The following is a 121,896-nucleotide window of genomic DNA, read 5'->3' as shown; positions in this document are numbered from 1 at the left end:
TACACATAGGTTATTTTACTTGAGATTAATATATTTAAACAGCTGTGTTTTAATGCTCATTTTAATCCAGCATCCTAAAAGCATCAATGTGTTTTCTTTCATGTCTTAAATATTGACGAGCATTGGCAATGGCATGCTGGATAGAACACAACTGTATCATCTTTTATTTATTTGAATGGGGACCAGTATAAAGCTTACTCTCCAATTATTTCTTTAAATACTTTTTGTTTTACATTTTAAGGAAACTCAAGAACGTAACATAAATAAACACAACATGTTTTGTATCACTGAACTGTATATATATATAAATATATATATATATATATATATATATATATATATATATATATATATATTGAAAGGAGGTATAACTGAAGTGTACAAAAATGAAAATAATTATAGAAGGTTTTTTTTGGATGTACACAAACGGACATCAGGAACACAACATCTACTATTTCGTTTACACAGGTGTGGTCTTAAAATCTTGAGTGTTTGACCTGCCATGCCCATGTTGGTATCAAAATAAAATAAATGCTGTATTTTTCTTGTATTAAAACATAATTGTATTTTTATATTTATACAGGCAGTTCCATAACAATAAAAAGCGCCTGTTGCTCATCCATTATTACATTGATACTAAATTGATAATAATAATAATAATAATAATAATAATAATAATAATAATAATAATAATAATAATAATAATAATAATAATAGTCCTACGTATTAGATAAAAAGGTCCTGCATAAAAGATTTAAAAAGTCCTACGTAGAGATATAAAAAGTATTATTTTATAAATCATTAGAATACGTTTTTCGTCCAAATTGTACTGCTTTCGTCAATTTCCCAGTTGTCATTTTCCACCAGCAGAAACCAGTTAGCAATTATTACTGGAGATTACTACTTGCTGTAGCACAGTCAGCTTCACAAATAAACTCTGAAAAATGCGGGATAAGGCATCTTGAAAATTTTGATTCATTAAGCAGTTTGTGCAGGATGAAGGGTGTTTGTTCTATAAAAACGTTTTTATCAGTTCGAAACACACACAGGAATTCCGGTTTGGGATTGTCCGTCCAAATCCTGATTTCCACAGGAAGGCGAGCATAAAAAGCATCGCCAAAACGTAAAGAACACTTCATTTTGCTTCAGCCTAGTCCTAAGCGAGTATCGGTGAGGGAGCCGGGGTCGTACTGAGTAAAATAAATTAAGTGGGGAAGAGATTTTAAAACAAATAACCATGGGACACATTTTCAAAGCGACTGGAGAAAAATACCCTGCTGGTTTCCATGGCTGCAGTGAAGAGGCGGAGCCTCGCGCATCTCTGGCTGGAACTTTAAGGTAACTTTTAAAAATACATTAATATGTTGACGTGATATGTCAATATTTTTGTCACACAAGCACTGTGTTTCAGTTATAAATGCACTAATGTTTTAAGATTCAGAAGCTATAGCAGCCAGTAATCTGCAGACAGTGGTACTGGTATATATTAAAAGCGATACAAGACAAGCTTAAAAGAAAAAGGGGAGACAGCAGCTTTGCAGACAGCTGATTAGGAAAGATCAACAGAGGGTCTGTGCCTGTGAGGCAGTGATTTTAGAAGTTTATGTCAAGGCTCAGGGGGCTAGGATACATTTCCCATTTGTTTTACAAAAATGTCCATCAAAACAGCGTGGTGTTTTTCCTTCCCTTTATGTCAACATCCCCGCAAATGTGATAAGAATGAAATGAGCAGAGCCCGTTAAGATCACGCCCTGATAGGCTTCCTGTATCCAGGATTGAGCTTGCCGATGAAGGGAGGAAAGGGGCGAAACACTGTTAGTGAAAGAGTTCCAGTAATTTAATGGATTACTGATGAGCCAAGCCAAGAGCATGGGATTTTGGATATTTAAGGTTCTTGTATGCTAATTTATTTAACTGGCTAACAATGTATTGAAAAGGTTGACAATTCTAGAAGTTGGGGGGGGGGGGGGGGGAGGTAATTAATTAGATGTTTGGAACTGCAGGTGTTGCCTTACCCGTAGGGTTCAAGATGACCTGATATTATAGAAATGTAATAGAATTCTTTGACTTAAGACCAATGGAAATCGATGGCTATGTTAATTAACCCTTTAAATTCAGTGCATATAAACTGTAAAACATGCCTGACTTTTATTGCTTTAGGAATTGTGTAATTCAAGTCAAGAAACTGCACAAGGGAATGCTTTATTTTAATGGAATATAAACCTGCTCTGCTTTTTCGATATGTAGGGTACGTAATTATGCGGGCGCCCCCTAGTGTAACATAACGTGAAACGCATGGTTGGTTCCAGTTTGTCCTACAGTTACAGATATTTGAACATTGTGCGCTTACGAAGAGCTAGTGATAATTGCTGTCCATTCTTCATCAAACTTCATGTGGGTGTGTTTCTTGTGCTAAGGAAGCTGCAGTGCGCTTTTTAGTAGTTTACTCGATTTACATGAATAGCAACCTTAAAATAAACGCTTCACAAAACCGCAACAGATAACTAGTGGGGTGCAGTATTTACCATAAGCGTGCCAGTTTGCACAGAAACGTCACTTGTCTTTATCGTGGGGTCTTCTGTTTTTCCACGCTACACTGCTCACACTAATTGTGATGCACATGAAATATAATCTTCATTACAGTACATTTTGTGCAGCATGCTCGCACTACATGTCATGTGTCAGACGTACACAGCTTGTCGCCCTCGTGCTAGTAAACCACCGGTGATTAAATAGACGTTATCGTTCATGGTTGTGTGCAATATATAGACCTACAATAATATATACAATACATGAGGTGGGGGTTGATTTTATATAGAAGAAACGACCTCATCCAAATGCTACCGAGCTGACAGCTGAGTTGTTTCCAAAATATCATTTTACATCAAATCGCGGAGGATTTGTTGCAAATCCTATCTACGCAAATTTAGTTTTTTTTTTCATTATATGCTAGTCGTACAAGAATTAATGTTGTGTTTGTTTGTTTGTTTGTTTGTTATTGTATATTGTAATGCCAGGTGTGGTGTGGGTGAACTACAGTTCGTATTAATTTGTGCAGTAGTCAGCCACAGCATAGACAGCGTACCATTTTTTTGAAGTTACATGGGTCAAGTTTTGGTACTCGTACCACATTCTGACGATGTATCACTTTCTGGCCCTACAGCATAAGTTTGATTACTTTTTTCAAAAAGGTATTTGACATAGTTATTACAATTCTGGTTGGTCGTCCTGTATGTGACGTTTACGAGCTGTCATATTATTTTTTTCACCCGTTACAGTGACTGACAGTGATCAGGTGAGATAGTTAGCTTGTCACAAAGTGGAATCCCGGTACTGCGGTGTCATACAGCACAGGGGGTGTTTCCCTGAAGCGTTGCTATGGTCACGGGTGCTCCAGCTGGCGCGGGCAGAAGGGGTGTCCCCTCCGATATTCTGTCAGTTTCTGAAAAAGCTGAAAGAGATCAAACTGGCTGCTAACCATTGGACTAAGTGGGGATGTTAAATACTGAGCTGGGATTGTGGGGAGAAAACTATTCATTCAGACGACAACTGAGCTTTTTTTTTTCTCTTTACGTTCGTGGGATTTCTATTTTTGGAAATTGGTGATATTAATTAAATAGGTACATCCAGTGTTGCCGTGTCAAAAGTAAGTGGCTGAATGGTTGACGCATGCATGTTTTATTTAATGTCTAATAAGAATTTCTATTGAAACACATACCAGAAATAAACTTAACATGTGTTTGGTGTTTGCATGCGTTCTGTAAAAATGTAGAAAACACAAAACATATTTCATAGCTGCAGTTTTTTTTTTCCAGAATTGGTAGTTACTGTACATAATGAACTACGGTAACATAGTAAGAATGAGTAAAAGTAAGAATGATTCAAGAAGACGTACTCACCTATATTAACTTTACTAGTTCCTTTACACGATCCTACAGATAAAACATGTGCTGTTCAAAGTAATGAAAAAATGCAATGGTCTGGTTTGCGTGCAAGCAGTACTAAATTTCTGAGAGCCAGAATTTGTCCAATGTACTATTGCCCTCTGTTGGTTGGATAGGGAACGTCGTCTACAGTTCTCCAGGTTCAGCAGAGAAGCAGGTGAACAGTGTCATTGGTAAAAGTGGTAAACACCGTTTTAATTTTCATACTGTTCGGATTTTAACATACACCTGCCTCACATTCATACACAACAAAATATTGCATACTTTTTATTTTAACTGTTTAACACTCAGTGACATCGAAGAAAGGCTATCCATATGTTATATTTGTATCTGTGCCTGTTTCATTTTATTTAAATCCCTGTAATACTGTATAAAACAGTGGTACTGTACTACATACATATTAATGGTAATAATCTGTATTACTGGAAGGTTTCAAATTGTCCAAATTGCTGCTGTGCATTTTTATAATGGATAACCACATATTTATACTCGGTTGTCAACGAGTAAGAAAATACTGTCTCAATAATATGGGTTGTTAACTGTGTTCTCAAAGCATATAGAATAGGACAATTAAAATGAGCAAAATCCGTACCATAATCCATCTTCAGGGTATGAGTCCAGGGCTGTTAATAGGATGCTGACTAATCAGATATGGCAGCCCTGAATAAAGACGTTTTATCCAAGAAAATGAATGAGCTGGCTCCTGGACAAATAAATACGAGTGTATTGAATTTGCACCAAGAATACGTATTATATCAAAGTATGTTCCCATTGAGGTTTGAAGTATTTCTTGTTGTTTTTCATCAGAAGAAAAGCAATCAAATGAAATACATTTTGCTGTTGGATGAGGTATTTGGGGGGGGGGGGGGGGGGGGGGACGGGACGGGGGGGACGGGACAGAATCACGCTGGAATCTCTACTTCAGTAATGACCTAATATTAGCTTGGGAAATCTTGTTAAATGCATATAGTAGAAAACATATGCAGTACCTGTTTAAAGCTGTTTAGCAACGTTTACCGACAGTAGCTTATAGGAGTACATTAAACAGCGTGGCTTTTTGCAGTTATCTGAAGAATAATTCCTCCTTTTTTCTCCTCAAAGATAGTATGCTGGGTTTTAGTGTTTGCGGTAAGGTACTGCACATATTAATAAAGAGTCTAACTAGCTTTTCATAGTAGTACCTTTAGGACTGAGCGTTTTATATTTCTGAATGGAGGTGGAGAGCTGAGAATGACAGGGAAGCATTTTAGTTTCCAAACTAAATCTCACCTCAGAGATATCTGGGCTTTGTTTTAAATACTTCACATGGGTCCTCCTTGAGGTTTCGTATGCCTTTTAAAGATGCAAATGAACTCCTTTGATATTTGATTTCCATAGAGCCTGACTTTATTATCCTAGACAGCGACCGTATTTAAACCCTCCAACGTTTAGATCAATTGAACATGTGCTGTAAGGGATACTTCAGCAAAGTGCCTTAGAAAGCATTCTAATGCATCCCTTTTGATAAGATACTGTAGCAGAAGAAATACACGTCAGGTATTGCCATCAGTCTTTGTGAGGGGAGAGTCCCCTGGTTTTCAATTGCACTTCATGCTGCGATCACAGTAAGCTTTTTCATGTACATGATCTCATTTACAGACAGCTGAAATGTTTTTGTAACTTGATTACGCTTGTAGGTATTTATTTTTAAAAGTTCCTTGCAGGTCAATGTTTGCAGTATATATATATATATATATATTTTTTTACAGCTGCTATCGGCATTCATTTCATTACAATGGCATGATTCAGAATAGGTTAGAACTACCAGTGTTCGGATTAGCGAAAGTCTGCTGTATTTACGTTTTGGCAGTCAAAACCCAGCTTTTCCAGCAAGTACCTGTTTGTCTTTTTCAAATAGACTTTCTGAAGTAATCCGCAGCTGTGTGTGCCATAAACCTGTATTGTCTGCAGAAAGCAAGGGGGAATTTCTCCCACAAAGCCCTCCTTGGTTTTTGCTTTTTACAAACCTCGGAAGGGTACAGCCAATTACTCGCTCTTGTCACAAATGAAGTAACTTTTGTCTGCCCCCTGCCAGCGAACAAGGGTGTAAGCCACTTCCCTTCCAGTGCCTATGCAAGTGGACGATCCCCATGTAACACATGCTGACTTGAGTGTCACTTGTGATTAGTAACAGATCCTAGGCACAATTCAAAGCTTACTGCTGCAGTCGCTCCCTGTAGCTTCCCCCAGGCTTTGTTTCGTATAATTGCTCATCAGCCCGGATCTCTCTCTTGCTCTTAGTTAGCCCTCTCCTTTAGAAGCTCCCAGCTGGGCTTTTGTCAGGAGCACCAATGAATTTTCTTTTTATTTATTTATGTTTTTGTAACAGGATTGTTAAGCTTGAAGCAAAAAACAAAGCATTCTAGTGCAAAGTTTGTAATCCTACCGCTTGTGAAAGAAAAGATTTTCATCATGGGCTAATCTGCCTTTAGAGCTGGTACTTTTAAAAGAAACCACCTCTCTATATTGGCCTTTCAAAACACCATTCAAAGGCAATCTTTCAATTTGTAGCTATTGTGGAATCCATGGAAACAGGCGGCCAGTGATCAGAATAGAACATGCATTGTAGTGACATTCTGACTAAACTGAAATGACTCTTCCCTGCATATTGAAATCAGACCAGGGTATTGATGTATAGCTCCTGGTGATGGCATTTCTGCAGAGCGCCCTCTGCTTTCTCAGTCTTGAATCGCACCCTCCCCGGTTTGTACTTCAGTTGGCCAGACCGTAGTCTCTTTGCTATGCTGCAGTAGGTAGCAACGATACACTGTTGATAGCATTACATTAATCGTCTATAGAGGTAAAATGGTAAGCTGTGCCTACTAAAATATATTTGAATCAGGTTAGTGTGTTAGGGAGCTAATTTACAGTAGTGTCTGTAAATAATTGTAAGGAAGACACGCGTCCGTTCATTCAAGGGGTTTGCTGCAACCCCTAGCTTTACTGACAGATAGTCTGTGTAAGTCTTTGTAGTTCGGTCCTGACCTAGTGCTGTGGCTTAAGGCTGAGATGAACCAGTTGTGTGTGTGTGTGTGTGTGTGTGTGTGTGTGTGTGTGTGTGTGTCGGCTTCTACTCAGTGTCACCTGCTGTCTGATTAGAAACAGACCTGTTTGTACCACACAGCCCCTTTCTTTATGAAGCTGTCTATGAGACATTGACCTTTTCCCAGCGGAAACAGAACAGACAGCGTCACAAAAGCGACTATCCTCCAGCCAATTCAGGGGTGATTGAAACATGGAACAGAAGCACACTAATTGTGATATATGTTTTCTCCAGCTTGTTGCATGAAGGAGCTGGTTGGGGCATAACGTCAATCACAGCATAGTCAAGGGTATTTAAAGTCAAGCAAAGCAAAAGCAATGTAAAGTTTATTCTGGGCTGTTAAAAGTAACATGCCCACAGATCTTTTGTTTTTTCACAAGATCAGTGGACACCCTTGCAGCAATTTTTTCATTGCTTCTTAGAGTTGAATGTCAGGGGTCAAGTGTAACTGCTAGATAATCTTCAGGGACTGCCTTCTGAATTTTAAATAAACTCCACATTAACTCCTCTGAAAGCAACACTTTCTCCCTGCCCGGCTGCTTAGTGCTGACTTACTGTTATAAATGACTTCTTAATGACGGGCTGTTATTGCTGCACAGCTTGTTTTATGTTGGCGTCTGAGTCTTGCTTTGTGGGTAACGTCTGTTTTCCCTCTGAGCCTGCAGCATGAAAATCTGTTCACAGAGTGTATTAATAACCTTCCCTTGCTAGAGTTGGCTCATGCAAACATGGCACATTTTCCATCTGCACCCTGAAAACAGTCTGTAAAACTCCATCTCAAACTGGGGCCACTGCTGGTTCCATCTGCAGCCTTACAATCCAGTCTTCAACCAGGCGTTGATACGTTTTTGTATAATCCCCATAAATTCATACATTTCCTTACCTAATTAATATTTATTTAATCGTAACAGCACTCCAATACACCAGAGCTAGGTCAGTCAGAAATGCGCAATCACTAATGGTGTAAATTGTAATTGTTTACCACCAGTAAGTGTTTGATGCTCTTTGAAGCACACTTGCTTTAGAAAAAAAGTCATTTTTTTTTAAATCTATGCTAAGAATAACCTGCCCAAGGAAAGGTTTTATTCATGAGTTACTGGTTAACTAGGAAGTACGTTTCAGAACTCCATGTCAGGTGTGTTGGTATGCTGTCCTTTGAATTAGACACAGTCCAACGCCCACAGCATGTCTTGGTGAATAACAAAAGGTGTAGACCATGGTGATCAAATTCCCCAATCAGTCATGAGGACAAAGCTTTTTAAAAAGTGAGCATGCAGTTCTCTAGTGCCTGCACTGAATAAACACATTTAATCAAACACTACACCGAGGAACATAGCAGCTACATCCTTAAATAAATATTCACTTAATACAGCACTGTTTGAAGATGGGTTTCACCTACGCCTCAGTGAAGGGACATTGTATTTTGCCTGTAATTCAACAGGTGTGAGGGATGCAGATATATTCAGTAGCAGGTTTATTTGAACTGCTTGGTGTCAGGGATTGATGGATTGTGTATCTCTCTCACTTTGTCGTTCTAGGTGGCTGGCGTTTCCTATAGAAGATCCATAGCAGATAGTCACACTCGAAGCGTATCGGCAAACAGGTAGTGACGGGATTCTGTCCACCTGGAGCAGACAGACAGACGGAGGCAGCGGAGGCAGACGAGGAGGCAAGCCAGGCAGCCAGAGATGCACCAAGCTCTGCTAATTTTCACCTCCTTCCTCATACTCCCGGCCCTGTGTACCAATTACCTTATGCATCCTGGGTAATGTGTTTTATCCATTTCTAATTTTTAGAACAGGTGGATATGAATTGGAAGTAGCTGCATAACAGTGGCTAAAACCCAAAGCCTCTTGTGGGCCATGCTCTGCCATTTGAGCAAGTGCGCCTCTTTGGGTGGAAGGGTGCTACTGCAGTACAAAAGGGGCAATTTATTTATTTTACTCCAAAATGTAAATTACTTCAAAATAAACATCTTGATTGTATTTTAAAATACCTTGCATTAAATACCTCCTTTCTACTTTTGTAACAGATGTTTTTCTCTGTTTTGAACAAATGATTTACAGTATGGAGTAAAAAAACCTTGAAAATCTCCCTTAAAGCCAACCATATCAATCCCCTAGCTGATTAATTACACAGGGCATGAAGACAAAAGCAGAAGAATAACCACGATTGTGTTTAAATGAATTTGCAACAAAGTACAGCAGGCAGGAGGCAACAAGCAGTGAGCATGTTCTATAGGTCAGGCGATATTCAATAATGATTTAAGATCCAATACAGACGTGCTCAAATTTGTTGGTACCCCTCCACAAAAAACGAAGAATGCACAATTTTCTCTGAAATAACTTGAAACTGACAAAAGTAATTGGCATCCACCATTGTTTATTCCATATTTAATAGAAATCAGACTTTGCTTTTGATTTTTTATTCAACATAATATTGTAAATAATAAAACAAATGAAAATGGCATGGACAAAAATGATGGGACCGCTAACCTAATATTTTGTTGCACAACCTTTAGAGGCAATCACTGCAATCAAACGTTTTCTGTAGCTCTCAATGAGACTTCTGCACCTGTTAACAGGTAGTTTGGCCCACTCTTCCTGAGCAAACTGCTCCAGCTGTCTCAGGTTTGATGGGTGCCTTCTCCAGACTGCAAGTTTCAGCTCTTTCCATAGATGTTCGATAGGATTCAGATCAGGACTCATAGAAGGCCACTTCAGAATAGTCCAGTGTTTTGTTCTTATCCATTCTTGGGTGCTTTTAGCTGTGTGTTTTGGGTCATTATCCTGTTGGAGGACCCATGACCTGCGACTGAGACAGAGCTTTCTGACGCTGGGCAGCACGTTTCGCTCCAGATTGCCTTGATAGTCTTGAGATTTCATTGTGCCCTGCACAGATTCAAGGCACCCTGTGCCAGGCGCAGCAAAGCAGCCCCAAAACATAACCGAGCCTCCTCCATGTTTCACTGTAGGTATGGTGTTCTTTTCTTTGAAAGCTTCATTTTTTCGTCTGTGAACATAGAGCTGATGTGACTTGCCAAAAAGCTCCAGTTGTGACTCATCTGTCCAAAGGACATTCTCCCAGAAGGATTGTGGCTTGTCAATATGCATTTTAGCAAATTCCAGTCTGGCTTTTTTATGTTTTTCTTTCAAAAGTGGAGTCCTCCTGGGTCTTCTTCCATGGAGCCCACTTTCGCTCAAAAAGCGACGGATGGTGCGATCAGAAACTGACGTACCTTCACCTTGGAGTTCAGCTTGTATCTCTTTGGCAGTTATCCTTGGTTCTTTTTCTACCATTCGCACTATCCTTCTGTTCAATCTGGGGTCGATTTTCCTCTTGCGGCCACACCCAGGGAGGTTGGCTACAGTTCCATGGACCTTAAACTTCTTAACAATATTTGCAACTGTTGTCACAGGAACATCAAGCTGCTTGGAGATGGTCTTGTAGCCTTTACCTTTACCATGCTTGTCTATTATTTTCTTTCTGATCTCCTCAGACAACTCTCTCCTTTGCTTTCTCTGGTCCATGTTCAGTGTGGTGCACACAATGATACCAAACAGCACAGTGACTACTTTTCTCCATTTAAATAGGCTGAATGACTGATTACAAGATTGGAGACATGTGTGATACTAATTAAAGAAACTAATTAGTTTGAAATATCTCTATAATCCAATTATTTATTATGTTTTCTAAGGGGTACCAACAAATGTGTCCAGGCCATTTTAGAATATCTTTGTAGAATAAGCAATAATTCATCTCTTTTCACAGCTTCTTTGCTTTATTCTATGACATACCAAAGGCATGCAAGTATATATGATAAAATAGCTTTTAATTTCATCACTTTTCAGGAGGAATGAAGCATTATTTCAATGAGCTGTAAGGGTACCAACAAATTTGAGCACGTCTGTACTTACAATATAACTTCATTGTCACTGCAATGCAATCTATGCACTGGATTACAGTTGCAATACAGTTAACCTGCTATCTAGCTCCACTCCGCAGCTCTATAATAGGAGGTTGCTGTCCCTTTAAAAGCACTGAGAAGCTAGTTCAGATACAGGTCTGTCCCCATGAAGACACATTCTGAATCTGCTGTAAACTGACATGGTTCCATTTTCAGTGGATTATTGGGCACGTTAAGAACCCCAGGTTCCTAGACTCAAAATCATCTGGTGTGTATTTGGAAAGTCTTATTTTCCATCCCAGACCGGATGGGAGTGGGGGGGGTTTATGGGCAATATGGTTTAAATAAGTACAACTGTTTAAGCCAAAGTAAACGTGTCGAACTTAATTGAGAGAAATGCATTTTTTAGATCTCTCCCCATTAAGTTTTCTGCAATTTTCCACTTCACTGCAGTCTGCGGTATAAGCCAGCCCTGCACACGTGTTAATAATGTTGTGTAAAAGCAGCATGCCCTCGATTGTTGTTAATCTGTTGTCATTTTGCCCCAGGCGGAGGGTGTGTTACAGAGGGGCAGAGCGCAGCACCTCGCTCTCACACACAGAGTCCTTTGTCCAGCCAGTGTACAAGCCCTACCTCACCCTTTGCGAAGGCCACAGACTCTGCAGTACCTACAGGTAAGCGTTTTAATTAAAAACAACTCCCCTGTGGACCAATCCTTTCTATTCCTCCTCAGGCCCCCCTTCCCCTGTCAGCAATATGTTGCCATAAGGGTCTTATTATCATTTTTCGAAGCAGGTTCATTTAAATGGGTGGTTCCTGAACTTTTCATCTCCATTAGACACATCAGCCCACTAGAGAACTGTATACAAATATATAAGTTTAGTGAGTAATCATTAAAAAGTAGGGCAGTAGGGCGCCATCAGCCTTCACCAGCTAAAGGTTTAAATAATAATTATGTCTATATTTGATTTGCCAGCATATTGAATTATATTTTAATGATCTAAAATTCTGCTTACCGTATCGGCAGATTCAGGGGATTTACAGTTCAAAGAGGTCTGCATTAGAGCAGTTTCCAGCTGTCTGATCATTCAATTTGAGTTCTTATAAATGTGCAGCCAGCGTTGTGTTAGCTACCCAGGGATAGGTCTGCAGGAAAACATCAAGTGGAGTGCTCTGCTTCCCCAACAGGGTGTCTAGGGAGAACACTGCATTACTTTACACATAGTTAGGATTAATGATGAAACTGAACTTTGACAGCCCAGTAATACAATGCAACTTTTCCAAATGCAGTTCCCTCAGTCTCCTGCACTTCTGCAGAATGCAAACCCCAGTCAGTAACCAGTTTACACTGAGAGCTGCTGCTGTGTGGAGATGAGTGATCAGTGGGTTTGTCTGTCCTCTCTGGGGCACGGCTCTGAAGAGGATTCATTGCATCACAATGGCTAACAGGGTTGTAACTGCATGACCTGCTTAATATTTTGCCAGGAAAAATCCCAATGAGACGAAACGTTTAATTTACGTACTGTGTCCTGCTTGACTAACACACCACATGGCCGATCTAGTATCAAAAACATTCATTTATTTGTGTTAATCAGCAGACATAGTGCCTTGTACTGTATCTTAAATATCAAGCATCTGTACAGTATTTATTCCCGCAATACATTTGGCTAGCTTGTGTTTTTGGCTCTTGAGAGAATCTGAAATTTAGTGAAAATTATGCACATGTGTCAATATTCATGAGGAATTAATAATAGAATATATAACAAGCTATGTATGGGTACAGTATGCACCTTAAAACTGAAAGTTCACTTTTTAGCCCTTGCTAACGTGGTAATACCCATTGCGAGTAATATTATATGTGCCTCGTAACATTGCCACTGAAATGTAACCACATGGGACTGGCTTGAATGGAAGCAGGGTTTCTAATGGTATCGCTTATCTGACCTCTTTCAGAACTTCCTACAGAGTGTCCTATCGACAGATCATTAGGAAGCTGCCCCCACTAATGCCAGAGTGCTGTCCTGGGTGGAGGAGAGTTAATTCACACAGCTGTAACCAAGGTACTGTACCAGAGGCTTATACTACCCTTACCAATTGATACTGAACAGTTTTGTAGAAAGAGATGATGATAGCACAAGAGCAGCTACGGTGGTGTGAGCCATTGGTAAAATCGAGAACACCTAGTATAGTCATTTCATTTTTAAATCCTTTTCATAAAGGTTTGAGCAAGGTCTTATAGAACGCTTGTTGCAGTCATCGTACAAATACCGACAGAACATTTAAACATTTGGGTTGGTAAATCACTTTCTCCATTACTACACAACACACGTTTAGTTCTGGTAACATAATCTTGATAATTACGAAATTGGGAGCAAATAGGGAATTCAGACCAAACTGGTTCATGCAAAGGGTAATAAGAAAAAAAAAAAAACATATGGGATAGCTTATCGGGGAAGGCTATTGGAACGCTATCATTCCATTAGAAAAATCTACATTCTAGCAGCAGAAGCCTGGAGATTCCAAAACAGGTGGTCTTTGGTGCATTGCTTCCGGTTTAAGAGGACAGATGGGTATGGTGAGAAAGCATTAGTGCTGAAATGGAAACACTTACTGGAATGAATGTCTGCATGCACAGTGCTAGTGTACAGGGCTATTCAGAGGTCACGCTGATCCATGACCCATCGCGCTATTGAAAGGCTGTATCCACAGTGACATCCCCAGACACTCCTGTCCACACAACTGCAATCTGCACATTACACATGGTTTACATTCTACTGGCAAGCATGTTGAACGGTTGTACTAAAATCAAGTCCTGTTTGCGCAACAATTCTGTATATCTTGCTTCCATCTCTCATAGAAGAAAAAAAAACAACAAACTAGTTATTTTGAAGGTGCCTTTTTAGTGCTAGTCTTAACTTGGCCAGCACATCTTCCAAGATTATTTTGCTATTCTTTCATTTAACCGAGCTGGGTATGAAGAAATGTCACAATCTATAAAAACGTATGGATATGAACAAAAACAGATCCTGGAAGATACATTAGAACAAAGCAGCTGCATACATGAAACAAATGGAAAAAGAAAGGAAAGACGCAGATGTGACATTTTCTAAATCCATTTCCATGATTTATTTAACACCTTTCTCAGAACATCTGATTTTCTTTTTTGTATTGCTTCATATTTTATTTATAGATTTAACAATACAGTTGTTGTCCACCTTCCCCATGGTATAATTCTGCACTGCATACTATGTACAGAAATTCATTGCCCATCAGAACCTAATCTGTAATATTCTGGATATCAAGCCCTTCATATGCCCTCCCCCACAATAAGAAAGATAATTTCAATACCAGGGAGAGAAAGACCCCAAAACACACGGTACTAAAACACTGTAGAAGAGTACAGACTGGTGACTGGCCCGACCATTAGCAAGGGCTAATCCATTCCCTGTTCCCACAGCTGTTTGTGCAAAGCCCTGTGCAAATGGAGGAACCTGTGTGAAACCCAATCGGTGTGCCTGCCCTCCAGGCTGGACTGGGAGTTACTGCCGCAAAGGTAATGGTTTGATCTGTTCTTTGAATTATTAAGATCGTCATTTAAGATATCTACTCTGAACAAGAAGTGAATTCCCTTCTCCAACTAGGGTGTTTCTTGCTAGTTTTTCGATGTCAGAAAATGTTCTTTTTAGAATAAGGAGGCCCCATATTGATCTTGCTCCTTGCCCTCCAGATGTGGACGAGTGTAGCAGTGGGACCCATGCCTGTGCCCAGCAGTGCCAGAACATCGCTGGGAGTTACCAGTGTGGGTGTCGGGAGGGGTACCTGCTGAGTAGCGACAAGCGATCTTGTGAGCAGGTGGAACAGCCAGTCCCAAACAAGACCACCGTTAAACTCAACAATGCAGGTATGCCGTTGCAGGGTGGATCGTAGGTTTTGATCCTAGCATGCTGCCCTCCATTCAACAAACTGTCTTCAAGTGCATACAATGCATACAACTGGCCTAGACCACCTTCCTCTAGACATTTTGGTCCACTGGAAACTGGGCTATGATATCAGTCTTACAGAGACAGTGGGGCCATCCTAACCGGAACTGATAGATTAACCCTCTTGATTGTAAAATCAATACATTGTCTCACTGGGAAATATAATCTCAGGGCTGCAATTTGAGCATAATGTCATAGCAGCTGTTCAGATGACCTCGTTTCTGGTGTGGTGACCCAGCTTACGCTACCACCCCAGAGAACCTAAAGATGATTCTTTTCAAATGAATCCAGGAGAAACCTCCAGTCCTGTTCACAGGGGCATCCTGCACTCCCAACACTTGGTCATCAGATCTTAAGGAATACTAAATAGAAACTTGGCTCATAAAACAGCCATAACATTTTACACAACTCAGTGCTGTGCTTTCATTGAATCTGGAGACTTCTTTACGTCCATCTCTTGGAAAACTCATGTTTCTGCTCCAGGTTCTTTCACAGATGGCCGGTCTGTGGGATTGTAAAATGTTTTTGATTCCTGTTGTAGCAGCTCTTACCTGCACCATGAAGACGAGCAGGTGAATAGATTCCAGGAGGATGTCGGTGGCACGGTCCATTATTACTTTTGGTACGCGCTATGCCTCCTTCAAACTCGTACCGTGAGTAATAATGCATTGTGACCGACACACACGGCGAGGAAGACCATGGAGCAGTGTGGAGTTCAATTCATTCAATATCTTTACTGAGCTATACTGAAGAATATATGCAAAGCTAGCAACTGTATCCTTTAAACTACCCCTGTGAAAATGCAATTGGGGAAGTTACACTGATAACTAAGAGTGTAGTGAAACTGTAGAGTATAGCTGCATTATAACTCCCATTGAGAAGCACCATGAATCTTTCACTGCAGGTGAAGAGTTTTGTTTTCATAAATGCAACAAGGTAATAAAACTGTATACTATTTTACAGGCACTTTTGTTTTTTTGGGGTGTAGCGGTGAAACTGTATCATTTTGAATGTCTATCAATCCGTGCTGTAATGATCTTTTCTCAATAGAGCGCTCTATGGATTCAGTTTAATATGGAAACTGTCAAAACATTTGAGGCATCTGCACCGTGCGAAATATAGTTTAGTGAAACCACAGTGTGTGCTGTTAGAGCAAAACCCTCTACCGCCATGCAAAAGGGAATTACACCCTATCAACTTGTGTATCGCAAGCCAACTTTAGATGGAGAAGGCTAATCGACATAATAAGGGCTTGGAAATTGGTTATTCAAATTATTTTATCCTTGCTCTTTAGTGGTGCAAAGCGACAAATCCGTGCTGGAACCTACCTGTCAAAGCTCAAGGTCTAAACTTGGCTTGGAGCTCCAGTTCACTGCAGCTATGCAACACTGCCGACCTCAGTTGTGTGGGGTCACCCACCCTTGCTGATGTCTCAATAACAGCTAACATCTGGTGGAAAAGGCAGTCTGCAAAGACAGCCAGATTCATGTTACTGGTTTAAGGATCCCTGAACTTGGCCAAAACACACAGCAAATGAAATGATCATAAGGATGGTTGGTTGGTGGCTTTTGGGCAAATGCCAGGGAATATATATCAAGGGTGACCATGGGGATGTAAAGCAACTGAGGAAGCTGTTGTATATATAACTATTGGGTTTCTCATTGGGATTACCCCCAGCAAATACCTTGGCTTGTTTTCTTTTGAGTTCGGTATGCCATAAAAGGACTGTACCACCAGCCTAGTGCAGGTCCATTCCTTGGGGTTGAGGTGTAGGTTTCACATGATGTGCATTACAGCATCTACAGTAGGTGTTTCCGCAGAGTAAAACACACTTTATATCACAAGTCAACAAGGAATCTTCATGTTCTTGATGTGCTGAATTGTGTTTTTTAGATGAAGAGCCTGTGGATTCAGATCAAATGAAGGAAGAAGTTCAGAACCTGAGGAGCAGAGTGGAGGTGCTGGAGCAGGTAATACAAACCCCATCGTAATCACAAGTGTAAAGAAAGCGCCTCTAGCAGGAGATCTCGTTTGACTCAATATGCCAGATTTAATAAGATGTTGCTGGAGTGCTGATTTTCAGGAATGCCCTAGTTCAGATTTATTGAATAGTTTAAATTGGAGGCAGCTGTTAAATGTCCTCACACTAAGAAGAAACCTAACTTAACCCAGTTCTCAAACCTTCCAAAAAGTATTAATTTTTTTCTGTACTTTTTGGTTGATTTGATCAACCAATATCCCGCCGCCTTTTATTCTCTAAAACAAAATCTAGCTGTGGCTTATCCCAGTGGTAGGTTGTTTTCATATATATATTTTTTATTTAGATTAATCTTTTAAGTGATGCTAATTACTTTCCAAATTCATGACTATTCTTCTGTTCTTTGGTTTTTGTTTCCTCCCTCAGAAGCTGCAGTTGGCGCTCGCTCCCCTGCACAGTTTCACCTCCCTCTTTCTAGAGGAGGGCCTAGCGGAGCAGACAAGCCTTCTGTCCTACTCCTTCCAGCAGCTGGACCGCATCGACTCCCTAAGTGAGCAGATCGGCTTCCTGGAGGAGCGCCTCGAGACCTGTGAGTCCCCTCGCCAGCCAGCTCAATCCTAACAGCACAGTCTGCTAACAGATATACAGGGTTACCAGCCAGTGACCCTCCAGTCTATACAAAAGATGATTAACCACAGTACAGCACCAAGGTCTTCATCTGACCACCTTTGTATGTCCGATGAAGACCAAGCATCAAAAAAGTGATCTGAACCCCACAAATGTACCATAATATACTGTACCATAGCTTACTCAGCCATGGACTATATTGGAAACATTACTGTACTTGAATCTACCATTATATTGTGGTCAAATTTACTTTCTTTCATTTTTTTTTTTTTTAGTTTGAAGCGACAGATGTATTTAGCTCAATGTATTATGAAAGAGATACCTGTGGTACATTCAAAGCATTCTTTGTTAAATAGCAGTATTTCTAACTGGTAAAACAACCCCGTCCCAGCAGAATTACCCCCACAATCTTGTCAGCCAGTGCTTGTATCACTCAATAGTCTCCTTTGCAACTGAACAGGAAAAGGAAGATGAACCTTTTTCAGACCCTGCACTATTAATCTCAAAGGCAGCAACTGGTGGTTAGGCAAACAATCAAATCAAGAGAGAGGCAACCAAATCAAACAGTATGAGGGTGTTCAGCGAAGCAGCCTAATGTCTCAGGGGTTCGCAATGGTGCCTTCAGGTTGGGATCCGATCCGCAGCGGAGACGAGTGTGTAAACCTCAGCTCTCTGGGGCAGGCTGGCAGCTCACTGTGCTGCTTGAGGGGTCATTTACTTGGCTGGAATGGAAAGGCCAGGGGAAGTGGAGTCTGTCACTCAGCAGCACTGATCAAAGGAGAGAGGAGACCAGAGCAGCAGCCAGCAGTGAGAGGGATTGGGTTTTGAAAATGCAGAATTTGAGATGTAGGTTTTTTCCAGCTTTAACGATACATGGGGTCTGTGGAACTGAGCTAAGAGACAGTACATGTAACACCAGGTTTAGTTAATTAAAAGAGCACTTTGTTTACCAAGTCTATGAAAATCAAACATCGTACTGTAGATTTGAGTCTCTTTAGTGTATTTCTATATTACTGATGTTTTAAATCAGTCCTGTAGACCACTATCTATCTCTATATCCAGCAGCACTAAAAGCACATTTAGTCTTTGTTCCATTATTACACAAACATGACACGTTTGTCTAATTTTAGAAGTGCTACTGATTTATTTTATGATTTGAGTGTATAGATTAACATGCATATCCCTGTCAAATGTGTGACCAGCATTGACAGCATGTTCAAATCACGCCTTGTAACAATTGTCCATGTAATACTTGGACTGAAAATCTTCTAGCACAGGAAGGGAGTGCAGACTCCTTACAATCTGTAAAATATTCATTTCTGTGCTTACAGGTTCCTGCCGAGACAACAGATAATCTGAAGCCCTAAAAGCATGAGAAAATCGCTCTGCTCCTGTTTATTGCAGCAGAAACACCACAGGATCTTGTTAAAGAAAGGAATTTATTTCTGACTTGTGTGATCCACTGCAAGAAGCTGAATACATACTGAAGAGCTTGAGGAACTGGGGTGAAGAGAAAGCTTCATTTAAAGCATGCAAAACCACAACAATCACATTATTTGGCCAGAGTGGGATCAATGCGTTGTGTAAAGAAATCCATTAGAGAGACATGTAAATACAAAGGTATTAAAAGGGGAAGTCATTTTGGCCGTAATTAGATTTTTTTTTTTCATTAAATGCTGCTGCAATGCAAGCTCTCCTCTGCAATCTCAGCACCGTTTGAACTGTTCCCTTGGAGTCTGTATATAGGTATTTAAGTTATAATTCATGTACGTATGTAGTAAAAGTTAACAAAATATAATTCCATAAATGTGTGTTTTTTTTTTTGTTTTTTTTTTTTACAATAAAAGAACTTGGCAAAACTCCTATACTTATATCTTACATCTATAGCTGAGACAGCTGGGAATTCTAAAGCAGAAAGGGATTGTTTTAAACTAAGAGCACATACAGCGTAGTTATGGCTGCATTTGTGAAGTATCTCAAATGTGTACTGCTTTACATAAACTATGTTAACAGTGCACAGGTAATCGGAAAAACGTGTTTTAAATAAAACAATTCACAGAAACAGGAATCCAACCTTCCCACTGGTTGGAGTCTGAATCTGATAGCCTTTCAAACCCAGATAAAACATTACTAGAAGTGCACCAGTAAAGCTTCCCAAAGAGTGACCCTCCAGTGCACATGGTGAGAAACAACAAAGAAACCGGAATGAGTGTTTTCCTTGCAATATTTACCAAGCCCAAACCCACTCTGCCTCCCGCTGAATCAACATGCTATTCCAGGACTTCCCAGCAGAGGGTGCTACCACAATTTGAGGCATCTTTCTTCTGAAGCATGATAAGTATGGGTAGGGTATTAGTTTCAGGGAGTAGTATTTTAAGGGTTACAATCCACTTATCACTGATTGGCTACAATACCTTTTCACTGAAACAGCTGATCTATCGTAGGGACCTACAGTAGACATATACTGTATCCTACATCTATACCTCAGGTTTAAGATGCACAGAGGGAAGGTCTACATGTGCAAGCGTTGGAATTGCAGCCAAAGCTTCTGCATTAACTGTATACTGGTCTCCCACAGAAAGGATTTTTGCTATAGTGTCTATACTTGGTGCCTAAAATATATTGTCTCTTCCAAAAGGTTTAAAGTGCTGTAAACTAAAACCAACAGAAAGGCTTTACTTCATGATGTTTTCCTAATATTTCATTTCTTGACCGTTTGCTGTTTCCGCTTGGATCAAGTTTTGCCATGCTTACTAACTACTGCATTATTCTGAAAAGACTGTGTTGAAATGATGGGGAGGGGGGAGAGAAGCACCATTTCCTTGAAGCATTTTCAGAAGCAATGGCAAATAATAATCTGAGCAGAAATAACAATAATCATACAGACCATGCATGGCAGGATATGTTTTCAACTTTATCATTCCTGCAGGAACGAGACAACATAGAAAATGCATATGAAGTGCAACAACAACAACATGTAGTTCAAAAACTGGTGCCCCCTGACTTTTTTGATACTGAAACAATTCAATAAAACATTATGGCTGGTTTAAATCGGTACAATATAATTACATTAGCACAGGTTTGACCTGCTTTGTGCACTTTGAAGTCTTTATGTGAGTTGTAGTGTTCAGGATTGAATGGGGGATCTATATTTATCAAGATCTTTGGTTTTCCCCAACCCCCTAAATTCCCTCCCTTCCGATTAATTACACTTATGGTTATTCCAGCTCCAAATCTACCTCTTAAGTAACAAAATACTGGGACAGGCAGCAATGTTTTTTATGACATTCACTTGGCAGCTTTTTTAAATTGAAAAATGTGCAAGCGCATAACAGGGAAATGTTATTCAAGTTTTGGATTGGATTACTGACAGAATGAATGCCAGATCTCCAGGCTCTAGTCCTTAACTGTAACCTCATAAACTGCTTGAACAATTTTAGGACTGCATTACTGCAGCTTGGGAACGGAAGTGAGCAGCTCTGTGTCGGGAGAGATCTTTACCGCCTCCGACTTGCCCCGGGTATCGGAGCAGTTGAGGGCACTACTCAGTTACTGGACGGGCCGTTCGTCTGGCCAGCTGGTTGAGAAATCTCAGCAAAAGCAGAATTCATGAGCTGGTAGCATGTGTCAGAGAGAGCAGAGACGTCGTCCGAGGTCATGTTCTTTGTTTCAACTTTCGGGAGGATTTTTATAGTGACTGTCCCTGGAAAACATGAAAGGGAGCAATATAAAGCTTGCAACAAAACCATGTTAGTAACAGCCATGCATGCACATTGGGGGTAGTGTTATCTTAAAGAGTAAGTAGCTTCAAGGTTTTTTTTTTTTTTTTTACTGTCTTCATGTCTTTTTTGTGATGATTGGAACCACTGCCAGTCAGTACTGGCTAGATATTTATGTTAGTAAACACCATCTACTTGCAAGAACGATTAACTTGATTAACAGGAGTTCACTAGATGGCGCTGGCACTTACTAACATAAATCCACCCTGTGTCACATATGCCATTTCAGTAATGGCAACAGGAACCACTCAGAAAGAAAGCAAGCATCAACCACAAATGAAAACGTCATTTAAAGGCTTCTCATAAAAAATGGAAATCCTACCTGATTTAAACTGCTTTTCCTCCGGCGAGTAAAAGTTTTTGTAGGAGGAAAATATGACTGGAATGATGGGGACCTGAAAGAAGGAAGACCATTCCACAGTGATCACAATAAATAAGAAGTTCTAATCAACACAACCAAAACGAACTTGAGAACACACAGCTGAGGAATGCACATTCACATTAGTGTTGAAAGTTGGTGGTGTGTATTGTATTCTCACACAGGTTTGGAATCGACTACTAACATTATTTATTACCAGAAATAGCATTCTTCTGTGTGACTAAGTGTATTTCCAGCACTCAACGAACCCCATCACGATCACGGCATCCCATTTTTCCCTAGATACATTACCAGGTGTTGACTTACCAGAGGAAAGTTCTGTCAAGGACATCGCCTGACGTTTACATCGAACGGTCCCATTGCAAATCAAGCACCAAAAAAAGTAATTTCCCAAAGCCCCTGGTTAAAATTAGCTCTGCTTGAGCCTCTCACACAAACATTAGTCTTGGCATCTTCCGTACATGACTCCCTGGTGTAAGCCACAGGTTTTAACGGAGCTCTCTTTGCAAAACCCACACATTGAACATTGTTAGTTGCTGCCTGCACTTAGTCAGAGCCAGTTCTCAAGCCCCGGGGTCAACAGATGCTCTTGTGAAACTCAGGTTCGTTTAGCTAGAGAGCCAGATGAAGAACCCCTGACTCCTCAGAGGGGTTAATGGAGACCGCACAAGCCATTTTTAATCATCTCCGCATTAATTGAGTGGCCTCAGGACCTTGAAGTCCCAGAAGTACTGTACAAACCAAACACACCATTACCTGAGAATCACAGTAAGAGTCCCAGGACCCTAAGAACTGTGGTAATGAAAACTCTCTTCAGGTACAGTAACAGCCTTTGCATGCAGATCTGTACAAAACGTCAAGGCGAGTCATTGATTTGTGTGTGGATACTCTGTAAAACTGTGTTCCCTATTTCCATTTTCAATTAATGCTCTTTCATAGAGTTAAACTGGGTTTAGAAGACAGCATCTAGGAGTGGTATATGAAACTACTCTAGACTCATGTTTCTGTTGCAGTCCACAGTTTTCTTTAAAAATGAATGAATAGCATTATGTTTCTTGGCTTGAAACAGATTTTATGCCTTTTAATGACAATTTTCTTTAAATCACATTTTTCATACTACTACTCAGTGATGTTCTATTCGTTACTGGGGTTGATGTAATGTAACTACGTTGCAAATGCAAACGCAGAAGCTGGGAAACACCACAACAGCTTCCCATGCAAAGCTCAGTGTAACTTTTAACCTGGCATAGCCATGTTGCAGTTTAATTATTGTGTTGACCAGGCTTGAAAGGGTTAACAAAGGCTCTCTCAAGGTTTTTTTCAGGATCAGCGACAAGCTGAGCTAGCTTCCCTGGAGTACAGATAAATATAGCTTTCACATCCTTCTCCATTTTGAAAACTGCACTGACAGAGAAAGTAGTCCATCTTTATGCATTTTCCCCTGACAGTAACATTTAATAACTTTGAAATTGAACACAGTAGCCTTCCAGTCGGCTGTGTCGTGTCCACAACTGTGATCCTTTTGTACTTTTAATACACAAATAGAACATATTTAAAAAAAAAAAAACAACAATAGTGAAACAACTTTCCTAGAAGGTTACATGTGAATAGACCCCAAGCCCACCCAAGTTGTCCCTTGCGAGTTTCCCCCTCCTGCCTTTTACAATGGTTCAATATTCAGCCTGGAGTAGAAGAATCTTTTATAAACAGGCTCAACGTATTTCTGCATAGACACAATGACGTGTGTTCACAGATCACACTGCTAAGCTGCTGCAGTCAGAAACAATTCAGTTTACAACCAAACACGTGTGAAGGCTAACCAAACCACAAACACAGCAACCGCTGTTCTGGTTCAGTTTCCCAACGCGACAAGGAGGAAGTTTAAACCACAAAAAGCTGATTTTTACAAAATGACACAGCTGCTCTTTGAACTAGAAATGTGAGTTTTTCTGTGTCCCAACACATTTCGCCCCTCTGTGCCACCCACACCCCTATGAGGTCTGACTAATGGGACACCCTGTATACTGTAAACACACTGCCTAATTTTAGTTTTATGGTTTCATTACTTTGCAAGACTTGGGTAAATACTCTTCCTCACTTTTGAATTTAAATGCACTACAGAACGCATTTTATTATGATACTGCAGTTTGCAAAACAAAACGTTATCAATAAACAACCGTTGACAGATAAGGTTTAAACATTTACACTACAGACTGTATTCAAATTCCGTGTACAGCCTTGATTCATACCCTTGTTTTAAGACGACAGCAAGTATCAAATCATCTGCACACTTTTATATGGCTTCAAAAAATTGGTACTCAGCAAAAAATGTATTTTTAGGAAAGAAAGATTCAGTCCATGCTGAAATGGGGATAGCTGGAATGAAAACCTCATTGCTATTCATTTGTGGCGCAGCTGCTTTTGCTGCCCCCCTGGGTCTCTTTCCTGAATGAGGAGTGAGTGCCACATCACTGCAGTGGAATGTGCTTGAACTTTCCAAACCAGCTCCTCAGAAACACACTCTCTCATGTCTCTCAGACAGTCCAGGCAATCCGATACAATGTGCTTATACCTGATCTCTTCCTAGACAGAGTTACTGAACACACTGCTTTCTGTCAAGTTTCCTCCTTTCCACAAACCTGGGTTCAACGCGAGTTCAGCTAAAACGGTTGAGCTACAGTATCGTATAGCACAGGACTACGCTAACACATGAGTGCTTGAACACAGCTAAATTAAATAATGCAATCAATAAATAATAACACTGCAATAGCTATTTCTAAATTCACTTTGTATTTGTTTTCTGGAGCAGCTTACAGCAGGCCTGTGGTTCAGCCTGAGTAAATATTCAGTGTTTCAGTTGTGGTTGCATATAGTGCACTATGCAGAGAATCAGGTTAGAAACATGTATTTCATGTAGGACAATTGCATGCAAGCTGGTCCCTAAAGCTGCAGTCACTGCAGCCAGGGTTTTGAAGCTGACATTAGACTGTTCTACTCTGCAGTGCTGAACATAAGCACTCTGGCACCCCCTAGTGGTTCAGAACCACAGTACAATATAAGCTGCCTAAAGCAGTCTCACCTGGACCTGAACTGCCAGGTGGAAGGCTCCTTTCTTGAAGGGCAGGAGATCTCCCTTCTGGTTCCTCGTGCCCTCTGGAAACACCCAGACACGGATCTGATGGAAAACAAAGGGCAGGTTCAAATGAAACACTCAGAAAGCGCTGCATTCCATGTGCAAGACAGAATCCTGCTCTCCTGCCAGTGCCATTGACAGTGCTTTTCATAAGCCTCACTGTGTTGTACACGAGTGGCACACACAGATACTCCCAGTCTCTACTCTCTACACAGATACGATTGAACTAAACTACACTAAAGTGGAGCATGGACCTGCTCAAACTGGACTTCCCTGCACCAAGGGCTCGGTTTGGAACAACACAAAAGCACATTTTCTGAGAGAAATAAAACTAGCATTAAAATGATTTCATTCCTCGTTTTGTCTTTGCACTCGCTTCAAAATAGGGTCTCCAAACACAGGGTATCGCATACAGAGTTTTAGGATTCTGTATCTGGCACACTGGCATTTTTTTTTTTTTTTTTAACACTCACCATTCTTCTGTACACTATTTGCAGCACTTCTGTAAAAAGGAGAGTGCAGATCAGGCAAATAGGTCCCACCACAGGGACAATACCTTCCAACTAAAAGTGCTGTACCTGGTCCTTCTGCATCGTCTGTGCTACGTCTGCCATGACACTCTTGGCATCGCTGGTCTTCTTGCGGTTGATGAAGACAACCCCTCCAATCCAACTGGTCAAGCCCACAGTGCCAACGTAGACCACTTCTTTCCTGGCTATGGGAGTGCAGCGGTCAGGTAGGATCTCCATCATTCCTTCAAACAAAACAAGGCAAAAAAACACAATCCTTCTGAGATGGAAATAAGACTGCTATTGCAGATCACTTTCACCCATTCCAGGTTTGAATACAAGGTTGATTATCCACAGTGGATCGGTAACAAGCTCAGGTGAGTCTTATTAAACTCACAGTAAAACCAGGAATGGATCAAATTACTATGCAATGCGAGTTATTTCCATCCCTGTCCTTTAGCCCTGTATTGTCAACATTTAATCCCAGTAAAAAAAGAAAAAAACATTTTTGTTACCAAAAACAAAGCATGCCTAGGAGCATTACAGAGATGGAAATATGACTCCTATTGCATAGCAGTGTCACCCATTCCAGGTTTTATTACGAGCTTGATTAGCCACAGTACATAGGTAAAAAAACTCAGGTGTGTCTTACTAAACTCATAGTAAAACCAAACCTAGATAATACAGTTGTAGTTGTGTCAGGCGTAAAACCAACATCTCATAGCAATGGGTCTTTATCATCCGAAAACCAATAAATCACATGACCACAATATGGCAGTCGTCTTAGGCCACAGGTCAAAGTGAAGGGTATCGTTCAATGTTGCCCATGTCAGTATCTCACGTACATTTTCTGTTAGAAATCTGAAAGCAGGTTTCTGGGTTTGGAGCTGAATACTCTTGTGACTGCTCGTGAGAATTATTTTAGCAATCTCATCTCCTCGTTAGACGCCGCTGCACTAGAGAGACTCGCCCTGAATAGCAATAGGAGAGGGTCACTGCTGCATACTATCACAGAGCTGTCAGAACTGGTCCTTACCCACAGCTTCCTTCAGCCACTCAAGGTATGTTTATAAAGACTCAAAGCTATGGTATCCTCTTCCAACTGCCAGTTTCACCTTCTACCGAATATGTTTACAATGACAGGGTAGGTGGAGATGGAAGGTCACGCTGTAATGTGATTTGAATGGGATGAGGGCCAGCACTTTCTCCAGCAAGCCAAGTATAGCAGATAAAGGCTACGTACACACGCAGGCTAAATGTGATTGTGAGTTCACCTTTTGTATACACACACAGTTCAAGGTGCACAGGCCAGCAATAAATAACCGCACTAGCCTCCATGTTGTCACACAAAACCTCACGATCAGCATGTAACAATGACCCGAGTTTAGTGGTTTGTTTAAACAGGGAGTCACTCACTTCAGTAATGAAAGGTGTGTGTGTAGACCACACAACTGCAAAGAGTGCCGTTTGCAAATACGGTTGTCGAGCCAACCGCAGAGTGTGTGTACGCAGCCTTGAGAAACAGAACTCGATTTGAGCAACAAAACCTAGAGGCACAACAGTGTTGGGAGGAGCATGGGTTTTCATGTTTGATTATTCTTTCAGAATTTAAACAAATACAGTCATTTAGAAATTCTGTTATATTAACTAATACAAACACGATCATTTTAAACAGAATACACTTCAAGCGGTGTTCAAATAGTCAAATATTTGTCCCAGCATTTGAGTTCTTAGGTTCTCATCTTAATTAACAAGGGAAAACAGGCCTACCATGATTTTTTGAAAATTGATCCACTGATCAAAATGTTGATTTAAAAACATTAATAAAAGGATCTGTAAGGTTAATAACACAAAATCACTTTTAACCCACATTTCACAAAATCCTTATCAGGGTAACCATAAAAATGCATTGCTATTGCACTGAGTCATGAACACATTGCTGCATTGCTGTAACTCCGCAGAACATTATTGCACAGTGTTTCTATTCTGTGTGGGTTTTACTGCTTCAAGGTAGCTGCGTCCTGCAGCTCTCAAAGGAACGCAACATCTCTGCTTCTTAAAACTGGTCAGGCCATCAGTCTTGATTATCTCTTATCTACCACAACATGCAGCTTGACCTGGCAGACATACAATCGTGACAGATAACCGTTTACATGTATTGGCAGTCTGGAATTCACTTTCCACAGCAAAACAGCTGCAGTAAAAAGGTACACGGACAAGGTGTGGGCGACCCTGATAGGTGTGGACCAACATGAGCACTTTACTCATTTTTCAAAGGTCTTTGGATTAGATATTAAAAGCTTAAGTGATACACCTTTAAAAATTACTTATGACTGCCGAACAGCCAGTGAAGCTGCGGTTATGACTTCTGACAGCTCGACAAAGCAGCGTTCCCTCAGCACTTCGCTATTGTAAAGCACTGAACAGCTGTTATTGTAAGGAGCTTCTGTTTTGCAGCAGGGTCTATGGGGAGGTCCCTCAAAACAATGCAGTAAATGTTCCCAGGGAGGACAGAAGGCTTTAAATAGATAACTGATTAGGAATCCTTCCACTTGTTAATCTGGACCAAAGCCCATATACCAACAATCTGTACAAAGTCTGTTCTGCTCTGTGCAAAACCCTCCGACTCAAACACCAGGTATACACGAATCCTGCTACAGAAACTGGACAAAAAAAAAAAAAAAAAAAAAAAAAAAAAAAGAGCAAATGATCCATAATATCACGATAACCGATTATAATTCCAACCCTAACACTCTTGAGTGTGAATCCGTGCAGTCCTGGCTGCCCATGTTCAGCCTACACTGAACTGGCTGTGTTATTACACAAACCCAAATTAACATTTACAAAGTTGTTTTTGTCATAGTCTCTAGTTACGAGCACTGTGCCAGAATTGTGTAAGCAGCACAGTGTTCTGCTAGGCTCTCTTATGAGATGATCTTTAGTCGGCATATGTGACATGAAAAACTTATTCAGCCAAATATGAACACAAATATAAGAGCTAAATGAAGATTTGAAAAGTGGACTTGTGATGCAAAACTTTGTAGCCACGACCTTGAAGAATACTCTTTGTAGTCAGTTTAAATGACTTATTTCTTCATTTCAACTGACTAGTCAATGTTCAGAAACTATGGGACCACAGAAGGAAGAAATTATTGCATACAAACTATTCACAGTATAGAAATCAAGGAGCAGCGAAACAGTAACCACAAGTTTTGCAAGTTGAAGTTGAATCCGTGTCAACGTAGCAAACTGTGCCAGTTTAAAAAAAAACACTTAAATACTTGCAGTGAGAGATTCAACCGTTTTCGTTCACACTGTTCCAGTACACAAAAACAAAACAGCAAAATAAAACAGAGGAGTGCTGTTTGCCATCTCATATTAAACACTGTGTCTGATTAGTATAATATCCTTTCCTTTGACGTTGCTGAACTATCATAGTATTTACTTTAAGTGCACTGCACAGCTGTAGATTTTATAAACAGTATGTACTAAACACACAGTAATGAAATGAATTAAACCACAAGGACCAGAAAGCATTTCAACTATGTAATGGCTGGCTTGCGGTTCTTTACCAACTAGAAAGAAACAACTTCGTTCTGTACATTCAAAATCAGATCTATCTATCTATCGGTCTATCTATAAACAGACTAGTATAGAATATGTAAAGGCAATGAGTTGTTTAATAAAGTTAATGAGTGGTATTTAAGGTCTAGATGTCATTAGGTAAGCAATGTCCCAGCCACTGCATCTCAGGATACAAATCAGTTCAGCAGTCGATCCCATCACCATCAGATTTGCATACATGTCAGTTCATGGATACGTAGACATTACTGTAGAGCGACCTACCAAGGATGTCCAGGGTACTCTGGTGATTGCATAGGATGACATAGGGCCCTTCAGTCTGGAAGTGCTCCAGTCCACTCACTTTGTATCTCACTCCCAGAAAGTACTTGACATGCCAGCAAAAAGCTCGGACAATCCTGCAAGACAGGCAAGAGAAAACTAAAAAACAAGCCTCTTCACATGGCACAATGAAACCCAGGTGAGGTTAAGACAGTCACAGGCTCCCCCCACTGTTCATGCAGAAAGTATTGCCAGTGTCATGTTAACCCAATAGGATGAAAACAATCTGGCATGCTGGTACCTCTTTAAAAACCCCCACCACTGGATTGCCAGAATAAAAACAGCACATTTCTCAATTTCCTGTTGGCAACATAGCCTGTCAATTCAAAAGGTCGGGCCTTCACAACTGGCCAACTGGGCAGCAACTGGACCTTTTTCCGGACTGTTGGTCTTAAACAGCCAATAAGCAGGCAGAACCCAGGTGGCCAGAGAACACTTACTTGAATAACACTGGCCAAGTGACAAAACAAAACAGAAAAAGGACTGCTGTTGCAACATGTCTCCATGGAATGGAGTAGCAAGGCCTAGCAGTAACGGCTGAGTTCTGGTAGTTCAAAGACTTGCTGCATGACTTACTGAGGCAAAGTTAACTTGAATAAGCCACATCTTCTAAGATTGTGCTCCAACCCTTTTCCTCTGAATTTCATACAAACAAACCTTTCATGTTATCAAACGTAGGTACAATTTGGGAGGAGCCCTGCTGTTTACATTAGCATTCTCTAACAGATTAGTATTTTGTTTTTACTTTGCACTGGCTCCGAATCTTAGTGACTATAGTTGGTGTTAAGCGTGGAATGCTTCTTTCAAATGGTAAAACAATTATCCATTCAACGTCCACTGATCAGCAGGCCTACATTGTTATAAAGACATTTTGTTGCTGAATACTAGTGTAGATGTTGCTTAGCCTTTAACTTGAAAATAATCTGAAGTTCAATGTCACAAACCCAGCCTCCTAGTGACCACTCCCATTGTGTGCAATACTCTTCTGCCCTGTTATCCCCTGCTCACTAGCTCTGGTACTTATACAGGGGTTGCATTTTGATCATTTCTAGAGATTTCTTGGTGGAATGTCAAAAATGTTTGAAATAACTTACAGTAATTCAGAGATATTTCAGTTATTGTCAGTAAAGACATAAGTCATCAGTTTTAAAATATTGTACGAGAAGAGACGATTACAAACTAGTCATACTAACTCAGAGCAACCACGCTGTAATTGATAAATAGTCAAATCTATACGCCAAGCAATTTATTAAAAATAAACTCATATGTGTACTGCTGGAATTCAAAATCGAATAGCAAAACTGACTGTACATTTACCTGTAGTTTGTCCTACCACTAAAAAAAGTGAGAAAAACACGTGATTATATGAGATGTAAACTCGTCAACTCTCATACCCACGATACGCACTAGAACTGTCATACATGTTTGTATTAAATACTAATTGAAAAACCGTGAATATATACATTACAAATTAGTTTAGTTTTTTATATATATTACTATTTGTATTGTATTTTTATTACTAAATATTGACATTCCAGTTATTGTGGACTTAAAATGCAGGCGATTTCTGTGTTACTGTAACACTTTCGTATGAATTACTGTATTTACAAAACTGGTAAAGTGAGAATACATCAAACTCACGTTCACTTTTAAAACAACTTACGTACACAGACGTTTTTACGTAGATGTGCGAACCGGTTACTTTGAAACCGGGTACCCCGTTCCTGCTTTGGAACCGACGAACCGGATATAATCATCAACGATCCGGTTCCAGCGAGTACTATTATATTTTTTAATAAAACCGATTATTAAAAAAAATAAAAACCATTACAATTATTAAATCCTTTTAATTTCTGAGAAAAATACATTTGATAACTATAATTGACACGTTTATACTTCAAAAGAAAAAAAAAGAAACAACACGCATTTATCTAAACTATATATATTTCGTTTTGTTGTGTTTATTTTGGGCTACTGTCTGATCGCGGTTGTTATGTTTATTTTGACTTATTTTTTGCTCTCTGATTGTAGCGGTATGTCTAACGGCTTTCATGCTGACGTAGAACCTGTAGGAATAGCGTTGTTTACATGTACTGTACATGCATACCATCCTCATCCGCCTGCTCACATATTGACATACGGGAACCGAAATCCGATATAAAATACCCTGTTCCAATGACATATACTGGTTAGGACCCTATCCCCCAAAATCTACTCAAATGCACATCATTAGTCTTAAGTCTACTACACAGGCAGCGCCTTATCTCCTTGTTTCCAGTAACAACACACGCAGGCGCAAAAATACATCGGTGCCGCGCCTTTAACTCTTTTTTCATGATCCATCTTGTTTAGATTATAGTATTGTTAGTTTTGATTTGGTTACAGTAGAAGCACATTCTGAAAACTCACCTCATGTTTTCAATGTCCCTACCCCTGCATCTCAGGATACAAATCGGCAGTGCAATCGATGCCATCACCATCATATATACTACGTAAAAAATATTCTTAAAATAATATGTAAACACTCTACTTGTAAGAAGTAGAACCGGAATCAAAAGCAGCATTATGAGTAATAACATCACGAACGACATTGTTCTGTCAACCGGACGACACAGCTCTGTCCGTATAGTGTGCGTCGCTCAACCAAGCACCGGCTAGTAATCACAACTTCCTACATACAACTTCACGGGAACTTTTTTAAATCAGTAATTTCCGCTCCTTAAAGCGACAGTACCTACAAGCTGACACCACGAAAATACACCGATTGTGCTCTTAAATTCAATGCCGCATCTGGCTGGATTTGAATCAGTTTGTACTTTCTAATAGTGTTCAGTCCCATGTTCAACTGCAGATATTGACAGAATACTGCCTATTTCCCCAATTAATGTAATGCATATTATTATTATTATTATTATTATTATTATTATTATTATTATTATTATTATTATTATTATTATATCACAACACATATATTATTATAATATAGGTACGAGTCTTTAGTTTTCCCAGCATTTATTTATATTGTATGTTTATTTTTAATGAAAGCAACTTTGCTGTACTGTAAATGGAACTTGACATAATTATCAGTGTTGCCTCTGATTGTTTTAAGTTAACAGGAATATGCAATTATCATGTGTGTAATTAATTGGAATACCCTGTACCTCTAAAATGAACCTACAGTAATATTATATTGGCACACAGAGGCTGAATTGTAAATGTTTTTTCTTCATTTTCTAGAATATGAACTGACTGGCACAACACTTAAACACTGCTCTTACAACTAAATTAACTTCCTCTGCAACAAGTATTAGGCCCCTTTACTGTGCCTCTCACTCTAATTCCATGCAGCACAGTTTGTGGGCCACGGAGCCCTAATACCAGCTGCACACGAAAATAATGTTGTGGCAGTTAAAGTAAATCTACAGTATGGACAAATTCTATTGAAACTAGTGGTCGCAGCTGCCAACAGGCATGCCACAGCAAAAAAAAAAAAAAAACTGTAGAAAATCCTCGAAAATTAAAAACCTCTTATCTGGCAACACTGATTACTATGGCTCCTTTAAGAACCTTTGTCAGGTGATCTCTCACTGGTCCCGCCCACTAGTTGAGACACAGCAGAACTGTCTCTCCACGTCGCATGGAATTCACAGGCCAGCTATTTTGAATGTAACTGTACTCACTGTCCTCTGGGTTGTATATGTTATACTGTATTGTTGTGAGCACTGGCGCTGGATAGTCTGTTCCTTGCAGCACATGGAACTGCAGAGGGAAAGGAAGACTGATCTCTGTATATAGATAGTACTGTATGTGCTGCATCAGCTGGCTGTTTTGTAGTCAGTATGTACCAGTCTTAATTGAATCAGTATAACATATATCTTTTTAGTAGAAGGGTAAGTAAAGTAATATGCATGTATGGAATAAGTGGGTAAAAGGTCGTGATCATGTTTAGATAATGACACACCACCACTGACTCAAAGCGTCATGATTCAACACAAGTGTGCCAAAGGGGACGTGTCATAGCGTCCAGCACTGTGTTCGTTTCCTGATCCTTGCTCTCGAAATATCACGAGGGCAGCTATACCAAACATTTCAATATACCTCCTTCAGGAAATCCTCCCTTGTGCTTCCTGAGGTCATTAAACTGTATCAGTATGCTCTGAAAAAAAAAAATTGTGTGTAATAGTCGTCTTTGTTTTTGTTATTTATAATAATTTGCTAAGTCGTGGGTAGGGTGTCTCTGGTCATAGCAGGAGTCAGACCAAACTGCACAAGCACAATAAGAGACTCCCTAGACACAACGTATTAATAGTATTATGTGTGTTCATTCCCAGCCCTGGGATTGTGCATACGGCTTGGCAAATGTATTGTGCTAAATGCAGGATTCGTGTAGAATTAAGAGACCAATTTCATTAGCTTTGTGTGCACTTTCAAATGCTTTAAAGCACCAGAACAGAAGAGTGGGCTGGCAACATCTGATGCCAGGTCAAAGGGCTTTGAGCTGTTCAGAGTACATGCTTCCTTACAAGCACACTGACACAGAATGGTGTGATTAGGATTATTGGGAGCAATTCACTGAGTCTGTCATTCAGAAGGTCGACAGGTCAGTCAACAGACTAAACTCCAAAGATCCATTTGGCTCAAAAACAGACTTGGCACAGAGAGTGACTAGACCAAAACTGGTCTGCCAATAAGGAGCGTTTTCTGGTTTAATGACGGGATTAATTATATGAGTCATCATTTACTATACAATTAAACCTGTAGACTCCGTAGACAGTAGACACCACAGTTTTAAGCACGGCTGGAGGGACTATCCAATAACAGACCTTTGTTTTTTAATGTCTCCTTCAATAGGATAATTCAGGACTCTTAAGAGTGTTTATGTATACCGTGCATCAAAAGAAACTTATCACTATTATAACACATTTATTGGTTTCTTTTCAATCACTCGATCATTCATGCTTGACCATGACACGCTTGAGTGCCTATGACTGAAGCATATGCACTTAATCACCTAATTAGTGAGACAGTTGACTGGACACTGGATATGGAGTGGTTTCAGCTGTTGAATTGCAAGCTTGAATAAAAGCAATAAATAAAATCACAGAAAAAAAAAACAATATGCCACATCTGTCAAGAGAGCAGCGCCTTCGTGCGATCGGCATGTTGGAGGCTGGACTAGGGCAGCGTGCTGTGGCTCGCCGTCTTGGGTGCTCACAGCCAGCAATTTCAAACCTGGCGAGACGGTATAACCAAACACACTCTGTCAATGACAGAGCCACGAACCAGGAGACCAAGAGTCACAACACCTGCCCAAGATCGACAGCAGTGTGGAGTAGTGGTTAGGGCTCTAGACTCTTGACCGGAGGGTCGTGGGTTCAATCCCCAGTAGGGGACACTGCTGTTGTACCCTTGAGCAAGGTACTTTACCTAGATTGCTCCAGTAAAAACCCAACTGTATAAATGGGTAATTGTATGTAAGAATAATGTGATATCTTGTAACAATTGTAAGTCGCCCTGGATAAGGGTGTCTGCTAAGAAATAAATAATAAATACAAATAATAATCATTTTGCAGCATCTTCGTGATGTAAATTGTTAATCGGCACAATACAAAGTCACAGCACCTGCTCTAAAACAGAGTTTGTCATTTTTTCAATCACATCTAGTGAATTGTATCCAAATATAAGTGCTAAGTTTCTTTTGATGCTCAAATATAAGTGCTGAGTTTCTTTTGGTGCTCAGTATATTTCAGCTCTGCTCTTTTGAATGACTATGCAGTCTGGCAGTGAGCATGCTCAGAACGCAAGAGTGTAATGTAAGAGATGAACTCTGGAAGTGGAAACCTTTTCTGATGTGTGAAGGAATTAAAAACTGATATATTATGCTATCTTCAAGGACCCTGCTCTCATGTGTGATGGACCCTCTCCTGATGCCTGGACCAAGATTTTCATTCCAAATATCTGTGTCATTGCTGTTGCAAGCACACCACAATGATCTACTTTAATTCAGAATATTGAAAATTGATAACTCAGTATAATGTTCTAATTATACATCAAAGAGAGCACTGGGGGATTCTTATACTCTGGAGCAGAACGGAGAATGTAATTGATGAATGTAATAGGGCAGCAGTGTGGAGTAGTGGTTAGGGCTCTGGACTCTTGACCGGAGGGTCTTGGGTTCAATCCCCGGTAGGGACACTGCTGTTGTACTGCTGTTGTACCCTTGAGCAAGGTACTTTACCTAGATTGCTCCAGTAAAAACCCAACTGTATAAATGGGTAATTGTATGTAAAAATAATGTGATATCTTGTAACAATTGTAAGTCGCCCTGGGTAAGGGCGTCAGCTAAGAAATAAATAATAATAATAATAATAATAATAAAAAAAGAGATTGGAAATGATAATCTGAATTAAAAGTGGTATAGCTTTCAAACAGGATCATCTAATTAATTGATAATGCCTGCTGATGATACAGGCATGTGGTGCATTCATTTGAACATTGTTAAAAACAGACAGCTGTGAATTTAATATTTGCTCTGCAGGGATCATCAGCATTTGCAGTCAGACAGTAGGGGGCACTATAACTGTTTGCATAAGCCGCACACCTGTGTACTTTCCCTCAATTATTGCAGCAGTGTTCCTTTACAAAAGTTAATCTGACCAAAGGTTTGCCCTAATCTTTCAGTACAGGCATAGCATGGGCTTGTCTGATCTAGACTGTGTCTGTGTCATATACTATGCCTGTATGTCTATGACAACTAGCGCAGAAGAGCAGCATCTGTAGTCAGGTGAAAGCACCTTAACACAGCCAACTAGTATTCTCTGTTTAATGGCATACAGTGACCCTCTGGACTGTATTGAGACCTGCCTTTAAATGCATTCACTCTTGTGATTTATCAACCAGTCAGTCAGTGCAGTCTTGGTTATATATATGAATCAGTGGTTGGAAATTCTGGCCTGTGATTGGTTAAAACCTCACCATAGGAGGTCAGTAGGCTCCGTCTGTCATGTGATTGGTTCACATCACTGTCAGTCCCGCCCCTTTTCAAAGGAACGCCTTTCTCCCCTGCACTCCTCACAACAAGAGAAAATGGCTGAACACTGATTCTGTGACTTCACTTTCACTGTTTTCTGACTTTATGAAATTCAAACAAATTCAACTCGACGAAAACAAATATGAACTGGATTAGGCAGCAGTCAGCAAACCAGACGGAGATGGAGAAAAACTTTGAGAACTATGCGACTTCAAAAACATTTTCTGTTATTTATTTATTTATTTACTTATGCTATATAAGCTATATTTAAATATATAAGTCAAAATTTATTTACATATGCTGTCTCAGCTATATTTAAACAACATATATAGTCATATTTACTTTATATCTTATCACTCTATAATTAGTAAGATAATGTACAAATTGAATTAGACATTAATCAATGCTATTCTGTCTCCCTTTCCCGTTCCATTACCATAACAACTAAAACATCCATAGCAACCAAAGGGCCTACAGCATCTAGAGCCAAATTCAATTCTATTGTCCGGAGATAGTAATGGGTTATCCCTAATCTGTTTTCTACAGAACTGCCACCTGATTGGCTGATGTTTGAAAGGCTATATCTTGGGATTTTTTATTATATTAACCTCCTGTTTCTAATGCCTGTCATTAAATATGTTTACCCTTGGTGTGTATGTTACCTGTACTTTTTGTACAAGACTCTGGTGATCATACAGGGAACACAAACTCCTATTGTGCAGGCTTTAAGTTTACATGACCTCAGTAAATATCGTAAGTCCCCTGCAGAGATGAACAAGGCATGACAAATATATGTGCAGCTCCTTCTGAAGATCCCACTAACTGCATTAGAACACACCTGTACTAGTCTCTTTTATGTTTTTATATTTATGTTTTTAGAAAATAAAACATAACCATGGGTACATTCAGATATCTACTGTCACAATGAATACAGGTATGGCAAGTTATTAATATTATTATGTACAAAATAGAGAAGGTATATTTAACATTTGCAGGTACAATAATGAGACCATACTTTTGAATACTGCACAGCAACGTACTTACCTGTAATGCTTTTACTTCCCAAAGTGATGTTAAGTAAAGTGGAAATCAGTTATATGATGTATAAGTAATATCAAGCTTAGTGTGACAATGACTGAAGCGATTTGATCCTCACTGTCTTCTATTATATTTCAGTGTGCTATAGCTCTTGCTGCTTCTGCAGATTATAGAAGGAGTCTTTTTACTTTGCAGAGTGACAGTTAGTGTAGTAAGAGGGCTTCAGAGAGGAAGGATGCTTCTGTGCCTGTAGCTGAACCTTTAGAGAATGTCCCCTTCATTCACTGTGTGCACAAATTTACCATGTTGCGTTTCCTATCTATGTATCTATTTTATAAGACATATATGTTTTCAAGGTTACGACAGGGCAACTTCTCGAGCTCCAGAGAGTTCAAACAAACTGTTTTAAAATTTCTAAAAAATTACATTTGTGATCGAAGGGGATATAAACCAACTGGATAGCCAACATGGCTTGTGGAGGGGAAGTGCACAGGTAGAATGCAGTAAACCGTCACTCAGGAGTCATATTTTAGTATGAAAAGTGAACACTGGAGCTTAGTGTTGTAATAACAGACAATTGTTATGATGCGTTTGTATAATGCACTGGTGGGACTGCCCTCAGTTCAGGTCCCTGCAATACAAAAAGGACAGTGTGGCCTTGGAGGAGAGCAACCACACCAATCCCTTAAAGGACTGAGCTATGAAGACAGTAAGGTGCAGTATAGGAGACACTACCTGCACTACCTGGCTATGCTGGTGATGCTGAGTCATTTGGATCTTTAAGATATTTTAAAACCTTGGTTATCACAGGTGCCATTGTTAATATTGCATTATTTAAAAATAAAATAGTCCAAATGTCGTTTTATCTTCTGTTAAAGTGGAAAGTGCCGAATCAAGTTCAGTAGCCAGCACTGCTTAAAAAGGGTTAGTTGAGGATATTTTTCTAGTTTTTGTTTGTATGTTTTTTGGGTTTTAACAGTTCGCTTCCTCAGCTCAATGTAGTTTTTCCAGGAACGAGTTCATCAAGCCGTGAACATTACTGGTAGCAGCTGCTGGAACCTGCTGAGGGAAATCAATTTATTAGACACAAACAATTTAATAGATACAAATGCTGCTATGGACTAAACCAAACAAACAAAAATAAATCCAGATTACAGATGCAGGGACTGTAATCAATATTTCATCCCATTGCAGCGTAGCATGAGTTCAACACATCAGATTATAATAAAAAAAAAAAACTGTATGTAAAACTTGTATCTACTACCTCCTGTCTTTTTGTATTCCTTTATATCATTTATATTCTCCTAAGATTTCATTTATTATGCGTGTTCTGCTTTCCAGCAAAAATTGCTTCTGATTCCCTGGAGCGGGGAAGTATATCAGTGTTGCACAGGTTTGAGGAGTCTTTTCAGAAGAAATGCTGGAATGTTTTGTTAATAATGAATAATGAACAGGGAAAAAAACTATAGAGAATCTGTGACTAGCCTGGGAATAGCTCAGATGTCCTACAGGACGAGATTGATATCACTTAGATATGTGTGGGGTATGTGTGGGGTACCAGCATGCAATCTGCTTGCTTGCAGGGGGTACAGATAGCATGACAGATAGACAGGGCTTGTGGGGATTCAAATTCCAGGCTGTCAGCACAGTAGGGGGTTTGTAAATGTATTTTCATCTAAGCCTTTTATAATGCAGTGACTTCCGGGTTATCATCGAAAAGGAATAACGGATCTGTGTAGATGGACAAAGGATCAGATGTCCTCTGCCCTTAACCTCTGAATGAATTATTGATTACATGCCCTGTTTCATATAAAGTATAACTAAGTGCTGGAGAAAATGATACTGTATTGCAGATGAGGAGACCCACTCTACCCTGATTCGTTTTTTTAAGTATCAGTCTGCATTGGCCAGCATTGTAAAAACAGATGGTACAGCATAGTAAAACTATATAGTAAAATGATGGGAAACAGTGCAAATTTACTATATTGAGTTTAGATTGATTGCAAGTGCATGCATACTGCATCTGTACATTGTCACTATATACATGTTTTACATTACATTGTGATGGTTCTTAATGCAATTACTCACATATTATTATTTTTTTTATTTTTTGTTAAGATGCTTTGGCTTTCAGTTCTAGTTGTCTGCCATAGACACTAGTGCACGGCTATGTGATGCCATCAAAACAAAAAGACTAGCTTTTGAAGAGAACTGAAGAGCAGCCCCAGAATCAGACCTCAACAAGACTAAGTATTTGAGTCGTTGCAATAAGAGCCAATCAGAATGCAAACATCATAAAAATGTAAGAGGAAGAATACGAAAATGCCATTGAAGCTTCTTACTACAAATCCCCTAGTGATTGCTTTCTGTTCTGACCAAATACAGTGCACTCCCTCTTCAGAGAGAGAGATGGCGTCCTAACACACACACACACACACAGAATCAGGATGGGAGCCGGGCCCTTGAGAGACTGAGTTTATTAGTAAAGGCTAACTCTGTATATCAGAGTTAACACACCACACTACAGGGAATACAAACCAGGCTGCCTCAGAACTAAACGGGGTGGGAAAGTCAAGCTGAGGCTCTAATGCTATTGTCAGTCAGGGCTGTACCTCGGAATTAAGGACATTTGAGAGGTCTGGCTGGCAGAAAGTTTAAGGACAAATGCTGAAGTTGGAGCACAGTTTAGGAAATGATCCAATGTTTCACATGTGTAAAATAGGGCAACATTTCTTTAAATCCGAATAAAGGAAGATGCAATGCAAAATCTGGCTAAAGTGCCACTTAGTGGATATAAATAAAAAGGAATTAGAAGAAATATGAGCTATGGGTTGTATTCATAAAGCATTAGCATGCCATTAAATTTATAGGATTTTGCTGTACAATTGCTTATAATACTGCCACTCTAAAGTTCACAAATACTGCCCATAGTGTTTGATTTATTTTCCCATGAGTATTAACTGCAGATCGATTTGGCATTTTGTGCTTCATCTAGAGGAGAAAGATTATCATTTTGATTAACTGCTTGGAATGCAATTTGTTCTGTATTTTTTGGGTCGGTTTCTATTTTTATCCAGTGTTGCAATGTCAGTTCGCTTTCCTGGAGCTGTCACTACGCTTGAAGAAACTTGCATTCTATTAAACAGGAGGCTCAGCGGGGATTGCATACTTAAAGAGTACTTCAAGGTACATTGTCTGCTATACTATACCACAGTTATCTTTTTGAAGGCCATTAGACTTCTTATAGGGAAGATAATAAATCATGTGACTGTGGTATGTATTTTAAACATGGTTCACAGTGTGCTAATTCACTCTAAATAAATGTTGTTCCAAATTCGCCCAATAGAAGTTTTAAATCTATATTTTCCAACTTTTCGCAGTTAAATTAATTACATTTTGTTTGTTTATTTGCAAACGGCTCTTTAAGGTCTTCTATAGCAATGCAGTGAAAAGTTTATGTTCTTAAAAAAATGACTTGACAACATAAGAGCATAAGAAAAGTTACAAACAAGATAAGGCCATTCTGTGCATGAATTCTCATCCAGTTCTTGTAGCTGATTAACCCGAGAACTTTGTCTAGTTGACTCTTAAAGAACCCCAATGACTGGGCTTGGCAACCCATATACTCACTACTCTGTGTCAAAAAAAAACTGTAACAAATACAAACCAACACTTACAATCATAATCATTTTTGGTGCCCCTGAATACTTCTCTCTGGACTGACCAGTAGACAGATCAATACATTGCATACTGACACCAGTATACATATCTGTAACTATCAGCAAACTCTAATTTGATGAATTCAGTGTTATTGCCAAGTTGGTTAAACACAAGGTTTTTTTTTGTTATACAAAAAGAAAGACTGACTGTTTTTAACCATTTGGCTCATGGAATCTCAAGCTATTTCTAGGGGACTTGCCCTAGAATTTTATTTTTCCCTTGGCTTCAAAATGAAATAAAAGATTTTGAAATGGAATTGATCAAGCTCCCGAGCACAGAGCTGGCAGCTGGTATTTGTCAGGTTGCCAAAGCCAGGGTTTGTTGCGGTTCTCTAAGTCTGAAAAGCAAATCAGAGGCTTATTAGGAGTTTGGTCACGTTCCTTTGATAGGCAGGCATGCCGTCGATGCAGCAGCGCAGGATTAGCATTGAAGTGATATGGGGCTTTGCAATCCACAGCCCAGGGCTTCATAAACACACAGCTACCTCGAAAACACAAAGCCAATACCGGAAATCTTTTACTACACCTGTCAGTCCCCATGTGTAGTACTGTTCAGGAGAGTGAAAGAAACATACATCATTGTAAATGTGCACTAGTTTTATAACATTAACATTTATTTCATAAGAAAGCACTTTCACATCAAGACCTACTAAAATCTGGTACAACATGACAACAGCCATTTTAGATCTTTTATCACTGCTTGTGATTCCTGGGATTATGAATCTACACCTTTATTTAAACATTAAATAAAAGCCATATCAACTATATCGATTAAGTTTAACACACTTCTCAAGTTGTTTTTGTAGAAGAGGCAAAAGTTGATTAAGTTGAAATAGTTTTTAGTTTAAATAAATTACAGGTGTTAAAGGTGTAATGATCAAAATCACATTAGCCCAATAACATTCTCACAAGAGTCTTTTATGGTTTTGCTGTTGCTCTCCATTCCTGCACTCCAGGTAACCTCCAGGCTTCTGCCCTCAACCTGGTAAAGCATGGGAGTGAAACTGAAGAGTCAGGTACTAGAAAGCAGCAGTTGAGTTTCAGTTTAGACTTTTAAAATTTACAGTTAGCTGCCCATGAAGGAGCATGATGAGATGTAAACTTGCTGACTGCTGACTGTTTCCACAAAGAACACCATTGATTGCTTCATTTCAAACCATGCAAATCAATTTGCAAATGATTTTCAGACAAATACACACCATCATCATTGTAACTATCAAAGCATGCAATTAGAGTGAGGGCGCACTGTTCAGACTTATACAGCCTTGTCTTTTCTGGAGTACGGTAACAGCTTTGAATAACGCTTGCTGATACAACAGAAACTGCAATGATAATCCACCGCCATTGGCATTTGCTGTGTAAATAATGCTCATGCCAGGAGAGATAGCAAGCATATCCTTTTATAAGTCTCAAATAAACATATTTTAAACACGTGACAAGTTTTAGCTATTTTTGCCTGTTTTTCACTGTTGTTAGATTTGTGGCTATAACTTTTTAACTATAAAGGTTACAGGTACATGTCATACATGAAATGAATGTGCATACACTAGGCTTCCATAAAAAAAAAACGTGAAATAGTCTGAATTCACCCTGTTCAATATAGATAACAAAAACCACAAAAAAAGAGAGATGCTTTTTAGAAAAAAAAACATTATTTATTATTTGTAAAAAAAATATTTTAGCATAGCCAGCTCAAATCTGATAATGCACAATGAAACTTTGACATGTAGGGAACATGGGGGAAAAATTGAACAAACTAGATTAAAAATAAAGGAATTATGGCCATATATAGAAAAGGGATCAAAAGCAATAAAAAAACTGATTAATTTAAAATGTGCAAAAGAAAACAAAAAAAGAAAAGAATAAAAACATTCAAATTATTTGTCCCAGGCACCCTGATCATGTGGCACAAGATGGGGCTGTTCACTGTGGCTTGAATAGCCAGCAAGGTGGTGACCAGGGCAACATAACCCTAAACAGCTCTGGTCTCGTGCCTCTGATCCACAAACATACACAATATATATATATATATATATATATATATATATATATATATATATATATATATATATATATATATATCATCGGAAAGCAGGTCCTTGTGCCTACGATGTCATCACTTCTCTATTCGTAACGATTTTGTGTGAAAATGTTTGTTTACTGCACTGAGGTAGGTCTGTCAGCAGCAAAATGTAAAAACACTCGCATTCAAGGTTATCTCCTAATATGGTCATCTACCGGAAATACACAAGTAGGACCTTGTTTTAAAGGTCCTCTTTCCAATGACATATCGCATATATCAGGGCTGTCTCTCACAATGCCTGAGTAGAAAGAGTTAAATCAATGTCCTATTGTAAGTGCCTCTGCATATAATGCACAGTTCACAGCCTACCTCTGTAAAGTGCTTTGTGATGGTGGACCACTATGAAAGATACTATATAAAAATAAAGATATTATTATAATATTATAACTCTCTCAAAACCCTTACCCTTAGTTTTGATAAAGAAATGAACAGGGTGTATCCAAAAGGAGGCTTGAAACCTCAAACCTACAGATATACTGTACATGTACTGTACTGCACTGTATTCACTTCATATATTCCATGCAAGCCTGCGCTGATTCTGACAAGATGGGTGACTGGGATCATTAAAGTATCCCTCGATTTCAGAAGCACAAAACAGTTCTTAGTAAGAGTCACTTACCACTGAAACCCAGTGAGAAGGTGCCATATTAGACTCTAATCTCCAGCCTCTGGGGGATGTGTATCTTGAGCCTGGCCTGCTTATTCAATAATGCATCAAAGTTCCCAGTAACATGCAAGTGTCTCCAGTTAAAGCCACTGGTAGAATGCCTCCCTCTGACCTTGAGGTAGGAGAGATTTAATTTATCGGCAGTCATGAGCAGGCTGAACAGTCAAATGAAAGGATTAGCCCACAGAGAATCTCAGGGCACACTCTAAAGGACTGGCACTCTGACAGCTTTCTTTTGGTTCATTTCAATAGGGTGTTGTTGCAGGGATCAGTTCCCTTTCTTCTTGACCTTTTATTTTTAAAATCCTACTGGGGTGCCAGTGAAGGAAACCATAGCGCAGAGATTAGCAGACAATACATTGTGTTTGGAACTAATAATGCACACTGGTTTTAATACTGGACCTAATACTGATAAGGCACCGAGGTTCATACTATTGCAATATATCCCATTCAGTCCTGGCTTGTTTTTCTGTATGCATTGAAAACCCATGGGTAACATGACCATAGCTGTGGCGACAGGGCCTGAAAAGGTTAATGACTAGGACATGCCTCCTCCCTCCTCCTTACTCATTCAGGAGTATTGGTCAAGTGTGTGTGTTTAAAAAAAAAAAAAAAGAAATCCATCTTCCTACTGAAACTAGGAGCAGACCCATTTGCGCCTGAATTAAATAGAAGTTTATAGCGCCACCACGGCTGTGCTTTATAATGGTTATGGCCACTCCGTCATTTTAGATTTAATTTAGGCCACTGGTGACATAGTGGGAAGGTTTTAAGAGCGAGGAATCTCGCTAAATCTACACAGGACAGTGAACAATGATTCATTATAAAAGAATAAGCTTTTTTTTTTTTTGTTATGTTAGTGTTACGAAGGTGGGAATGTTTTTTTAATATGTATGGAAATGATTATTAATAGAGATGTGACGTCCTTCATAACTAACCCAAGCTTTTGTTTTTGTTAAAAGGGGAAGTATAAAGCAGCGCGCCAATGAACGATCCAGGTGGCAATATTCCAAAAATAAACAGGAAGCACGTGACTAGTACTAGCAGATCTAAAATTGTTGCACTAAGAATCTTGGCTCTAACCGAAACTGTTTGCTATATTTAAAAAAAAAAAAAGTTTAAAATGTAATCTGTTTTGGAAAACAATATGATGCATAATATGACAGCCCAATGGTAAATAAATAATGGCAACATGTATCACGTATGTAATATCTGCACACTATTACCAAGTGTCTCTTGGTTATAGTAGCAGTACTGTACCAACTCGTCTTATATGTCTTGGAAAAAAAAACATTTAGGTCGGAGGCTGAAAAACGAGGAACAGTCAGAGCGTCACTTCCCCTTTAATTAATGCCAATGTCAATGCTTGTTTGCTCCTCTGGCAACGCAGACTCTGCATCTCGCTTCCAGCGTTTGAGCACCAGTGCTAAAAGGAAAAAGACCGTCAGAAACTCATTCTAATCTACCCGATGGACCTTAACGAAATGTATACATTTCAAACTGGTGGCGCGACGGATGCTGTTTAAACCTTACAGCGCGTGATGTTTATCATCATTTGATGTATTTTTAATTAACAGAATTAGTTTATTGTTCGTACGTTGGTTGCATTGTTCAGGTTGTTGTGTGTGTATGCTGTTTTGCCTTGATAGAGAAACAATGAACAATGCGAGGTGCGGGATCTAACCACTGATTTAAAATATGATTACATCTGTATTTAACAACATAAGACATACATAATCCCGAGACGTCATTACATTGTCGTGTTTCCAAATCGGTCAACAGTTTTGAATGGGAATATAAAGAAGCAATGGAAGCTACAACCACACATCGATATCTAGGATAACACAGTGAGCTCCCTTCTCAGATTATTGACGCTCAGGCTTTCTGTACCGCAGAAAATGATGATGATGATGAGAAGGAGTTTAAGGAGGCTGGTGCATTTGGTGCTGTTTTGCCCACTGTCAAAAAGATTGCAGGTAAGCATTGCACGATTGTAAATATTATAAAATACCATTACTAGCACTGCCAGTATCCAAACTAGCAGCCGCAGACAGGCAAATATAGTACAACTTATAGCACCCGAGTCGTGAATATACAATTATAAAACAAATCATTTGGGTTCCACACCAAAATGCAGTGCTTCCAGGGCGCTAGGCAACTGTCTGGTTCGCAACTAGGGGGCGTTTATTTCAGTACATTTGTGGGGTTATCCAAAATATTGGTATTAAGTAACCATATTGGACTATTATAATAGTGCAAAACTTTTGAAACACGGAATGTATTTTATTGTTATATATTTCATAAGAAATGCGCAAGCAGTTTTGGAGATGCAAACTTGATTACCTCCATAAAGCCAGAAGTCACCACCCATAACTAGTTTCTGAGGCACGCCGCTCAGTAACTTATGCTGTCTGAGGCGCCGTTTCACACACAAGTGTGTCAAATACGGCGAGTTAAGGGTCATGTTTTGGCGCAAGGAATCAAGTTGCGGCGCAAAAAGTCATGGTTGGTGAGGGAGGGGGCGCAAAGGGTCATGGTTGGTGAGGGAGGGGCGCAAAGGGTCATGGTTGGTGAGGGAGGGGGCGCAAAGGGTCATGGTTGGCGAGGGGGGAGTCAGGTTATGTTGCGGTTCAAATTATTATGGGGATATATAGAGCTTGGGAGAAATGTTTCTATTGAGTCGATGGAGCCCTGTCTAATTTAGCAGATTTTCGCAATGTTAAAAATAAAAAGCATCAAACCTTTTAAGTAAATTTCACATTTGCTGAAGGTCTCTTGAAGAAAACGGCAACATTGACAAATGATGATAACGAAATTATGAAAAAAAAAAAAAAAAAAAAAATTCTGAGCACAGTCCCGTACTGCATTCCCAGCATTCGATACTATCCACCTGCCGTCAATACAGGCCTTCCCCAGTCTAAACACTGCCAGCCATTCCATTCTGAGCTGCTCTTAATTGGTCCTCAGTGTTCAGAACGCAACTCATTTCACTTGTGACCCAAGTCTGGTTCAAACAGTGAAGCATGCCACACAAGACAGTGGGCACTGTCAAGTTTATTATAAAAGTAGAAAACTACAATGTATTAAAACTAGCTCTTCTTGACTCTGAGTTGTGTGTGTCTTCTTACAGAGTCGCATCCCTGCTATCAAAGTGAAGTATCTTTTCCTGGCTTGGCTGGGGATTTTCGTCGGGAGCTGGGTCGTGTACATGCATTATTCATCCTACTCGGAGCTCTGCAGGGGCCATGTCTGTCAGATGATTATCGTAAGTGCTCCTGCCCTTTGAAGTCCCCTCCTCCCTCCTTTCCCTCTCGGCATGGCACAGGCTCCATACAGCGTGCTCTTACCCCCATCCTCACCCACAATTTCATATTTATCAGTCAAACTGTGTTTTTAAAGCGGCTTGCCAGCTACTGACTGATGCGCCATTGGTTTACTGCATGGGTCGCTTGGAACGGCTGTGCACGTTTTCTGTCTCCATTCTGCTCCGTGCAACAGATCCTGAACATGTAATGGGTCTCCTTCTGAAATAAGATCATTCATTTAGAGAACAGTAAAAATAAGGGGCTAGAAAATAGCCATTTCAACATCTGCAGTGGGATTTTATTTAGTACCAAAGCCATGGAACATCACTCCTGCTTAGATAGATGTTTTTTTTTTTTAATATGTGGGTCACAGCTATCGACAGTACACCTTTGAAAACCTATTAAATCTGGCAGCAATAGGACGACAGTGGTGTTTGTCTTCCTAATGGTCATTATATCATGACAAATGCTATGCCGTGATTTCTCTGCCTCATTCGTTTCTGATTACCAGTTTAACCCTGGCCTTGTGCTGCAGCTACTGGCCTTGTTGTTATGAGCTAGTCTCATGTTACAGCTCCTTAATGGTACTATACAAGAGTATTGAAAAATGATTCATTCACAATTTCTAAATACGTTCCTTTTGTAGCAAGCAAAATAATTAAAAAATAAATAAATAAAGAAATCCTATACTTCCATTCGTTACATAGATCAGAAATGTAAAGTTTTGGAAGATGTATAGTAAACATGTATTTGTATTTTAAAACTTGATATCTGATACTGCACTAGGTTTAAAAAAAAAATCTCTGTTTGCAAGTCATGCTTTCAGATAGCATTGCGCTTCCTTGGTCATTTCACCAGTGATGCTGAAATTGCTCAATCGCTACTTTCCCTGTTGACTAACAGCTTTCACTAGTGATATGCTTTGACTCAGAAAACCGGCCGAGGTGAAATGACCTAGGAAGCACAAGTGTAACCGATTTCCTGAGAGAAATGCATGGAAACTGAGAGCTTTCTTTAATCTAATGTAGTTCTAGTTATCTTTTCTTTTTTATTAAATCCATTTAATCAACAAGTGTAACTGGGACTGTTCAATTTACAGCAATTCGTTTACATATAAATATATGTAAACCAAGAATCCCTACCGGGTATTACTGCTTAATACAGTAATACATTAATAAATATAGACACCCTCAAATTTCCACAAGAGATGCAAAAATATGTCAGCTTCATCTCATATCAGCTCTTTGAGCCAAATACTGTCGTAGCTCAAAAGAGTAACATTAGCTCTTCAATTCTAACATGCCAGCTATACATTAGAAGGGTTCCATTTACTGGGAATGGAGGCAATGCATCTTGATCTCAGCTTCAGGCACTTCAGACACTGAAATTGCAAGTACATTGACATTGCTACAGTTGCTTTGAATCTCTTTCAAAGCAGAGTGACGTTTTTCTAAAAACTCCCAATTTCGGTTTAGTTTGTTCAAATGTAAAAATCTTCACAGAAAACATATTCAGTTGCCGATATAAGAAAATAACGTATTAGTTTGAATATAAGAAAATGTAGTTGTATCAATTTGTATCATTTGGACCAATTGAAAACTTTCACAGAATGGAAACATCTAATGCTATATTACAACTGGAGAGGCTCCACCAGACAGATAAAGGAAAATCAAATGACTCCCTTAAATTGTGGGGCCTGTTTTTAAATACATTTTAAGTTACTTAAAAATTGCTAAATAGGTGGCCACTGATTTCAAGGAGTTTACTGTATCAATTTCTATGAGGTTAACTCAAAATGTACACTTTGGTTAGGCTCCCTGTCAACAGCAGCAGTGACAGGGTGACTCTGAATACCCTGCAGAGAAGGAAGGGAAAACAAATTACCCAGGCCTTGTGAAGAGTACTGGCGAAGGCTCATGTGCCCTTTGCTTATTGGCTGCTTGCCTACCTGCCTTTGGGTAATCGGGGGGGGGGGGGGATTGACTCCCAAGGTCAAGACGCCAGAGACCCAGAAAAAGCATGTTGCCTCGGCAACCCCACAATGCATTGAAAGAAGTCATGCGCTTTGTGTAGCAAATAAGGTCTACAAGTTATTGAAAGTATCAGAATCTGGAGATATGCTGTATGGAAGAACCCATCTTTCTGTCAAGTGTTTTTACATGTTGGCTGTAGGTCTGGTGTTGTATTTACAGCCATGGTTGGGATGTCATATTTTCCCTTTTTTTTTCCTTTCCTAACTTGGCTTTTGTTATTCTGTCTGCTTACTCTGTCCCGCTCATTGTCGCAGTACAGTACTGGCAGGATTTCAGATTCAGAGTCTCAAAGGGCTTGTACAGCCAGAGGTGTCTGCCTTCTCTGCAGCACAGTAGAAACGGTGCAACTGCACAAAGCTGTGTGTGGTGAATTCTTAATGAAATACAGTCGTTTTATTATGTAGTAGAACCCCATGCACTAGCTGTGTAAGTCTACCATGGGAAATTTCCACAGTACCATTTGCTGTAACCATTCATTTCATATTGCTTAGCAATACTTAGTAGTGGGATAAATATCCTAATATTCTTGTACTAATGTCTTTTAGAAGCATTTGTGTACTACAAATATATCTGTACAAAGTGAGATTCCTTGTCACCAGGTTTTATGTTTTAGCTAAAGTAAAATGTAAGTAATAAAACTGACAAATGTACTGACTAGAAGTCTTTCTATCTTCATATCAAATTATTTGGTGCAGTACAGGATTTAATTATGCTTGCCTTAATACAGTGTTATATTAAGGCTGAAGGCTGTCTGAAGGCTTGTCTGAATAATGTTTCCACTATATATAAAATACAAATATAGGGAAAGTGTGATATATGTGTTTAAAAATAACGCATGCAAATCCCAAACAATATGTTTTCAGCTAATACATTAACTTGTTCTGTGAGAACTCAAGCCTGTATGTTTCTAATGCCTGTCTGTGGGCTCCCTTGTTTCAGTGTGATCACTACAGAAGGGGGATTATTTCCGGCTCCTCGTGCAGAGATCTGTGTGAGGAAAACAAGCTTGTGTTCCAGCACTGCCTGTCCTCCACGCCCACTTACCAGGTACACACTGACACGCAGTGCATTAACTGCACTACCACAGGAATGAACTCCCATTGCGTAGCAGTTTGCTCCATATCTGGAATGGCTCAAACTGCTGTGCATTTACAGTAGTCGTCCTTGCTGGTAAACTGAAGGTTAAAAGTAAGAAAATGACAGATAAAGAGAAACTAGGCATGGCCTCAATTAATGAAAGAGTATTAAACTAAAATGTAATTGCTTAACTTTTGTTGCTAGAACCCTGATCCATGTTTATTGTTAGGTTACAGGAAGGTTACTTGTGAACTATAAAAGCAATTTCCTTTTTAAATGAATTTAGTAGATGATGTTTGGGAAAAATCTTGGTTGGATATACACAGATTAACCCACTGAGTACCAAATAATATTTTCTTTGAAAAAATCAGAACACAATTTGTCTTTATGTAATTTAGATACATTACATTTAGACCTAACCTTTGCGGTTCCTACAATTAGAGTATGTTATCATGACAGTATAGTTTAAGAGAAAATGACAATGATAGATGCCAGTTATAAATGCTCAGAAAATGTACAAATTAGCCAATGGCACTTAATGGGTTAACCAAGGCTTTTATTAGCTGGTAGCGAGAACCACAGAGAACAAATCTACAAATGTACCGCCACTATCCATAATAACAACAATCTTGGACTTATATAGCGTCTTTCACAGCCAAAACCATCCCGAAGCACTGCACACTAGAATATGGTCCATACTGGGATGGTCCATTGTGGACTGGTGTACGAGATGTCTAGTAGAGCAGGACTAAGGGCTAGGATTGACCGTGTGTATGGGTCGGCCTGTTGCTTTACTTATCCCTGCTCATTTTGAATTGCCCTGCAGGTGTACAGCGGTACCTGGAAGAACAAGGAGGTGATGATAAAGTGTGGGATCGAGGAGCCTCTGAGGGGGGACGGCAGCCCTGACTCTGTGTCCAGGAGGGAGCTGACACTCTTTGATAAGCCCACCAGAGGGACCTCCATGGACGAGTTCCGGGAGATGCTGCTCATCTTCCTGAGAGTCAGTGTTCCAGCCTGGGGATTAGGGATAATGTCTTGAGGGTCTCGTTACATTGAGGTTCAGTGGGCCGTAGTGTCCACTTGATTATACTCACCCCACTTATTAAAAAATCCTGGTCTGTCTAACTGTCCACTTATTTCACTACCTTCCATAAACCCACCAGAAACAGGCCTTTATCCTGTTAGCAGTAATAAGCATATTAATTAATGCTCTACAATCAAGACAAAAGAGAGTAGTACAGCCCTTGCCAATGTACTAGCAATACAAATTATGTTGTATTGATTTCTGTTGTCTCTATACTGTGCAATAAAACTTGTAAGCAATGTATACTACTAGTGCATTGGCAGTGCTGGACTTCTCTTTTTCACACATGAACAATACAGTTAAAAACCCTGCACAGGACAGTAAGATTGATGTGCTCTGTGCAAATACCACCGCACACCACATTTCAATTTATAATTGCTTTTGACTAGAGCATGCAAGTGCATTTAATGAACAGGGATCTCTTGTTCCTCCAGTCCAATCTGGGCGAGCAGCCCTCCCTGGGGAACCTGGTGGGTCGGATCATCTCCCTGGCTGACGTTAATCAGGACGGGAAGGTGTCTCTGGCCGAGGCGAAGTCAGTGTGGGCGCTGCTGCAGGTCAACGAGTTCCTACTCATGGTAGCTCTTCACGAGAAAGAGCACACCCCCAAGCTGCTGGGCTTCTGTGGTGACCTGTATGTGACAGAGCGGGTCGCCCACACCTCGCTGTACCGCCTGGAGGTCCCCCGCTACCTGCAGCCCCTGGTCCCCTCCGCCCTGCACTCCAGTGCCAACAGGTGGCTGGCACCAGCCTGGCCCAGACGAGCTAAGATCACCATTGGGCTGCTGGAATTCGTGGAGGAGATCTTCCATGGCTCCTACGGCAGCTACTACATCTGCGACGCCAGCCTCCGCCACGTGGGCTACAACAGCAAATACGACTGCAAGATGACGGACCTTCGGAGCGTGGCCACTGAGATGGCCGTCCGGGGATTCTTGAAGAACCGCCACTGCGAGCACAACAGCGACTGCACCTATGGGAAGGACTGCACAGCCACTTGTGATAAGCTGGTCAAGCAGTGCAACGGGGAGGTGGTGCAGCCCAACCTGGCCAAGGTGTGCCACCTCCTGCAGGGATACCTGCTCTTCGGGGCCCCACCCGAGATCAACGAGGATCTCCAGAAGCAGCTGCGGACTTGCATCACCTTGAGCGGCCTGGCCAGCCAGATGGAGGTCCACCATTCACTGGTGCTCAACAACCTGAAAACCCTGCTGTGGAAGAAGATCTCCAACACAAAGTATTCCTGAAACCTGCTCATGTCTTTCTGGATGTGAGGACCTTTTAACACAGATATGCCTGAATTGTAATTCCAAGTGACCTAAATGTAGGACAGTCGGCATATCTGGGTTTAATGGAGGGAATGTTTGTATATGCCTCCTGTATCTAGTCACTGTTTTCTAATCGTTTCAACTCATCTGCGGAACCACTACTCCCTTCCAGGATACCAGGTATTAAAAACATTAGTGTCAGAGAGCTCAATGGACCACTTCACTGGCTATGAGTTTATGATCAGGCTTGACTGAACCTTGTTGCCAGTCTAGAGTGGACGAAGCCCTTATCTTAAGGTCTAAATAGTTCTAGAAACTTACAAACAGCACTTATCTAGCCTAAAAACGTCGAAATCTTTCCATTCGATAGACTTTGAGATTCGATTCTGCGTGACATTTAAGTCCTTGGATGAGAGGGTGGCATTTTATTTATTTTAGTCACTCTTGTTTTCAAGCACTATGAATTTTGTGAAATTATTACAACACTGAAGCCACTTCAGTGGCCAACTGCAGTGAACGCAAGTCAGTAGAAACAGAGTAGTTTGTTAGATAAAATGCAGTATTCCACACCTCTTTCCATTGTAACACAGCTCAATGTTTTTTCATTAAAAAAAAAATACATTAAAAAAGTAGCTTTAATTGTGTATTTGTGAGTGTGCATTTAGTGTGTGTGTGTATATGCATGTGCAGTATTTCTTTTTATTTTTGGTTAGTAAATTCAAGCTCAGTCTGTAGCTAGCATGAAAGGGGATCCCCCTCTTGGGATATAGTGGAGGCAATCCTATGTACATCTGGAGGTGTCTGTCACACTTGCTGGTCAAATTCTTATTCTGTACTGTTGATATGTCATGGTGGAAAACATTTTTTTTTTTGCTGTTTTATGTAGTTTATGGATGTCCCCTGTCAAAGGTAAGAATCAGAAATACAATTACTGTTATGTATAGATTCAGAACATGCTTATATTTTGATTCTTTAACAAATATTGAAATAAGTACAAAAATGTACTCAGTACAATAGCTCTGTTGATTCACATTCAGTACCATATCCCTGAAGATCTATTATATCTAGTATTGTTTTGCAACCTCTTTGGTATTGAGAAAGTTTTAAACAGCAGAAATGTAAAGGTTGAAACATGTCATTTTTAAGAACACATTTCATGTGATCCTATTTTAAAGCATGTTTCCATGTGGTTCACACTAACTAATCTATTTGAATGATGCAGGGGCATGCCTGTAATTGTCTGGCTTATGAAGTCAACCTCGTATCAAGCTACCTGGTTGATTATATACTGCATTGCATAAGAAACAGTAATTAATATGACACTACAACAGTAACTCCAAATGGTGAATGTGCCTTTGGCATACTGGGTTTGAATGGTTCAATACTTTACCATCCCTGTATTAACTGAAAGGAGAAGGGGGGGGGGGGGGGGGAAAGGAAAGCCCTCCAGCTATGGTTGTTTATCTCTTCCCTCCCCCAGCTTAGTCATTACAGCAGTGAATGAAAGGTTATGGAAGTTAGGCTACTCAGAAAGAGACACATTATGTGTATGTATCTTATCAGACAACCTAATGCAAGAAATAATGGATAATATATAAAGGAATTAATACTATCAAAATCAGCTTCAATCAATATTTCACATGATAGATATATGGAGGAGAAAAAAACAAAACAAAGATTGTTCCACTAGCTAGGATTTGCTTACTCCACTCATCTTCCGCTTATAGTGCAGACAGTTTTTTTTTTTTTTTATACAATTTAAGCACCAATTGTCAAACAAGGGGCGAGCAAAGAAACTGTACAAAACATGCTACATTGAGTTTAAGTATTAACTTGACCTTTGCTGCATTCACTACTGGCATTTAAAAACAAAAATCCCCACACACATTTCATCTATAACCAATTTTTATTTCAAGTTGCTATAGAATCATACAAATGAAGCGGTGTTGCTTGTTAAACTAACGACCATGTCCCTGCATGGCTTCTTGAGAACACCACCAGAAGGTTATGCACCACAAGTCCCCAAACATCTTAAAACGGATTTGGATACTGCACTCCAGCTGTAGAAAAGCAGCAGCAAAAGATGAAGGGATTGCTTTGAAGTAGGGTTAGAAGATGCTACTGGAGAGCTTCCTTGGCAGGGTTATAGTTCAGGATACAGCTTCACTTCACCTACAAAACAAGAGAGACTTATTTGGAACCTACGTGGAAGCAATTTATAAACACATGCAGCGTCCAGCTCAAAGAATGTTCGGATAGTACAATACGTTCCCAGAGCTGAATATGCATTTAACCAGTAACAGCATGCAGGTATTCAATTACACCGAGCAGTGAAGAGCAAATGCAATGTATAAAACATGACCAGTATACATTTTAAACCCTCATGATGCTAGTTGTCTATTACTCAACATTTAAGTGTTTTGCCTACATGCATCTGCTCCTAGCCAGGATTTAATAGGATGTCAAACTCAGGACGCAGCAAGTTTGTGAATTACAATTGCACTGAAATTTGTCAAAGGCAAACTCCTCCACAGGTACAGCTGCCTCATGAAGCTTATCTTCATGAGGCAGCTGCTGCACAGGCCTGCTCTAGTCTGTGAGGCTAATGACCTCTCTACCCTCCTGCTAATGCACTCTTAAGGAGTAATTTGAAGGATTCTGTGTGATGGGAGGCTTGACATGCTACTATTCTTTCCTCATTCCCTGAAATGAGATTCCATGCTAACTTTTCAGCTCATAAATGTGCAGGCAAACCTTAGATGGGTTATTAATAAGCACTTAACACTTCATTTGTTGTAAAGTGTATTGGCAATTATGCAGATTTATTTACTGTGTATAGCAACTAGAACTAGGTCCCACTTTGTAGGAAGGACCAATAAAAAAAAGTCAGTACATAGAGACTAAAATATAAATTCAGCAAGGTACAGATACCTCAATGCACACGAAGCATTTTGGAACAGCATTCCAAATGTTGGGCACAATGTTACCAAGTCTATCCATGGTGGATTTAAACCCCCCCCCCCCCCCCCCGGAAGAGTTTAGTCTCATGCTCTATAAAAAGAGATTCCTGTTTGCCACCTACTGACACAAACACGACACCTGCAGTCGCACTGCAACACCTGTAGGGGCAGGAACAATACAAGCCCTGCATCCAGCACGCAACCTTCAAGAACTGCTAGTTAGCTAGTTAGTTAATGTGGGATTCTGCAAGGCAAGACTATCTTTGCCACAAGGATGCAACCTACCTTTATTTTCATAAAATCCTCAGGCTTCCCCCAGATTCAGTATTGCACATCTACATCAATCACTATAAAAAAAATAAAATAAAACTGGGTTACATATAGTTTAGCAACTCATATGGCTGGTTTCAAAGACCCTGGCTAGCACTTTAGGGAAGGTAGCCCTAGATTAGTGCTACTACTGTGTGAAACGAGCAATTAATCTTATAAAACTAAACGTGTGGAACAGACACCTTGTCTACACTGCACTAGGAAGCTGTACTACTCAGGGACAGGCAACTGTAGCTAGAAGATCAGGGCTTTATTCCAACCACGTTCTTTATTGATCAGAGCCAGCTACACCTATATCTAGACCCTGAGAGGAGTTACTTTATACCACTTAATCCTGGTGTAGAATGGCCCTCAAGGACCAGTTACCCATGCCTGCTCCATCAGGAACAGGACCTTGCAGCAGCATCTGTATTTTCTTGACCCTACTTCTTGAATTATCCTAAAATTTGCCACCATTTTAGAAGCAACACAATCTTACCTTTGCACTACAGGAGTCCGCACGTCATATTTCTTACCAAGAAACACGGCTTTAGGAAAGTTTAGGTTATCAGCCCCTATAAAAGACGACAAAGTCAGGGAGTTGAAGGCAAATAAAGTAAAATCTTTATTTTAATTATTTATATCTTGTCAGGCTATTAATCATTCAGAGCGCCCACTTTGTCAGGACACTGAATGTAGACAAAGCCTTATTCCTCTCTGCCGCCTACTGACACAAACACGACACCTGCAGTCGCGCAGCAACGCCTATAGGGGCAGGATCACAAAAAACAAATTGATTTAAGAATCTTGGTACACAGCAGAGAAATTCTTACTGGTGTTTCACATTCAGCAGGCCACAGGTCCCCTGTTTAACCTTGACTATTTTCACATCAACACCTCTGAATCACATTTATCCTGCTGCTGGATATCAACTACCAAGGGGTGAAACTCCAGTTTAGCACAACCTACAAGCTAAACAAAGCCTCTTAATTGCATTTTACTTTTTTTTGGTACTGGCATCTAGAACAGGCAGTGCATTTAAAAGAAACTAGGGACTAAGGGCATTTGATCAGGTCCAAGGTTACCTGTGCGCTGCAGGGTTTGTACTTCATGTTTTGGGATGCATGCTGGTCGAGGAGCTCAGTTTCCTTGCCTACAGGAGAAAAATAAATAGTATATGGAAAAGGACACATGTACTTTTAATAGCATTAACATGTGATTTAAGTGTCAGGCTAGTAATCATTCTGAACGCCCATTTTGTCAGGACGCAGAGTGTAGATAGCCTTGTTCTTGTACGCCACCCAATGACACAAACACGATACATGCAGCCGCGCTGCAACGCCTGTAGGGGCAGGTTCTGCTCACAGCAGAGCACTTTTGTAACACATGTCAGAAAGCAGATAACCAGTCTGCAGTAAGTGATGTGTGCATTTATATATTTAAAAAAAATCACAAGGGTCAGGTATGCAAGAATCAATGGACAGGTGCATATTAAACATCATGCAAAAACAATCAGGTTTAGGCACAAAATTCCTGCCAAAGCAGTACTGTTTATTCGTATTCAACTTCTATTGCAAACATGTCTCCAAACTCAGGTTACCTGTGTAGAGGACTTTCAACCCCATTCATGATCAGGAAAAGCACTGTTGATTGATGGTTTCAGCTCCCTTTCCTACAAATGAAAATATAGGGGAGGGGATGGGTTAAAAATAGTTTCCCCCATCACCAGTTTGGTAACCCTATTCAAGTTAAACAATGTGCAATATTCTGTGTCAGGCTAGTAATCATAGAGACATTTGAAAACAATAAAGTATAAGCCTTAATTTACATTGTCAGGCTAATAATCATCCAGAGAGCCCACTTTGTCAGGACACTGAATGTAGACAAAGCCTTATTCCTCTCTGCCGCCTACTGACACAAACACGACACCTGCAGTCGCGCAGCAACGCCTATAGGGGCAGAACTGTCCTACTGCAACATTTGTATGAGTCTTTGTGATGATGTTAGCCAGTGCACTAACGGCCCTCCATCTCAGACTACAATAATACCAAGGCTAAAAATAGTGTATCTTGGTTCAATCTAAATGGTGTATTAGAAGACTAGGAGTATCTATCAGTGCAGAAGGCTCCACATTTTCAATGACAATTACAGAACCAACTCTTAACAGATCCATATTTGATTACAGAGTAGACTCACTTCTGAATATTTACACTGAAATGGTTAAATTACAATAGTTGTTTTACAATCCCGGTGGGGGACACTGCTGCTGTACCCTTGAGCAAGGTACTTTACCTAGATTGCGCCAGTAAAACCCCAACTGTATAAATGGGTAATTGTTTGTAAAAATAATGCGATAGCTTGTAACAACTGTAAGTCGCCCTGGATAAGGGCGTCTACTAAGAAAAATAATAATTTCACAGTCCAAAGATTTGCAAGTCAGAGCGCCATCTGGCACGTGTTAATGGTACTGTTTGTTAGAGAGGCTTTGAATGCTCACCTTTAAAGCACGTGGAATTCTCACATTGCACTAAACACGCAGACAAAACTAAAAGGCAGTCCGTAGATATAGCGGAAGTAATTTAGTTATATTAATTATCTAAGACCACCCTAACTTCTGTCCACGAGGCTTTATTTATATTTATAAACACATTACTGTACTGTAAGTTTAGGCACGCCAAAGGAAACTTCGCTTATCAAGTACACACTGGTCAGTAAGTGTATGTTTTTAACAAGTTTGCAAAGTAACGTATAGCACGAGAAACTAAGGCCAGCAACAGCCTGGAAATCGTGCTGCGTAAATCACACTACAAATAGCGGGTTAAAAACAAACGGCAATGCGACATTACAGAGTGCAACCAAAAATAAATAAGCAAGTAATCGTTCAGTTTTCTATAATTTTCCATACAATGCTTGCAACCTAAATAACTTGTTTCCTTTCTACTTCGGCGACACGAACGCTTACATACCTCCATGTTTCTCCTTGGTTTCCACACTCTAGAGGCAGAAACGAGCCTGCGCGAGCTTTTTATATGCTGTGCTACGGCACCCTTAGTAGGACAAGCTGTATTTGACACTGAACGCGTAACACGGCGTCTTTTCAATGAATGTGTGAGAACTAAATGGGGACCCTCTTCTGCCTTTAGTTTTTCAAAACAAACTGTTAACTGTAATTGAACATTTAGTCAGTTGGACCTTTTATTTTTTATTTTAAATACAGCTCTTTCTTCATTTCATACTGACAGGTTGTACATATATATATATATATATATATATATATATATATATATATATATATATATATATAGGGGTACTTTGGGGTAGAACTGTATTACTATTCTGGCGTTGTGTGTAGTAGTTGCTAGTCTGTCTTTGTAGCCACAGCATCTTGAATGTTTCTGTGCCTATGCAGCAGTGTCGGCGGCTTAAGCAAGTACAGTATGATCCGCCAGTTTGAAATGTGTACGAAAAAGACATGACATGTATTTTACTTAAATATGTTTGATGTAATAAAAATGCATCTTTCTTTTTGACCAGGGGCTCCTTTATATATTTATATGACACTGAATTCCACATATCGGATGAGTAAAGAAGGGTTTATACAGGTATAATTTTAGGATTGAGATAATTTTAAATAAATAAATAAATAAATAAATAAATAAATGAACATCATTTAGATATTTTATTCAACATCAAGTCTACGGGAAGCCTATAACAGTAGTACAGTGTTTCATGTTAGATTTCAAAATGTCACAGGGGCCTGATTTTCAAAAGGGGCAAAATAAGAACTAGGTCACAAAGTGATTTCTAAAACCTGATTTGGGTCACTAAACATGTGGCTTTCAAAGGGTTGATATACAATGTCATGTATCCACCAGTTGAACCCTTAAAAATCTAAATAACTTGATTTAGCTACATAAATCAGGTTATAAAAAATCATTTTGCCTCTTTTGAAAAATCAGGCCTTTAGTTTCACTCAGCCCCTTTAATATTATAAAGAAGCTACAGTTACAGATAATCCATAACTCTAAAACAAATCTATGAGGTGTCTATCTCAACAGACTATGAGAGCTGTGTTGTGAATAATACAAGGCTGAACTGAAATCTGTCTAGTTAAGGCTTGGATGATTTTTGGATATTAAGACATACAGACATGTAGGGTTAGAAATGAACTAAGAAAGGGTTAATGTTCATGACGGAAACTGAATTGCCTTCATAGGAAAACAGATTTGGTCTGCGCAGCAAACAACCACATTTAAAATACAGAACAGGGGGTTTACGAAACGAGCCAAGTTGCAGTTTGACATGCAAGGTCAATGGGTAATGAGAGCATATCTGTGTGAAGGAGGTGCACTTTGGTTAAACTCAAGAACACGCGCCCTGCTTACAGGTATGGCAAGAGAAATCTGGTCAGTACACAAAACACATGTATAAAATCCTTTTTTTTATATTTTTTCTTAACAATAACGCATATAGAAATGCACACATACAGAACATGAAAATCTAAAGGTTTGGATCCAACACTATTTTCACTAATTGGGGCCCCACAGAAAGCAGTGGGCATACTTCCCTTGATAGGATCTTGAATATATAAGTGAACAAAATACAAGCAGAAAACTAAAGTTTCAAACGAAACCAAGAAGAGAACCAAGAATGGATGCCATCAGTGACTTACTCTTAATTTAATTGTGTTGGGGTGGGGCAGGTTTATTTCTTATTCATCAGGTTTCTGCTGACAACCAACAGTGGTTTGCATTGAGCTACTTTGCCCTAAATCAACAGTGCTCAAATTGTGATAATGCTATGCATATCTGACAGCCTTTCTTAAATGAAGCATTTTCACATTCTATACATCGGTTCACTGACAAGGATCCACATTAAAACAAGACCCCTATTTACAATCAATCATTCTGGCTCTTCAAGCCGTACAGGATTTCCATTTGCCTCCTCTTGTCCTTGGCTCTGTTGATGGTCATTCTGAACAGCTTGCAGTAGAGTTCCACAGCCGGGCCCGAGTCATCATTCCCCGGGACTGGGTAGGTGAGCAGGCTGGGGTTACAGTTCGAGTCCACGATGCCCACCGTGGGGATATTCATCTTGGCTGCGTCCCGGACAGCCACATGCTGCTGGAAGACGTTGTTGAGGGTGCTGAGGAAGACGATGAGGTCCGGCAGGCGCACGCCCTTACCATACTGGACGTTAGCATTGGTCAGCAGGCCGCCCTGCCAGTAGCGGCAGTGGGCGTACTCCCCGCAGTCTCTGGCCATGCTCTCGATCAGGTGGGTGAACTGACGGTTGCGGCTGACAAACAGGATGATGCCGCGGCGGTACGCCACATGAGCGGTGAAGTTGAGAGCCTGCTGCAGGTGCTCCATTGTCTGGTCCAGATCAAGGATGTCCTGTTCCAAACGGCAGCCGAAGAGATACTGCTCCATCAGCCTGCAAAGAAAAAAACGCTTTGAAAGTTCTGCTTTGCTGCACGGGCTAGAACAAAGTCTGCAAATCTACTTTATAACCCTTTGGATCAGTGACAAGGGAGGGAGGGGAGGGTGTCCTTATCATTTTTGGGGAATGTAAAGAAATAACCTGGTCTGATTTATGAAGAAGTAATGCACACATGTGGCTAAACTACAGAAGACACCAATATATTTTAAGGGAATTACAGTTCCACAATATGAGGTTATAATACACTGTGCTCTTCATAGTGTATACTATATTACAGCAGAGGATTTTCATACAGATTTATTGGGGTGCAATGCAAAAGGCTTTTCACTTTGGAGGATGGATGACTTAATGAGGACTTCTCACCGGTGTCTGCAGCCAATCTTGTGCCCCAGGTGCACTCTGGCATCAAAGAGATCCTTCAGGGAGAACAGCTCAGACAGACGGAAGAAGTCAGGGTGTTTGAGAGGCTCTGTTAGAATCTTGTCACTGCCAACTGCATGAAAATAACCAAATACAAATCATTTAATTTCATTCGAAATATATTTCATGCATTTTTAGACACAGGTGTGTTGGTTTGTCTGGCATAACAATCAATATAATAAATCAAGGTGATGCCACAACTAGGTATCAGTATTTGCTTTCAAAACAGCGTGACCAGATTTGCATTTATTTTGCGCATGATAAATTCTCTTTACCCGAGTTGTCTGGTTGATGGATCTGGGTCTGGGCTGCTGCAGTTCCATACAGCCGGCTGGTCATGCAGCGAACACCGGGCCACGCAGGAACGGCTAATCCCAGCCTAGGAAGTGCTAGAATTCATGAAAACAGAGTTATTAAAATTATCTTTACTTTTTTTCTGTGAGGTACAATATCTTTTGAATATCTGAAACACAATACTAGTAGGAAGCACAATGACTCCGTAGTAGACTTCAGACAGGAGCATCCCGTATCCGACTTATTAATATTTGTATTTATATTTTAATTAAGCACCGTAGCTGAAACCCAATGATATCAGGAGCACAGACAGATAAACATTTTGTTGTGTTATTGTTACTAATCACTCTATTTATTTGTACTGTGTTTGTATATCATGTGAGCTTAAGCCTACACGTCGTTATGACTGCTTGAGTTTCACTTAATTTTAGGACATCTTGCAGTCTTCGTATAAAAGGTCTTTGAAAATAGTATGTAAATGAGCCAAACCCTAACCTGTTAATATTTTTTAAAAGAAGATATATATATATATATATATATATATATATATATATAAACTCACCTTTCTTCAACAATCCCACAGCCATGCCTGTATCTCCTGGAGGTCAAAGTGAAATTTCAACAAACTTTATTTATAAAATCGTCCAGAATTAACTATAGCACCACAACGCCTCCTGTTGGTTTTTTTAAAAATAAATACCTATATTTTGAAGTAACAGCTTCGGTGGATTTCTTCTTTCTCGGTCAATTTACTACTACTACTACTACTACTACTACTACTACTACTACTACTACTACTACTACTACTATTATTATTATTATTATTATTATTATTATTATTATTATTAACAACACACAGTTCAATTTTAGAAACGCCCCACGTACTTCTGAAATTAAAATAAACCAATAAACACTCCTGTCAAGAAGGCGGTGCTAACGACGTTACCAAGTTTGCGTATCCTAGCAACTGAATGTTTGTTACATTGAAACACACTACTTAAGGACTACACGATTGTGTTTCATTTGAGAAAGAATCCTAGCTACATAATACAATATTGTTAAGTAATTTTCATTTTCAGGTCCAGAAAGAATGACAGAGCTAGGTTTGGAAAATACAGCGGCAACAGATCCCGGTGCTAACAAAGAATCGCTTACCAGCGATTTTTACAAAGTGAATCCTAATTTACCCAGAAGATTTGAACACCCGGACTGGTTTAAAGCATACAGGTAGGTTAACCAAAGACAATTCTTGCAGCGTCTACGTGCTGCAAGTTTTGTGTTTTGTTGTCCAGCTCATTGATGATTTTCTAACTGTAATGAGAGTAAAGTAACGAGTGACTAGGGTTATTTTGTTGAAACACTCATATTGTAAAATATACTAACATTTTGAAACTGAAAAATCTGTTTCAGAGAACAGCCACCCCATCCACTATACAGGACCACAAATCAAACCTATGGGAGCAAAAAACCAACTGTACACGAAATGCCTGTAAGATGATTCTGTTTATTTCAACGTGTTCTATGTGATCTTAGTTTAACCTACTTGAGGTTTTGCACGCTGTACCGTCACTTTACTCAGTATTGGTTACCTATAGTGACCCTTGTTTCATACCATCCCCTACTAATAGTCAAGGAGCTATTATCTTTACTTGAGATCCCTACATTGTGAATGGTTCAAAATCCACTGGGACAATGGCTTTCAGCTGTTATGCTCCTTATTTGTAGATCCTAGTTACTATTACAAATGAAACATACTTTAAGACCCACTTTTTTTAAAACATGATTTTAAGTACCGGTAATTGATTTTCTCTAAAATTATCCCTAAGATGTTTGGACATAAATGGCGCTGTAGGTTGAAAAAATAAAAATAAATAAATATCCAAATGCTCTTAAAAGGTTACAAACACTGATTAAATGTTTTCTGAAATATATAAAATCGGCATCTTTCATGTTTTAGCCTACATGAGCAAGAGTAGATCTGATAGGCTTTGACTGTAGGCTCAGTTGGCAGAGTTGGTTCTGTATACAGGGCTGCACAAATTCAGCTGTTGTAACATGAGGAAGTCTCAAAAGTCAATAGGTGACTGGAGAACCGACTTTGTTGCTAAAGTTCCACGCCCAAGATCCCTGAAAGAACTACAGACAATACCATTGAGGAACAGTAACACAATACTCCATATAAGACATTCTAGAATCATCATGCTAAATTTTAATTTGTGTTGTTTGTTGTTGACTTCCACTATAAATGTGAATGCCAGGCAAGTATGCTGCATCTACATACGTATACCTTATTAACAAATGCTTTTTTTCCTTTTCAGATAAATTTTTTTGCAAACAGTCGGCAGTTTTCTGAATACAACGGGAAATGTGGAATGTATAGAAATAATGGCTTCAACACGCACATCGAGAAGAGCTTTGTCAACGGATCAGACAACCTGATTACATTCCAGGACAGACTTAACTTTCATAAATCTTATAATATGAGTGGGCCATCTCACACTGGATAGAAAGGAAAATACCTCAGCTATAAAAAAGTGCAAACTTAATTTATTTATAGTACTGCCTTGTTTCTGCTGAACACAATACAACAACACGTCAGTTCTAGATCAATACAATTCTGAATAGTAGTAAATATTATTTCAACTGTTAACTTTTATAACAGGACAAAGGAAACAGTGCACAATATTGTAGAATTCTTGAAGTCTGTGTTAAACAAATGTTATACAAATCTGATACAATAAAACTGATTTGAATAAAAACTTGATAAAACAACAATGCATGTAAACATTTTGTAACAGAATGACCCCAAATGAGAACTTGTTTTGTTTCCACAGACACAGAAACATGAAATAACAAGCTTTGCTCAGTTATTCTTTTTATACATAGTGACGCGCATGTCTCTGAATAATTATTTTAATCAGTATTAACATTAAATTCACATTAATTACTTTAGAAAAAAAAATGCAAAGAAAACTTACAGAAAGCAAACACAGCCTGATGCACAGTTTGAAGCAGGGCAGTTCCCCGGGTGCCATTCTAATCTGATCTTAATTCTGCATTGCTTTCCAATTAAACAACCCCTGACATTTTGTTGAGCTTGGGTGGAACAAAAATCTACAGGAATGGCCCACCTGGGTTACAGATGGTTAGACTGCCCTGATTGAAGCATTTCTATATACAAAACAAGAGTTGGAATGAAACTGCATTGTACTGAAACGTACACTTGAGATAGAAAAAAAACAAAACATTTTCCATTCTCTAAACAATAGGTATCAGACGGGTTCAAGGTCAGTAAAAAAAAAAGTCTAATTTGATTTATGTTAATCATTGGTGTAGAAATCACCTCGTCTCTGTGACTAAACAGACACCAACAGAACGTACTGCTTGATTAAGAGCAGTGGAGAAACAGGTCCTCTCGCTATCCGCATTGTCTGGTTAGCATGGGCAGCTGTAGTGTCAGCTTTCTCACACTAATGTACAATATTGGCAACTTCCCTACCCTGAATGGACCACCCTTTTTGGTTTAGGTTCATTCCCTCTGACCCCTGACAAAAGATGACCATTAACACCAATTGTGATGTTCACTTTGTAATCAAGAAACTTGACAAAAAGAGTTAAGAACATAGCGCCCTTAAAAGTGTATTTAGTAAGGTTTTAATAGCGATTCCTACCCTTTATTTTATCCCTTCCACTGTCTCTCTTTTTGTTTTTATTTTTTTTTCCTCTGAAACGAGTAGCTTATTTATTTGTATTACCAATGGTTATTAACCACATTCTTATTGGTGATATTTGAAAAAAGGTATTTATTAAGAGGTTTAGCAGGTTGGTTATCTTAACCACTGACATTGATAAGTAAAGGTGTGTTTTAAATGCGCTGCTAAACAATAAGTTCACTGTATGTGTTTTGGATGCATCATTTCAGAGATGCATTTTTTAATACAAATAAAACGCTCTTGCTCTTACCAAAAATAACTATTGTAACTGAAATGCTTTCACTGAGTCAAATGCAAAATGTTATCATCTAGCTGTTAGCTTTTGGTTATTTTAGTTCACAGATGGGTTTCAATAAAGATCAAGGTCCAAAGCACATATTCTTCCACCTTTTTCCATTCCTTTTTCTTATCTTCTTTTCCATGGAGTTTCATCTGAGGACAACATCTAACCAGACACAAAAGAATAAATAAAAAAAGATAAAAGTAGCAGTCATTGCTATTTACCATATACAGACTGTCAACGCATGGAACAACTTTCCAAAACAGCCAGATCATCACTGATAAAGACACTATAGGTATACTGTGTTTTTCCTTTCTGGTAGTCCAGGTTAAAGCTTTACCTTGGAAATTACGGATGAAACTGCAGTTGTCTCTTAATTTTATTTCTTCCCTTTTGTTTTTTCTGCACCTTCAGCAAGAAAAAAAAAAGACCATGGCACCATTTACAGACAAGTCATATTTGCCAGGCAGCTGAATTAATTCCTATACATAAATTAAATGCAAAGTATTGTGTCAGAATGGGGGGAGGAAAGAGGAAAATGTAGTCCAGGGGTTTGAAATGACTACATCCCCCAGAATACCTTGAGGGCTAATTGGCTTTTGAGCCAATAATGAGGCGCACCTGGTTCCAATAGAGATGTGTATAAAACCAGGTCTGAAATGTTAACAGGGTTTGTGCAGCATGTGAAGAGATGTGTGTGTGGTCAGACAGAAAAGTAAGGTATTGTGTGAAAAGTGTATGATTTAACTGGCAAATGGCTTAGCTGTCTGCTTCTATAGTTAGAGTTTTGTGTAAGTTTTGTTTAAACCTTTTATTTGTTAATAAAAGTGTGCAGGAAAGCGCTGAACTACAGTTTCTGTGTCTTGGTCAACTATTTAAAGGGTGCAAACCAGCCTTGGCTGGGGGCTATATCACAGTAGATACAAGTATACAGTTGAAACAATTTGTTAATATAAAAAATGGCTGCAACCTTTGTATATGGAGTCCCTCTAGCTGTGTTCTTCTTTTTGTAGAACGTCTGCACATCTATTAAGAATTTGTTCTTGACAATATTCAGCAGTTTGGTTGTCGTGTTTTGAAAGGCACATTGCACCTTTGACCCTTGAGACTGCAAGAGGAAAAAATGACACATGCAGGATCTAAAAATAAGCATGCAGCTCTTCTGAATAACCACATAGGCAGTAGGGACAGTACTAAGCGTGCAAGATGTTAAATTGTTCTGCTGGGATACATGGCTATCCTTCAATAATCACTTCCTTCAGGGGGCTTTGTGCTGAAATCTACAGTGAATTCTGTTCTCTAGAATAGCCCATTTCTATTGACAATTTTATTGAAAAAGCAACACAGCGAAAATGTGATAAATCTTGAAAGCAGAATCTCCTGCCATCTATCACTCTTACCCACCCTGACAAACTAACTTTCAGGGAGATGTAGCTTTTATATAATACCAGTTATATATCTGGGATTCCATCTGTACAAAAAACAACACATTAAGCAATCATGAGAGACACACATGTGTGAGCTACATATGAGAAGCATTTCTATGTTTTGTAACATATTTACATTTATAAAATGAAGGGAAATCTCAAAATGGTTTCTTGTTAACATACTGTACCTCAAGCTTTGTTTCTGAAGGTAGAAGTCTTAATTTTTTAATGACAGCCTTGTATTGTAAGCTCCCCTTGCATAAATATTTTATTTCCCTTTGCTACTACCTGACTGCCTTTGCTCCATATCTGTCTCTTTAAAGCAGCAAGTTCCAAATGCTTCTCAACTCGACCCATAACAATGTACGGGCTTAACATCAATCCTGGGTCTATGGAAGACGACAGGGACCTGCACAAACAGAAGAAAATCCAGCCAGCAAGAAATTAAAAATGGGAAATGAATTTAGCAAATCTAAACAGTGTCAAAGGTATTTGTGGCAGGGTGGTGAAATTTGGTTTGTGGCACCATGGTACCACAAGAAGTCAATACCAGTTAGCACAGGTGGATACAGCAGACCCCATCACATCATGTAGTTCCCGTGAAATGGCACAGTACAGACTTGCCACAGTGATGAGATGCTTTTTGGTGCCCCTGTGAGCTTGTACCAGATGCGTCACACCAGGATGTCTTCTCCAGTATGGAATTTACTCTCATTTTTGCAATGACACCCCAGTAATAACATGTAAGCTCTCCTAATCACACTGTGTAAGTTTAACTTGGATTTGTCTCGTTTCAGAATACATACAGAAGTTCATTATGAAATTGTTAATAGGGACCTTACCATTAACTCTTTTGATTTTACATTTTGCTGAACTAACCCTCCCCAACTTACCTTTTCTTTCTGTCATTCACTTGCCAGTCAAGTTAAAAAAAAGAAAAAAGAAACTGTGACCAGCTGTCAGAGAATTCATAGGGGTTATACACGTATTCTTTATAAATGTTTAACCAAATGATATGGATTAAATTAAACCCCAGGAGTCCAAGTTCTGTTAAACCTAATTTCTTTTGCTAAGATTCCCAATGTCCAGATGGACATTTACCCAATGCACCCTGCTCCCAACCAGGGTTATAGTTCTATACCATATGGCCAGTTTCATTCCCTTAAAAATGTACGACACTGTCACAACTGTACTATGTTATAGTTATGGTGATTCCAAACATTTGTATTCAACCCAGGCTGTGGACATATTCTGGCTTCTGAGGGAATATCAAAGTGACATTCGATCCTGCATGTACATTTATTTTTAAATCTTTTTATTAGGATTAGTCCACAATGAGAAAGTTGTGGTCAGAGCTGAAGGCTGGTAACCAAAAGATTCTGAAGCTATAGTTAGCTGCCACAATACTGAGGCCTCATTGAAATGACCTATTACCAGGGAAATAGGTCCTGAAATGACCTAAAATCAGGAAAAGTGAAGGTTCCTGTGCAGTATAGAATTGATTTTAAGATTTTGCTGTTATCTTACAAGGCCCTGAATGGATTAGCACCTAGTTATTTGCAGGAGTATCTTCCAAACCACACTCTGAGATCACAGGATGCAGGGCTGCTGGTTATTCCTAGGGTCAACAAAAGCAGTATGGGAGGCAGGGCTTTTTCTTGTAAAGCTCCTAAATTATGGCCTGCATTTGTCAGGGAAGCTGGGACCGTTACAGTTTTCAAGTCATGACTAAAAACACACTTTTATAAAATGGCTTTCTTATCTTAGTGGGTTTTAATGTAACTTTAAAATTCCTGCTTTTGTATTATGTCTATACTGTTATTTAAATCTGTTATTTAAATGGTCTGACTGTGACAGTTGTATGTGTGACATACTATACAAATGTATTGTGGTTTGTTCTTTTTTCTGCTATCTTACTGTACAGTGCTTTGCGATACTTTTGTCTAAAAAGCACTATACAAATGCAATAAATAAATATTAAGATGTAAAATTGGTCAAGATGCTGCATTCCAGTTGAGTAATCATGTGAAAAATTGTTAATGTGGCATTGGATGATTTTATACATTCTTTGTATCCAAACAACAACTTTACCATAAAATTCCTTTCAGGTCACATCATATGTAAAGCTAACAGGATAATTGGTCAACATGGCTGGAAAGAGGGACCAAGGCATAAAAACTAAACAGTAAATTTGGTATAAAATCAGACCAATGTATTATTTTTATTATTATTAAAAAAAAAAAAAAGTTTGGAATCGAGGTATAGTTGAAATTCAATCTTTATTACATAGCTGCTCAAATTTGAACATCCTCTCCATGTACAGCAAAAAAAGGGAGAAGCCGTTCTTCAAAATATGTATGAAAACTGGCAATGCACAGCAAAGTCAGTAAAGTCTTCTTTATTTATATGAACAAAAATAAATAACATAGTTTTCACATTAGAAATTCAAAGGGACTTTGCCAAAGACAAGAAAGAAAAGGACAACGTTAAACAGGGTTTAACTACTTCCTTCTTATGTCGGATATCTTGACTTTCTAAACTTCTCATTTTAACAGTGCATCTAAAACTAAACCATCTCTTTTTTTTCTAAAAACAAAACAAAAATCAGACTCTTTAGTTGACTACAGCACAATCTTCATTTATAAACACACTTCAGTGATGGAGTTCTAACAAGATATTTGAAGAAATGGCCAAAATAACAAGTGTGACCAGCAACAACAGTGGCTAACATATCTTGGGTGTGCTGATTTGTAAACAGTTGGGAAGTTTTCAGCCAAGCACTTAAATAAACGTGGTGTTGACTCATACTGCTAGAAAATAAGCTGCTTTAGATATTACAGTATTACACAGGGAACATGAAAGACTGGTATTGTATTTATTTTCTTTGTGATGTAATTTAGGCGAATATAACTGCTGAAACTAAGAAATGTTTTTATGGCGAGAATGTGATTGCTGTACTTCAGAAAATGGCTTCCATCTCTGAATAAACTCATCTAAAGGCCACATAGGGAAGTACAGAGGGAATTTCAGGGGACAGTTGAATTCATTGTAAAAATACACATAATCCCTATCAACCAATCCGAGCAGTACTTATCAAATCGGTTTACAATCCCATAAGAAATAATGAGGTTTGAGTTTCTCATCTTCAAAGTAAAATTAACTAGACCGGACATCAGTTCTTGTTCAGCTGTTGTCTGTCCTAGTGTAATTGTCTGCTCTAAAGACTGTCTAAGAAAAAAATGTACTTTATACAAGAATGAGCATCTTTTAAATCAACAGTACAGAACCTTTGGGACCAAGTTGAAAGAATTTTAAAACCATTTGTTTCAATCAGCAGCAGGCCAAGTTCAAACCAAATGCAAATGAGGACATGCAGAAATGGGCCGCTCCAACTGCATTATAACAATATATTAAAAAAGCATCTGAAATCGCCTTGTTTAATGCCTGGCATTACTGGTGCAATGTAACAGAAGTTAAGTGTGTCTACCAAGAACAAAAAGCAATAACAGCACTGAACTAAGAAACTAAGAAAAACAAAGAAAATGTCTTCCTCTTATGAAATAAACAAAGCAGATTTCAGTTCTCTTAAAATCAGGAAATTACATCTGTCATGAATTGCTTCCAAAATATTTGTTAGCGCATTTAACTAACTGACAAAGAAAAAGCAGAGTATCATTTAATTTATGACAGCAATTATGTTGTGCTAAAGCTGCCAAACACATTAACAGTATCTATGCCAGGGTTTGTTTGTTTGTTATTATTTGGTTTTTAAAACTGAATTCCAACTTAACTGCTCCGAGTTTTAATCCTAAAGAAAAGGTTTCCAATCGCTGTGCAATAAAATCTATCCCACTCCTGTCCAAGTATTGCTGATTGATATGATGGAGTACAAACCATATTTCCTAAAGTAAATCAAATCCTCACCTGGAAACACTAAAATGGAGCAGGAATATACAACAGTGCCATACAGCAGAAAAACAAAACATATTTTGCACGAGATTTAGGAATCCCTTTTTCATTTTATAGTAGCATGGTTTATGCTGAATGCAAGTTAGTAAAAAATATGGAACACACACTTTAATATAAATGATGTAGAATATCAGTTTTACTATATACGTCCTCCCCTTTGTATGACAACTATATTAGTTTTAGAATCTATTCATCATTTCTCATCATAATCTTAATGCATTGATCATAATTTTTATGCATGTGGGTTTAGTAAACACCAGATCACCAATAAAATACCATTAATAGTGTATTAAAGAAGGGTTCGTATTTAAACTGTTTTGGAGAATGTATTATATTCATATTAATACTGACAATTTTAGATTATTTAAGATTACAAAACTAATGCATGCCATAAGAAACTGGGGACTGCGTGGTCTTACTGTAGGTCTGCAACGTTTATAAACCACAATGAAGGAGACCAGCTGTAAAGTACTGGTGTTTTCTATAGAGGTGTGCACCACCGACAGTTCTTTACAAACGAACAGAAACCCCTGCATGGAGTGCAGCTGCTTCCAAACCCTGCAGAGCAGCACAGCACATTACACGGTTGAAAAAAAATAAACAACTACTGGCTATATTGTTCTGCATACATTTCGCAACTGCAGTTGAATATAAAAAAGAAAAAACAAGACTTTTTTTTTTTTAATTCAACTTCATGAGAATTATTATTTTTAAATATCTTTTACAAAATAATGTACAAAAAAAGTTGTTTTTTTTTTTGCACTGTGCACTAGTATTCACTGTTTTGGAATCCCTTGCAACCTGTCAAACTACTGGAATTTATGTGGCACATTAAATCAATTACTAAACTCCAAAACAAAAAAAAGTTATAAGCTATACTCACAAAGTAGACTGCTCTCCATTCCCTTTTAATCTCTCCCTTGCATCTATCCCACTTTGGTCATCATCTGATTCAAGGCAAGTCTCTTCTAAGCCTACATCTCCTGCCTCTTGTTCTTCAGTGTTACACTCTCTAGCTTTCTTGTTGCTTTCTGAGCTGCAATGCCCTTTGTCTGTAAAATGGTCCTCACTGTCCTTGGCTCTTCCCTGCTTGGGTCTAGTGAACTGCACAGCGCTTACTGGTTGTTTCATCTCGGTGGACACTGTACTTTCCATGACTGAGCTTTGTAAACTAACATTGTCTGTCTCTCTTGTCTGTCTCTTTTCTGGGGACAACATATGCCCCACACTGGAGTGTTTTGAATAGACTGATTTCACATCTGCACTGGAAAACACTCTCTCGAGAGTTGCTACTTCTTCCCCCTTCTCACACCCCGAGTTTAAACTCTTGGCGCTAAAGTCATCATCAGCTGGGACGCTGAGTCTAACCTTATCTGACTGCCTGACTTTTCCTTGATGATTGCACGAAACCAAACTGGAATAGCTGGACATTTTCTGCTGTTGTCCCCCCTCAACATCACTAGAAATTACAGTTCTGATCTGGAATGTTTCTTCTGTAACGGATGCCTGTGTTTCCTGGCAAGCCTGTGAATTGGAGTTCAGATCCACACCCTTCAAATCTGCAATGTTGTTTTCTGCAGTGGTGGGGCTTGATAGTACAAGACCCCTCTGCTCGGCTGAAGTACTCCCCAAACTGTCTCCCATGCTTTTCTGAGAGCTCTTTTTCTCAAAGCTGTGTCTATGCAGGGCCTCATCCCCATTTTTTACCCGGTGACTAACAGTTGCATTTTTGCCTAAAGCCACAGTGACTTGTGGTCTCTTTTCAGTTGACCGCACAATTAATTCCTGGGAATCTGTAGCACTAATTTGTTCAGACTCACTGCCAGGCTGTAGTTGGTTGCTCTGTCCACTGTGAAGCCCAACACTTGCTGAGATTCCAATCTGCTGAGCATGCTGAGCTTCCAACTTTATTTCCCTCGCCTCATTGGATATTCTGCTGCAGGTTTCTTTCTGTTCCTCTTTATGCTTGCTGCCCACTGCAGATGCCTTTGCCTTCTCAGCCAAAAACTTCCTGATTTCTAGCTCAATGCTATCATCACTATCCACTGAACTGGTATCTTCAGCAATGCGCTCTATGTGCCCAGTTACCCTATGATCCTTGCCAGTTACAGGGCTGTCAAGAGTGCTTTGCCCTTTTGATTCAGGAACATGCTTGGGCTGATCAGAAGCATTAGACTTCTTCTCTTTTTTAAAATTACTCCTTCTAAATTTCAGATTTAGATTCCTACTGCTACTTTTTGAAATGTAGCTTTTGGGAATGCTTTGGTTAGCACCTGCTGGAAGCTCGGCGACAGATTTGTGCTTTACAGTCTCTAGGCTGTCAACTGGATACATTTCTACACCTCCAAAGCTTACACGTTTCTTACATTTCAGCTTTGAATCTTTAGTCTTCTTTTTTACTTTCCGCTTTGTTTTTAGAAGTTCCTTGATAGCAGCATCCAGGTCTTCATCGCTGTCCAGTGAGCTGCTCTTATCGCCAGTTTGTTCCCTTTCTGTGTCCTCAAACTGCAAGGATTCCTTCCCAAGCTGCCCAGCAGTGCCTGAACTATTGACCTCCATTGGTTTACCCGAGTTATACTGATGGTCCACATCACCTTCTTTGCTAGGCATATCAGGCGCTTCGTTGAACTCTGCAGATGTACTTGTGGTCTGAAGAGTGGCACCGCCGCTTCCATCAGTCGCTGCAACAGGCTCTAATTGCTGTTGTTCTTTTATGTGGTTTTCTTGTGGCACACCTTCTCGTGCGACACTTTCCACATCTTTCAGTTTTCTTTTACGTGACAGAGAGAGGCTTAGTTTCTTTGTTCGGGAAGGGGGAATCTTCTGCTGCAGTGCACAAGTGCTTTCCTCTTTTTGTACAAGGCTGCCAGTGCTGGCTGGCTGACTGTTCATTTGCGCCTTAAGTGCCAGGAAATTACGGATCTCCTGTTCTATGCCGTCGTCACTGTCCACTGAACTGCTGTCACTGTTCTCTGAGCAATAAGGCACATCTCCCGAGGGAAGCGGACTGGTGTTTGTGCAAGCTTTTGTAACAATTACACTTGGTTGAATTGTGGTTGGCAGCACTGCTTTGGAAATGTCCAATATAGCTTCAGCGCACATCAGTTCAGCAGATGTATTTCCCTTCAGAGGAAATGTCGGCTCAAATCTGACCGTCTCAGGTGAAGGAGAAACATTTCCTCTGACTTCCTCCGTGTCCAGGTCTTTGCTTATGTTGTGGGTTGAAACTGCAGGTTTGGAGTCACTCCGTTTCTTTTTCCTGCTCAATATCTTTTGATGCTTAACTATGTGAGCACCTTGAGCTGCACACAAATCCAAACTGGGCTGGGTTTGTGTTGATCCTGAGAACTTGAATACGTCTCCCTCTTTCTCTTTCTGTTTCTCCAGCTGGTAACGCTGAATAGCTTCTTCAATTCCATCATCGCTGCTGGAATCTGACAAGTTATCATCCACTTTGCAAAAGATTTGAAAATTATCACTGGGATCTCTTGTAGTTTGAGTGGTAACAGTATTGCTAGATACAAAGGTTCTGTTGATAGCGTTTTTTTTAAAGTGCAAACGAACTTCAGCTGATGATTTCTCACTTTTAACAGGAGGCGGTGTGGATTTTGGCTTTTTGGAGATGTGCGTTTCCCCTGCATGTTCCTTCTTTTTAGTCAAAAAGCGTTTGATTTCTTCCTGAATACTTTGGTCAAAAGAATCATCACTGCTTGCACTGGAAGATGAGACACACCTTAGTCTCTTACTGGTATTTAATCTTAGGGGATCTCTTGGTTCCTCCTTCTTTTTAGCAGTGTTAACTGGAAGAACGGCACTTTCAATTTTCTTAGGAGCACGGCCCCTAATAACCACTTTGTCACATGGGGCATTATTTTGAATGGACTGGGCTCTGTAATCATTTTTCTTTTTTAAATATTCTTGAATGGCCTCTTCTATGTCTCTATCCACAGAGTCATCACTATCAGAATCTTGAGCCAGAGACTCATATTCTGCTGCGTCCGAATTAGAAAGCAGGACTGGCTTGGCGTCCTCCATTGCTTTCTTCTCAATCACCTCTTGTGTTTCACGACTTGTTGGCCCATCAGAGCATTTCGCTCTGGCATGATTTCCCTGCATGCTGTCGTTGTAGTCATTGTTCATATCAATAGAGGATTGAGTGCTTCTCAGGCTTTCTATGATCATCTGGACCTTATCTGGGATCGGTGTGTCAGTGGTTGATAAGTCACTTTCAGAGTCAGTGAAGCATATAGGAAGGCTAAAGGTTCCGATTGGCCCGTACGGCCTCCATTCTGTCTGCAGTGCAACCACACGTGGAACATTCTTCAGGAACATTCTAACAGACGGTGAAGTGTGGACATGTGGACGCTAGGTTCACTTCTACTTACATTCTGGAAGGAAAAAACAAAAAACAGCGAATGAAACATTTGGGAAAATAGAATTGCTTACAGACAACCTAGCAAAAATGAAAAAAAGACATTAACAGTTTGAGCCTGCTAAAATTCCTCACTAAACTGCTTAAGCTGTGTTTAACATATATATAGTGCTGGGACGAACACAGGATTTTCATGTTTGGATATTCGCTCATTGCGATGGACTGGCGTCCCATCCAGGGTGTAGTCCCATCTTGTGCCCCTATGTCTGCCGGGTTAGGCTCACCACGACCCTCTATAGGATTAAGCGGTTACAGATAATGGATGGATGGATGGATATTCGCTCATAATTTATACAAACATTTGTTCGGATATTCGTTCGTCTTCAAAAAGTAATAAAAAAGACATTATATTGCTCAGAACGCAGGCAGAGACAGCATAGCAGCAGGGGCAGGGGGGCGTGGCCCCTGTGTGTGTGTGCCTTTATTTTACAGCAAGTCGTTACAATATGTGACATGTTAAAGTAGAAAAATATCCCAGGAGAAAAGAATACATTGTGTAGGCCTTACTTTACCCCAGTGAATTAACTACAAAACAAAAGATGCCAAATAGTAGTTCAAGTTAAACGTTGTTTTGTTTATTCCCAAAATAAATAGTACATAAAGTTGACACTGCATTTTATTTATTTTATACTTTTTTTCACAGTAAACAGTGGCCATCGACATGTTTTCATAAAGTCATAACATGAGGTTTACTTGTGGCTTTTTGCAGCTGAACAAGCAAACAAAAACTGAAATGTAATTTTAAACACTTCAAATAAAACAAAACATGGAAATGGTGTTGTAAAACGAAGGGGGGAAAAATCGTGTATATTACATTGTACATAACAAAGTCGCAACAAAAAATATATAATATGTATAAAAACCACTACACAACATTTCCAGCAAGTTGGGCACTGTTTAAGCAAGGCATTTCAGAATGACGTGATTGCCTTTTTCTGTGCCATGAGATTCTGACTCGCTCTAAAGCAGCACAACGCCTTTTTGACTCAGATGGCATTCCATAGAGATCACTATGCGTGCGCACGCATAATTTGATTTGTTTACTTTTTGCTGTCTATAGGCTCAAGTGCTCCTGTTTTTTTTTTAATTTGATATATACTAAATCAAGTGGCGCACAACTTCTGGTCAGGCGGTAAATACGTGCAAGATATTTGTCATTTCTAGCAAACACGAACATCTGATTTTTGTATCCGAATACATGTCAAAAATATTTGTATATTCTGTCCCATCACTAATATATATATATTTACTATCCAACTTTGCCTCATTATTTTGATTGACTCATATATTAAATGTGAACTGCAGACCAAGCTCATAGTGGAAAATTAAATGCCTCTCTGCAAGACTATTGTTACCTCCAGGGTGCCTGCGGCTTCTGGCATTATAGCCCCACTGTCTGTAACAATAAAATAACTGGGGCCCCTGGACTCGATGTTTGAGGACTGTACTACAAGACTGCGGAACATGCAAGAGCAGGGCCACATGCACTCCAATGTTATGTCTGCCCTGTATCCAAATAAAATGAAAATTACTCTCCCTGCCACACCCCCGTGTATCTGCCTTTGTGAACAACTGTACAGTTTATACTAAAATGTCATGCTAATAGACACTAACCCTTAAATGACTATTTAGTATCATATATCCTTGTATTTGAAAGTGATTACTCCCCCCCCCACTCCCCCCACTTGGGATAAATTACACATTAGTGTGGCTTCAGAATATGAGTCAGGAGACAATGCAACTTTGCACTCAACAAGCGCTAACACACCTAAAAACAACCCTGTACTTACAGCTATTACAACGCACCGACCATGGAACTAGAAAGCAACCGATTCATGCATGACCACAGTGTGTCTTCATTAGTGTGTGTGCTACTAATATAACGACTCCATGAGTAATATGCATTCACTGCCACAGTGAAATTTTGTTGCACGGTCTTCTGCAACATAGCAGGTGTGCAGGGCGGTCTCGACAGCGCTGCAGAGTGACCTCAGGACGAAGGGTTTTTCTTGTTTATGTTGTCTAAGATATCCCGCCATCGCACGCCGGAAATAAACATACACTGTAGAACATGTATTCATGTAAACAATGTAACAACTTACTATTGCCCATCATCTTCAAATTAACTTTGATTCTTTTGAATTAATGAAGCCGGCAATCGAATTAACAGTTGACAAATAAAACAAAGCCATTAGTTGTTATATTCTCAAACAGACACACACACAAAAACACATTTTTAATTAAAAAGAAATTTCAATATAAATCTCTGACATGGACAAAGTGTTAATTATTAATATTATTGTTGGAGTTATATTAAATGTTAACGCAAATTACTAACAAGACATTTTGACGTCACCCTCCTTGCCTTCAAAAACATCGTCCTACCATGTCATCGTCGCACCGGGATGTCCCCGTATCTTTGTAGCGGCTTGGACTGCACTGATGCCCGGTGAGGAGCGCTAAGAGACACCGCAGTTGAAACAGCTCCAATCACCATCCGGCCACCATAAAATTGTTCTTTATTTTTACGCCTAAAATCCCCAACCACATTGTTTTCAGATATTTATGAAGCAAACGATTTGTCATTTAAAAAATCCAGTAATTAAAAGTCCCCTTCACAACTAAACTCACGATGTAACTAAGAAATAAATACACTTGCGGGCCTCCCCAATTCTCTTAAAACCGGCTAATAATTTACATCATAGAGGAAAAAAACGCTTTTTGGGCAACAACACTATAACTCGTGTTAATAAAGTGTAACGTATTACAAACGGAGTAGTCTTACCTGATTACAGTCGACTTCCTCTCGTTTAATAGAGTTTTTTTTTTCTTTTTTTTTCTTTGTTTATAATTTCCAGTGATTATAATTGTCCACACGACTCGTGTACGCGCATTGACTGCCCGACACAAAACACCCCCAGCCAGCCCACTAACCTTCAGACGCGCAGTTAAAGGAACAGTCTACACATATTCCTCAGGCTGTGTACATCGTGGAGCCAGCATACAGTCGACATCAGGGTTGATTCAAATCTCCCACGATCATAATTAGTAAACACTGTTCAAAACAGGTGTTTCAGTTATGAATGACTGGTAATTGTTATGTGCAACAAATTAACAACTAATCTTATTGTAAATGACTATCTCTATACACTGATAAAATAAATTATATATACAATTACACTCCAATTAATACAAGAGATCATTATAATAAATCCAACGTCAGCATAGTGTTATTGCATGCCCCTAGTGGAATCATTTTTAAAACTACAAAGTTTATACTGTAATGAAAAATAAATACGATAATACCTTGCTAAAAAACATAGATCAAATACCAGCCCATTTACGAATTGTGTATATAATATATTGGAGAATGTATTGTAATGCTCTATTGAATACGTTACATGCTTAATAATTATACTACTAATACTACTACTACTAATAAATACAATTGCATTTTAGATAGTATTGGTATCCATGCAATTCTTTATCCCTGAAAAAAACGATTTAGATGCATTTGAATTATTATTATTAGCCTATTATTATTTTTATTATTATATATTTTTTTTAGCTCAACAGAGTAAACGAGTCATTATACTAAAAAAAAAAAAAAAAAAAAAAAGGCCTAAAGGAAAATTCATGTAATTTAAGAGTAAATGGAAAATATTAAATAGTACAGCTTATAATAAGGAATATCCTGATTAGTGTACTGAAATAGTTTAGGAAATCATGCCCAATGATTGAATACTCCATGCTTCTGGCAACAAAGCACTAATAACCAGGAACAGTAGATGTCCATTAGCCTTAAGAATGGCTAAATTGCTGTTATGATAGGCATTATGTTGGTGTGTTTTACACAGTAAAAAAAAGATTCAGTAATTCAGAAAGGCTTACCCTGTGTAGCCAGTTCTGGGATGTTCACTAGCAGGGAGGTTTTAAAGTGGATTGTGAGTGTATTTTGAGTCTACAAAGTTTTTTTTTTTTAATTGTTTTGAAGGATAAGAAGTGATCATTCATCAAGAGAGCACCTGACAACCAAGTGACTACTATCAGCCGTCTGTAAAAGTTTGCTGTCTTGCCTATTGTGACTGAAACTAACTTGCAAAAGGGAGGTGTATCTTTTATATATTACAGGGATGCTACAGTATATGCACAACAGATTAATCAATCATATGAAGTAAAGCATATACACAGGTCACAAAGTGTGCTACATACATAATTCAGAGTTCTAATACTTTTTTCTTTTAACTTCTTCTACCTGAATATTGCTGATTATTATTATTTATTTCTTAGCAGACGCCCTTATCCAGGGCAACTTACAATTGTTATAAGATATCACATTATACAGATATTACATTATTTTTACATACAATTACCCATTTATACAGTTGGGTTTTTACTGGAGCAATCTAGGTAAAGTACCTTGCTCAAGGGTACAACAGCAGTGTCCCCCACTGGGGATTGAACCCACAACCCTCCGGTCAAGAGTCCAGAGCCCTAACCACTACTCCACACTGCTGCCCATGATACTGAAATAGTAGTTTGATGCTAGGAGACTCTGTTGCTTTTTGCTTGACTGTTATCTTTGACTTGGGACAAAGAGTTAATGAAAAGAATATAAGTACAAAACTATGATTGAGATGGAGCTGTGTTGCTGCTATGTGAGCAGTGTATGCTTCTGTGAGGGAAAGAAGGTTTTATTGCCTGGGGAAAAGGACTATAAAATGAACAAAACTGACCTTACCTAACCTGGTGCAAGTAAGAGTGGTCTGGTGAAAACGTTTCTGACACACAGAGATAGGCCAGCAACTAGTTTGCCCCCAAAGAGGTGTTTGTAATGGTATAGGCTGATAAACATTATCTGGTATTGTATGTAGTTGCAGTTCTGGCTAGTGCCAATAGAGGGCACTGCAATAAAAGTTTAACAGTGGAAATAAACAGGCCTATGTGTTATCGCAGCTCGTGTGTGTCTCAGTAAATATTACAGTGTAGAGATTGTCATAAAAGAGCAGGCACTTGAAGATGCATCCAAGAACCATATTCTGCGTCCTCTCCTGACGACTGATGTTTAAGCAATATGTGCATAACTTTTGAATACTGGAATCAATAAAAGGGATTCATTCAAATCATTAATGCACAATTCTAGCGCAGCGGGTGGGTGTGTTATTGTCTTGAAAGTGGCTATCTCCATCAGGGTGCAGTATTGTTGAACTGTCTAGTTTTAACTGACCAAATCTCTTTGGTCTTAGCTAGACTCGCTTTACACATGCCTTTATAAAATGATATAAAAGGACATAAAAACGTTGGTTGACAATGCAGCAAAGGGTTTTGTTTCATAATGATACTAGTACCTTGTTTCCATGAGCACAGATTGACCTTGCAGTTCTTCAAGTCTCAGTCATGAGTATTTAAATGTTCCCATATCTGAACAATGCAGTTCTGTGTTCGTCTCCTTAAAAAACGTTGATTCAGTTGATAAGGAGCATAGGCTGCTCATGCTTATAAGAAGGAGGAACATTTATTTCTACGCCTTAGTTACTTCTTGTAAACTTTCTTATTTTGATATGTAGAGTGGGAAGTGTTTTAGGAGCTGTCATCTTGTGCAGTCTGGGGGAGAGGATGACAAAGAGCTTCTGAGCTCAAGCTGAGCTCAAGCTGAGCTCAAAATGAATTGTTATACTAAGAGACACCCTACACAAGTTATTATATTTCACACAAATTAAGATTAAACTCAGGATCCACTATTAAACAAACTGGATGTGTTGTTTATTTAACTTTAGAATTGTGTCATATGTGCAATGCACAGGGCGACATCGCTGTGATTGGCTGATTTCATATTCTGTACGTGAATAGAACATTTTTTGTTAAAACGGTGAATAGAGCAAAATAGTTTAAAATACAGATGAGAGGCTTCTGCAAACAAATTGGTTTGATCATATCAGAATTTGTTTTTTAACAAGTAGATCAGCTTGATACAAAATAACAAAAATGTTTCATTCTCTTCTGTCAAACACTTTTTTAATGTTCACTAATGCCACTAGGTGGCCCTAGTAATCCTCTCCTACAATGCAGAGGCCATATCATTGCACAATACATATAAAAGTAATTGTAAACCCAGAGGGAACGTGAGAGTAATTGGGTGTTTCCAGCTTGAACACCTACAATCATAAAAGCAATGGGATATTACTAATAATAATATATATTAATGAACCATTGCCATGGCATATAACATTCAGGATATTATTTCTAGTTATAATTCACCTAAGGCCCTCAAACCAGTAAGGTTATTAACACTGATTTTGCAAATTAGCCCTGCAGTGCAATTGCATGTTCACGTTCTCAGAGCAGTGGGGTACTGAGAAATTGATGCAGGGGCTGTAATGAAATGCTTACAAATACAGGATTACCTATTTCTCTATAAGGCAATTGGAACCAAGAACAGCATACAGACGATAGCAGCCTGTTTTTGATCAAATGCAATCCCTGAGCGAATAGGCTGTCCCTTACATGACCAATGAATTAGTTATTGAAATCCCTGCTAAGTATTGTGCATAACACAAGTGCAATATATGTGCCATTAATTTTCATTGTGATTCCATATGACACAGTACCCCAGTTTATCTTACTGCATCAAAAGGGAGTTAATAAAACACACATATGCCCATTATAACAGAAATACAAACATAAATACTTTCTCTTATTTAAATTAAAGGGTGGCACTAAAATGTCACTGCAAGATAACCTTTCTTTTGTGTCTGTGAGCACTTTTATTATTATATATTTCTTAGCAGACACCCTTATCCAGGGCGACTTACAATTGTTACAAGATATCACATTATACATTATTTCACATTATACAGATATCACATTATTTTTACATACAATTACCCATTTATACAGGTGGGTTTTTACTGGAGCAATCTAGGTAAAGTACCTTGCTCAAGGGAACAACAGCAGTGTCCCCCACTGGGGATTGAACCCACAACCCTCCAGTCAAGAGCCCAGAGCCCTAACCACTACTCCACACTGCTAGTAGTTCACTTTGTCTGTAAACTACTAGTCTTGGCATGCTTGTGACAGCTACAAGATTAGTGTATTGGAGTTCAACTGAGCAACTGCAGGTACCCACACTACTCAGATACCAGCTTTAGACTTCATTTAAATAAACATATTGCACATATGGCTTTTCTTATTGAAGCAGGCAACTGTAGCCAAGCTATGGTGAAAGCTGCAAAGGGACAGTGTAGTGCTCATTAAACTGTGGTTCCGCTGGGCTGTGATGCAATCTAAAACTGCAGAAAATATCATTAAAAATCCATTCCGATTTTGAAAGGATCTCCCCACTGTGATTCTTGGATATCTTTATTAACTCTATTGATCTGCCCGAATCGCTGAAATTGGTATACATTGTTCCACGGATGGAGCTAAGCCATGCATTACTGTAACAGTAGAAATGTGATTGGGAAAGTCTCAGCCAAAGCAATGAAATCAGTCTCCCTATTCCTTCGCTTTGTTATATTTTTAGCACAGCAGCTGATTCTGAGGATGTGAGTAGAAAGGTGTACAGCAGCAGTCATCTCATCTTTATCATCAGTGTGTCAAAGAGATGTGTGACTCAACTTTAATTCAGGCAGTGGATGGATTGAGACAGGCAGTGCAGATAGTTTGCTGTTATCCGTGCCTGGCCTGTCATACAAAAATGCTTCCCTGTTATTTTCTGCTACCTGTAGCAGATTTTAAGTTTTCCTTTTGCCAAACTTTGACAGTTTAAAAAAAAAAAAAAAAAAAATCCTACTGGTACTTACATTTTTAACTTTTAGGAACAGGTAGGAAACTCTGACAATTGTCTGTCAGAATCCCTCCCTCTCACTTTTTATAATTATGGAGACACAAGCTACCATAGCAAGCCACCTACACCACGCCCATCAGAAAATGCTACCTGTCGCAATATAAGTTGGTTGAATATACCATTAAATAGATGGCCTGAGTATACCCTCAAAAATTATACAGTCACATGCTTTCTCCAAGGCAGCTCCTCTTTATGGCCAGATTTTCACAGAAGCAGTTTAGGAGACCTCTGGCATTGAAATCTCCTCCTTGATATTTTTTGGTTGGTTTTAGAAGCTGATTGATTCTGTCTGGTTGTCTCTTAATGGATCTCCATGGTTCAGCACCACTCCCTGTGTAAAATACTCTCTGCATTAATTCTGTCGGTCAGGCCTGTTGTAGTTCAGTACAAACCATTTGTTATTTGAAACATACATTTTTGTAACGGGTACACAACATGTGACATTTATTATCATTATATTTCATTTGCCACCTTTCTACCACCATCCCCATACATGCTGTCAACTCTAAATTGCAAGTATTTCTACCTCACAGAGCCCTGCTGAAAGTAAACTGTGTATACTTTGACAGATATATAAATCACTACATTCTCAGCTGTGCATTTTAATATTACCCAGTAGAAAGCAGGAATTATTATTGAATTTTTTTGGTAATTAACATCTCATTAGTTTTAATAAAAGGAAAGTACTTACTGCATCAAGCGTAACATGCCCTACGGCATTCAGCTTTGAAAGATGAACTAAAGTGTGCCTTTCTGTTTTATTAACAGATTCTTTTTTAGTTTCAGGCTTCATGATTTGATTGAAAGTTCCATGTTTTTTTTTAAGGGGATGCACCAGTCCCTGTACAGTATATATTAATATTATATACAAGATGATCCAGCCTCACAAAATCTTATTGAGATGAATCGCCTTCCAAGAGTGGCACTTTGAATATTCAAGCTTATTTTCAAAGTGGATCTATCTTGTTTGCAGGTATTGGAGAAAAAAATATGAAATCTTCATAAGGACCCTATTTTAAAATAATAACGGGCCCTTTTTGAGTTTATGAACATTGCTGGATAAAGACTGTATCTAAAATTAAAATTGCTTTGAAAAGAGTCCAACATTTCATATGCACAAAAACATCTAAGTTGGAAATAATCAGCCGGATAAAGACTGTATCTACAAAATGGGCCTGCATTAATTCTGAGTGTGTCTCTATTCTCCTACTCCAATAGAAGTTTGCATGAGTGACCTGGGGTGCAAATCTGAGCACACTGGCTACGCACACCAAAAATCACAAAGGCCCTTCCCAGGAAATGCTATCAACCTGAAAGTATGTGTTTAACTGATTGTATTGTGCTGTATCTTCTGTGCATGACATCTGTACACTGGAGGTTGTGACAAACCCATTTTTGTGATACAATGGAAAGCATTGCTTGTTGTTGGCCTGCATCTCACAATTAGAGCACTGCTCCCTTCTCCTCCCTCGATTCATATCACTCTGCAACAGCCTCCTCTCTCTCTACAGGTCCGTTCAATCATTATGACACAGCAGGGACTGGATTTCGTGTTAATTATGCAGAATACATCCTGGATCCAATCCCCAGAGGCTTTCTTTGTTTCATTCGTCCATCTAACTTTGTATCGTGTAGTAATTAACAGTACAGCAAATTAAGCATTAGATAAAAACGTATCACCCAGGTGCCCCATTACAGGCAGTGCTGATTCCATTACCTGGGAGATGTTTCCTGTTGAAACTGCCACTGACAGGCGTTTTGAACTGTGCTGCCAGCCAGTGAGTACATTCTCATTTTCTTACTGGCTTAATAAATACGAATCAAGTGTCTCGGGAGGCTGAAAATGAGCACCATGCCAGCTTTAGCTATGATTCATTTTTTCTACTTCATTAGCTGTTGGTGGATAAATATTAGTTCTTAAAGAAACAATACATAGAATCTCACACATTGTTAATTCCTGATCTTTAATATCAAATAATGTATGTTATGTATAATTATCTATTGTTGTTTCTGCTTTAACCACTATTTGACTCTTCATGGTTGCTTTTCCAAAGTGGGGTGGGGAAGCATATCAGTGTTGCACAGGCTTCACTGTACAACGGCTGTGGTGCCATATATAGTACCAAGCAGGGTTTGACAACAGCCTCACAGTACAGAAATTCTAGTGACACCACCATTTTCATCTATATGAAAAAATCTCCCATCGCTGCCTCATTTCTGAATTTGACTGACTCTCAGTCTTGAGGGGTGTCTAATAAAGACGTCCTGATGCATGGCTGGGCTTGGTTCATTGCCACATCAATAAAAATAATTAATTCAGCTGAGACATTTGTTTTAACAAGGGAACTTCAAAGTGGCTTCCCCCAGTCAGTCAGTAGGTAGTTTATAGCAGCTGAAACAGAACAACAAACTGAGTGGTGCTTATTTATCTTTGTTTGAAAAAGTTTCAATCCAATCAATTATACCCTTAAATCAGAACTTAAGGGCACTTGGGCCAGATGAAGTGCTGTTGAGTTTCAAATTCAATGAATCAGAGCATAAGATTAACACAGACGTGGATCTCTCAAACACTGGTATCCATGTAGCTTTCATCACTAAAGAATAAAAAACACAGTGTTTACTGCAGTTTAATCTAATAAAACAGATTGATGGGGTTGTTTATAAAGAGTAGTTTTAATATTGGTGTGCTTTGAGCCTATTACAGTGTTTGTGTGTTTTCTGCTATCCTCATAGTGGCGTTATGATAAATGTGTGTATTACTTTTTGGGTACCCTATTTTGTTGGCCTGTATCAGTAATAATTCTAACATCGATTTCTTTTTTGGCACAGTGTCCAATTGGGTGCACTAAAGCTGAATGGGTGAGCTGGATAGGGTTGGTGTTCTTATGGGATAGGAAAACAATGGGAAGAGAAGATGAATGGAAGTTCAGTCAGGAAACTCATAGGATAGATTATTTATTAAGCTTAGACTAGACAACATTACTACATTATACATATTTTCACACTACCTTCTTGAGCCTTTGGCATTCAAGGTACCCCTGCCCATATAGTAGCTCTCAGATTAGTGGAGAAGGCTCACTGTGTGGTCCAGTGGTTAAAGAAAAGGGCTTGTAATCAGGAGGTCCCCGGTTCAAATCCCACTTCAGCCACTGACTCATTGTGTGACCCCGAGCAAGTCACTTAACCTCCTTGTGCTCCATCTTTCGGGTGAGACGTAATTGTAAGTGACTCTGCAGTTGATGCATAGTTCACACACCCTAGTCTCTGTAAGTCGCCTTGGATAAAGGCGTCTGCTAAATAAAAAAAACTGTAGGGAAGCCATGGGCAGGGAGGCAGACTAGCTGCCTTACCCTGTTAGACAAAGCCAAAAAGCAAATGGAGGCTGGGGAGGAGGAGGCAATGATTTGATCTAAGGTTAAAAGTGAGTTCCCGGCCTGAACCACCACTTTGCTTAATTGAGGACTGAACTACTCACCCGTTACAAAAGCGCCAGGCAGAGACAGAAGCCTCCTGCAGTAAAACCCAGAAAGTCACAGTGCAAGGCTGCTGTGCAGCACAGGGATCCCACCAGTCATTACTCAATGTGCTGGGGGAATCAATCACTGAGGTGTCTGGTTTTGAACCTGTTTTTACACACTCCGTCCTTGTTGCCCCTTTGCTACCATGGTTACTGTGATATATGATTACTACACACACACACACACACACACAGAAACACAAAGCTCTGTTTTCTATAATATCAAACTTAACCATCTTCAAGCTTTTAAAAATAATAATACAATAACAGGCACACCTCGAAGAGCAACTTGGAAGGCGTATGCCAATCAGAAGCCTCTTGCACCCTGGCATGCTCTACCTGGGTCGGAACCTACCCGGGTCAGGACCCGGTGTCATGCGGGTCGGTGACGCGATTTCACACTGCTTTTGATAAAGCAGGGTTGACCTGGGTGACAGACGCAAGTGCACAATGCGCGTGTCAATGCCCCGGAAGCAGCTTGTTACTGACGCTTCCATCCAAGCTTCTCTGGATTGAACTGTCGGCCCAGTTGTTGGTTAGAGCAAATGTTTCTTCATCCCTGCTGAAATTTTGGCTCATGGTGTGTCTCAAGCAACAAAAATATGGTTCAACAGAACAAAACAAAAACATTCCTTGCAGAAGTGAAACTTTGAGGCACTGGTGGGTGCAGCAATAGTAATGCAACAGTTAACAATTGTAACAGGTTGTATTAGCAGGGCAATATATCTGCTTCAGGTGAAACAAACATCTGAATTGAGGCCACTTTTTTCAAGAAGGGGAACCACCACTTATCATCTCGTAAACCCAGAGCAATAAATCACAAGCGTGGGTATATACATTTTTTTAATGCAGAGGCTAATCCAGAAAGTGATATTCAGAAAGCTTCATTTATTTTAAACTGGGAGACATAAACAGCATTTATAAATGAAGAGGAAAGTAGGGCAGCTTCAGAAGCACTCTGCTTTCCGCACATTAAATACAGCAGCGTTCTCCAGAGTGTGTGCGCGTGAGTATAATGCATATTTGTAGCGGTAACAGCTTGTGACGACTGTCACACAATGTGTTGTAATAAGCACAACACCTGTTTAATTCGTACCTGAATTGCAGATGGTCTGGCCGTGTTACTTCTTTACTTCCTATGTTCTATATTCTGTGATTCTAACAAATTAAATATACTTGTGAATACCATCCATTGCTAAATATATATATATATATATATATATATATATATATATATATATATATATATATATATATATATATATATATATATATATATATATATCTGTCAAGTATTTTATTTGATCAGATCTTTTAATATATATGATGTGGTTAGCAGTAGTTATTTAACTAAGATGGCCTTGCTTAATTTTTTCATTTGGAATTACTGCTAAGCTTTTTTTTAATTCTGTCCCTTTCGGCTTGCCATAGTTTTTTTACACAGGTCTCGTTTCCTGACTGGTAGCCGGGTAATTTAAAAGATGGTAGAAAATTATTTTGGAGAGTTCTTTGTTCTCAGCTAGTGCTCTCAGGACTTGCCGTTCTTTTGGAACCTTTGGCTAAGTTTATTTATTTCTTTATCTATTTCGTTAGTCTGGGTTTTAGTATGTCTATTGATTTTCAAGATGTAGTTTCCTTTGTTTAGGATTAGATATTCAGTCTTTTCATGGACATTATCTTTTACTCGGCTTTACTAACGTTTGTTTTTTCTTTAATAGTAAGTTTAATATTTTGTTTTGCTTTGATACTTTCGTGTTTGCTAGTCGTGTTCTTTTTTTTATATTTGTATTGGTTTTGGTTTGAACGCACTATTTTCAATTACTGGTGCGAGTTTTTTTTTTTTTTTCTCCTCTCAAGCATGGATTAAAAGGAACATTGCAGCTCTATTAGTGGGAGCAGTGTGGAGTAGTGGTTAGTGCTTTGGACTCTTGACCGGAGGGTTGTAGGTTCAATCCCAGGTGGGGGACACTGCTGCTGTACCCTTGAGCAAGGTACTTTACCTAGATTGCTCCAGTAAAAACACAACTGTATAAATGGGTAATTGTATGTAAAAATAATGTGATATCTTGTAACAATTGTAAGTCGCTCTGGATAAGGACGTCTGCTAAGAAATAAATAAATAATCTATTAAGAGGTTTCATCACAGTGGAGCTGAACAGTAGAATTGTGTGAGATCAATCCTTTTTTGGTTTTGTTTTTTTCTTTTTTCTGCTGCTATTGGATTAAAATTCTGAATGGCCATTTTTTGTTTTGTTTTGTTTTTTGGGACTTTTTTTTTTCTTGTTTGAGTTTTATGGATTTTTGGATTAAGACTGTTTGTTTGTTTTTAAACTTTATTTTTTTTTTCTGTGCTATCCCTTGAGTGGATTATATTATTGGGTCTCTAACCTGTAATTGTTAGTTTACTCTTATTGCTGGGTGAAGGGATATAAATCTCTAAAATCTATATAAGTGATTGTTCTTTTCTCGGTGGTGTTAATATCTAAAGGGTGCATATAATTGTTAAACTCTGCCAGTTTAGTCAGTATACTCCTGGATTGTGATATTATTGTCTTGATTAGTATATCCCTATACAAATAGTATTTTCTGAGTTACTTATATTTATATAGCTAACTCAGAAAAATATGAGTTACCTTTTTTGTAGTGGATTTTGTTTATCTTTTGTCAGGGGTTGCCAGACTTATTAATTACTATTTACATAAGACCTGAGGGTTAATTGTATATTGTTTCGCTATTGGCTGGATAAGTAATAAATCTTATATTTTGCTTCTATGTGTTACTTGCCCTGGATTCCCTTTTTTTGTGCTGTGGCTGATTTCTGACTGAGTTGTTTTATCTTTTTTGTAAAGAGATATTTTTAACTTCCGTTAATTCTTTGGAACAAAGTGTTTTAGCAATTCAGCTTAAGAAATCTGTTACAAGCTGTTGGGGGATAAGCCATGATAAACAGATTAATTGTTTTTAAAAACATAAATATTACACCTGGTATTCTTTCCCCTTTGACATATCATATTATATTACACGCGCTGCCACTGGTTGGTAAGTTCTAACTGTAGTTACTTTGTTTGAGATTTTAACTTAATGTGTTGAGATCTTCAGTACTTCCATTAAGCCAATTTTCATGTGCCAAGGAGAAGATTTCTTTTTTTTATTGGAGGTTACCAAATTGTATGCGAGCGAGCCAACAAGGTAGTTATAGTAAGGTTATACAGTGAGCATGTCCAGCTGTTATAATTTAAGAAAAAAAAACTACCTTCACCCATAAAATATGCAGTACACTGCCAGATCTCCCCACCACCTGGCCCCCTGACAGAGCCCAACAAAAGCACCTGAGGTTGATGATTTAGATAAGAGCAAGTAACATCCACAACTATAAATGATTTGAAACAATTTAAGTGTCTGTCTGATATGAATGGAGCAGGGTCTGGACTGAGCGGGTTTGAATTGTCAAAAGTCAGTCATCTCTTTGTTTAAAAATACTACGTCACAGTAGCTAAGGTACTGAATGTGTAAATACGCAAGTATTTCTAAAGCACATTTTCTCCTATGGGGTGGCACGGAGGCGTGGTGGGTAGCGTTGCTGCCTCACAGCTCCAGGGTCCTGGGTTCGATTCCGGCCTCAGGGGTCTGTGTGGGTTTTCTCCGGGTACTCCGGTTTCCTCCCACAATCCAAAAACATGGTGGATTGGCCTCTCTAAATTGTCCCTTAGTTGCCCTGCGATGGACTGGTGTGTAAGACTCAGCAGCACTATCTGTCCTGTCCCAATAGTGTATATTATTTGTGGCTATATTAGAATAGTTATTAATGTATGTATCATCTGGAAAGGGAGTACACAATGTTTTTGGCTATGCCACTGCCATAGCATTTTAGCCTCCCACACCTTTCACCTCTGGAAGCTGTGGATTTCAATCACACTTGCATTGTGGTATTTCTTTGTATCTCCACTAGGGGGCACTGCAAGGATTAGGAGTCGTGCGCCTCTGTAATTGAGTCATTCCAATGGGGGCTATGTTAGTGCTATGCGCTACAGACTGAGCAGCCGGTCCACAGGGGCGTATTTTGGGAAACAAATAGAGGTTGACCTACAATAGACAAGATAAATGGTTAGACTACCTTTTGAAATCTCAGCTAGATTGCATGGTGACTGGCTAAAAATAGAACAGAACTCAAACACCAAGTCTAAATAAAATGTAGGTGGAATCTACATTGACACCAGAAATCATTGTTCTTAATTGAATGATCTGTCTAGCTATTTAAGACAAGTCTTAGGTGTCCAGACCAGAATATAATAGGAGTCAAAGGAAACAAGCTCCTGATAATATCCCTTTGGTTAATATCACACCCCACTTAATATGACTGCATCAACTGTACTGTATTTCGACTCATTCTGAATACACTGGACTCATCACATCATCACCCAGCTAAATTAGTGGAGATCAGAAATGCGTGTTCAGTGGTTTTTTTCACCATCGCATATTAAAATGAAAAAGTCTCGGAAAACGAAAAGATTGAAACATAGCCATGAAGGATGAAATAATTGCGCTATCCGGGAAAGGAGAAATTTTCTTCATACCCATCAATGCTCTCAAAGACTCTTAATAACAGGAATGCAGTGTTAAGTGCCTCCCACAACACTCAAGTGGCTTCTACTAATAAAATAATGCAAACAGGAAAGTGCAGGGACTTGGAAGAGAACTTCAACTGGTTTAAATGTGCACCCGTGCGTTTGTTTTGTTAGGTTATTGATGGTGTGGTGTGACGTCACAGACCAGGAAGTAGGCAGACACAGACAGCACTGGGGTATGCATATGGTGCTTGAGCGTTTTTATAATAAACAGAACAAAGGTTTGAACAAAACAGCATGATGGCCAAAACAGGTCAAATAAAGCCACAAGTAGCGTGCTGGTGTAAACACAGCACGGGTAGCAATTGTTATTTTACGTTTTAATTCTCTGTAACTCGCTGCTCTCGTTCCACCTCTGAACAACACCGCGCTCAGCCACAGCTGCAGGTTTTACATGTGACCGTCTCCAAATTAGTAATGCATTAATTAATCTGGAGACGGTCACATTCTACACGAGTTTAGCATGGATGGGGGAATTTTAACCCTATCCATGCTGCAAAACTACAAAACCATGTGTTTTTACAAACTAAACAATACGTTTTAAATAAAAAGAAACCTGAATCAGCGGGTTATCTTGGTTAAATAAAACTTGAAATAAAAATAAATGAATAAAACATTGCTGTACACATGGAGGCTGGTCTGAATGGGGGGCTTTTTTTCTACAGAAGGTTAATGCTTTGTTGGAATTTACAGTCAATTTATTTGTTAATGTAAAATCATTTTATAGGGTGTTTTAAAATATTTTATTCCGGAGCTTGCCTTTCTTTTGACAAGGCAGCATAAATAAATATATGCAGTGAGTGAAGTCTGTTTGGGAGTAGGGAATACCAAATTGGGCCAGTTCAGGGTTTTCAACTCATCGCAATGCATTCTGGTACATTTTACCTGTCTCGGTTACCTTTCACAGCAGGACTACACTTCCCAAAATGCATTGGGGTGTGAGTTGAAAAGCTTGAACTGTCCCAAACTTTTCTAGTGTACATGGAGTCATATGGTAACGCTATCTGGAAGAAAACATCCCATCTTCAGCCCCGTCAATCTTTGCTTCTCTTAATTCATGCAAAATCTGGCACGGTGGCTGAGTGCATTATTTTCTTGAATGTAGTCACCGCCATCAGGGTACGTGTGCATCACTGCTGGTGTCATAATTTTCTTTTTTCCTTTCAAGAACTTTACTTACATTTTACCAATTAAGAAAATATACATTTTCAATAGTTTGTTTAAAAATACTGTACTAATATGAATTACATTCTGTATTTCTATGTTTGCATGTAAACGTTTAACATCTTTTGTTAAATAGACTTGCAATTAAAACAATGTATATGACATTTTTGGTACAGACTTGAGTATCATACGAAGTGTCAGTAACTGGAATATGTAGAATTTATGTTCCTGTAAAATCAACTTCAGTGAGTGACAGCTAAACGGTTATGCTAAGAGACTGTACTAAAGAACTCTGCTGTGCAAAAATGAGCACAGCATTAACAATATATTAAGGTACGTGCATAATTATTTCTGTTCAGTTTTCAAAATAGCCTAAAATTGCATGAAGATGAATGCAGTTTTCATTATTGTTTGTGCATGTTATAAACTGATGGTTCCGTGATTTCATGTTGAAGTTCAGTAAAAATTAATGTACCATAATGCATTCTGTTAATGGTAAAGTCATATTTTTATGTAAGGGCTGGGAATCACCAACCCACTTAAGTTTAAGTGTATACAATATGTCTAATAATAATAATAACATAAGAACTACCAATATATTGCTGATACTAAGATTTTATGAAGTGCTCTCTACACAAACGTTGGAGTCCAGTCTATCTTCTTCAACTTTGGTTTACGTGGATCTGTTTTTGCTGCCCTGCTAATGGCTGAAATCCACTTTGCCCTCCTGTCTGGCTCAGCAGACAAGAGGTCAAAGTTGTTCTCCTCTTCTGTTGGTGCACCCAACAGCACAACACACATCTGGCATTGTAAAATCGAAAGTTAAATGGCTGTGTTTAGTTAAGTTGTCTTTGCTCGTCAATGCTTTTTGACCACCAGTATGGCCACAGCATGCTGTGATGACATATTTATGCCCCCCCCCAAACTTTTTAATTGTTACACCCTGGCTGACCTAAGCCCTCCACCCCCCCTGGGAATTCCCGTCCACGGCAAGCAGTGGAATAGCCTAGACTGTAACCAACAACCTCCAGGCTATAGGGTACATCCTGTACATGCGGACTGCCTTTACCAGATACGTCACTGGGGAGCCCCCAAATGCAATACATCTTGAACAAAGAGGTACTATAAGTATGACATCAAGCATCACGCAATCAAAAATGATTTTCTCCCACAAATCCCCTCTCCCTGCACTCTTACTTCTCTATCATGATCCCCCTGTTTGTAATAAGGAAGAAACTCTCTAATTACTGGATATATTTTAAATCCTCTTTATTTCAGTGGCATATGCTTGGCACAGCAGGGCGTGTTTGTCACGAGAGGTTGAAGCAAATTCAAACAGTGCCAGAAAGACTTTTTCGTGCCCTGAAAATCCCTCACAATTAAATGAAGCAAGTAATTAAGTAGGAGAGGATGAATTGCTGTAATTAGATCTTGTGTAAGACTCCGGTCCCAGATCTCAAAACAGACCCTTTGCTGTAGACCCTGAACAATATGATGTGGATTAGCTTCCCCGGCGTTTCCTATTAATAAGACATTAGCTATGAAGTTTTCCTTATAGCTACAGCCAGCAACAATGCCATACTGGTAAGCTGAGAACACATTTTGTTACAACAGAGTTTCAATATCAATTGGTTGTCATTAGTAATGTTATATATAGAATAATAGATGGGCTTCAGTGAGTCAGTCAGGTCAAGTAGTTTATAAACTCACAGAAATCCGAGATGGAGTTAATTTCCTTGAATTGTGGGTGTTGTCGTGTGATTGAAAACAAGACATTTTGTGTTTGAAAGTGGTCTCGGGTGCACAGGAGTCAAATATGGGTCAAAGGTTAAGTATAATCTTCTAGATGAATATTATTATTATTATTATTATTTCTTAGACACCCTTATCCAGGGCGACTTACAATTGGTACAAGATATCGCATTATTTATTTATTTTTTACATACAATTACCCATTTATACAGTTGGGTTTTTACTGGAGCAATCTAGGTAAAGTACCTTGCTCAAGGGTACAGCAGCAGTGTCCCCAACCAGGGATTGAACCCACAACCCTCTGGTCAAGAGTCCAGAGCCCCTAACCACTATGCCTTTTTTTTCCGAATGACCGGATGCAAATATAGCCTTCATCCATGTATTATATAGTTATAAACTCACTGGATGGCTATATATTTTATAAAAAAGGTTTATTCCTTAGTTTAGGGGAGGCTAATTCTATTTATATGGATTCCATTATCTTGTTAACTTGCGATAACAGTGCAGTTGCCAAGCCAAATGATGGATGCGGTTGACTTTTATTAAAATTTAGGACCTTAAAATAAGAGCAAGTAAAATTCGTTACACACTAGAGGGTGACCCCCGCTCAATGCATTCATCACTAAAGGAATCCACTGGCGTGTTTTTTATAGTAAATAGTATTTCACTTCCACTGTTCTGCATTAATGTGTGCTTCCTCTGAAAGTCTGTCATTTCAGTGCCGGTGTCTGTCGATTGCTTCCTATGACAAGCTTGTTAGAGTATCTGTCACCCTTGTCTATTTTTCACAAGCCCTTCACAGCAGTCTTTTATTATTATTATTATTATTATTATTATTAAATTTTTTTTTTTTTTTTTTTTTTTTTTTTACTGATAACTTCAAACAGAATGATTTAAATGGTGAAAATATACTTAGTATGAAAACCAGTGTTACACAAGGTTAAAGAAAGTTCTCACTTTGATCGCCTGGTTTTGAGGAAGTCTGTCTCTGTTTCATTTCCCAGGTCATTGTGGTCAAAGCACATCCCTGGCTGCAATGGATGTCAGTCGTCGGGGGAAGCTGCTGGCTGGTTGATAACAGGAAAGAAGGTGTTGAAAGGGTGGAGACATTTTCAAGAACACCTGAAAGCTAGGCGGGTAAACGGATATCTTTAACCTATTGTAGTACTGTACCAGTAATCATAACAAATAACATGTTTCTTTCAAACTGCATTTTTTTTTTTTTTAGCAGACGCTTTTATCCAAAGAGTTACAGAGACTTGGGAGGTGAATTTAAAGAGAAAACAGAGAGAAAAATTATCGTTTAAAAAATGATTTAATACAACTGTAATATTTCATAACCATACCAAGTTACTGTTTTTAAGTTTAGTTCACATCTATTGGATAGCAAATACTAAACAAAGCCACAATTGGTTCAAATGTATTTTATTATCCAGCCAATCAATACTTTGCTCTGACAAAAGCAACCAATCCTGTACCTGCCAAATCATCCAATCACAGCCTGTCAGCTCGACTGGAGCTCAAGACGACATTTTTATAAATTATTACTCATCTGCAAAAATCTCCCCCGCCCCCCTCCATCCCCGAAACAAAATCCTGTCTACGCCACTGCAGAACGGTATGTAATTATTTGGTGGGTCATTTAAGTTTAGCAAATTAAGTCGATAGGATGTGCTTGATTTTTGTCTGACTTTCTCCTGTCTTAAAAACTTTGTTTAGAAAATATTTTATGCAAAGTATGTTAGTGACATGGTCTTGAAATGTAAATGCTATATTAATGTTGTATGCATGGCATTTTAAAACATATGCTGGCAGTGTGTAAGTTAAGTTTATTGGAATAAATGATGATGGGCTACTGTTTTCTGTTCTCTGTTGGCTAGTGAAAAAAATGTGTTTACCATCCAAATTGAGGTAAAACGTTAAGATATGGAAAGTGGTGTCAGTCAGAATACAATAAGATTCTACTGCTGCTGGGGGCTTAAGGGGACCCCAAGCCCTCTGCCTTTTTTCTGCTTCCCTATTTTTTTGGCCACCAGCTGCCACTGCTATCTATCTATCTATCTTTAAACAAGTGTCTCTGCATTAGTGGGAATTGTTCAGCAGTGGTATAATTATCAAAAAGCTTACTCTAGCAGCTGCAAAGAACAGGTTTGGCCGCACGCCCAAAGGATTCTTTTCTTCTTTACCCCTGTAGATCTTTAAATGTGTTCATTAATAGAACAGTGAAACTCTCCATATTCCAAAACAAAAGGAGTTTTATTGTTAAAAAAATCATCCGCTTGTTTAAACATGAAGTACCTTTTGGCCAGCTCCTCACTTCGTAAAGAAACTTTTTTTGCTCACAAATGATATTTGAATTTTTTATATATATATATATATATATATATATATATATATATATATAATGTATATGTGTAACAAACTGGTGGGGTACCCTGCGGGTTACTCCTTTGCTGCTTCCACCGACTGGCACAGACACGTAGAACTTTCAGGCAAGTAACTTTTATTTACAATATTCAGACACACCAACACTTTCCTTTTATAACTTATTGCCCTGTACGGGTCACTAACTGACTCACTTCTTCGCCCCTCTCTAACTATTTCAGACTACCGTGTCCTGCAGGCCGAGGCCTGTACTAGTCCTCCCAAGTGGGCCGAGTCCACGGAAAGGGGTCACTGTAGGCTCTCCCTGCGGTAGTAGCTTTGTATTCCAAGTAGTCAGACAGGCTCCCTCGGCTGGTATGTTTCTGCAACACGGGTAAGTATCCACAGACTCCCCCTTGCTGGAGTCTCTCTGCAACACAGGTAAGAATAAAGAAGACACCCTCTGCTGGAGTATGGAACGAGCCCCTCTGAAGAAGGGCTCCTGGAAGGTCACTCCCGTGACTCAACTCCAAAAGACGTACCCAACAGTGTTAATGAATAGTATCCAGACTGTGGGGAAAGGACCCCAGCAGCCAATGTCCTGGTAGATTCCAGAACACACACGAGTGTCCCAGAGTCCACGCCCAATGTCCACACATCTGTATATAATGTGGTTCCTGTATGTCTCACAATAAACTACGTCCTGCAAACCAGACTGTTGCCTCAGTCCACTTTTTTTGTTTCAACCCGCTGCTCCTCAAGCGCATGCATGCACAATTTCCCTTCGGGTCCCGGGTATTTTACACAGTCAAACAGACGGCAGCTGTGACGGTGCCCAACCGTCACGAAAGCTGCGGAACTGCTTCAGACTTACTACTATGGAGAATAGACGGCAGTTGTGACGGTGCCCAACCGTCACGGAAACTGCGACACTGCTTCAAACTTAATACTGTGGAGCGGCGTTTATCTACAAACGTTTCATAAAAATAAATTAAACTTGTCAAAACAAAAGACTACCTCACCAAGAGGAAAACGTTCACAGTTTACCAAAACAAAACTCTTATTCAAACAAAACGTTCACTTTACCTTACAATACTTTGTAACACACTCTTTACTTTCTGGGTTCTTTTCAGCAGGACGATCCGGCGGTGCTCCCCACAATCACCCCCTGCTGTCCTGCCCTACTTCCTTATATACCCCAGGAACCCCGCCCTATCCATTAGTGCTCAGGTTCCTGGGTGCTGTAGTTTTTCTAATGGCGCCGCCACTCTTTCTTACTAATATATATATATAATATATATATACATACAGCATATTAAATTCAAATATCATTTGAATTACATTTTCTACTCCCGCCCCCCCCCAATACTTTGTATATCCACAGTGTCGGCAGATTTATTGATCTAATCTCTGCTTTGCAAAAAAGTACAGTAAAATGTACTCAAGTGAATAACTGCATTGCAAGTGGGCAGCTAGATAAATCACTTTTATATAGCAAGCAAAATAAACCTCCAAATGCTGTCTATGTTAATGGATGCTTTGATTAAAGTGTTCATGTAAAGCAATTCTCACCAGTCGGAAAGTCATTAAAACATACTTTGCACATACTGTACATTACTGTAACGTATATTTCTGGAAATACAGCGATTCATAGACCCATCATTAAACAAAGTTCAGACACAGACCTTTGTGGGGTTATGGTTTATTTAAAGGGTCTTATCACAGAACGAGATTGTATTAATTAAATAAAACTTGTTGAACCTGGGTTGTAAGCAGAAATGCATACATTAACAGATGTTTAATTGTTTTTTTTTTTTTTGCATAGATCCAGACCTACCAACTCTCATACTGTCGACTGGAGACTCCTGACCGCAGTCCCTGAACTATTGCCCCTGGGGGAGAGAAGAAATTTCAGACCAGAATATCATTAGGTTCATGAATTTATTGGTTACGGTGTTAGATTTTCATTAGGGATTTTCAATAGGGATTTCCTGGTTAACAACCGGATATACCAACTTACACAAGCAGGGCTAGACTTCAAAAGGGACAAGGGACCCGCAACTGAGAAATAAAACAAGGCTTTTGAAAAATTCTCCCAATCAATCAAAGGGGAGGGTACGCTGGCGACGGTAATGCCTTATCAAAGGAATCTGTTGCTGGGGGAAGCAGGAATTTAATTGAATTTAAATGCATTCAGCACAAATTACTCCCTGGTTGCACGTGGCAGTCGGAATATATAGCTCTTGATTTACTGACGCTTTAAGCCTGAGTAAATTGGAAGGAAGTTTAATGTCTTCCCTTGTCGACTTGAGTAGCGCCTTACAGCTGGTTACTATGCACAACCTAATGAATAACAGCAATATCAATCTTGGATCTATATTCACCTTTCAAAAATATCTCATATCTCTCCAAAGACATTGACAGGATTAGGTCTGGTATACCACAAACACAATTATATTGATATTGTGTGTAATGAGCGTGGAATGTTTCCAATGATTTCCCTGATGTCTCTCTGTCTATAAGTATATTTATATCCCTGTATTAGAGGCCTAAACAGGAACTGATGTCAAAGACTACTGAAAATGAATTGTTCCAACTGGCTGTGTGTCCCTCATTGACCAGGAGTAGATCCTCTCATGCAAGGTTTCTATCAGATTTGGAAAACCATCCTTAGCAATGAAGGCTACTGGATTCCAATCTGTTCGAAATGGAGCAAAGTACTGTAATAAAGAAGACCCCATCATTTACATTTGTCGAGATTGAGTTTTACACCCCTATAAATCCCAGATTAAGTATTTAAAGCACTGTTACAGCATTGGTGCAATTGGATAAATCGTAATCTTTGGCATTAGGCAGTTTTCATAGTGGAACACAGACTGTTTCAACTGGATTAGAAAATTAAAATGGAATTAACTTTCCATGGATTCAATATGCAAGTGCAATGCAACATTAAATATAACCAGGGATTCTATTTTCCAATTCACCCGTCCGCAAAGCCTTGTAAAAACAAACAAACACACGAAAGCTGCAGTTGTATGTGAGTCGTAGGCTGTATTGTGATTTTTAATTGTAGAAGAGCTGAGATTTGGGGAGTTAGATAAATTATGTCAGTGGAGAACGATGTTAAAAAAAATCTTTGTTTGACAGGAGAGCAGTGGTGTCTGATAAACGATGTTGCTAACATGCCAATAGGGAAGCAGTTTAAGTAGGACGCAAAAAACAGTACTTTGATGGAAGTTGGAAAAACTGCCCACTATTTAAACTGTGGTCTGAAAAACTGATGTAGCCTGCAATGGAGAGGACACAGTAGGTTTTGATTGCCAGTGCATTAAACTTCAATACACTACACTTCCACAAGCTTTGAGATATTTGGTCTTTTGCAATGGTGATGCCAAGATAGTACAATGTTCAATGTGGTGCACCATTACAGAAACCAATTTTTGGGCAAAACAAGGACAAATATCTCCCCCATGCCAGTAATTCTGCATTTGTTGTTAAAGATTAATATTTGTGTACCACAGCACTGGAGATGGATTTCTCATTTAAATCCTTTTTATTTTTTGTTAATACTTTATTTTCATTCACCTGAAGCCTAATTGCCACACTGCTACAAGTTGTTGATGTAAGTACTTCCCTTATTCACTTCCTGTCTTGGTTATGTCACCTAAATGTACTAGCTTTTAGTCCTGTAAACCATTTAGCCTTGCTGAATATTCCAGCAACTGATGGTGAACTGGTGACCAGCTAAAATGGGGAACCACCACACACGTTTACTGGTTTCTTACTGTATAAAGCCCTAGCCCAGGCTTACAGCAATTATATTCATTTAGGAGTGTACAGTCACTGAAAGGGGACCAAAAATGTGTTCTTCTTGAACCAGTAAATCCACTCTTTAAACAGTCTCATGAATCAGCTTGACCATTTAAAATCAGCATGGCTACCAGCTCTGACCAGGTTAAATCAGTGCCTGACATTGCTGGAATAACAGGTCTATTGGCAATTGCTATTTAAGAATGCCAAAGAGCTTGGTAGCCAATACCTTGGTGGAAGTGATAATTACTGTATGCAACACCACCCCATGTATTATGTTGTCAGCTTTTGTGAGAGGATAGGACACCAACCTAAAGTAGCCAGTGGAGGACAGTAGCGTACTGTTCTAAAGGAACAACATTATATAATGCTCCATATCTCTTTTCCTAAGGCCTGGGGACATTTTCCTCTTACATTTCAAGACATGCCAAGTTGTTTGTAGAGGAGTGGGCTGTTTTGTATCGCTCAGAAGCTGTTAATGTACCATTATGTAACTAGGCAGTCACTTTCTTCTGTCCTCTTTCTCGGCTGGGGCGCTGGTTGTTCCATTCTAGTAGTCTTCATCCTATATTCTGCAGTTTTACCTTCCATTTCCTCTACTTTATCAGATCATTGGATCGTTTCATCTGAGATTGTCAGTGGTGGGAGTTATTTCTCTTTCAGAACACGTTTTTACTGTGTTTTATTTTACAGCCCATGAGAACTGATGATGGTTTTGAAGCAAATAAGAAGATAGAGAGCCTAATACAGGCTCCTTAAAAAAAAAAACAGTTAGGAAAAGCCCAAGGATTCTCCACTGTCTTTCCCCCCAGTGAGCACTAGTCCAAATTTAAAATATATTTTCACATTTCTACATACAGAAAGGTAAAACTCAGTCAAGTAGACAAACTTTTCAGCCAGTGCTTTCATCAGTACTGACAGTACACATTTCAGTCTTGTGATTAAACTAATTCACCCATTCTTCGAATCAAGTTGACTGCTAGGACACTGATATACAAGCCCACTTCCAATCTTTAATACCTCAGCATAAGGGAGAATTCATATTTCATTACAGAAGCTTTATTGGGATTAGAGAGTGGATTTCTGCTGCTTCCCCTCACCTTAACACTTCCCTGAATCAGGTTCTTAAAATCTGCATATGAGAATGGGACAGGGTAGCATCACTGGCAAGGCTGTTTCAGTCAGGGAGAGAGACTCAGACACAAGAAGCTGCAGTTAAGTGCTATTGCACACGTTTATTACAAACCAACAAACAAAAACACTAACACATAAACAGGCACACGGGCCAAAACAAAGGGGTCACACAAAACACTACTGTACATTTGTCCTACAGCGCAGCAACTGTTACAAGATATCACATTATTTTTACATACAATTACCCATTTATACGTTTTTTTTTTTTACTGGAGCAATCTAGGTAAAGTATCTTGCTCAAGGGTACAGCAGCAGTGTCCCCCACTGGGGACTGAACCCACGACCCTCCGGTCAAGAGTCCAGAGCCCTAACCACTACTCCCCACAAACCAAACCTTGCCAGTGTCTGCTTAAGCTTACTGTCTGCCTGGCCAGTAGGGTTCATTCCCCTGACTGTCTAATTCACCCTGCACACCACACAGTCATGTGTATAAAGGTGAGCCACCATGGGTCCAGGGATGCCAATTTGTATGGGCACAATAATATCTTTAGTCTGCATAGAGGATTTTCCAGAATTCTTCTTTCCTAACCTGGAACTCTGTGCTATCACTCCTTAGAATGCAATAACTCTTTTGAAAGTTCTTGGCACCAAGGACAATTGTTCTTGTCTGGAATGAATTATATTCTATTAACCCTGTCTGACATAGATTCACCATGAACTATAGACCATGACTCGCATAGCTGTCATTGTGATATCGATTTTGCCCTTAGTTTATGTGCTATTGTTTGTATTTTAACTTAATATAAATTGATGCTATAATTGAAACTATATACTGTTCCAATATGAAAAACTGCTGTAGTTAAAAGATCTAGGAGATTATATAGATTTTAGCTTATTGCCACCTTAACTTTCACATGCTTTAGTTTTGGGGTTAGAGAAAGACCACAACGCATGCCTGGGCATTAAAATAAAAATGAAACAATATGAAAATGTTACCGCAGTGTAGCATTCTTCCGCTAGCTTCATTGTAGCAGCCCTCAATATACATCTAATACATTCCCTCTGTTGTGCCACAGCACCTCCATTGAAGATTACTCTGTAAAGAGTCCTTTTCATGTTGCATTTCCATCTGCCACTGGGATTGACTTGAAAGCAGTTTCAAATCAGGCTTGTTCTTTTCCATCAGTAGAGGTCAAATCGATTTTAATTGGGACTAGTTAGGATGCAGGCTAGCAGAGCACCAATGCCAGAGATGTGTTATATTGGACTGTAGAAATAAAAAAATGTAGGTAGACCAAGCTATGAATATATTATACTGTCAGGGACTTATTGGAGGTCATTGAATTGATTTATAGATAGAAATTATATGAAAACATTGTACATGCAGATGATCTTTGCCCAGTTGCAGATTGGATTATACAGTAGACTGCAGATGGAACCTACACAGCTCCAGTTCGACTGGTATGAGATGAGATTATGTTTTACAAACATAAAGGTGGGATCTCGATTGCCTCTTGCAATTGAAAAAAAAGATGTGTTTGTTGCCTGCGAAAATATATGTATTTGTATAAAATAATTAAACATCCCTGTGTCATTCACGGTAGAGTTTCAATGTTGCTCTGACCGAATATAATGTCGTTCTGGGTTCTCTCACGGTGATGGAGAATTCAGATTTAATTACAGAAGCTTTATTGGGATTAGAGAGCGGATCTCTGCTGCTTCCCCTCACTTCAACACATCTCTCCCACAACCAAATGGGAATTTCTAATTATTGGCATCATTATAAAACCCTTAATGCTGAATCAAGTTCTTAAAATCCCCATCTGGGAGCATATCAGCAATGCGTAGAAAACTAGAATACATCATATTTGGTCTTAATAAGGAAAGAAAAATGCATTGCGAAAAAGTGTTTGCATAATATCAGGACTTTTTTGCTACATAATTTTTGTCACTGCTCACAGTCTGGAGAAACTCGTTAATTGCCTAAAATAGAAAGAGTGGTAAGATATGCGGTGAAGATAGAGTAATATGCCTGCATCTTTTAGGCAGAGTGGTTCTGAGCCAGCTGCATTTCAATGTGTTTGCCGTGCCTGTTTTTCTAAATATCTTGAATCGGATATAAATTCCATGTCCTGTTTGCTAACACGATGCTTGAACTCTTGTCATAGTACCCCAGCGCTCCAAAAGATTTCCTTAGAACTGAACAAAAAAAATAAATAAATCACTGTAAGTGATGAAGCTGAATGTTGTTATACCCATGCCAACATGTAATGAAATGTGGATTTAAAATTCTCCTGTAAAACGTGAAACTCTCTTCAGAATCTACAGTGTAAGACACAAAATTTGATATTTGAATGTATGTTTAAAACTATTAGGGTTCCCATATCTGCACTGAGGTTGACCTTTGTGTAGAGGGACATAGGAAGTGATTGAGAGAGAAACATGATACGTGTGTGATTCTAATAAGGAAAAGCAGCAGCTTCATCCCTTTAGCATACTTCCCCTGTAACATCTGCTCTTTTGAATAAAGCCACTGGAATCCAATCACATTGTGTGCATTCTATTCAAGCCCTTACATAGCAAATTGACAATATTCTGCCATCTGTAGCAAATGCGTTCTGGCTGCAGATTGTACTGTAAACAATATCACCTTACAGTGTTACAGAACACCCTGCAGTGTTTACAAGAAAAACTTATGACCTGTTCACTGTATTGCGGTGTTACATTTTTTAACATAATCCTGATTGTTTTGATTTGGGTTTTTTTTTGGCTCATTTAGGACAAGGAAAAAAATAAATAAATAAAAAATGTGTTATATCAAGATCACAAGAAAGAAATATCTTGGGATCTTGACATTCCAAACTGTTATGTTGAGATCACAAGCTAAATTATCTTGTGGTATTGAAATAATGTTCTTTAATTGCATGATCCTGAGATAATTTTTCTTTTGATCGCGACATGATACATTTAAAAAAAAAAAAAAAAAAAAAAGTCCATGTCTTCAGTGAACCATTGTATGGAGCAGTGTGTGGAGTAGTGGTTAGGGCTCTGGACTCTTGACCGGAGGGTTGTGGGTTCAATCCCCAGTGGGGGACACAGCTGCTGTACCCTTGAGCAAGGTACTTTACCTAGATTGCTTCCAATAAAAACCCAACTGTATAAATGGGTAATTGTATGTAAAAATAATGTGATATCTTGTAACAATTGTAAGTCGCCTTGGTTAAGGGTGTCTGCTAAGAAATAAAAGGTTTGCAGAAATAAATAACAACTTGTAAAGTAACATGTTTCTTTTTTACAGGGTGTTCTGTACAAACATTGTGGGAATGAAAAGAGACTACACTCATTCTACACTTTGAAATAGTACCTTGGGCTAACCTCCTCTACACTGTTAAGGATTTTATATATAGACTTCAATTAACACCCACTTCACTCCTGGTTTCTGAACAAAGAAGTTATTATTTTTTCTTGTCCTCATAGCTCACACTATTTCATCTTGGGGACAACTTGGCTGCCCGTCCCTGACCCTTTTAAAGTGATTTTAAAGACATCTCACACCTCAAAGCATCATTTTCAAGCACTATATTGTAAATTATCATGGTGAAAGGCCTCGTGCACACACAGCTTAAATGTGGTTGTGAGTTCACCTTTTGCTCTTAATATGGTTTAAGTACACACACAGTTCGGTTGCAAAAGGCAGTGACAACCGCACTATTTAATCCTGTTCAGAACAATTAGTTTGTTAATGTGCAGCAACTGTGTGTGTGTGTGTATTAAAACTGCACTAAAACAACTGCAGTAGGTGCTCAGTGGATTTCTGCACAAGTAATGCTGTCATAGTTTATCAGACCTTTCCATGTGATAATCATTGCTACCGACCGCGGACTCACTTGGTCCGAAGAAGACATCAAAAAATAAATAAATGTTTAGTCTGAGGAAGGAGTACAGGCTAAACTGGATGGCAACAAACGAAATTTGCTACTGTATTTAGCAGTGCAGAAAAAGCTAAACGGCTTCTCCACTGGCTTTGCAGAAAAGAGCATAGCTGTGCTTGACGAGCTTTCGATCGATTATGGACAGTACTTTCTTCCAAAAGCATAAACAAAATGAAACACTACACGACGGCATTGTGCATTGTCAAAGTTTTACCATTAATCAATATATTTACTTCAACAACCCAGCATCCCTGATACAACTTTACTGTGCTATACAATGGGGGAAAAATAAGTGTCAGCTATGGTAAATCAGTTATAAATAAACATGGTATAGCATTGTTAAAAGTGATGTATAATAACATCTAAAATAAGTCCGGGTTCAAGTTCTAAAAATGAAATTAGTCTGTTTACAAATGCATCATGCGATTTGACACGATTGGAAGCCTCTTCTTCAGAGACTTAATATCAGAAGCTCAAAACCTAAGAAGTACTGTTTTACAAAATAAATAACAATTTACAACCGCAAGCAAGTTCAGGTATTTGCTGGTCTGGAATGAGCTGAGTTTTAAAGAGAAGCAAGCACCCTGAAAGTCTCCTGAACCATCACGACCAGTTAAAAACCAGAAACCACCAGCTCTGACCAGCATACACCAGAGCAGGCCATTGATGGAAGTGTATCTGCAGTGGCTATTAAACCACAGCTGACCCAGTTGAAAAGTGCTTCTGAAGTTCTATAAGCCAGAAGGTCTATTACTAAAAAAAATGCAGTTTCTGTTATGCTGCAATCTGTGTGAAAAGCCTAACAGGCTCTGCCAGTTGCTTTTAATAGTGACATAGTTCTTGTCATCTGGTTATTACAGGATATGAATATGCATAATGAGGGACAATGAATGTGCAATCTTTAATTACAGATGTGTCTTTAAGGTACTGTAATATTTTCCAATTAACCAGAAGGAAATTGTGATTTTTTTTCTCCTGTGAAAATTGGTGTTCAGATGGTAGTGGTTTTAATATATATATATTTATAACTCCACAGGGGTTAGCTTGATCACTATTAAGCGTGTTAGAAGTTATGTAAGAACCGTAAAAAATGTTGGAAGAATATCAAATTACTTTTAATCAAACATAGTTGTAGGCACAAAAAAGGCAGATTGACAAGATGTAGCTCATTATTCAAGTCAAGTTTTACTCATTTGGTGGTTAGCATTTCTGCACTGTACATAATGAGGTTGGGCGTGAACTGGCGAACATGCACACTGTAAGCAAGCAAAATAACCTGACTCATCTCACAGGTCAGAATCCATTACTGCAGTGGATCACACAACACTGTCCGTTCCTCTCCTTTTTTTTTTTTTTTTTTTTTTTTTTTTTTTTTAATAATTTAGTTGTTGCCAATTAGTTTTTATTATTTTCTCCCCAATTTGAAATGCCCAATTATTTTTTAGGCGCTGACTCGGGAGGTGCAAAGATGAACACACGCTGTCCTCCGAAGCGCGTGCTGTCAGCTGCCCGCTTCTTTACACACTGCGAACTCACCGTGCAGCCGCCTCAGAGCTACAGCGTCGGAGGACAACACAGCTCTGGGCAGCTTACAGGCAAGCCCGCAGGCGCCCGGCCAGACTACAGGGGTCCCTGCTGCACGGTGAGCCGAGGACACCCTGGCCGACCTAATCCGCCTTCCTCCCGGGCAACGTTCGGCCAATTGAGCGCCGCCCCCTGGGAGCTCCCGTCCACGGTCGGCTATGGAATAGCCTGGACTCGAACCGGCGACGTCCAGGCTATAGAGCGCATCCTGCACTCTATCGAGTGCTTTTACTGGATGCGCCACTCTGGAGCCCCCCCGTTCCTCTCCTTTTAACCTCGCCGATCTATGTGATGTGAGTCGCGGCATCACTGTAACAGGACGGAGGCTATGCGCTACCTGGGGACCACACTGCAAGTGAGAGTCTTAACAATAAGGAGATAGCTCATCTATATGAACTTATAAACTTTGCAGTTCTGTGATTTTACATCGCTTTTAGAAACAAAGTGTTTCCAAATAAGTGCTAGTTCAAGCATGGCTTGCCAAGATAGGGGAGCAAGTCCAGGTGCGGATGCCACCTAGCCCCCCCTGCTTCCTGTTTCTCCTGCTACCCGAAGCTAGGGCTCCTTTCCAGCCAAGCCCTATTCGTTAGCGCAGTAATTAGTTCTTGTTAGGCCTCAGTGGTCTGTCAGCCTTAATCTGTTCCTTCATTTGTCTCTGCGGCTCCCCATCCGTTCCTGCCGCTCCTTTCCCATCTTGCAAGGAGGGTTTCTTGGCAGACTGGAGTGGTCTGCACTTTCCAATTTCATGGACTTCACTTAATGAAGGTCTGTTAGTAAAATGTCAAGTTGTGTTTTTCCAGACCTGTTTGAGAGTTTTTTTTTTCCATTCAGAACATTTTCCTTTGCCTTTGCACTGCTTTTAAAAGATGTATCTGAAGTGTTGCTTTCTCAGTTCCCAAGCAACATGGAATATAGAAGAAATGAAAACCTGGAGCATATTCACACCATGGATCCTATTAATATATTTCACCTTTTTTATTATTTAAATGGAACTTGATTGCCACTCAGACCTCCTGAAGTCATTGCACCACTTAGTCTGGGTTTTTCTAACCTTTGATATATTTTTAATGCAACCTTATTTTCTGCAGGACCTATTCATAGTTTAAGCCTTGTTAAAACTAGTAATTAGTCAATGTGTTTTTTCAGAGGGTTTCAACCTCTATCTGAGTTGTTTCTTACTAGCTATTTTTCTTACTGGTGGATAATTGCCAGTTTTGTTATGGCATATTTGTAATAGTATAGAAAGCGACTACACAGAAAATACGCGGTGCTGAGTTAAACAGACAATTAGAATATTTCATATCAGAACTACAGTTAATACTGTAAATGTTCAGTTCTCAGACATTAGCTTTTAAAAAAACAAAGCGTTGCTGTGTTCAATGTATGTATAATTACAAATAAAATACACCAAAATGGGCATATAATGTACCCTATACAGTGCTACATAAATACTAGTAACAAAAACCCCATCCATCTTTGTGTGAAACTTGCCTTTGTTGTAGAAATATAATATAGTCATAGTCACCCAGATGCCTCCCTTATATTCAGTCCATGCATCATTGATAAATAACTGAATTATAACCCAGTGAGGCTGTTATAAGGCGCTATGTAATTATGGTTGATTACTGTAATTAGGGATTTGGCTGGAGCAGCCTCATTGTGATGTAAAGCAATCATAAGCAAATAATATACACAATTCATCAGCCAAAACATTACCTTTCTGCAGCAGAGATATTAAATAGCTGGTGTGGTTTCAGATAAATGTTTGTATTGTATTACTAGGCTCTGTATTTGCACAAATATACAGTACATTCAGGGACCTTTAACTAGTGAAAAACAGCAAGAATTGGCGATTAAATTTTAGGACATGCAGATATATCACTATATAGCTGCTGCTTCCCAGTACCTAAACACTTAATGATGTAGCTTCTGTAACACAAGAAAACAAATCGTTACAAATTAGTTTGCTTAGCTAAGGGTACACATCAATAATGTGTATCATAGAAATATGAGAAACTTGATGAATATAACAGAGCACTTCTGAGCGCATTACCTTTCTTCTTTTTATGAGTTTGTCTGTTGCAGTGGTGTCCAATCAGGGTCCTGTAGGGCCATTCCACTCCAGGTTTAACAGGTAAAATAAGATAATGAACTACTTCAGGGTCTGGATGGAGGTTTAATTGGGTTGGTACAAAGACCAGGACTGGAAGCGCCAACTTTGGCCACCTCTGGTCAATTAAATAGTATTGATAATAAAACCAAAGTAAGGTATTCCATAATCTGCAGAACCTTCACAATCAAATAAACACATTGAAAACAAATGTTGCATAGGCCTGGACTGAGACACATCAACAAAGCAGAATGAAAAAAAAGGCCCTGCCTTGATCTTTCCCATTCAGTACTTGAATAGTGAAGAGCTGCAGTATGAAGAAGCCCTGTAATAAAGACCTGGCCTTGCACTACACTCATCCACTCATCAGCCCGCCAAGAAAAACACATCTCTCAGGGAGGCGGAGTGCACAGTGTCAAGGCTCTTGTGTTTTCCAGTGTTTGTGTTCTCAAATTGCCTGCATTGGACTTGATTGATTATGCTTCCCTTAAAGATACACATTGCCTTGCTCTTCTGCAACTCAATTTAGTGCCGCTATAAGAATGTCACCTCAAGGATTGAGAAGTGAAAGGAGATCTCTCTTGAACTCAGCTGAAGCACAAAATGGCTGAAGCAGACGAGATATATGCTAATGAATTCAGCTGATGTGTTTCGCTCTTCTAATAGGCTTTAGGACAGCTAACCTGTGAGAATGATATATAGATTTCTGGCTTTGCAATTGTCTTCTCTCTGTGAGTTTGGTCAGTGTGAGTTGTCTGTGTTGGAACAGTTTGAGACCATAATAAAGTAAACCACCCTGTCACTCTTTTGACTTATCAGTTCATTTTACAGTAACAGACATTAGTGTCTCTCTCTTTCAGGGTAAGTACCTCAATGGTAAAGGCATGTGCGTGTGGTATACAGGGTGAGTCATACAGTCAGAGGAGTACTGGTTCGCGTCTATGTGTGTGAAGTCGGTAGTCTTTGCTAGGGATTCTGTAGAGACTTGCATTGGCTCTGGTGCTCCCTTGGGTTAGGGACAGTCTCTCCACATCACGCTGCTGATGCCTGGTGAGCTCAAGCACACACTGACAGGGCTGGTCTTTGTCCTCCAGGGTTGGTTGTGGGATCACCCTGTTGCCAGTGTTTGGCAATTTTTTTTTGTCCAGCCCTGTAGGTTTCCCATTATCAAGGGAAAGTAAAAATTCTTAACCCAGCATGAGACACTGTCTTTGATGAATGCAACGTTCTCCTGAGATGACAACACTCTGCTCTGATTGGCTGTAAGAAGAAAAAAAGATGTATACATATTAGTTTTATTGATGAGTTTGTCTTTGTTTCTGGCCCTGTGGAATCTGCACGATGCAGCTGTGCTGGGAATCTGCTGGTACACTGCTAAAAAAAAATCTGCAAAATCACGTACAAATGGAGCACTGTAACTGTTTTTTTTTACTGTTAACTTAAATGCTGCAGAAAAACAGTATGTTTTGTGATGACACCTAATACAAATCTTTCGCTATAAAATAGCACTTGAGTCTTCTGTTTAAAAAGAAAGACGTGATTTGAATAGAAACAGTATTATTTATGCGTTTTTACGTGCTGAACGAGCTGGTGTTGTGGAAGGTTCATGAGACGCATTCCAAACACAAGTGTTGTGCTTAAAGTGACACAATAGGTGTCATCCTGCCCCCAGCGTATGTGATACACTGTCCGATTTCAGGCCGGCATTAACTAAAAGCTGTAATGAGTGTGCAGTACATGAGAGAGCTTGTAATTTGCAACTCTTTTCGCCAAGACTCTGCATGTTTGAAGCATTGCCGTGGACAATTGCAACTACATTGTCATGTAGACACCATGTTTTTATCACATTTGTAACAAATTTGGCCAGTACGTCCGACGTGTGCCGCTCCCGTATTTAGGTGGTTGCCAAGACTGCCATTTAAACTTCCAATCAACAGTTATGTAGTGAACCACGAATGAAATGTAGGAATTTTGTGCTCTTCAGCAGTCTGTTGCTAAGCTTACATGCAGAATTTTTTTCAGTGCATCTTGCAGGTTAGCAGTATTTTAAAGACGATGTATTCTACACATCACAGGGGGAGGGAAGGCAGTTAGTAGTCAGGCTCAATGAAAGACAGAAGACGATTAAATCCTTGCCCTTCCACAAGTCGAACTGGTAAACAGTCTGCTGCAATCATCTCTGCTGCTAGATCAGATATTTTATCTGCCCTTACCAGATCACAAAAGCAATGGCGTGCAAATGGTGTTATCCTGGCTGACGCAGTCTTCATCTAGCTGGTAGTGAGGATGTTTGAACCAGAGATGATTGAGCATTACACCCGTGGAACCTCCGCGATAACTCAGCAAGTTTGAACAAACTGTGACTTTTACAGTATTGTTCTCAACATTTTCAAAATAGGTCCAAACAGGACTTCTCTTTTTAATTTTTGAAAGAGACATTTTGTACTTGCTTCTAGCGCTATACCGACTCGAACGACAGCTATACATATTATTCATATACGTACAATTACAATGTAAAACGAAAATATTTTTTATTTTGTTTACTGTTTAAACTCTTAAAGCCTTAGTTATTATCATGTTATTACACAATTATAAATGCCGAAGCAGTAGCCATTTTTTTGTGTGAAATAGGTAGGCTTGGTGGTCCAGTGGTTAAAGAAAATGCCTTGTTACCAGGAGGTTCCCAGTTCAATCCCAGCCACTGACTCACTGTGTGTGACCCTGAGCAGCTCACTTAACCTCCTTGTACTCTGTCCTTCGGATGAGACGTAAAACCATGGCCCTATTGTAAGTGACTCTGCAGCAGCAGTTGTTGATTCATAGTTCACCCCCTAGTCTCTGTAAGTCGCTTTGGATAAAAGTGTCTGCTAAATGACCAATTAATGGGATAATACCCAATGGAATCTAAAGAGTCTAAAGGAGGCTCGAGGAAAAGGTTGCATGGCAGTTGACAGATGTACAGACACAGGCAGACACACACACACACACACACATACAAACAGACACATTGCATTCAGACCCTAAACATAAACACTGCTTGAGCAGAATTAGAATAAGAGAACATGGAGAATTCTATTTTAAAAACTAAAAAGCTATAAAAAAAAAAGGAATAGACTGTTAATATAGTGTAATATGGTTCCAACATGTTGGTTTATGAAGTTGTTGTTGGATGCAAGGATTGAGAATATAACAAAATCCCTGGGCATCCGCACAGCAATAATCCACACCAGAGAAATAGATATTGATTTACAACCAGGACCCTCAGCACAGTAAAACATGCCTGCTTTGGAGAAAGATCGTTTGCTGTACTTTCCTTTTTCAAATGCCAGGGCTCTGAAGGGACTTATTTGGGATTAGGACAATTTTTTCAGGTTCAAAAATGGATCTCCAACTGACGCTGAACTAAAACGCCCTTGAAGATGTATTAGTGTAGAAGAGAGGGGGGTTGAGATCCAGGGGTAGGTAATTTATTACTTTTCGATGCGGCTGAAAATGTTTTTTTTTTTTAAAAGGGTAGCCTCCTAATAGAAATTGATTTGTTTAATATTTTAGAGGCCACACAGGACTGTAATAAATAATTGTTTGACTGAGTGACTACCCTGTATGGGTTTGTCCTCAACTGCATCTCAGAAAGCAAAGTTTTGTAAGTAAATAACTTCAAAGTTCAATAACAAGAAAGAAAAAATGTCCCAAACAAAGAAGCGGAAAAGAGAATAATTGAGCTTGCATCACAGCTATCTCTTTTTGTACCACGGAAATCACTTCCCGAGTGAAGTGTTGCAGGTGTGAGCTTACTTTCCTGGCGCTGTGGGGAAAGTGAGTCACTCTCTAAATCTGGAATGAAAAGGAGTACAGTGACAAAGGTTCAGAGACATTTGTTTTATGTTCTTTTCATTTAGATGTTCAACTTTTGGTATTCTATGCTGTGCACATACTAGCTTATCATATCCAGCAAGAACAGTCTCAGGTTATGACACAGTAGCTGAATTACAATTGATGCAATTACAATTGGTGCAATTTATTATCAAGTCTGTTTGTATTGTTTACTGTGATGTAAGCACTAATGCTATTGGATGGGCCCATGTTCCCCTGCTCAGGTGTGTGCATGGATATGTTCTTGTTGAGCACAGTGCTCGTGAGCCCATAACGAATAGTAATCGTGTTCACTTGCTGTAAGGCGAAGTCTTGTAATTAATTAGAAACCAGTTTGGAGAATTGGAAATTGCGTGTGATACAGATGGATCAGTATTCATTTGATTGATTTGTGTCAGTCCCTAGCAAGGAACATTGCTTGCTTCTTTTCTACATGGAAACACAGCTTTAGTGTCAGTGGAAGTCTCCCTATACTAGGCACAGAATATACCTGGACACAGAATACAATATGTGAATGCAGTGAATGCAAATCTTTTTCAGGAAAGGGGATCCTGTTTTATAATTCATGCATCTCATTAACCTCAAAGGAGGCTCCTCTGTCAGACTTGTCCCACAAGCAAAGCTCTGGCTGCACCAATGCACAGATGCTCCTTCTTGCAGCCCTGTTGTTATTTAACCTTTAGACAATAGAGGATTCTTGTACTCTCTGCGCTCCTTGTTGATAAAGAAGAACTCTGTAGTAAGATGTTACTGTAGTGACATTTTCAAAGTCAAATATGTATTTTTAGTAGTTTATAAAGTTACTGCTTTATATTAGTTAACCATTAAACACAAGCATGCTGTTAACAGATAATACACTGTAAACTTAAAATGTTTCTCTTAAAATAATACATGACCTTCTATTCAGTGATATAGCTATTTTAAAATTATTTCAAAACTTTTTTTCCATGCAGAGAATATGGGGTGGGCTCTACTGTACTTGCTTGCTATGTTCAAATCTCAGAAAAGTATAGCAAAATGTAGCCTAGCAAACACACAATAAAGCCTAGAAAAAGAATAATAAATCACACAAAAAGGGGAAGGAATGCCTTATAAAACAAATGTCAACGTACAGTACAAGACCAGACAACTAAAACAGAAGATTTCTTTAAGAAGTAGCTTTTAATTATTAGTTTAATCTGAATAAATTCTCAGTAGGCTTAAAGTTTAAACCCAGTTTTAATTATTCAGCTTCTCCTACATGTTAGATGTTAAGAGTATTACCTTGCTGCTCTGGGAATGTGCACATGTCAGCTCCCCTTAACTGTCTCTTTGGCTTCTTTGAGTGATCTTTGACTGCTAACACAAATTGTAGAATCTACATCAGCAGAGGGCTATTTTTTCAAGCTAAGTGAATCATACAAAATATAGTTTTATGTGTTTTATTAATAATTATTGCTTGAATACCACAGATGTGGCTAAGTAACTAGAAGAATAACTTTATTTCTTATCCAAACCACACAAACAGACGGCTACCATCTAACTAAAACATAGACTTCAGAGAAATGGCTCCACATGTAAATTTGAATTTTAACTGGGAGGAATAGGAAAATGAACTGGAACAAGTAGAAACCACGGAGATCAAACTGTCCATTGCAAAAATGTGTAATTAAAATGAAACTGAAACTAAATTAAATGAAAAAATACACATTTATAGTATAAAAGGAATACTCTGCAAAAATTCATGGAGTACTGTGTTCATTTTAACGTGTGTAGATTGCTGTACATGACAAACAAGCCTTGTGCCTAATTTTATAACAAAGTGTCTTATTGCAATTATAAAATAACCCTCTGCAGAAGAAACGTGAGGAAACAAAGCTTTGTGATGATGCTAAAGATATCTACAAGCTGCTACGCCTGGAATCTCGCACACCCATGTGTTTAACAGTTAATGTCATTTTAAGACTAACCCATTTGGTTATGTAATATCTGCGGTTGGTACCCTTTTTAAAAATATATGAGTGCACACACATTATCCAAAGTGGTGCTGAAGCAAAGTGGTCCACTGGTAGGAAGACGTACACATGGGCTTCTAAAATCTGCTGTAAACCCACATCCCTCCTTAAGCAAGCTGACAGGAGCGGTTTTGATATTTCTTGCTCAGTCATTAATGTTTCAGTGTGCTTCATGCACTGAGTCTTTGGATGAGAGCAGCAGATGGAGTTGTCAACGTGGTTAACTCCTTACCTAGCCCCTGGGTACTGAAAAGCCAGCCAGGGAGCTGCACAGTAGTGTGATTACTACAAATATCTGCTAGACAGTCCAGTATTGAAAACATTGCGAATTGTCACATTTTGCAAATCACTGTGGTCAATTATACAGCGAATATATCCCCCCCTAAGACTTTACTAACACTTGTTAAGTGTGTTCTTCATATGCTACTTGATTACCATGCATTATTTTGTAACACTTTACATTACATAGTTACAATGTACTTAATGTGTAAACCTTTTTGCACGATATATGTAAGTACACAATTATATTAGTGTGGCAATGTGCCCCGCCCCTGTGTGCATTTGTGTGTTATGTGTTGTATGTTGCGTGTGTTAATGCTGGTGTATAGTCATTGGTACACGGGATATAAACGGGTCTGTGTTTCACGTGTGATTTAAAAATGTAGATTTATATTTAGGCACGGGATTGCACTATCACTTCACGTGCATTTAAAGTATGTAATAATATGTGAGCACGGGGTTGCACGTAATGAATTCACGTGCTGGGATTCAAGTGAATAATTAATTAGTAATTGAATCCCAGCACAACAGTATATATAGACACATTTTATTTCACTCGTGGTTGGGTGTTCAGTGAGTGGAGAACGGGTGTGGAGCGGAGGTAAATGTTAATGAAAAGAATAAGAAGTAGTAGTTGTTTTCACTCACCGTGTTTGTTCGTCTGTCTGCTTAAGTGTTTAGTACGTTTGTCTATTTATTTTGGCGCAAGTGCCGTGTCCTGTGTTTTTGTTTCAAACCTTTTATTTTCTGTTCTGTTATTAAATGCTGAGCGAAAGCATTTACTAAGTAACTACTATGTAAATACACCTTAATTAGAGACACATACTGTAAAGTGTTACCCTATATTCTTTTAAATCTGGTTTTATACAGTAGCATTAGTACTGTTTTAATCATTTTAAATATTGAAAGCTAAATGCTCAGGTTGAGCCCGAACCCGAAGCTCTATTTGGATTGATCTGTAATAAATATTGGGATAGATTCTCAAAGCTGTTTCCTACAACTTAAGAATACTTGCAAGCTCCCAAAACAAATGTTTGACTTGTTTACTTGTGGCTGGTACATTTATTGGGTTGTTTAATCGAGTAACCCTTTGGAGGATCTAACCCATTGTCTTAGCATTTCATCAGGAATGCATTTGTTGGAATTGGGTTCACATTTAGAAAAAAAACCATGTATGAATAAATAATGAACACTGAACATTTTTAGAACTGAGAGGCCCTTGTAGCAGACAGCGTGACTGGGAGTGTTGGGTGTATTATTGAATCATTAGGAAGAGCAGCACTACAGTATGACTATGAGCAGTATCAGATACCGTCAGTCAGTCCCTTCTTTAACAGGTTACATTCATGTTCCTCTGTTCTTGTTGTTCTAGTCTAAACAACAGCAGGGGGCCAGTGATAAACACATTTCAACACTGAAGACATTGAGAAAGACTTCTCATGGTAACAATACGTTTATTTTAGTACTTTTAAATTTAGCACTATTGAGTGTTTAATGGTAATGGATACTTTGAATTCTGGTTTCCCAAACTGAATCTGAACTCTGATTGCAACACCTCAGCACCTCAAATGAGAGTGACAATTTACTCCAATGGAAAATACAAAAATGTGACTTTACATTACCAACATTTTGATGCAGCTTCTGTTCACAATTATCAAGCTATCAAGACTAAACATTAATCCAGACTCTGTGAGCAGAATTTATATTGCACACTTTTGTTCAGCCATTTTATTTCTAAATAACTCGTCCTGCTTTTTTGTATTCCAAAACGTTCCGCTTGCTTGGACACGTGCAGTGAAATTAACGGTATTCTTTTGTTACAATCTCTATAGACTGTGAGGTAATCATATAACTATTTTCAGCAGGGAAATAACACACTAGATTAGTTGTGTCAGCACTATACGTGACTGGGATAACATGTACAACCTATTCACCTTACAGACATACAGCTAGCATGTGATTTTGATGTGCATATATTAAATATGGTTTTAGTTTAATAAACCCATCAATTTCTTCGTATGCTATTTAGATGTATTAAAAACTTCATTAAATCTGCTTAGAGTAGATGACAAACATACAGGTATACTATTAATTATGAATTAATCAGCCTACATATATATATATATATATATATATATATATATATATATATATATATATATATATATATATATATATAACTCAATTCACTAACTCAATTTTGTTTGTGTAGGTTCGCAAACAAACACTTTGTTATAACGCAGATATGTCTGCATGCCTGACTTGGCTCTGTTGATGGAAGAATCAATGTTTTATAAGTTAGCTCTTAAAGTGCATTTCCACATTACCTCAGAGATGTGTTTCTTTACATTAAACTTGCCACAAATTGCTTTGTAATTGCTATTGACTACCTCAGGGGCACATTGGTATTATAGTAGAAGGCTTTTCACAGTGGTAGCCTAATAGGCTTTTAACAAATTCTTCAAATTGAAAACAAGCCTTGAAGAAACCAAAGGATTGTGTTCCAATATATTCGCATAGCTTTATTTACGCTTACATTTGTTGTTGTAATGCTTATTATTTGCTCAATGCAAGTGGCTCAGACAAAACCCAAGAGCAACTATACAAAAACAGGTCAACTTTGTCTTCTGCATTACAAAAGTAGGGCAATATTTTTTTGTAGATTTTGACATTTCTTTTCTAGTGCGTTTCAAATTCATGGACTGGTGACCCTTCTCTATAGATAAATGACCCCCAAAGCACATGGCTATAGAAGAGATGGATCTTTGTTTCTTATTACCATCTCATAAATAATTGAATATGCACAGATGGAATGTATTTAAATATGTAAGTAAATGCACAACTATTTATTATTATTATTATTATTATTATTATTATTATTATTATTATTATTATTATTGTTGTTGTTGTTGTTGTTGTTGATAATAATAATAATCATAATAATAATAATAATATGTGACCATGATACTTGGACTAATTATCTGATTCTTTGATTTTTCTTTCAGATTGCCTGGAGAGACCTTTCTCAAAACCAAGCACTCAGTTCTCAGTTAATTCAAAACCAATTTCGGTTCACAATGTGTGCCAAACCATGCATTGGTGACAAAATGTAATTTGGTTTTAATGAACAGACAAGTGTTTTGATTTACACCCACAATCATTTCGGTTAATCAGCTGTAGCAACTGTGCGGAACTGTTATGTTAAATTTTAATAAGAACAATATAGTTTACCATGCTTTTTTTTTACTTGTATTTATTCTGCAATTAATTGATAAAATTCAATTACATGTATTTGAATGCTATGGGTTAGAGTGTCTCCTAGTCTCAACAGCCTTTGGCTAAAGAACCCTATTCCTAATGAGTAAAATAAATAACCCATGGAGATGTTCTACTCTGCAAGCTGTGAAGGAAGATTAAATGTCTTCATACATGGGGAATGCAATGGTGCCTATGGACGGTATACTGCAATATACCTGTAGCTGTTCTGAGAAGGAATAGTCGAGGGTTGTGTGTTGGCCCTAGTAGAAAAGAATATATGATACAGTCAGCACTGCTTTATCGGGATGCCTCGGGAGAAGGAAAAATATCCTGAATAAGCAGCTTAAATGAGAGGCACTTTTTTTGTTTCTTAATGAAAAGAAAAAGAATGAAATCACATCATAATAATCAGATCAGATTAAATGTTACATACATAATTTAAAATACGAGTAAATGTTTTATTCCTAAACAAAATGAATCACTGTTTTTTATTTCTATATGAAATGAAAAAAAATGAAATCACATTTTATCACAAGGCGAGGCACCTGCGATGTTGACACACCAACTTTCTTTGCAACAGCAGCCTGAGGAACCACAGGAGACTCCTCCTTCTTCAAGAGTTCAACATGGTTTACACAATTTACACAAGTCACAGCGTATCACATACTCACTGCACTGTGCTACACGAACCTGTCTTGCTCTGAAAAGCGATCTCTGTTCATCATTTGAAAATACTGTACGCCAATTAAACGAAGTGACGTCCCAATGAACCACTTCAGCTCCAGGATGTACGCATGTATGTCAAATGAAAAAGCACCTGTGTCTGTTTTGCTTTATTGAATATGACTATCTTGTACACATGAGCCTAAAGAGTTAATAAAAATGTTATAAATGTATTGACTTTTTTCCAAATATTATAATTTTATACCAATTTCAGCGGTAAAAATACCAATTACAATACTTTCAACTCTGGTACCTGGAGTGCACATTCATTTTTGCATCTGGAGTTGAAGAGGTTAAACAACATAAACAGCATTGGGAAGAACCGTCTCCCAGAGTTGTATCCCATTTAAGCAGAAATCCTGATTATCAGTGTCCCGATTAGGTGGCACCAACTGTACCAGTGTAGACACTAAAGCATAACCTGCAATGTGTCGCACATATTTAGTAGGATACAATATTTAACATTAATTTATTATTATTTGCTTATCCAAGGCGACTTACAGAGACTATTAATACAAAGGATTTAGTTAAGTACTTGAGAGCTCAGTTAGAATGAAAACCAAAAGATACAGAGGCCCCCGAGGACCAGGATTGAGAACCACTGTTCTAAACCATTCCCCAATTTAAATCTTTACGACCCTGTTACCAGTGCCTAGTCCTTTGAAGTAGATTAATTAAGGAATGTTTGGGGGGGGGGGGGGGGTTGGGTTGAGGGAAAGACAAACTTAATTAAAATCACAGCATCTCAAGAAAAAACAAACTGAAATGTCAGTTTAACAAGTACAGTATATTCAACAATAACTATGAGTGCTATAAAAACACACTTGGTAAAGTACAAAGCTACACATTTTCTGGTTGAAATTCCCAGAGTGGCATAGTATGGCTACAACCTAAAGTATTTCTGTAAAAGCAGCTGCCAGGGACTTACTTAGAAGCACATGCAATATAAGTGATGAGGAGTGAAATGACCAGTGGTGTATGCTACTGTGACCTGTTCAAACTTTTGTTTTATTTAATGCAACTTTGGCATTGCATACATTCTTTGCCAGAGGTTGCAGAACAATGTCAAAAAGTGCGACAATATTTAAAACGTACTTGCTACACTTGTAACAGGGTTAAGCTTTCTTTACACTTTATTTTATATTTATAATGATTTAAGATTTTTTTTTTGGTTGCACTTTGATTATTTTATATCGATGTTTTTAAAGCACGTGTGAATTTGTGCAAGCTAATTGCAGTGTAATCAATCAATTAGTCCAATTGTTTGGTGCAGAATACTTTAGAAAGCTTGATTGAGAAGAACGAGGAGAGGGCTGGGTGGAAGTTCAGGATAACGAGCAGTTTGTGTGAGTATGGATACCAGGCTGGGAAGTAGGAGCAGCAGTAGGGGTTTTTGAGAAACTGCTACTTTGTGTGTGAAGTTTATGAACTGTAGTGTATACTGGTGGTGGTGTGTCTCCGCATATAGCAATTGTAGCTCATGTGTTGCCGCTGCTGCAACATTGTTAACCCGGCACAGGCTCTGCCTGTAGTGAGAGGGGTAGGGGGGAGATCTGGAATGGCTCCTATGTGATTGTTTAGCCTGTAAATTGGAAATCCAGTTCCTTTCTTTGATAGCTGTGAGAATGGGATTATTAAGATAATGGAATACGTGCCCGATGCTTGGTATCTGAACTCCATTGGAGGTGAGATTGAGGACTCGCTAGGTTTTGTTCTCTGCTTAGTTTTATTTTGATTTGAATACACTTTGTTGACTGAGTCCTCAACCACGTCTCCAATTCATCAATGTAACTAAATCTGGATTGGTGTATTCTGCTTAGCTTCCCTTCAGTCAGTGCTTTACAACCTGTGATCCTGATGTTAACTAATATACCTCTGTTTTTACAAAGCCCTGGAAAAAAAGGATCCATTTTATATATTCTCTTTTTGTAAATGCAAAAAAAAGGCGATTTTATCTTATAAATAAAAACATTGAACTCCAGTTTTGCTTGTCCTCTGCTTTCCTTGTGGTCCTTGCATTGCTCTTTCCCAATAAAAGAACCTGTGCTGTTAAACTAAGGCAATATTGGGAAATATTACATTTTAGTTGCTCTTTTTTAATAGATCTGGTGTAGTCAGATTACTGCACGACATGGTGGTGGCTTAGCCTGAGCGGAG

General features: G+C 39.0%; 6 protein-coding genes, 3 long non-coding RNA genes and 4 other non-coding genes across 18 annotated transcripts; 4 read left to right on the top strand and 9 right to left on the bottom strand.

Moving 5' to 3' along the window:
• The first annotated feature begins 1,128 nt into the window (after window positions 1-1,128).
• On the top strand, window positions 1,129-19,330 carry LOC117422270 (epidermal growth factor-like protein 7). 2 transcript variants are annotated; one of them, XM_058987000.1, is made up of 9 exons: window positions 1,129-1,338; window positions 8,565-8,791; window positions 11,482-11,607; window positions 12,887-12,993; window positions 14,391-14,486; window positions 14,661-14,834; window positions 16,807-16,883; window positions 17,318-17,480; window positions 18,850-19,330. In XM_058987000.1, the coding sequence occupies exons 2-9, from the start codon at window positions 8,715-8,717 to the stop codon at window positions 18,870-18,872; spliced, it is 843 nt and encodes a 280-aa protein (XP_058842983.1). In that variant the 5' UTR covers window positions 1,129-1,338; window positions 8,565-8,714; the 3' UTR covers window positions 18,873-19,330. The 2 variants fall into 2 exon arrangements, with proteins under 2 accessions (XP_058842983.1, XP_058842984.1); XM_058987001.1 differs by lacking the exon at window positions 1,129-1,338 and adding an exon at window positions 3,438-3,646.
• Window positions 19,331-19,622: 292 nt separating this feature from the next.
• Window positions 19,623-31,897, bottom strand: LOC117422272 (1-acyl-sn-glycerol-3-phosphate acyltransferase alpha-like). Its single transcript, XM_034037055.3, has 6 exons — window positions 31,631-31,897; window positions 29,165-29,298; window positions 25,388-25,563; window positions 24,756-24,851; window positions 21,620-21,692; window positions 19,623-21,221 (listed from the first exon to the last, which is right to left on the bottom strand). The coding sequence occupies exons 1-6, from the start codon at window positions 31,810-31,812 to the stop codon at window positions 21,064-21,066; spliced, it is 819 nt and encodes a 272-aa protein (XP_033892946.3). The 5' UTR covers window positions 31,813-31,897; the 3' UTR covers window positions 19,623-21,063.
• Window positions 31,898-45,097: 13,200 nt separating this feature from the next.
• On the top strand, window positions 45,098-53,407 carry LOC117422134 (divergent protein kinase domain 1B-like). 2 transcript variants are annotated; one of them, XM_058986997.1, is made up of 5 exons: window positions 45,103-45,734; window positions 46,889-47,023; window positions 50,036-50,143; window positions 51,000-51,176; window positions 51,695-53,402. In XM_058986997.1, the coding sequence occupies exons 1-5, from the start codon at window positions 45,657-45,659 to the stop codon at window positions 52,505-52,507; spliced, it is 1,311 nt and encodes a 436-aa protein (XP_058842980.1). In that variant the 5' UTR covers window positions 45,103-45,656; the 3' UTR covers window positions 52,508-53,402. The 2 variants fall into 2 exon arrangements, with proteins under 2 accessions (XP_058842982.1, XP_058842980.1); XM_058986999.1 differs by lacking the exon at window positions 46,889-47,023 and having other exon boundaries at window positions 45,098-45,734; window positions 51,695-53,407.
• A 999-nt stretch (window positions 53,408-54,406) lies between these two features.
• LOC117422657 (uncharacterized) lies at window positions 54,407-58,818 on the bottom strand. Its single transcript, XR_004547645.3, has 6 exons — window positions 58,764-58,818; window positions 57,398-57,469; window positions 56,883-56,950; window positions 56,297-56,372; window positions 55,774-55,835; window positions 54,407-54,700 (listed from the first exon to the last, which is right to left on the bottom strand). It is a non-coding gene; the product is annotated as an uncharacterized LOC117422657 (long non-coding RNA).
• Window positions 55,581-55,660, bottom strand: LOC117422744 (small nucleolar RNA SNORA17). Its single transcript, XR_004547666.3, has one exon. It is a non-coding gene; the product is annotated as a small nucleolar RNA SNORA17 (small nucleolar RNA).
• Window positions 56,442-56,575, bottom strand: LOC117422741 (small nucleolar RNA SNORA17). The gene has a single exon (XR_004547663.1). It is a non-coding gene; the product is annotated as a small nucleolar RNA SNORA17 (small nucleolar RNA).
• LOC117422743 (small nucleolar RNA SNORA17) lies at window positions 57,021-57,152 on the bottom strand. Its single transcript, XR_004547665.3, has one exon. It is a non-coding gene; the product is annotated as a small nucleolar RNA SNORA17 (small nucleolar RNA).
• On the bottom strand, window positions 57,626-57,759 carry LOC117974033 (small nucleolar RNA SNORA17). Its single transcript, XR_004664205.2, has one exon. It is a non-coding gene; the product is annotated as a small nucleolar RNA SNORA17 (small nucleolar RNA).
• Window positions 58,819-59,995: 1,177 nt separating the features above from the next.
• On the bottom strand, window positions 59,996-62,638 carry LOC117422215 (small ribosomal subunit protein uS2m-like). The gene is made up of 4 exons (XM_034036948.3): window positions 62,516-62,638; window positions 61,935-62,048; window positions 61,603-61,732; window positions 59,996-61,233 (listed from the first exon to the last, which is right to left on the bottom strand). The coding sequence occupies exons 1-4, from the start codon at window positions 62,538-62,540 to the stop codon at window positions 60,696-60,698; spliced, it is 807 nt and encodes a 268-aa protein (XP_033892839.3). The 5' UTR covers window positions 62,541-62,638; the 3' UTR covers window positions 59,996-60,695.
• A 270-nt stretch (window positions 62,639-62,908) lies between these two features.
• Window positions 62,909-64,701, top strand: LOC117396765 (piercer of microtubule wall 1 protein-like). Its single transcript, XM_034909009.2, has 3 exons — window positions 62,909-63,180; window positions 63,364-63,442; window positions 64,272-64,701. The coding sequence occupies exons 1-3, from the start codon at window positions 63,044-63,046 to the stop codon at window positions 64,458-64,460; spliced, it is 405 nt and encodes a 134-aa protein (XP_034764900.2). The 5' UTR covers window positions 62,909-63,043; the 3' UTR covers window positions 64,461-64,701.
• LOC117396673 (uncharacterized) lies at window positions 64,482-67,776 on the bottom strand. The gene is made up of 4 exons (XR_009307348.1): window positions 67,662-67,776; window positions 66,917-67,054; window positions 66,287-66,354; window positions 64,482-66,111 (listed from the first exon to the last, which is right to left on the bottom strand). It is a non-coding gene; the product is annotated as an uncharacterized LOC117396673 (long non-coding RNA).
• Window positions 67,777-69,633: 1,857 nt separating this feature from the next.
• LOC131696563 (protein phosphatase 1 regulatory subunit 26-like) lies at window positions 69,634-78,795 on the bottom strand. Of its 4 annotated transcripts, XM_058986993.1 has the most exons (3): window positions 78,560-78,795; window positions 78,160-78,305; window positions 69,634-75,730 (listed from the first exon to the last, which is right to left on the bottom strand). In XM_058986993.1, exon 3 carries the CDS (start codon window positions 75,672-75,674, stop codon window positions 72,222-72,224), a length of 3,453 nt encoding a protein of 1,150 aa, XP_058842976.1. In that variant the 5' UTR covers window positions 75,675-75,730; window positions 78,160-78,305; window positions 78,560-78,795; the 3' UTR covers window positions 69,634-72,221. The 4 variants fall into 4 exon arrangements, with proteins under 4 accessions (XP_058842976.1, XP_058842974.1, XP_058842977.1 ...); XM_058986991.1 differs by lacking the exon at window positions 78,160-78,305; XM_058986994.1 differs by lacking the exon at window positions 78,160-78,305 and having other exon boundaries at window positions 78,709-78,792.
• Window positions 78,796-88,587: 9,792 nt separating this feature from the next.
• LOC131697525 (uncharacterized) lies at window positions 88,588-105,093 on the top strand. The gene is made up of 3 exons (XR_009307347.1): window positions 88,588-88,854; window positions 95,683-95,815; window positions 98,868-105,093. It is a non-coding gene; the product is annotated as an uncharacterized LOC131697525 (long non-coding RNA).
• The last annotated feature ends 16,803 nt before the right edge of the window (window positions 105,094-121,896 follow it).

Source organism: Acipenser ruthenus, chromosome 15, assembly GCF_902713425.1.
Source record: "Acipenser ruthenus chromosome 15, fAciRut3.2 maternal haplotype, whole genome shotgun sequence".
NCBI classification, from domain to species: domain Eukaryota; kingdom Metazoa; phylum Chordata; class Actinopteri; order Acipenseriformes; family Acipenseridae; genus Acipenser; species Acipenser ruthenus.
This window is presented reverse-complemented; position numbering and strand designations above follow the sequence as displayed.

Coding starts and splice junctions, on each gene's coding strand:
- LOC117422270 (XM_058987000.1), top strand. CDS start 8,715: ATGCACCAAGCTCTGCTAATTTTCACCTCCTTCCTCATACTCCCGGCC. Junction 8,792..11,481: donor AATTACCTTATGCATCCTGG/GTAATGTGTTTT, acceptor ATTTTGCCCCAG/GCGGAGGGTGTGTTACAGAG. Junction 17,481..18,849: donor GGAGGAGCGCCTCGAGACCT/GTGAGTCCCCTC, acceptor CTGTGCTTACAG/GTTCCTGCCGAGACAACAGA.
- LOC117396765 (XM_034909009.2), top strand. CDS start 63,044: ATGACAGAGCTAGGTTTGGAAAATACAGCGGCAACAGATCCCGGTGCT. Junction 63,181..63,363: donor GACTGGTTTAAAGCATACAG/GTAGGTTAACCA, acceptor AATCTGTTTCAG/AGAACAGCCACCCCATCCAC. Junction 63,443..64,271: donor CAACTGTACACGAAATGCCT/GTAAGATGATTC, acceptor TTTCCTTTTCAG/ATAAATTTTTTTGCAAACAG.
- LOC117422272 (XM_034037055.3), bottom strand. CDS start 31,812: ATGTCGTTCGTGATGTTATTACTCATAATGCTGCTTTTGATTCCGGTT. Junction 29,299..31,630: donor AGGGACATTGAAAACATGAG/GTGAGTTTTCAG, acceptor CCTGTCTTGCAG/GATTGTCCGAGCTTTTTGCT. Junction 25,564..29,164: donor GAGTACCCTGGACATCCTTG/GTAGGTCGCTCT, acceptor TTTTGTTTGAAG/GAATGATGGAGATCCTACCT.
- LOC131696563 (XM_058986993.1), bottom strand. CDS start 75,674: ATGTTCCTGAAGAATGTTCCACGTGTGGTTGCACTGCAGACAGAATGG.
- LOC117422134 (XM_058986997.1), top strand. CDS start 45,657: ATGATGATGATGATGAGAAGGAGTTTAAGGAGGCTGGTGCATTTGGTG. Junction 45,735..46,888: donor CACTGTCAAAAAGATTGCAG/GTAAGCATTGCA, acceptor GTCTTCTTACAG/AGTCGCATCCCTGCTATCAA. Junction 47,024..50,035: donor ATGTCTGTCAGATGATTATC/GTAAGTGCTCCT, acceptor CCCTTGTTTCAG/TGTGATCACTACAGAAGGGG.
- LOC117422215 (XM_034036948.3), bottom strand. CDS start 62,540: ATGGCTGTGGGATTGTTGAAGAAAG. Junction 62,049..62,515: donor TGTGGGATTGTTGAAGAAAG/GTGAGTTTATAT, acceptor CATGAATTCTAG/CACTTCCTAGGCTGGGATTA. Junction 61,234..61,602: donor AAGATTGGCTGCAGACACCG/GTGAGAAGTCCT, acceptor TTTTCTTTGCAG/GCTGATGGAGCAGTATCTCT.